The 113,325-nt window shown below is 39.4% G+C and overlaps 1 protein-coding gene across 2 annotated transcripts; it reads right to left on the reverse strand.

Moving 5' to 3' along the window:
• Positions 1 to 3,188: 3,188 nt before the first annotated feature.
• On the reverse strand, positions 3,189 to 99,618 carry LOC106087558 (sodium-dependent nutrient amino acid transporter 1). 2 transcript variants are annotated; one of them, XM_013252641.2, is made up of 8 exons: positions 98,946 to 99,618; positions 40,354 to 40,469; positions 34,735 to 34,999; positions 16,013 to 16,313; positions 15,670 to 15,940; positions 4,072 to 4,542; positions 3,726 to 4,002; positions 3,189 to 3,665 (listed from the first exon to the last, which is right to left on the reverse strand). In XM_013252641.2, exons 2-8 carry the CDS (start codon positions 40,444 to 40,446, stop codon positions 3,421 to 3,423), a joined length of 1,923 nt encoding a protein of 640 aa, XP_013108095.2. In that variant the 5' UTR covers positions 40,447 to 40,469; positions 98,946 to 99,618; the 3' UTR covers positions 3,189 to 3,420. The 2 variants fall into 2 exon arrangements, with proteins under 2 accessions (XP_013108095.2, XP_013108094.2); XM_013252640.2 differs by lacking the exon at positions 16,013 to 16,313 and adding an exon at positions 34,310 to 34,616.
• Positions 99,619 to 113,325: the final 13,707 nt, after the last annotated feature.

The raw sequence follows: 113,325 nt of genomic DNA on the forward strand, positions 1-113,325 counted from the left end.
TACAAAATCCCTAATTGTATTTCATACCACGCCCCTTAAGTTGGTTTATGTCTGGTATTTTGTCTCCATCTTTGTGACGGCGTCTGTTAGCCACGAAAGTCGAGCAATGACATAGGAAGCGCTCCAACGTCTTATTATCTTCCCCAACTGCTATCACTTGCCACACCGATTTTGTAAAGATGAGCTCGTAGTCAGCATTTCTTAACTCCTTTTTACTTCCTTTCAGTAATAGCCTCGTTTTCTCACGATTCGGATCTCCCCATTGAATTTTCGTCGTCCTATCGACCGTTTCGCTGTTCCACAGTGTTACATATGTATTTGTCGCCTACGCCCTTATATCGGATTGCTTCGACCTGAAAGGCTTCGGGTTAACCAAGTTTATTGATGGCAGTCCTCCCCAATCATCTGATCGTTCATTTCCCCTTACTCCGCTATGGCCCGGCGCCCAAACGATGCCATCCTCAGAAAAGGCGTAAATCGCCTTTTTACATTCCAAGACTGTTCGTGACTTTAACGTCCTGGTTTTTATTGCCCTGATGGTCATTTTACTGTCCGTAAAGATGTTCACACTCGACGTCGTTGTGTTAACACCGCACCATCTCACGCATTCCGTGATCACCCGGATCTCTGCCTGCAGGATCGTTTTATGGTCAGGCAGTCAAAAATAAATCTCAGTCCCTGGGTTCTCAATGTGTACCCCCAGGCCCATTCTGTCCTCTATCTTTGATCCATCTGTATAGCAGGATCTTCCAGATGGCAATACCAGAGTTCCGTCAATCCACCTTCGTCTTCCTCGTAGACAGGCAGATTTCAGTCTTCTCTGGGTTAAAATTGAGACCCCTAGGTGTAGCCCAGTCATATGCCATCTGCAATACACTTTCGGCCCTTCTGCATAGCTTGTTCAGATCCTTACCCATATTCAAACATCGTCTGCATAGCAGGCGGGTTGAAAGTTGGAAGCATCTCAAGGCTTCCATTACCATAAATTCCGTAAAAATAAGCCTTCGATCAACCTCATTATTGCAAGATTCCGGTGTCCTGTCCCGTCCCGTACAGTCCCCTCCCGTACAGTCCCGTCCCGTACAGTCCCGTCCTGTCCCGTCCCGTTCCGTCCTGTCCCTGCAGTGGCTGATGTTCCAATATTATGATCTTTGCCTATCCCACTCTTCGAAATCTTGAGTAAATGGGTTTCTTGGGAGTGGGTGATGGTCTCATAGTCGGCTCCCTTTCAGTTAGGCTGCATTAAGTTTCCTGTCACTGCACTGCCTGAAGTTTCAATATTAGCATTTTGGCCTATCCTAGTCTTCAGAATTTTGAGGGAGTGGGTGCTGGTTTCATCGTCGGCTCACTATTCGTTAGGCTGTATTGAGTTTTCCGTCTCTGCACTGCCTGATGTTTTAATATAAGGATTTTGGCTTGTCCTAGCCTTGCCAATATTGAGAAAGTCGGTGATGGTCTCGTCTTCGGCCCCCTGTTCGTAAGGCGGTATTGAGTGTACTTCCACTGCACTGCATGATGTCCCAATATGAAGATCTTTGCCTATTCTAGTCTTCCCAATCTTGAAAAAGAGAGCCTTGCCAAACCTTGGTTATGCTTGTCTAAGAATCCCACCATGCGTTCTGTTTCGAATTTGCTGCCCATTTCCTGATATAGACCATAAATTCCGTAAAAATAAGCCTTCGATCGACCTCATTATTGCATGTTTCCGGTGTCTCCGTGAGTCCTGTCCTGTCCCTGCAGTATCTGATGTTCCATCTTTGCCTATCCTAGTCTTCCAAATCTTTAGTAAATGAATTTCTTGGGAATGGGTGATGGTCTCATTGTCGGCTCCCTATCAGTTAAGCTGCATTAAGTTTCCTGTCACTGCATTGCCTGATGTTTCAATATAAGGATCTTGGCCTATTCTAGTCTTCCGAATCTTGAGAGAGTCGGTGTTGGTTTCATCGTCGGGTCCCTGTTCGTTAGGCTGTATTGAGTTTTCCGTCCCTGCTCTGCTTGATGTTTTAATATAAGGACAAGGCTAGGGAACCTTGCCAATATTGAGAAAGTTGGTGATGGTCTTGTTTTCGGCCCCCTGTTCGTAAGGCGGTATTGAGTCTACTGCCACTGCACTGCATGATGTCCCAATATGAGGATCTTTGCCTTTTCTAGTCTTCCCAATCTTGAAAAAGACAGCCTTGCTCCCGTAGAACGCCATGCTTTTAATTTTAGCCAAACTTGTCACGGAGACTTGCTCTATGTCCACCACAAAAAGAGTTCGTTCCTCCTTCTCCTCCCTGTGACAGACCTCCCATCTTTTCGCGACCAAACCTTGGTTTTGCTTGTCTAAGAATACCACCATGTGTTCTGTTTCGAAGTTGCTGCCCCATCTCCTGATATAGACCGTCACCGTTGGGAGTTGGTGGATGTCGAGCTTTGCGCCCTTTCCGGGAGTGTGAATACTTCTAACGAGTATTTTGACGGTATCAATACATTCTGCTGACACAAAGCGCAGCGTCATGATGCCCTCTATACTCGCAGCTCATAAATTCAGAGTTCCATATATGTTCGAAAATCCACTCGTTAACCAGATCCTCGATATTGGACCGCTGATTTTGGAAGTCACAGTCCACCATAAAGACTCAGGGGCCGTGTGCTTTCCTCGTTTCTCTTCCAACTTTGTCTCGATCCACAGGACACTGTCTGGAGACTGGCTTGTTGGCGATGATTGTTTCATTGATACCGACTGAATATGAATCGGAAACACCACCATTACTTAAAAGCTGGGGACGAACTGCGCATCGCTTTGGTTTATTCGTCTCTTCCTCATTTGTTAGTCTGACGACTAGTTGCGCGCTTGAAGCATTACTCTCGACTACAGGTGCCAAGGCACTCACATCTATGGGAGGGTGGACAACAACCTACGATCTGATGCCGCAACCACAGCTGTAGGCTCTTTGTAGTCCGATTTGAGCCTACTCCTGAAAGACTTTAAAATTTTTACATAAAAGGTAGTACCTATTCCAAGGCACATACATTTTTTTTTTTTTTGAATAGCAAAATGAAAACATGACCGCTCAACTCAACGCTGATTTCTGTTGGAGATCAGTACACCCCAAAAAAAGCTCTAACCTCACTATAAAATTAGGTACAGGGTCCATTGGAAAATTATATTGGAAATATTTAGTTTTTATTGATTATCTGCACGTTTTAAATACTTTATTTTTTTTTTTTTATTAACAATTTCTTTACTTATATACAATGAAACTTAGCATAAATTTTGCACATTAGGTATAGATACGAATATTTTTCACTTTTTTCTAAGTACATTTGGCAAGTTTATTTGTGTGGTATCAAGGCGATGCACTCATGTGTTTCTTATAAAAGCTTAAATACAAATATATATTAAATTAGTTCTAATACTTTGTGCTTCGTTAGTCCTCAACCAAAGATATTCTTTCGAATGTAGCCTAGGCAACCAAGATTCTGGTTGCTTATCGCTTCGTTGGCAATCTCTTTATTGTACTGCTCCCGCAACAGAGGATCCGAGGGTCCCCAGTCGTTTGTGGGTTTGAAGGCATTCTTCAACTTCATTGTCCATGATGAACCCGGAGCACGAATGGTGCCTACTACAATCCATATGGGTACTTGGAGTATGCCAAAGCTGGTGATGGTCCATCCAATGCCTTGAATAACAAAATATCGACGATTTCTTATGAAAAATAAAAATTGTCCTCAACTCTTACCATATGCCCACGATGGATAGACTGCATCATTGTATTTCAAGGGAGTGTAAGTGGCCAGGAAGTACACCAATATAGAGGTCATAATGACGGGTGTCACTACTCCCCAACACAAACGCCAGTAGGCACCTACTTTGCGGCCCATCATGAACTCGGCATCTTTGCAGAGGCGATCTACGCCATAAGCCCAACCCAAGACATACAGCTCTGCAATGCCCAAAAATAGAGCAATCATGGAGGCACCAAAATAATCAACCAGCGTCAAAATGAACTGACCGCCCTGCAAAGGAGAAAGAGAAGGATAATTAAAACATATGAGATTCGCATTAAGTTTCCATTTTGTACTCACTGGCGTCACATAGGCCAGGCCAATGCAGAAACTCACAGTGGCTATGCCCAAAGCGCATTGCCATTGTTTGACTTTGGGGAAATAATCCCTAACCGCCGTAACGGTACACGAAGTCATGGCTATATTCGAGCCAATTCCCAATACGAACAACATCAAAAAGAATAGCACCGAAAAAATTTGCGGTAAACTTTGGAATTTTGCAATGGCATCGGGATATGATATGAAAGCTAAACCAGCACCACCCTTGACCACACTCCGAATGTCATCGGTGCCTATTTCGTGGGCCAAATGTCCCAAAATGCCAAATATCGTAAATCCAGCCAATAATGAGGTGCAAGTATCCAATCCTGTCACAATGGTGGCATCACGATGAACATTATGACCGAATTTATTGTAGGAGGAATACATGATGATGTTGCCGAAACACACCGAAAGGGAGTAGAAACATTGTGTAACTGCTGCATACCAAACCTGAAAAGAAATTTAAGAGCATAACAGCATTAAAAAAACTGTCCGTAAAAAGGATTGGACAGCCGGATCACCTAGGGCCTTGACATTTTGCACATTTGCATTGCAAATTTCATCCCAAATGCAGATGTGACTAACTTTAGGGTCCCGCCAAGGACGTCTGTTTGAAAATTTGGCAAATAATTTCGTTAACACCTCAGCTCTAATCATTCAAAATGTTATCTCTACTCGTTCTCAAACGGAAGTTTTTTTACTAGTTATACCCACCACCGAAGGATGGGGCATATTCATTTTGTCATGCCGTTTGCAACACATCGAAATATTCAGTTCCGACCCTATAAAGTATATATAATCTTGATCCAAGACGATTTCAACAAACAGACGTCTGTCTGTTGAAAATAGAGATATTGAGCTGAAACTTAGCACAGATTCTTATTTTTTTTGGCTATAAGCAGGTTAAGTTCGAAGATGGGCTATATTGGACAGTATCTTGATATAGCCCCCATATAGACCGATCAGCCGATTTAGGGTCTTAGGCCCAGAAAAGCCACATTTATTATCCGATTTTGCTGAAATTTGGGACAGTGAGTTGTGTTAGGCCAGTCGACATCTTTCTTCAATTTGGCCCAGATCGGTCCAGATTTAGATATAGCTGCCATATAGACCGATCTCTCGATTTAAGGTCTTGGGCCCATAAGAGGCGCATTTATTATGCGATCTCGCCGAAATTTGAGACCGTGTGTTATGTTAGGCCCTTTGATATCCTTCTTCAATTTGGTTCGGATCGGTCCAGATTTGGATATAGCTACCATATAGACTGATCTCTCGACTGCGCCTCAAATGGTCCATCCGCCTTTGTCTAATTTTTGCATTATCTTTCCAACTTTTCGGCCGGTATCTCACTAATAAATGCTTCAATGTTGTCTTCCAATGCGTCAATTGAAGTGAGCTTGTCTGTGTAGACATGAGCTTTAACATAGCACGATCTAGGCGGCCAATTGACCCGAAGTGAAATAAAATGTTCACAGAACTCGCCGCTCAATAAGTCCATTGTTACTCGTGCTGTGTGACATGTGGCACCGTCTTGTTGAAACCACATGTCATGCAAGTCAAGCTCTTGCATTTTGGGCAAAAAAAAAATGGATATTATCTCACGATAGCGCTCACCATTTACAGTTACGTTACGATTCGCATTATCTTTGAAGAAGTACAGCCCAATGATGCCACCAGCTCATAAACTGCACCAATATGCGACTTTTTCTGGATGCATAGTAGCTCTTGTAATGCTTCTGGTTGATCTTCACTCAAAAATCGACAATTCTACTTATTTACGTACCGATTCAGCCAAAAATGAGCTTCGTCCAAAAAAGAAAGAAGATTTGCTACTTTTGGGTGGTAAAGTCGTTTATGGTAAAAAACTTCGTCTTTTAAGCATACATTCAAAAACTCATTTAAGTCAAAAATGATTTTTTATAGCAAATTACCCAAAACAATGATTCGGATAGGTAAATATCCTCGTCTTACGAACAGGGGGCCGACGACGAGACAATCACCGACTCTCTCAATATTGGGAAGAATGGGATACGCAAATATCCTAGTACCAAAACATCAGGCAGTGCAGCGGCAAGAGACCCAACACAGCCTAACGAACTGGGACCCAACAATGGACTCTTCACCGACTTTCTCAAGATTCGGAAGACTAGGATATGAAAGATGATAGATGGTAACAAAGGGGGGCTGTGAGCATTTCAAAATTATGTGGCGTAATATAGACTTGAAAAGGTCTACCGCTTTGCTATCACTGGCTAGAACAAACGTCTCAGTCAGCGTGTCCCTCATGACAGGTCACTGTCTGATCGGAAACATGCTGACAGACTGAAGCTGTGAGTACTTCGAGGAAGAAGAGACTATAGGACATCTGCTGTGTGTGTGTCCCGCACAGGCAGTCAGAAGGAGATCCACTTTAGGTTCTCATTTCTTTGAGAACTTTGGTTCAACGGTAGGAACTAGAAGGCATTTTCCTTTTCGTGTTTCTGTGGTATCACAATGGACGAAAACGTCTTAGTGAGTCTGATGGCAGACTGCCACTTTTATCTAACCTAACCTTTTCCAAATGTCAATGAAATTTTTTTCTAAATACAAAAATTCAATAAAATTGTCTAAAAACATAATTTTGCCCAAGCCTGGCCCCGTCAAAATTATTTTTATCTATTTATCTAACTCTTAACCAATTTTGATGGACTACAGAGGATGTTTCCAGATTGGTAATTGAACAACCTGTATCAAATTTCAAGGAAATCAAATGAGCACTTTATTACATTATTTGTCAAAATCTGACGAACATATATATGGGAGCTATACCTAAATCTGAACCGATTTCGACCAAGATATTGTGGTAGTCGTCGAGGAAAGCGTTGTACAAAAATTTGGCAAGATTGGTCAATAAATGCGCTTGCAATGTTGAGAGGCAAAAGAAAATCCTTCCTACCGAATTTCGAGAGAATCGGTTAACAAATAACCATTTTATTGCATTATTACCGCAAATCGGATGAACATATATACCCAAAGCTATATCCAAATCTGAACCGATGTTTTCCAATTTCAATAGACTTCGTCTCTGCGCCAAAAAAATGTATGTGCCAAATTTGAAGAAGATCTGATGAAAATTATGACCTGAAGTTTGTACACAAATTAACATGGATAGACGGACAGACAGACGGACATAGCTAAATCGAATCAGAAAGTGATTCTGAGTCGAACGGTGTACTTATCAATGGGTCTATATCTCTTCCTTGTGGGTGTTACAAACAAATTCACTAAGTTATAATACTCTGTACCACAGTAGTGGTGTAGGGTATAAAATTTCGAAAACTTCCTAATGTAAAGCTTCTGTCAACAAACTGACTCTTTTTATTATATTTTTCAAACAAACAACATTAAAGGAACAAGCTAGTCTACTTAGTTTCATCAAAAGTTTCTTATAAATACGAGTATAACAAGTTATCATATTACAGTTCGGCCAACCTGACAATATGATTGCCCACAATCATGATATTAAAATTGTGTATATTATATAAGTGTGACCAATAACATAAATCTATAACCTAGGTGTCAACCATTTCCGAAGTCGCTTTGCTTCAATTATACCCTTATATGGGATCTGTGTCAGTTGACAATTGTCAACATCTCTCACAACGTAGCGATCATTATCTAATACTTTTTCAATAATGTAGGGACCACGATATTTTTCACAAAATTTCTTATTCTTCCCAACTGTATTGTCAATATTCATAATAACAACATAATCACCCTCATCGTAACGTTTTGCCGGTTCATGATGTTTGGAAAAGTATAATTCGTTGTAGTTCTGAGATCGCTGTATAGAATTCAATGCCTTAACCCTCATATCCCTCAAATTTAGTTTCTCCTCATTACTCATTTTCTTATCTAGATATTCCGACAGCTTATCTACCACCACCCCTCGTTGATTCGTTCCAAAGAGTAACTTCGCTGGGGTTTCCTTTGTAGAACTGTGAACACAGTTATTGATAGCATATTCCACCTGGGACAATTTCAATGACCAATCGGAATGATCTATTGGGTCACTCAATTTGCTCAACATGGACTTAATAATACGATTTACACGCTCAACCTGCCCATTTGCTTGTGGAGAGGCAACCGCCACCTTAACATGATTAATATTATTTTTCAAAATGAATTCAGAAAACTCCAATGACGTAAAACATGATCCTCTGTCCGAGATTAGGCGTCTTGGTCTACTGTAATAACTAAAATACTTTTCGAGAGAACAACAAACCTCCTTAGTGCTCGTCGAATTTACAGGATAAAGTCGAACAAATTTTGTAAAAGAATCAACTACCACTAAAATGTGTTTTCTTTTCGATTTTAATGATGGAAGTGGTCCGAAGTGATCCACGTGTATCGTATCGAATGGCTCCGCCACCTTTGGAATGCTGTACATGTTCTGTTGGTTTATTCTAGCTGGAGCAGCATAAATGATACATTTTATACAATTCTTAATGAAGCTATCTATCTTATTGCGCATGTCTGGGAACCAAAAATTCTCTCGAATCTTATAATAACATTTATCTGTCCCCAGGTGTCCAAGCTTCTCATGTATCATTCTTATCACATTATCTTCCATTTCCTTTGGGACATATAAACAAACGGTTGCACCCACTTTCTTAAATAAGAGACCGTCTATTAGGTCAAAATCACATATCTCTTCCTTTTCCAAACGTCCTTAATAACAGGATCTCTAGCTTGGGTCAGTTGAATTTGGACATCGAGTTGATTCGAATCTACAGAGCAAATCATGTTACATCCCACATGAGGGGATATTTCCTTTTCTATACATCTGCTTAACATATCCACATGACCCATAGAAGAACCCTTCCTGTGTTTGATAGAATAGTCATAGTTCTCTAGTTCCAATGCCCAGCGGGATATCCGAGGATTAACTTGTCTCTTGTTCAAGGTCATTGTAAGTGAATTGCAATCTGTGACTATGGTAAAATGTAATCCTTCTAAATACACACGAAACCGGCGCAACGCGTAAATAATTGCGAGTGTTTCCAGTTCGAAGCTATGATATCTCGATTCTGCATTGGTTGTAGCCTTTGAAAAAAATGCTACGGGGTGGAACTTTTTATCATCCTGACGCTGCATCAATATTGCTCCGAATCCATGAGAACTTGCATCACAATGTAACTCCGTATCGCTTTTAGGGTTATAGATAGCTAATACTGGGGCCCGAAGTAAACGAGACTTTAATTCACTAAAGGCCTTTACACATTCTTCAGAGAAAACGAATTTTTTCTCTTTACGAAGCAAATCTAACAATGGCCTTGCAATATTTGAGAATGACGGAACGAATTTCCTAAAGTAGGAAAACAACCCAAGACAAGTTTGTAATTCCCTATGATTCCTTGGCATTGGTATTTGTTTCACAGCTCGCAAGTGATTTTCTGTCGGCCGTATACCTTTTGGGCTGATTAAGTATCCTAAATACTCTAAACTCTGATAACCAAATTTACATTTAGTTAACTTGATACGTAATCCGTACTCAAAAGCACGTCCAAGTACAACCGCCAATGTCTGAACATGAGAATCGAAATCAGAGGATGCAATCAATATGTCATCTATATATATAACCACTCTATGGTCCTCTATTAAGTCGCGAAATATACCATTTATAAAGCGTTGAAAGTTTGCTGGAGCATTCTTTAAACCAAATGGCATCTTCAAATACTCGTACTGTCCAAATGGGGTTACAAATGAAGTGTATGGAATTGAATCATTATGCATTTCTATGTTGAAAAATCCATCCTTCAAATCCATGAGGCTAAACCATTTTTTGCCTGATATGCTCTCAATACAGTCCTCGATGAGGGGTAAAGGAAAGTTATCCCTAATAGTCTTTTTGTTTAACGCTCGATAATCGACACACATCCGCGTTTCCCCTGTCTTTTTCTTTACCAACACAATTGCTGACGTGTATGGAGAATTGCTGTAACGTATTATTTTCCTTTCTAACAAATCACTAACAATCTTCTGCGTTTCCTCACGATCACGAACCGACAATCTACGGGGAGAGCAGTGTATTGGAATATCATCAGATAATTTAATCTGCATCCTATAATCAGATGACTTTTTATCAATTCCCTTTGGAGTTATATAACGATTATGAATAAGATCTTCTAAAGTCTTCTTCTGGAATGAATTTAACAAAGGATTTAGATCAATATCGTCCGTACGTATCACTTGGGAATTCACAGGACTATCATAAGAATTGCTTATCGTAGATGGTGTAGACACCGAGGTTATATTATTATTGTCATTTATTTTTCTTGTGGATTCAAATACTTCTATATCATTCGTAGTTTCCTTGACTTGAAGTAATTTTACATTAAATGCATGCATAAAGTTCCGTCCAAGAATCATTGGAACATGAATGCTCTCGTTCGGAACAACAAGTAATTCTATTTGTTTAGACGATTTTTTAAATTTTATTAAACAAGAAATATTTCCATATATTTTCAAAGGGGAATTGCCAACTCCAACATACGAAGTTGGTATTAAATTCTTCGAACGTATCACACCAGTCGGTAATAAAGACATCTTAACCAAACTAATTGGGCTACCGGAATCGATCAAGCACGAAATATTCGCAGAATTAGTATATTTGGATCCACAAGAATATTTAAAGGCCACACTTACCATTTGTGTTGTGTCTACAATATCATAACTACAAAATATGGGAGCAGTAACATTCATCCTTTTAGGACAATCCTTGTAAAAATGTCCCATTTGGAAACAATGGAAACAAGATCCCGGTGGACGTCGAGGCTTATTGCAGGTGTTCTTCATATGTCCAAATTGAGAGCAATTGAAACATCGTATGTCTTTAGTATTGTCACGGCCTTCTTTATGAGTACTGACTGTTTTTGACCTGCGTTTCTCGTATCTATCTATTCCATGCATCAATTCTTGCAATGAGTTTGATCTGTATAGAATGGATATGTTGTTGGTTTTATCTTCCATTCCGTCTATTATAATGTCAACCAGTTCTTGCTCGTTGATTTTGCCTTCTGCTGCAATAGTTTGCATTGCTACTATATAGGCAATACACGGCTCTGTTGGCTTCAACTTGCGCAAACGCAATTTTTGATAAACTTCTTCTTGCGTTACCGTTCTCTTGAAAATGTCTAAGAGCGATCTCTTCAACTCCTTATATTCTTTGTAATTTGAATTTTCCATGAACTCTCGCGCAGTTCCAACCAGCAAATATCTTATGCACATATATTTTTCTTGGTCAGTCATATTTATAGTGTAGCTTTCAAAAGAGTTTATCCATTTTTCAATATTTCATCCATCATTCCCAGAAAATTTCGGAACCATCATAGAGAGCTCGTCATAATTGATATTTGTAGAAACCTTTTTTCCACCGTTTTCTAAAGATTCAATTTGGTTTCGAAGAGCCAACATTTCTTGCTTCAATCTCAAAACTCTAATTTCACTCTCTAGTTCATCAGCTTCACGGGATAAAACGCTTGAACGAATGAAAGGGTCTGTTACCTGTGATGGAACAGAAGGTCTAGAAAATTGTCCTCGAAGTAAGTTTGCAGGAACGGAAACTGAGGAATAATTGACGGAGGGTACGGAAGAAACAACACAAGAAGATACGGAAGGAGGTACGGAAGTTTGTGTTTGCGGAAGAACATCACAGGACACGCCAATTGCTCTATTGTTAAAAGCGACACCCAATGTATTTGTATTCATTAAATCGGAAATAACTGATGAAGTCCGGGCGGCAGAAACAGAAGCAGCAGTCCCTGAAGTACCAGGAAATTGTCTTTGAACTGTATTTACAGGAACGGAAGCAGAAGAATTATAGACGGAAGGTACGGAAGAAATTACGGAAGGAGGCACTGAAGTCTGTGTTTGCCGAAGATTTGCACAGAATACGCCAATTTCGCTGTTATTAAAAGCGACACTCAATGTATTTCTAGATATTAAATCGGTTGAAGTCCGTGTGGCAGAAAAACAAGCGGCAGTTCCAAGAACCAATTCAGTTTGATTTGTGGACTCACCATTACATTGAAATGACTGAAGCAAATTTTCAAGATCGGCAGTTGCGGAATTAATAACGGGAGTTTCATTCAAAGTATTGGATGACATTGTAGTGACAGTTACAGATGAATTCCCAGCAGAATCAGAAGAAACCACATTTCCAGAAGGCAATTCAGTCTGCTTTGATGGACCACCGTTAACTTGCAAAGAATCATATAATGTTCTCAATTGTGCAATTGACGCTGTTTCTGGAAATTCCACATTTGAAGCTTTCAAAGCTGAAAGAATTCTTTCTCGAGTAGGGCGTGAATCCATATTTAAAATTTTTTTTTTTTTTTTTTGAGTCTTCTTTTTTTTTTATTTATTTTTTTTTTTTGGGAACCCCACACCTGAATTGTAAAGCTTCTGTCAACAAACTGACTCTTTTTATTATATTTTTCAAACAAACAACATTAAAGGAACAAGCTAGTCTACTTAGTTTCATCAAAAGTTTCTTATAAATACGAGTATAACAAGTTATCATATTACACTAAATAGAGAAATGTTTTTCAAACAGGTGAGATTTCTGTTACACCCAATTAGTCAAAACGCTAGTCCCTGCAAAAAGACTTTTAAAGAGGGTGCGATTATTAATCCACCCTATCTAGTATGGACCTACACCTTAACCAGTAATAGGCTTGATGTGCGGGATTAATACCAAAAAGTAACCTCGTAAAAAAATCTAAGCAAGGAATTCCATACTACTAACAAAATGCCTAATTGTTCGCTATTCCACGCCCCTAAGCCAGTTCAAGTCTGATATTGTGTCCCAACCTAAGGGCCGGTGTCTGCTAGCCGCGAAAGTCATGCAATGATATAGAAAATGCTTCAGCGTCTCATCATCTTCCCACATGCCCGTCACACGCTTTCACTTGCTGCACTTCTTCTGCATAAGTGTGCTCCTTGTCCTATGTGTCCCTATCTTAAACCATACTGATCCCCTTCCCTTTAGTTTTAACATCGTCTTGTCAATATATGGATCGGCCCATAGGATTTTCATCGTCCTACCGACTGTTTCATTTTTCCAAAGGCGTTCATTGCGCGTCGGACTCGGACTTCGTCGACCCAAAAGGCTGTGGATATACCAAATTTATTGATGGCAATACTCTGACTTTCACTGTCTTAATCGTCTCCTCTTTTATCCCCCCTTACTTCCCTATGTTCCCTATGTTCCGGCACCCAAACTATGCGGATCAAGCCATCCTCAGAATCTCCTTAATTTCTTTTTTACACACCAAAACTGTTTGTATCCTTACCGACCTAGTTGTTATTGCCCTGATGGGCAGTTGACGGTCCGTATAGACGTTCACACTCCACATCCTCGAGTCAACATCATGAGTGAGCTGCCACTCATTCTTACACTTAATCTGTATTTCTATGGGTCTGATGTCTAGAATATTCACCAGTCCCCTAGCTGGCGAAGTTCTCATCGCCAGGGCTGTGCCAAGACAACATGTTTTCTAAACCTGTTGCATTATCCCAACGTTGCACTTTTTCTCTATCACAGTCCACCAAACTACTGAGGCGTAAGTAAGTATTGGTGTAATCACGCTCCTCTAGAGCAAGTGCATTATCTTCGGATTCAGGATCCATTTTGAACCTAATGCCCGTCTACATAGTGGGCAACATAGACCAATTCTAAGTACTTGGCCTTGTCGGATATGGAAATTCGTTCTGTTGAGGAAACGTGGTGCTTGAAATTGACCTACCTGAGTCTTCCACGTGAACAGGCAGATTTCAGCCTCCTGCGAGTTAAGACCCACGTCTAGCCAATTCGTATGCCAAGAACCTTTCTGCAAAGCTGATTCGGATACCTATCCCTGATGTATTATAACATTGCCTGCAAAGCAGGCGGCTGCAAATCCCACCGCAGTCAGCATCCGTATTACCCTTGTGGTGTGCCCTGTGCCTCCTTCTCCCTTATTTTATGTTATGGGACCCACAATTTAACCATCTGTTTCTTACATGAAATTTTTGCAATACATCATATCCATCAAAAATGGATTTTCGATCGATTTAAGTGAAGTTGGTCTGTTATGCTGTTTTTAAATTCAAGCTCGAGGTATTTTTATACCCACCACCGAAGGAAGGGGGTACATTAATTTTGTCATTCCGTTTGCAACACATCGAAATACCCATTTCCGACCCTATAAGGTATATATGTTCTTGATCAGCTTACAAATCTAACACGATCTAGCCATGTCCGTCCGCCTTTCTATTGAAATAACGTTACAGTCTTTAAAAATAGAGCTGTTGTGCTGAAACTTTGCACAGATTCTTTTTTTGTCCATAAGCAGGTTAAGTTCGAAGATGGGCTATATCGGACTATCTCTTGATATAGCCCCCATATAGACCGGTCCGCCGATTTAGGGTCTTAGGCCCATAAAAGCCACATTTATTATCCGATTTTGCCAACTTTGGGATAGTGAGTTGTGTTAGGCCAGTCGACATTCTTCGTCAATTTGGATCAGATCTAGATCGAACAAGATTTGGATATAGCTGCCATATATTAGAACGATCTCTCGATTTAAGATTTTGGGCCCACTAAAGGCGCATTTATTGTCCGATTTCGCCGAAATTCGGGACAGTGAATTGGGTTAGGTTCTTCGACATTTTTCTGCAATATGGCCCAAATCGGTCCAGATTTGGATATATCTGCCATCTAGACAGATATCTTGATTTAACTTGGCGCCATAAAAGGCGCATTTATAATCCGATTTCACTGAAATTTGATACAGTTACGTATGTTGGGCTTTCGACATCCGTGTCGTATATGGTTCAGATCGGTTTATTTTTAGATATAGCTACTAAAAAGACCAATATTCTGTTATACAATTGAACAATGACTTCTACTTATTAGTATTTGGTTTAAATCGGAACATATTTCGATATAGCTGCTATGGGGCATAAGGTATGCACTTTTCTCCGGATTTTGACGAAAGGTGGTTTACATATTTACCCGAGGTGGTGGATATCCAAAGTTTGGCCCGGCCGAACTTAACGCCTTTTATAGCCTACACCACCACTGTGCTACAGAGTATTATAGATTTGTGCATTTCTTTGCAACGCTAAGAAGGAGAAGACCTAGGCCCTCTGATAAGTATACCGATCGACTCAGAATCATTTTCTGATTCGATTTAGCCATGTCCGTCTGTGAGTCCATGTATTCTTGTAATCAAAGTGCAGGTGGTATTTGTTGGCCAATCATCACGAAATTTTGCACATATCACTTTTTTGAACCAAGGACGAACGCTATTGATTTTGATAAAAATCGGTTCAGATTTAGATATAGCTTCCATATATAGGTATCGCCCGATTTGCACTTAAATTGCCGTAGTAAGGACAATTTTCAACCGATCTGTTTAATAGTCGGTTCAAATACATATATATTTATATATTGTCCGAATTTATTATTGTAGGGTAGTTGGTTACTGGTTTACTTGTTACTTTTGATTTCTAAATCTTATTGAATGTTACAAATGAACAACCTCAACTTACCGTAGGATCCAGAATTTTACTCCAGTCGGGTTTGATAAAGTATATAATGCCATCCAAAGATCCTGGTAATGTCACTGCACGTATCAACAGTACAGCCATAATAACATAGGGAAATATGGCCAAAAAATATGACGCCTTGCCGGAACTTCTGACACCTTTGATGATAATGGCAAACACACAGAGCCATGATACGAACAAGCCAAACACAAGTTCCCAGTTGGGTAAGCCAATGCCATCGTTAATGTTCTTCTTTTCTCTCAGGACTTCCTTGCTACATGGAGCAGAATCAAAGCGTAAATATGCAAATTGTCAAACGGTTATTCGAATTTGTCTGCTATCTTACACAAAATACAATTCCGAACTTGAAATGGTACGATTACTCGTCCCTACAAGTTCCTCCTCCATGATGTCAGTAGATCTTTGAAGCTTTGTTAGTGCGTTTAAACCATCTTTAAGCAGACTCCCATTACCAAGTTGTTGCTTTGGTGCTGAATCCATGCAATGGTCTCCCCACTCTGGCCGACATTTGGCCCAGGGTAGGGGATTCATAAATGAGTTCACCAAATAGAAACCAATAATGGCACATATGGATTCGTAATATGTGCCCAATAAAAAAACCATGAATGCTTGACCATACCCAATACCTTAAAATAGATTTTGCATAAGTGCGGGAAAGGGAGGGAGTTAATTTGTTAAAGCGTTTAAATAGTATAGCGAAGCAATTGTAAAAGAGGTGGGTTAGAAAATGGTTAATGTAGTTGTTTTGGGTTGTGATGAATGAATGGTTATCTTACAAACTGAACGATGTTTAAAAGTCAATAAAACTTTGTTAGTTAACCAGGCGTATAATTAACACCAACGTACATCCTTCTTTCGAAATTTAAAAGCAAGGATCTCGAAAATGTGTATGCAGTATTTTGTCATTAATGGTGTTCTGTATTAAACGGGGTATTAAAGAAGGCTAGAAGAAATAACATTAAGGAAAGACTCTCCTGGAATAGTTTTTGTAAGGAAGGGTCAATCTGCGCCTTCTTGAATCTCGCAGAATTTGTTAACATTTTCAACGGTATAAAAAATTTTTCAATCTTTCCAGAAATGATCCCACAATTTCAAAAATACTTGACTAAAATGTTCTCAAAAATTTTTTGTAAGTCCAATAACTTATAAGCCGTTACAAATGTTCCAGAATTCTTTGTAGGGCTTTTAATTAAATTTTTGTAGGGCTTTACGAGTTCTGTCTTCCTAAAAGAAGAATCATGCCAATCGGCCTATAAATGACTGTTAAGCAAGAAATTAAAAATGTGACCTGCTCGAGGTGACCAACTTTCAAGCCCCATGGATCAGCCTCTGGACCAACAACGGGCCCCAAATTTTGCATGCTTATTGGAAAACACCTCAACATTGACTAATTATCATATACATATCTCCATCCGTACAAAGGTCCAGAATTATTTCCAAGATTTTTCGATTTGCTAACAAATTACTAATGAGTTAATCTAGCTTTTTGGTTGAGATTATAAATGGGCCAAATCGGTTTATGTTTAGATATAGCAGCCACACGCAAAAAAATAATTCATTAGCCCTGAATGAATTTTTTGACAAGTGAACTTGTCCAACTGTGACGCTGAACGCCTGGGTTCGAAAATTTCGGCAGTGGTTTACCCCTCCTAATGCTGGCAACATTTGTGAGGTACTATGCCATGTAAAACTTCTCTCTAAAGAGGTGTCGCACTGCGGCACGCCGTTCGGACTCTGCTACAAAAAGTGGGCCCCTTATCATTGAGCTTAAACTTGACCTTGAACAAAATGTCAAGATTTTTAATGATAAATTCGTTGAAGAATATGTGGCAAATACAATATATGGGATACAAAATTGTAATAACAATAGCTTAGTTTAGACTATGCATATATACGGCAACTATATTCTAATCTGAACCGATTTTCAAGTTTCGATAGTATTCGTCTCTAGACAATCAAATGTCTGTCTAAAATTTGAAGATAATCGACATCTCTGGGTCGACCCGTATACTTATCAAATGGTCCATCTTTCTTTCTATTGGGCATTGCAAACAAGTCCACGGAACTGTTAAACCCTGGTGTAGGGTAGAAACACCAGAGATATTGTTCTGTGTTATGTTTTGTTGTATTCCTTGCGCTACAAAAGCAAACAATTTGGAAGATACAAGTGTGGGAAATCCCCGATGGTGTTGTATGTCCGTCTGGCTGGTTTTAGGCCAGGTTGGGTTAGGTTAGATTGAAAAGCCGGTCCATTGGGCATGCACCTAAGCCAGTATACCCACCTAAGTGCCGGTGAATGTTAGCGGCGAAAGTCGGGCAATGGCATAGGAAATGATCCGACGAACAGTGGGAGAAAATCAAAAAAAAAAAAAAAAAATTGTAAAAAATATGCCGTGTGAGAACGGGTAGAGATATCTCTTAGGTTGTCCGGGCGCCTTTTGGCAGGCCCCTTAAGTTGGTCACCTCAGTATTTCTGAAAATTGTGCTACCAAATCTTCATTTATGGTCTGATTTTCAAAAAAAAAAACTTGCATGGGCTTGGAAACATATGGAGTAAAGAAATGTGCCCAATTGTGGGATCTGGGCTTTGAAAATTTTGAACTAGAGTTTTTTTTTTTAATTTTTATACCCACCACCGAAGGATGGGGGTATATTCATTTTGTCATTCCGTTTGCAACACATCGAAATATCCATTTTCGACCCTATAAAGTATATATATTCTTGATCAGCGTAAAAATCTGAGACGATCTAGCCATGTCCCTCCGTCTGCCCGTCTGTCTGTTGAAATCGCGCTACAGTCGTTAAAAATAGAGATATTGAGCTGAAACTTTGTTTAGATTCTTTTTTCGTCCATAAGCAGGTTAAGTTCGAAGATAGTCTATATCGGACAATATCTTGACATAGCCCCCCATATAGGCCGATCCGCCGATTTAGGGTCTTAGGCCCATAAAAGCCACATTTATTATCCGATTTTGCTAAAATTTTGGACACTGAGTTGTGTTAGGCCAGTCGACATTCCACTTCAATTTGGCCTGGATCGGTCCAGATTTAGATATAGCCCCTATATAGACCGATTCACAGATTTAGGATCTTAGGCCCATAAAAGCCACATTTGTTGTCCGATTTTGCTGAAATTGGGACAGCGAGTTATGTTAGGCCCTTGGACATTCTACTTCAATTCGGCCTGGATCGGTCCAGATTTAGATATAGCTGCCATATAGACCGATCCGCCGATTTTAGGTCTTAAGCCCATAAAATGCTCATTTATTGTCCGATGTCGCCGAAATTTGGGACAGTGAGTTGTGTTAGGCCATTCGATATCTCTCTGCAATTTGGCTCAGATCGGTCGAGATTTGGATATAGGTGCCATATGGACCGATCTCTCGATTTAAGGTTTTGGGCCCATAAAAGGCTCACCGAAATTTGGACAGTGAATTGTGACAGGCCTTCGACATCCTTCTTCAATTTGGCCCCGGACGGTCCAGATTTTAATATAGCTGCAATATAGACCGATCTCTCGACTTAAAGGTTTGGGCCCATAAAAGGCGCATTTATAATCCAATTTCACTGAAATTTGACACAGTGACTTATGTTAGGCTTTTCGACATCTTTGTCGAATATGGGTCAGATCAGTTTATATTAAGAAATATTGTAGCTACTAAAAAGACCAATATTTTGTTATACACAATTGAACAATGACTTGTTCTTATTAGTATTTTGTCCAAATCGGAACATGTTTCGATATAGCTGCTATGGGGTATAAGGTATGCATTTTTCACCGGATTTTGGCGAAGGGTGGTTTACATATTTACCCGAGGTGGTGGGTATCCAAAGTTCGGCTCGGCCGAACTTAACGCCTTTTTAATTATTTTAATTAAAAATTGCCTGTTTTCAAGTACATATAGTACTCGTTTAAATAGACATGTCTACTTCAAATCCGAAACCTCAAGCGGAGGATTTTTGAGCACTATCTAGTAAAAAAATTTGAAAATTAGACCATAAATGAAGATTTGGCAGCCCAAACAATTTTTCGAAATACCGAAGTGACCAACTTTAGGGGCCTGCCACGACCATTCTGATGGGAATCTTTTCACATATCAATGAGTGTTGTCCAATTCAAGTTTTAAGCGCAATGATAAGATAACTCCTTTTTATAGCCGAGTGGAAACGGCGTGCCACAGGCCGACACTTTTTGAGTAGAAATTAAAAAGAATGGTTTTGGTGCGGCTCTGCAAATACTTTGTCAAAACTTTCGTTTTTGATTTGTATTATATTCCTAAATAAATTGAATTTTAACGATTTGCAGGGGGTGGGCACCAAGATGCGATATCCGATTGGTACTCTACATGCAAATCCTTTTTATTTCCATAGTGTTAGAATACTTATTTTTTGATACATAATTTTGAAAAAAAAGCCAGAAATCAGAGATGGCGTTCAAGCGAAATTTTGGTAGCCCTCCTATGGCGCACCCTGCGTCAAAGAAACTTACTTATTTAAAAAAAAATTCCTAGCGGTATGTTGGGATTGGGAGGGGGTTGAGAGGGTGGTGACTCTGGTGCAAAGAGTGGACATTAACTTCTAAAACCGTGTGTGCAGAATAGTGGTCGCCATTTACCCGATCGCATTTTCAAGACAGGAGGAAAACCCAATAAGGATATGCAAAAGACGGGCTAACCGACAAAATAATATCCTACACCACCGAGTCTACGAACTACTTTTAATATATAGGACCCACTTCGAAATCTAGTCAGACTTTAATTTTGCATACATATTGAAATTTTGGATTGATCCTTATAAAATTGTCTGAGGATATGATTTAAATTGTGGCTAATACAGCCTTAAAGGCCATATCGGCGAAAGATATATATATATATAGCTCCCATATATATCTAAAACTGGACCAATTTTGACGAAATTTTGTGCACATACTGGGACGTCAAATAAAACACCAAACGCAAATATTTTTTAAGATTGGACCAACATTGTGGCTTCTATAGCCTTATAAGATCATATCGGGTGGAAGATATGTTTGGGAGCTAAAGCTAAATCTGAACCGATTTTGATCAAATTTAGCACATATATTCGGAAATCAAATGAAACAATTCACGCAAAATTTTGTATTAGGACCAAAATTGTGGCTGCTACAGCCATAAAAGGTTACATCGGAAGAAAGATATATATGGGAGCTATATCTAACACTGAACCGATTTTTTCAAAGTCAATAGAGTTCACCCTTGAACGAAAATTTTTCATAATACTCGGACAACAAATGCGACATGTACCTTGATCACATGAATACATGGACAGACGGACATAGCTCGAAGTCGAATCAGGAAGTGATTCTAGGCCGATCGGTATGCTCAGCGTTACAAACAAATGCACAGGGTTATAATACTCTGGTCTGGTATCCAAATTTGGGGTGGGCACATTATTGATATCCACTTTCGGGACCATGTGTCCCACCACACTCACGAACCGGACATATTTATTTAACACTCAAATATAATGTATTTGGAGTAAAGCAGGAATTTGGTGTCCACTTTCGGGCAAAATGTCCTGGGAGCTGTACCACCCTAAAACAGGAATTTTTTAACGAGCATGCCAATATAGATCCCAAATAAATGGTATAGTAAGTCCAGAAAAAATACACAATTTATGAAACCTCAGCAGCTATGTCGAAATTTGATCCGATTTGAAGCAAATTCTCCCGCACATTTTTTTGTCCCTAGACCTTCAATAGGGAGATCGGTATATATGCTATATATTGGCAAATTTTTTTCATGAATATTCCACCAAGGAACAGGGGCAAACTTGTCAGATATCAATAAGTGCAGTCCGATTCATGTTTAAGCTCAATGATAAGGTGGCTCCTTTAAATAGCCGAGACCGTTCGGCGTGACGCCATGCGACACCTCTTTAGCGAAAAGTTTTAACAAGGCAAAGTACCTCACAAATGTTCCCGGCATTAGATGATATCCACCGCTGAAAATTTTTTTCTGATGGTCTCGCCAAGATTCGAACCGAGGCCTTAAGCGTCATAGGGGGACATGCAAACCTCTGCGCTACGGCGGCCAAATGTTATATACACATATTCAAATATTATCCGATCTGGGCCATATTGAACACGGATGGTGAAGAGCCTAAAACAGCTAAATGTGACAAATTTTAGCGAATGCTGATTTAAGAGATAGTTATATAAGACAGCTATAACCAAATAAAGACCGATCTAGTTTATATTTAGTACGGATATTGAAGAGCCTAACACAGTTCATTGTGCCAAATTTCAGCAAAATCAGGTAATAAACGCTACCTTTATGGACACAAGAAACTTGAATCGGGAGATCGGTGTATACGGCAACAATTCCAAATATAGCCCGATAGTGGCCATACTCAGTATGAATGCGTTTGCAAAGCCCTAAAAGTGAAAATCGTTATATACATATATATAACTGCTATATCTTAATTAAAGGCATATAAAGGGTGATTTTTTTGCTTTTATCTTTTTGGCAACACTGGTTTAAACAGCTCACGCACCTTCCGTGTTTTATTTCACTGTCAAACATCTTCAGTTTTGTCTATAATTAAACCATGAATCGTCTTACAAATGACAACGCTATGCAAATTATTGAATTTTATTATCTAAATGTGTGCTCTGTTAAGAAAGTTCATCGCGTGCTGCCTCCATTGAGCGACGAAGCTCATTTTTGGCTTAATGGGTTCGTAAATAATCAGAATTATCAATTTTGCAATGCATGCAGAAAAAGTGACAGTTTGGTGCGGTTTATGGACTGGTGGCATCATTGGACCGTACTTCTTCAAAGATGATGCGAATCATAACGTAATCGGACTGGTGAACGCTACCGTGAGAACCTATTGTATCCCAGCTCCAGCCCTGTCTAATTTATTACGTTTTATTTTTATACCCACCACTGAAGAATGGGGGTATATTCATTTTGTCATTCCGACCCAATTAAGTACACATCGAAATATCCATTTCCGATCCTATAAATTATATATATTCTTGATCACCGTAAAAATCTAAGACGATCTAGCCATGTCCGTCCGTCTGTCTGTTGAAATCATGCTACAGTCTTTAAAAATAGAGATATTAAGTTGAAACTTTGCAGAGATACTTGTTTTGTCTATAAGCTGGTTAAATTCGAAGATGGGCCATATCGGACTATATCTTGATATAGCCCCCATATAGACCGATCCGCCGATTTAGGGTCTTAAGCCCATAAAAGCCACATTTACTATCCGATTTTGCTGAAATTTGGGACAGTGTGTTGTGTTAGGCCAATCCATATCCATCTTCTATTTGGTCCAAATGGGTCCAGATTTTAATATAGCTGCCATATAGACGAATCCGCCGATTTAAGGTCTTGGGCCCATAAAATGCGCATTTATTGCCCGATTTCGCCGAAATTTGGGACAAAAAGTTGTATTAGTCCCTTCGACATTCTTCTTTAACTTGGCCCAGATCGGTCCAGATTTGAATATAGCTGCCGTATAGCCCGATCTCTCGATTTAGGGTCTTGGGCCATAAAAGGCGCATTTATTGTGCGATTTCGCCGAAATTTAGCCCAGTGAGAAGTAGTTAGGCTCTTCGACATCCCTCTTTAATTTGGCCCAGATTGGTTCAGATTTGGATTTAGCTGCCGTATAGCCCGATCTCTCGATTTAGGGTCTTGGGCCATAAAAGGCGCATTTATTGTGCGATTTCGCCGAAATTTCGGACAGTGAGTTGCGTTAGGCCCTTCGACTACTTTCTGCAATTTGGCTCAGATCGGCGCAGATTTGGATATAGCTACCATATAGACCGATCGCTCGATTTAAGGTTTTGGGACCTTTATGGGCGCATTTATTATCCGAGGTCGCCGAAATTTACCACAGTGAGCAGTGTTAGGCCCTTCGACATCCCTCTTCAATTTGGCTCAGATCGGTTCAGATTTGGATATAGCTACCATATAGACACCCGTGTCGTATATGGTTCAGATCGGTCTATATTTGGATATGGCTATATTATGTTCTTCAAAATTGAACAATGACTTGTACTTTTTAGACCACTCAAAATCATATTTCGATATAGCTGCTATGGGAGCATAAATTGTGCATTATTCACCGAATTATAACGAAAGGTGGTTTACATGTATACCCGAGGTGGTGGGTATCCATAGTTCGGCCCGGCCGAACTTATCGCCTTTTTACTTGTTGAGCTTATTTTTTATGGGCCTAAACTTGACCTCGTTTTTGATCGCATACAAACGATTCGAACTAACTTCACTCCGTTTTTTTTAAATCGAATTTGTAGAATTTATGGTTGGGATATTACAAGTTTTATTTGTTTATTTTTTATAACGTCTTTTAAGTAACAAACACATTTCATCACTGTCAACTTACAAACTAGATCTAATCAAGACTTTCTGACTCAATACTGTGCAGAACTTTCAACATTCTTTTATTTAATTGGTAAATTTAAACAATTCAATTTAGATTGTTTTATGCTGTAAAGGAAATGAAAATAAATTATTGCCAAAGATCGAAGAGAATACAGGGGAATTGTTCTAAAATGTGTTAACCGTTGAAGACTATAACCATAACTGACAGTCACCATATCAGGCGCCTATACTTCTTTACAATGTTTTTTTTTTTTTTTTTAATTTAACTAACATTTGCTTGACAATTAAGAATTTTGTAATGGTTGGTAAAGCAAACCTTTAAAGCGTAGCGGTCGTTGAACGTGCATTTTTCAAACGGTATGAATGCACTCAGCGAACTTGAAATGTTGCACCCGAGTGTGAAAATGGGCTTAAATTCAATTAACAATTGTGGGCCAAAGTTGTGGCCGACCACAGTACACGATATTTTACAAAAATATCAACTTACTGCATCATCAATAGTTTTGTTTGAAAGTTTGGAATTATAAGCTTTATAAGGGGTAGCCGCCACTGCAGCGCCTTAAGATTGCGTGTTTGCTTAAATTATAATAAACTTCTGAAAAATTGTGTAATGTAATGGAAATTTTAAGTAAGAAAAGAAAATATATTTGTGTAGCTCATAAAATTATATTTTATAATTTCATACAATGGTTTAGAACCAAAGGGATTTGTCAAATGTTGTGAACTACAAGACAATAGGTTAAGTGATAATTAGGTTGTGTTATGGAGACAGCCTGCAATCAAAATCACTAAAACATTTTTATCCATTGTTATATCACATGAATATTGTGATATTGTTGAACCGTCTCTGTAAGCCTTTGCTATTATCGATGGTTTTCTCTCTGGAATTCTTTGTTAAATGAAGTAGAATCTAAGAAAATTTAGAATTTGTCAAACTGGTTTTCGATTCCGAACTTCGTATGGCACACTCAGAGAAATTAGTTAGTAAAAACAATCAAAAGAAATGCAGTAATTTTTTTAAAGCATCAAACGTTTTCTACTGTTTTTAGATCGTAATTGAATACGGTTTGCCTTAAAATGTTAAAAATACTTTCAAAACTTGTATGTTATATCTTATATTTTATTTTTAATGTTTTCAGAATATAATTTTACCGACTTTTGTGCAATATATTTTTTTTAAGTTTTAAACAGCAGCAGACAGAAAATATACTAAAATCATATTATGGTTTTACTTTACCAAAAATGTACATTGAAATGCAGAACAATGCACATTGAAATACAAGTGACAATTTCCTCTTCAAATAAGTAAAAATGTGTCTCAGTGGATTTATAATCACCACTGAATGTATACTTTCCATTATCTGGTTTTAGTAATATTCCACAAATTAATTAAAATCATCTCTTCCAACAAAATTTCTAAAAATTAAAAAAAAATACCTGGAAGTGATCAAAACAGGTAACAGGCAAACATATAAAATAGCATTACGTTTTTTTTCAGAAAATTTTTGTACTTAAAACAGCAGATTTTGTTTGCTGATTTGGCTGACCGAAATGTTTGCTAATATAGCAGCCCTATGTTTGCTGAAACAGCAGTAATGTCTGTTTTCCCATTTTCAAGAAGCAAAAACTGCTGCAAACATTTTTGCTGTTTTGAATAACAAATTTGGTTGAGTGTAGTGTGCTTCATCCATCTTCAACCAGACTCCTCAATCCACGCAATGTTCTCCACGCTCCGATCGATATTTGACTCAATAATAGTACATATGGATTCGCAATTTGTATCTAAGCGTAAACCACGAATGGTTGATTATACGAGGGTTGCCTTTTATATTTCGGTATTATAGAACAAAAAAATAAATATTAATCATCGAAAATCGCTTTGTTGTTTTTCAAAGATCTTTACACTTTTGCATACGTTTGAATCAATTGTCGATGCACTTTTGCCACTCTGATTAAGGTATCTTCAAGACATGCATTCTGAACGCATCAACCGCTTCTTCAGTTGTCGAAAAACGTTGACTTCTCATTTTATTTTTTACGCACGGGAATAAAAAAAGGCATTCGGTGCGGATGACATCAAATCGATTTTTTGAATGCTCAATAAAGCAGTTGTTTCGTATTTTTTGAGCATTTGTTTCGACCTATCGACACAAGCCTTTTTTTGAGCGATCGGCAAATTATGTGGGATCCAACGCGAACAAATTTTTTTGAAGATCAAATGTTCATGCAATGTTGAATGTATGTTGGTCCCACTAATGACTAAGGTTGTCTCAATCTCACGATAGGTCGCATGACCAATATCAGTTGGCGCACAGCATCAATGGTTTATGGAACAACAACTGATTTTGGACGACCTTCCCGAAATTCGTCTTGGAGTGAACTACGACCTCGGTTGAATTCACAATAAACAAGGACCAGTGTTTATCAATGGTATGGTGCTTCATCGCCATAAATTGAATTAAGTTCATCGATGCACTGTTATTAAGTTAATCCACGTCGAGAGTTGTAAAAAAAAAATCGCAAGAAAATGTTCACGATTTAATTAAATTTTTTGGTCGAGATGAATCTTTCAAGTAACTGTAAACAAATCGTTCTGAGTACGTATTACCTCAAATACGTCAAGCTTTACGATAGAGCTGTCTGTTGGCAGATTGGAACACAAGGGTTGTCCAATTCCGAAATATAAAAGGCAACCCTTGTATCACAAATGTTCCCGGCATTAGATGATATCCACCGCTGAAAATTTTTTTCTGATGGTCTCGCCAAGATTCGAACCGAGGCCTTAAGCGTCATAGGGGGACATGCAAACCTCTGCGCTACGGCGGCCAAATGTTATATACACATATTCAAATATTATCCGATCTGGGCCATATTGAACACGGATGGTGAAGAGCCTAAAACAGCTAAATGTGACAAATTTTAGCGAATGCTGATTTAAGAGATAGTTATATAAGACAGCTATAACCAAATAAAGACCGATCTAGTTTATATTTAGTACGGATATTGAAGAGCCTAACACAGCTCATTGTGCCAAATTTCAGCAAAATCAGGTAATAAACGCTACCTTTATGGACACAAGAAACTTGAATCGGGAGATCGGTGTATACGGCAACAATTCCAAATATAGCCCGATAGTGGCCATACTCAGTATGAATGCGTTTGCAAAGCCCTAAAAGTGAAAATCGTTATATACATATATATAACTGCTATATCTTAATTAAAGGCATATAAAGGGTGATTTTTTTGCTTTTATCTTTTTGGCAACACTGGTTTAAACAGCTCACGCACCTTCCGTGTTTTATTTCACTGTCAAACATCTTCAGTTTTGTCTATAATTAAACCATGAATCGTCTTACAAATGACAACGCTATGCAAATTATTGAATTTTATTATCTAAATGTGTGCTCTGTTAAGAAAGTTCATCGCGTGCTGCCTCCATTGAGCGACGAAGCTCATTTTTGGCTTAATGGGTTCGTAAATAATCAGAATTATCAATTTTGCAATGCATGCAGAAAAAGTGACAGTTTGGTGCGGTTTATGGACTGGTGGCATCATTGGACCGTACTTCTTCAAAGATGATGCGAATCATAACGTAATCGAACTGGTGAACGCTACCGTGAGAACCTATTGTATCCCAGCTCCAGCCCTGTCTAATTTATTACGTTTTATTTTTATACCCACCACTGAAGAATGGGGGTATATTCATTTTGTCATTCCGACCCAATTAAGTACACATCGAAATATCCATTTCCGATCCTATAAATTATATATATTCTTGATCACCGTAAAAATCTAAGACGATCTAGCCATGTCCGTCCGTCTGTCTGTTGAAATCATGCTACAGTCTTTAAAAATAGAGATATTAAGTTGAAACTTTGCAGAGATACTTGTTTTGTCTATAAGCTGGTTAAATTCGAAGATGGGCCATATCGGACTATATCTTGATATAGCCCCCATATAGACCGATCCGCCGATTTAGGGTCTTAAGCCCATAAAAGCCACATTTACTATCCGATTTTGCTGAAATTTGGGACAGTGTGTTGTGTTAGGCCAATCCATATCCATCTTCTATTTGGTCCAAATGGGTCCAGATTTTAATATAGCTGCCATATAGACGAATCCGCCGATTTAAGGTCTTGGGCCCATAAAATGCGCATTTATTGCCCGATTTCGCCGAAATTTGGGACAAAAAGTTGTATTAGTCCCTTCGACATTCTTCTTTAACTTGGCCCAGATCGGTCCAGATTTGGATATAGCTGCCGTATAGCCCGATCTCTCGATTTAGGGTCTTGGGCCATAAAAGGCGCATTTATTGTGCGATTTCGCCGAAATTTAGCCCAGTGAGAAGTAGTTAGGCTCTTCGACATCCCTCTTTAATTTGGCCCAGATTGGTTCAGATTTGGATTTAGCTGCCGTATAGCCCGATCTCTCGATTTAGGGTCTTGGGCCATAAAAGGCGCATTTATTGTGCGATTTCGCCGAAATTTCGGACAGTGAGTTGCGTTAGGCCCTTCGACTACTTTCTGCAATTTGGCTCAGATCGGCGCAGATTTGGATATAGCTACCATATAGACCGATCGCTCGATTTAAGGTTTTGGGACCTTTATGGGCGCATTTATTATCCGAGGTCGCCGAAATTTACCACAGTGAGCAGTGTTAGGCCCTTCGACATCCCTCTTCAATTTGGCTCAGATCGGTTCAGATTTGGATATAGCTACCATATAGACACCCGTGTCGTATATGGTTCAGATCGGTCTATATTTGGATATGGCTATATTATGTTCTTCAAAATTGAACAATGACTTGTACTTTTTAGACCACTCAAAATCATATTTCGATATAGCTGCTATGGGAGCATAAATTGTGCATTATTCACCGAATTATAACGAAAGGTGGTTTACATGTATACCCGAGGTGGTGGGTATCCATAGTTCGGCCCGGCCGAACTTATCGCCTTTTTACTTGTTGAGCTTATTTTTTATGGGCCTAAACTTGACCTCGTTTTTGATCGCATACAAACGATTCGAACTAACTTCACTCCGTTTTTTTTAAATCGAATTTGTAGAATTTATGGTTGGGATATTACAAGTTTTATTTGTTTATTTTTTATAACGTCTTTTAAGTAACAAACACATTTCATCACTGTCAACTTACAAACTAGATCTAATCAAGACTTTCTGACTCAATACTGTGCAGAACTTTCAACATTCTTTTATTTAATTGGTAAATTTAAACAATTCAATTTAGATTGTTTTATGCTGTAAAGGAAATGAAAATAAATTATTGCCAAAGATCGAAGAGAATACAGGGGAATTGTTCTAAAATGTGTTAACCGTTGAAGACTATAACCATAACTGACAGTCACCATATCAGGCGCCTATACTTCTTTACAATGTTTTTTTTTTTTTTTTTTAATTTAACTAACATTTGCTTGACAATTAAGAATTTTGTAATGGTTGGTAAAGCAAACCTTTAAAGCGTAGCGGTCGTTGAACGTGCATTTTTCAAACGGTATGAATGCACTCAGCGAACTTGAAATGTTGCACCCGAGTGTGAAAATGGGCTTAAATTCAATTAACAATTGTGGGCCAAAGTTGTGGCCGACCACAGTACACGATATTTTACAAAAATATCAACTTACTGCATCATCAATAGTTTTGTTTGAAAGTTTGGAATTATAAGCTTTATAAGGGGTAGCCGCCACTGCAGCGCCTTAAGATTGCGTGTTTGCTTAAATTATAATAAACTTCTGAAAAATTGTGTAATGTAATGGAAATTTTAAGTAAGAAAAGAAAATATATTTGTGTAGCTCATAAAATTATATTTTATAATTTCATACAATGGTTTAGAACCAAAGGGATTTGTCAAATGTTGTGAACTACAAGACAATAGGTTAAGTGATAATTAGGTTGTGTTATGGAGACAGCCTGCAATCAAAATCACTAAAACATTTTTATCCATTGTTATATCACATGAATATTGTGATATTGTTGAACCGTCTCTGTAAGCCTTTGCTATTATCGATGGTTTTCTCTCTGGAATTCTTTGTTAAATGAAGTAGAATCTAAGAAAATTTAGAATTTGTCAAACTGGTTTTCGATTCCGAACTTCGTATGGCACACTCAGAGAAATTAGTTAGTAAAAACAATCAAAAGAAATGCAGTAATTTTTTTAAAGCATCAAACGTTTTCTACTGTTTTTAGATCGTAATTGAATACGGTTTGCCTTAAAATGTTAAAAATACTTTCAAAACTTGTATGTTATATCTTATATTTTATTTTTAATGTTTTCAGAATATAATTTTACCGACTTTTGTGCAATATATTTTTTTTAAGTTTTAAACAGCAGCAGACAGAAAATATACTAAAATCATATTATGGTTTTACTTTACCAAAAATGTACATTGAAATGCAGAACAATGCACATTGAAATACAAGTGACAATTTCCTCTTCAAATAAGTAAAAATGTGTCTCAGTGGATTTATAATCACCACTGAATGTATACTTTCCATTATCTGGTTTTAGTAATATTCCACAAATTAATTAAAATCATCTCTTCCAACAAAATTTCTAAAAATTAAAAAAAAATACCTGGAAGTGATCAAAACAGGTAACAGGCAAACATATAAAATAGCATTACGTTTTTTTTCAGAAAATTTTTGTACTTAAAACAGCAGATTTTGTTTGCTGATTTGGCTGACCGAAATGTTTGCTAATATAGCAGCCCTATGTTTGCTGAAACAGCAGTAATGTCTGTTTTCCCATTTTCAAGAAGCAAAAACTGCTGCAAACATTTTTGCTGTTTTGAATAACAAATTTGGTTGAGTGTAGTGTGCTTCATCCATCTTCAACCAGACTCCTCAATCCACGCAATGTTCTCCACGCTCCGATCGATATTTGACTCAATAATAGTACATATGGATTCGCAATTTGTATCTAAGCGTAAACCATGAATGGTTGATTATACGAGGGTTGCCTTTTATATTTCGGTATTATAGAACAAAAAAATAAATATTAATCATCGAAAATCGCTTTGTTGTTTTTCAAAGATCTTTACACTTTTGCATACGTTTGAATCAATTGTCGATGCACTTTTGCCACTCTGATTAAGGTATCTTCAAGACATGCATTCTGAACGCATCAACCGCTTCTTCAGTTGTCGAAAAACGTTGACTTCTCATTTTATTTTTTACGCACGGGAATAAAAAAAGGCATTCGGTGCGGATGACATCAAATCGATTTTTTGAATGCTCAATAAAGCAGTTGTTTCGTATTTTTTGAGCATTTGTTTCGACCTATCGACACAAGCCTTTTTTTGAGCGATCGGCAAATTATGTGGGATCCAACGCGAACAAATTTTTTTGAAGATCAAATGTTCATGCAATGTTGAATGTATGTTGGTCCCACTAATGACTAAGGTTGTCTCAATCTCACGATAGGTCGCATGACCAATATCAGTTGGCGCACAGCATCAATGGTTTATGGAACAACAACTGATTTTGGACGACCTTCCCGAAATTCGTCTTGGAGTGAACTACGACCTCGGTTGAATTCACAATAAACAAGGACCAGTGTTTATCAATGGTATGGTGCTTCATCGCCATAAATTGAATTAAGTTCATCGATGCACTGTTATTAAGTTAATCCACGTCGAGAGTTGTAAAAAAAAAATCGCAAGAAAATGTTCACGATTTAATTAAATTTTTTGGTCGAGATGAATCTTTCAAGTAACTGTAAACAAATCGTTCTGAGTACGTATTACCTCAAATACGTCAAGCTTTACGATAGAGCTGTCTGTTGGCAGATTGGAACACAAGGGTTGTCCAATTCCGAAATATAAAAGGCAACCCTTGTATCCAATTGACTATAACTAACCAGGCTACGATTGTGATACCAGAGGAAAATTGCGATACCATTGAAATAATCAGATCACCTATTAACTTGCGAATGTTCACAAAAATAATTTAATCTAATTTAGACAAGTCCTTATATACACACAGTATATGTTTTATAGGTTCTCCTTACAGAAATCATTACTTGTAACCTTTATCTGTGACTTGTAACCTTCCTCTGCCTTTTTATCCAATGCGATAGTGACCAGTTATGACAAGCACTATGATTGAGAATTCTGTTGCCCTTTGCACTTTATCTCAAAGAATTTGCTTACATATCCCTACATGTTCTTGTTCCCTTGAAGCTCCTCATCTCGCTTCCCGTATACTCTGCAATTCGCAGGTATATCTCAATATTAAACTGTTTAACCATCTCACTGAAAGATCTGCGAAAGTCGAGGACGAGGGCAGCCTGATTATATGATAAGATAATGAGGAATCTCCACTTGACACACACTACCGTGATTTGGTATCCTTCTCGATATACCCAATCATAGTATCAGAGCACACCCCTGATCCATTGGATCACAACTCCATATAGCATCCCGGCACGGGATGACTATGGGCACCACACGGGTTGCAACTCTCAGTTCCGATTTGTGTGGTGTTCATTGTTCATTACGAGAAGCTCAGCTGAGAGTTACCGGGCGCGTCCATAGGTTGCATATAGTGAGATGCTCCATATACGGAGTAGCTGTCGCTGACAATGAGCGGTATCGAGTGGAGAGTCTCAGTGAGAGACCGGCCTGCACCGGCTCTTGCTTAAATACTGAGTGCCTATGATACTCGATATGACAAGGCGAGTTATTGGAGCCTTCAAATAATCAATGGCCATAACGTTCCTGAGGCGATCTGACAACTGCTGTATACAGTCACGACATAACACATGGCTTTAAACCCCATCGATTGCCAATAGCCCTCTTGCAATTATATTGTATATGGCAAGATTTAGTTTTTATAACTTTTCAAAATGTTGGATTTATAGTTTGCTGAAAATAGCAATAGCGGACTTATGGCCAGACCATATTATTTGGCTGACTTCGCAGTAGTGCGTAGAGCTTCCTGAAGGATGAGAAACTAACCAAAATAGTCACTTTGCACAGTGGTTAAAACCCAAAGAGTACAAAACATTTGGTCTATTTGCCCGATCAGAAAAAATGGATGATATGGGTTTAAGTTTATTGAAAGAACCCTCAGCGTAATGAAATTATATCATTGTATATTTCTTGATACGAAGAATTCTTCAATATATTGAGCCCTTCCCGCGGGAAATGATTAGAGCTGAGGTTTCATGGAGATATTCTGCAAAATTTCAATGCCCTAACGTTGGTCACCTCGGCTTTTCGAAAAATTATTCCGGCTGCTAAATCTTCATTTGTGGTCCAATTTCCAAAATTCTTTTTTTTTTTTGTTGATGTCAATCGTCAACCGAAACTACGATAGCGGTAGAACGAATCAAGATATCCACCTGATATTTAACACAGATATTACTTGTTGATGTAATCGTCGGGAATTGTAAATGTTCCATATCGGTTCAGAACTCGAACTAAAAAAGAGATATGTGGAAAATAGATTGGTTGTGATGATTGGATAACAAATGCCACTTGCATTTTGCTTACAAAAATGGTCATACGGTAAAACGATATAGAAGGAAAATACGGACAGACGGACATGGCTAAATCCGTACACTGCTTCATTGTCACAGAAAAGATACTTTGTTCTATGATAAATGCAATATAAATATGTAATTTGTTTACGAATTTCATTGTAAGACTGACAATTCTCAACTGGATCCTTTAGTAAGTACTTCATCCAACTTGGACGTCGTTTCGTCATGGGTTACACGTATCGTTAGTCAATCGTCGTAATATTTCGTATTTCGTTTATGGAAATCAAAAGAAAGGATTTTTCTTTGTCTCCTCGCAGAAAAGAAAATATTTTCTTTGTAGCGTGGAACAATTTAACTGTTCAACTCAGAAATGTGTTTCTCAAGCGATCTGTATTCTCATCAATGGGTTTATTAATTTTTATTTTGGGGGTTAAAGGGAAATTAACTAAGCAATGATACCATGTATCGCCGTAGAGGAGTAGAGTAGAGTATAAATACAAATTTTAGAAGAAAAAAACTAAAAATTTCCCATAGCTCTTAGGAAAAATGTTAATTTCTTTAGCGCTTGTCACCATGAGTTATTTAAAAAAGCTAAATATTTATATAACAATTGATAATAGAAAACAAAATATAATTTTTGCGAATTTAAATCTCTTGAAATTGTTTTAATCATGTACACATGCAGCAATTCAACCACCTTCAATTGAAAATTCTAGACTTACATAAAGTACAATTCCGCTGATGATGTGGGCTTGTTAGGTTTTAAGGTATCTATGCCAGTGAGATTATTCAATGAGATTGGCTGAGATGAGTTCAATCGAACACTGAAACTTTCGGTGGTATTGTATAGAACATGAGCAGTATTTTTCTCGATGGAGGCAACGCATACCGCATTCCAAGAATCATCGCACTGTGACCAGGGCAATGTATATCTAAATGAATCGAAGAGATAACGCATAGTCATCCCCATAATGGCCACATAATAAGTGGTGACCATTGAAATGGAAAATACCTGGCCAATTCCAACGCCTGTGTAGAAATTTATAGAAAATTTTCTGATGAAGTGTCAGTGGATGGTAAACGTATTTAAATGTGAACTTGAAAATGTGATGGTTTTTAAAAGAGGGTATATGCAAATCCAACTTACCTCTCATGGCAGGACACAGGTCGAAAACCTTCACCGAACCTCGACTTGAAAATTGCCCTATGATCATTTCCAAATAGTAGATGGGTTTACCAACCAAAAACAATACGACAAGGTATGGTATCAGAAATGCTCCTCCTCCATTGTCCAGTGCTGTAAAAGGAAAACGCCACACATTGCCCAGACCCACGGACATTGCTATGCAGGACATAAGAAATTCCACACCTTTACCCCATTGTTCACGTTCCTTGGGTTCTTTGGGAGGCGGCTGAAGGAAAACAAAACAACAGCTGTTTTATAGAACAAAAATAATAACACATCTTAAATAGGATAAAAATATTAAAGACCTTGCACTGTGCTCTCCCATTCGTTAGCTCATTGAGCTATGAGCGACTAGTTCTTGAATCTCCTCGCAATTTGTGAACATTTCATTATACAAGCTTCAGTCTAAATACCCCAACATTTAAATATCTGATTTATGTTTTTGGATAACTATTAAACTACCAACATAAATTCGCATAGAACGGTTTGCCCAAATGTAAATTTGCCCACGAACATTCCTTTAAGGAACAGGGGGCAAACTCCTCCCGTACCAAAGTGTGATGTCCGATTCAAATTTTAAGCTTAACGACAATGGATTTCCTTTATATAGCTAAGTTCGAACAGCGTGCCTCTGGTTAACACTTCTTTGGGAACAAGTTTTTACAATTGTGAGGTACCTTACAAATGCCGCCAGCATTAGCAGGCAATAATCACCATTGAAATTTTTTAGGATTCGAAGATTATCTATGCGGCACGTTAGCTGCTGGTCCAACCTCTCTCTGATGCATCTCGGATATATCGCCAAAAATTGAACTCTTTTATATAGCTGAGTCCGAACAGCGGACTCACCGCAGGGTGACACTTCTTTGGAGAGATGTTTTTACATTTTTGTGGCACCTCATATCCATCTGTGATATATCTCGGAAATATCGCCTAATATGGAGAACCTTCGTCTCCGGTTAATGTTATTTATAAAGGACCCTACAAATGGTTTGGTGTGCAATGTACTTTTGCGCCATTTAGAAATCACAACAAGTTTAATTAAATGGATAACTCCTATTCACTGATATGACTGTTGGAGATTGTGGAGAGTAAAATTTTAACCGGTATGCTAAATTTTATCCATTGTGATACCAAAAATATAAGAAAATCAACCCGATGGCATTTTGAACCGGTGCAAAAGAGCCATTAGCAAAAGTTGGTGGTTTAAACCACGAGTCATGTACTGGGTATATACTGCAGTTGTCAGACCTGTAATGCTATATTGTGGTGTGGTCTGGTGGATGGCGCTTCAAAAGTCCACCTACTGTTTAATTCTCAGCCGGATGCAACGAATGGATTGTTTGTGCATCACAGCCATGACACCGTCTGATGCACTGAATTTAATGCTTCACCTAATGCCTCTGGACATTGAGGTTAGACAAATTGCTGCAACCACTGCTTTAAGGCTAAGGGTGCTTTCCCTTTGGTTACTCGGCGCTTACGGACACTGTGTTATCCTTGATGCAATGCCTGATATTGCAGGCAGTGTGGTTTACACATTGCCGGACGACACCATCTGATGCACTGAATTTAAAGCTTCACCTAATGCCTCTGGATATTGAGGTTAGACAAATTGCTGCAACCACTGCTGTGTGGCTAAGAAAGCTTTCCCTTTGGTCACTCGGCGCCCTACGCACACTGTGTTATCATTGATCCAATGCCCGATATTACAGGCAGTGTGGGTTACACATTGCCTGAGCCGTTTTTTTTATAAAAAATACTGTACCACTATTCCTGATAGATCCCATTGGAACTACAATATATGTGGTAATAGAAGTTACATAGACTTCTATAAGGATGTTTTCAAACTAGACGACCAAGTGCAATTTTTCTAGGGGTGCTTAGCCCACCCCCGGAGGCTCCATGATCTGGCATGGATGGGGTAGAACTGTCTCTTTCTCCGGAATTCAATAGTTTGGGCATGATTCTTGACTCCTAGGAGGGAGTTTGGGCCTTGGACCGGTACTGTACACTGAATGTTTACGACGGTGACTTGACTGATCCGCATTGGGCTTTGGGAGATTGAGGGAGGATACCATTGCGTTTCTGACCTCTGGAGCAATGAGTAGAGTGCCCCCAAAAAAAGACGCTGAACATCATTCGCTGAATATCTAAGGCTTTTTTACCTGTATGTTGGGTGTCTGGCAACAAACATCGCCCTAAGGCTGAGGGAGTCAGGTAGCTGGAGCTTCTCAAACTTTGAACATTCTTCCGTTCTTTTGGGGAATGCGGAGTATCGGCATGCTTTGTGCGGCGCGACTTGGAAACTTGGAGAGTCCTTCCTTGTTCTACCCCTTTCCTGGGCTGGGGGTATCCGCCCTTTTAGGCAATTTCTGTTTATGCGGATGGGTCTAAATTGGATGGAGATACGGGGGCAAGAGTCTTCATTGAATTTCTTGTAATCGGTTTTTAATTTCCTGACCGGGTGCAGCGTCTTTCAGGCAGAAATCTTCACGGTCCTGAAGACAGTGGAGAAGATGGGTGCGGCTTCCCAATAACATTGTCACGATTTACGTTGACAATTAAACGCTCTATCTTCGGATAGAAGGAGCAAAGAGATTCCTCGAACCAAGAGAAAGGCTGTCAGGCTCTGCTTAGGCCCGGGTCATCAGGGTATGGCGAAGAACCTTACGGCCAACGAGCTGTCAAGCAATAGATCGCAGATCATGCTACGAAATCGGTGAGCCCCCTTTGTGATTTTCTTGGTAGGTTGGTGGCGTGGGAACCTGCTGAGGTCTGCAGGGAGGCGAAGGCCCAGTGGCCGAGTATTTGTAGGAATAGGACATCGCTTATCCTGGGGCCGCGGAAGCATGAGCTCGGACTGTTCACCTGAGTACTGAGTGGTGACTGTAACGTCAGTAGTGGAATTCTGTAAACTGTTTTAACGAAAATCGTTCACATACAAAGCGTCAACAAAAATGTTAACGAATTTGGTATTAAGTAGTCCCTTTTAACGATAATCGACATCATTAAAATCAGCTGTTTTCGCTAACGAATAGAAAAACGTCAACTAACGCAATTCTTATCCGATTTGGCTGAAATTTAGCTTGACGTGTTTTGTTGTGACTTCCAACAACTGTGCCAAGTATGATTAAAGTCGGTCCCTAACCTGATAGAGCTGTCCTATAAACTGATCTGGGGTCTTGACTTCTTGAGCCACTAGAGGACGCAATTCTTATCCGATTTGGCTAACATTTTGCACGACGTGTTTCGTTATGACTTCCAACAACTGTGGCAAATATGGTTGAAATCTGTATTTAACCTGATATAGCTGCCATATATACCGATCTGGGATCTTGACTTCTTCAGCTTCTGGAAGGCGCAATTATTGGGTTGCCCAAAAAGTAATTGTCGGTAATATAGTCGGCGTTGACAAATTTTTTCAACGGCTTTTGACTCTGTAATTGCATTCTTTCTTCTGTCAGTTATCAGCTGTTACTTTTAGCTTGCTTCAGAAAAAAGTGCGCGAAATTTTGTTTACATTTGTTTGTTTGGCGTCAATTTTAATATGGGTACCACATATATTGAAAGAAATTCATTTAACAAACCGAATCAACGCTTGTCATATGCACCTTAAACGCAATGAATTCGATCCGTTTTTAAAACGAATCATAACTGGAGATGAAAAATGGATTGTTTACAACAACGTCAGTCGAAAACGATCATGGTCCAAGCATGGTGAACCAGTTCAAACCACTTCAAAGGCTGATATCCACCAAAAGAAGGTTATGCTGTCTGTTTGGTGGGATTGGATGGGTGTGGTATATTTTGAGCTGCTTCCAAGGAACCAAACGATTAATTCGGATGTTTACTGTCAACAATTGGACAAATTGAATACAGCCATCAAGGAGAAGCGACCAGAATTGGTCAATCGTAAAGATGTCATATTCCAACAGGACAACGCTAGACCGCACACATCTTTGGTCACTCGCCAAAAACTGAGCGAGCTTGGCTGGGAACTTTTGATGCATCCACCATATAGCCCTGACCTTGCACCATCAGACTACTATTTATTTCGATCTTTGCAGAACTCCTTAAATGGTAAAACTTTCGGCAATGATGAGGCTATAAAATCGCACTTGGTTCAGTTTTTTGCAGATAAAGGCCAGAAGTTCTATGAGCGTGGAATACTAAATTTGCCAGGAAGATGGCAAAAGGTTATCGAACAAAATGGCAATTGTATATTTGATTAAAGTTCATTCTAAGTTTTATTAAAAATGCATTTACTTTCTTTTAAAAAATCCGCAATTACTTTTTAGGCAACCCAATATTTTCCGATTTGGCTGAAATTTTGTACAACGGCTTCTCCCATGACCTTCAACATACGTGTCAAATATGGTCTGAATCGGTTATAGCCTGATACACCTCCCCTATAAACCAATCTTCCTATTTCACTTATTGAGGCCCTAAAGGGCGCAAGTGCCTATTCGATTTGGCTGAAATTTTACACAATGACTCCGAGAAATACTTATTTAAAAGTTAAATGACTTATTTTGTTTCTTTTGTTGATATTTCATTATTTCGAATGTGTGTCAGTGCTGCCAACGCTAAAAGTGCAAAGCATGCAGAAGGAAGAGCGTTTTATGTTTCAATAAGCTAGCGAATCCGCTAGAATGGTAAAAAAAAACAAACCAGATGTGAGTCGAACACATTTGTGTCACTGCCACGCAATTGCATGTGTATTCTCCACAGGGTAATGGGTGACTGACTATTTTTTCTAGACCAAAGACAATCGCCCTAAAATTATAGTTCCAATCGACCCTATCAAATAACAAGTACTTAGTTGTACTGTAATTTTGATCAAATAGAAACTCAGACAATGTGTAATCCACACTGTCTACAATACAATGCATTGTGTCAAGGAAAACCGTACATTATGTCTAGCCGCTGCTTGACTAAAGACAAAGATCCCTCAATTTCACTGCGGTCCTAGCAGCAACTCATCAAAGAAACAGTGTCCAAAACCTACAAGTGTAGCATTAAATTCAGTGCATCAGATGGTGCCATTCTCAGTACAGCTATGGTGAACAGACTGGCTGAGTATTGAACAGTAGGCAGATTTTTAAGATGCCGTCCAACAGATTACAACACCATATAGAGTTATAGGTCCTGTTTCTGCAATATACATACGGGGCAATCCGTGTTTAAGTCAATATGGCCCTCTTGCAGGTGAATAGTAGCCTATTTATAGCATTCTTCTCTCCCAAGGAGACAGGTATCGCCGTGGGTGTCTTTCATATCATTAGCCGTTATTATTGGGCGATAGTTCTGAGCTATCAGAAAGATGTCTCTAAGAGTGGTGGAAAACTTTCCCCTTACGACAATAGCCACGTTGTCAGAATGCGCGACCACTTTTATACCATTTTCATCGAGAAATGATAATATCTTGTCATTGTAAAATTCCGATGTAGTAGATATAGATGCTTTAGTTCGATTTTATAACCGACTCCTAAGTGTTGTTGGTATTTTATTACAGACATGGTGGAGGCTGGTCCGGGTGATCTTAACATTTACATACCTTTTACTTGTTTTTCTTACCTCGCTATTTGAATTTTTCATTTTATATGGCATTCCCATATCGTCAATGCCATCGTCTCCAATAAAGGCGGGATTTACATGTGGCGTTGTCATGTTAGTTTGAATTTAGGATTGATCTGCAAGTAGTTGTGTAAGACACATTAATATTATGTATAGTTTAATATATAGTATATCAAAATCTATAATAGCTTATGTTAACTTTAATTCTATTTTACTATCGTATTCACCATTACCCCGATACCCCCGATGACATAATTTTCTATGTATTTTCTAACATAATTTGGGAAGAAATATCTTGACCATACAAAACTGTAGAAGCCGAGATAAAAAACACACACATGGTTAAGGGGAAAACTTAGTGTCTTCATAATATTTGTTTATTCCTAAAGATATAACGCTGAACGCCTGGGTTCGAATTCTGGCGAGACCATCAGAAAAAATTTTCAGCGGTGGTTTTCCCCTCCTAATGCTGGCAATATTTGTGAGGTACTATGTGTCACTCTGCGGCACGCCGTTCGGACTCGGCTATAAAAAGAAGGCCCCTTATCATTGAGCTTAAACTTGAATCGGACTGCACTCATTGGTATGTGAGAAGTTTGCCCCCGTTCCTTAGTGGATTGTTCATAGGCAAAATTTGCAAAATTTGCAATTTGCCACCGTAGAGTAGAGTTTAGCATGGTCGCCTTTAACGCTGAACGCCTGGGTTCGAATTCTAGCGAGAACATCAGAAAAAGTTTTCTGCGGTGGTTATCTCTTATTGCTGGCGACATCTGTGAGATACTATGCCATGTTAACACTTCTCCCCAAAGAGATTTCATACTGCAGCACGCCGTTCGGACACGGCTATAAAAAGGAATTCCCTTATAATTGAGCTAAAAATTTGAATCGGACCGCACTTAGTGATTTTTGAGAACTTTACCCCAGTTCCGTAGAGGAATGTTCATGGGCAAATTTACATTTGCAATGATATTAAAGCAATAAAGACTTCCTTTTAAATTGTCATTTTTTTCTATTATCCACACTACAGGTTAAACCAATGCCAAAGAACAAAAATATAACGATTTTATGTTTTTGTAAATTGTTTTATGACTATGATATTTAAATAATGTGATAAAAGTGTTGTCGTCAATCTTTTATTTGCAATGCAAACTTTGTGGCATTTGGCCAGATGTTTTTAAACTTTAAGACAATATGAGTCTCATAAAGTTAACTAAAATACAACAATTAGTGAGTAGAGTAAAATATTCTTTATATGAAACCAATTACAGTATCCCTGTATAAAGTGCAGATAATCATCGCATTGGAGTCGTTGCTGGGGAGATAAGGGATGTTAAATGGTTAATGATTTTGCACTGGTCGATCTAGTCGTAACCACAATTATCAAGTTATTCATTCAGTAATAAATTTCAGAGATGGTATCACCAACGATTATATGCTCAGTGAAGTGCTTGCTTATTCCAAAAATACTACAATACTACTACTACTAACTACACTCAAGATATAAACTATTTCACCTTCTCCATCATAAGTAACTTAAGTTAATTTTTCTCAAATTTTAAGATTTTTTAACTAAACGTGACTCTAACTAAAAATGATTGTCGAAAACTCCGACGTATATGTAAAACGTCATAGCCAAAAAAAAACTAGTTTTTGACAGAATTGAAAAATAATAAGGAATTCGTACAACTTATTTCAACGTTTGGGATTTTATGAACATGGCAAAACTGGTGCATAGGTTGGAACGTGCTCCTATAACAGAAAACTTTTGAGTTCCAATCTTGTCGAAAACCTCAGAAACACTTTTTAACTGTTATTTTCCATCACTAATACATATTGGCGGCATTTGCGAATATCTTAACGTGGTCAAACTGCTCCGGAAGGCAGAGTGCTGATTATATTGTAAATAGATTTGGAATAAAAATAATTTTTTATCATATTAACAATTTCGAGAAATTTATATAGGCGCTATAGCAACAACAACAAATCTAAAACAATGATCTGATGTTGAAACTTAACAAGTAGTGGGGTATTTTCGAGGTTTATGACCTTTACTACTTTTTATACAAGGATAAGACGTTTTCGACGTTTAAAACTTTTTGACAGTCTTAAACCTAAATAACCGACATACAGACCATCCCTGCTGTATACGCACGTTGACACGTTTTCCCAAGTTTACACTGGTAAAGAAGAGACTGAGATATGTTGTTATCTCGCGAGGACGTCGAGTGTCAACATCTTTACGGACTGTAAACTGGCCATCAGAGCAATAACTACCAGCAAGGTAAGGTCACGAACAGTCTTGGAGTGTAAGAAGGAGATTAAACCCATTTCTGAGAAAGCCACGATCCGCATCGTTTGAGTGCCAAGCCATAGTGGAGTATGGGAAATGAAAGAGCAGATGATTTGGCAGTAAAGGCCAGAGGACAAAAAACTTGGTTAACCCGATGCCTTTCGGGTCGACGCAGTCCGAGTTAAGGGCGTGGCCGACAACGGCGCTTATTTCACTGTGGAATAGAAAAACGGTTGGTAGAACGGCGAAAATCCTATGGGGAGATCCGGATCGTGAGGGGGCAAGGCTATTACTGAAAGGAAGTAAGAAGTAGATCAGTATAGCTGTTGTTATCATAACGGGACACATAGGACTACGAGCTCACTTATGCAAAATCGGTGCGGTAAGTGATGTTGAGATGCTGGAGCATTTTCTATGTCATTGCCCGGCTTTCGCGGTTAATAGACACCTGCACTTGGGTGGGGACACAATTCCAGAATCGACTTAGTAATAATTTCTCATTCTAAGTGGTGGCAAGGTAAACAAGTAAAAAGGCATTTAGTTCAGCCGGACCGAACTTTGGATACGCACCACGCACCAATCCGGTGAAAAATGCATACCTTATGCCCCATAGTAGCTATATCGAAATATGTTCCGACTTGGACCAAATGCTTATAAGTACAAGCCATTGTTCAATTGTGTATAACAAAATATTGGTCTTTTTAGTAGCTAAATCTAAAAATAAACCGATCTGAACCATATACGACACGGATGTCGTAAAGCCTTACATAAGTCACTGTGTCAAATTTCAGTGAAATCGGATTATAAATGCGCCTTTTATGGGGCCAAGACTTTAATATCGGCAATATCGAGATATCGGTCTATATGGCAACTATATCCAAATTTGGACCGATCTCAACCAAATTGATGAAGAATATCGAAGGGCTTATCTTAACTCAATGTCCCAAATTTGGGCGAAATCGGGCAATAAGAGGGAGATCGGTCTATAAGGCAGCTATATCCAAATCTAGACCGATCTGAGCCATATTGCAGAAGTATGTCGAGGTGCCTTATACAACTCACTGTCCCAAATTTCGGCGCCATCGGACAATAAATGCGCCTTTTATGGGCCTAAAACCTTAAATCGAGAAATCGGTCTATATGGCAGCTATATCCAAATCTGGACCGATCTGTGCAATATTGCAGAAGTATGTCGAGGGGGTTAACACAACTCACTGTCCTAAATTTCACCGAAATCGGATAAAAAATTTGACTTTTATTGACCTAAGACTCCATATCGGCGGATCAGTCTATATGGCAGCTATATTTAAATCTGGACCGATTTTGGCCAAATTGAAGACGGATGTCCAAGGGCCTAACATAACTCACTGTCCCAAATTTGACCGAAATCGGATAATAAATGTGGGTTTTAGTGGCCTTAGACCCTAAATCGGCGGATCGGTCTATATGGCAGCTATATTCAAATCTGGACCGATCTGGGCCAAATTGAAGAAGAATGTTGAAGGGCCTAATACAACTTAGTGTCCCAAATTTCAGCGAAATCGGATAATAAATGTGACTTTTATGGGTCTAAGACCCTAAATCGGCTGATCGGTCTATATGGGGGCTATATCAAGATATAGTCCGATATAGCCCATCTTCGAACTTAACCTACTTATGGACAAAAAAAGAATCTGTGCAAAGTTCAGCTCAATATCTCTATTTTTGAAGACTGTAGCGTGATTTCAACAGACAGACGGACGGACATGGCTAGATCGTCTTAGATTTTTACGCTGATCAAGCATATATATACTTTATAGGGTCGGAAATGGATATTTCGATGTGTTGCAAACGGAATTGCAAAATCAATATAGCCCCATCCTTCGGTGGTGGGTATAAAAAGGTAATTTAGTCGCATTAAGAACTTAAATGATACTGCAATGAAGCTCATCGAATATTTAAATTTACGATGCGCGTTAAATAAAAAGCAAATCTTGGCACACTTAGTTAGACGTTAATTGTTTTATCACTACACTATATATTAATAACATACACGTACAGTGAAATGCAAAAATGCCTCATATTTTCAAATTTCAAACTATAAAAAGTGGCAATAAAAAACGCGATAAGATCGGACCGAATCTTGAGAACGCAATACAATGGATTCCGCCAAAAGCATATATTATACAAATATAAATACAAGTTTATATTTGTATTATTTTGCAGGTTATAACTATTTATGGATCTATGTGGATGCTATTCAGCCTAAATGTTAAAAGGAAAAAGTATACTTTACTGTAGAGCGGTTATAGACCGATAACCTATAGCAAGTCATAAATTTGGACCATTATTCCGTGGATGTTGGAATTCATAGAAAAACACTTCGTGTAACAATTGCAGCTTCCAGGAACGGAACTATATAGACTATACTAATGTAGAAAAATTAATTGATTTACTTGTCATTCGAAAAAACTTCGCGGGAAGCCTATGTGTTTCGATCTAGCTATGTCCGTCCGTCCGTCTGTCGATATCACGATAGCGGTCGAACGCGTAAAGCTAGCTGCTTGAAATTTTGCACATATACTTAATATAAATGTAGGTCATTGGGGATCGCAAATGGGCTATATTGGTTCAGATTTGGATATAGCTCCCATAGAAACCGTTCTCCCGATTTGACTTCTTCAACCCCTGGAAATCGTAATTTTGTATGATTTTGAAATTTTGCACATACTATTCTGCTATGACTTGCAACAACTGTACCAAGTACGGTTCAAATTGGTTTTTAAACTGATATAGCTCCCATATAAACCGATCTCCCGATTTGACTTCTTGAGCTCCTGGAAGCCACAATTTTTTGTACGATTTTGCACATAGTGTTCTGTTATGACTTGCAACAACTGTGCCAAGAATGGTCCAAATCGGTTCATAACCTGATATAGCTCCCATATAAACCAATCTCCCGATTTGACTTCGTGAGTCCCTGGAAATCGTAATTTTTGACCGATTTCCAAAAACTGTGCGAAGTAATGTCTAAATCGGTCTATAACCTGATACAGCTCCCATATAAACCGATCTGCCGATGTGACTTCTTGAGTTCCTGGAAGCCGTCATTTTTATCCGATTTGGCTGAAATTTCTATTGTATTATCACTCTCAATAACTATGCTAATTACGGTCCGAATCGGTCTATAAGCAGATATAGCTCCCATATTTTAGCGGAATCCATGGTGGTAGCTTTCCAAGATTCGGCCCGGTCGAACTTAATACGCTTTTACTTGTTGTAATTACTATATGTTATCCCATGATATACCCCGATAGGCAAAGAAGTATACCCCATTCCGCTATCATCGCTTTTTTGGAACACCTCGATGTAAAGTATATACATATGTACATATATTCTTAATAGCGATTTTAGTAAATCTTTGCAAGTACCTTATATATTTGCATTGTAGTGATATGAACAATGAAATTGATAGTTAGTGTACCAATATTTGTTTCTTATTTAATGCACATCGTAAAATTTAAATATTCAATGAGCTTTATGTACCATAGTTTAATTTCTTTATCTGGCGAAATGTCCTTTTTATTCTCGTCACCACAGGATAGGGGGTCAACAAATCTAGTCATTTCGTGTGTTTCGAAGTATTGATCTGAACACAAAACCGTGGAAACGGCGCAATGCTTATAGGTCTACTGGTCTTTGGTATCGCATAGCTTGTGAGGTATTTGTGAGGTACTATGCCATGTAAAACTACTCTCCAAAGAGGTGTCGCACTGTGGCATGCCGTTCGGACTCGGCTATAAAAAGGAGGTCTCTTATCATTGAGCTTCAACTTGAATAGGACTGCACTCATTGATATGTGAGAAGTTTGCCCCTGTTCCTTAGTGGAATGTTCATGGGCAAAATTTGCAATTACACCACTACTGTGGTACAAGGTATTATAACTTAGTGCATTTGTTTGTAACACCCAGTAGAAAGAGAGATAAACCCATTAATAAGTATACCGATAGACTCAGAATCACTTTCTTATTCGTCTGTCTGTCCATGTTAGTTTGTGTACAAAGTTTGGATTCTCTCCAAATTTGGGAGGAAGGATTTTCTTATGACTTTCGACATTATTGGTGAAATTCATGGAAATTGGTTCAGATTTAGATATAGCTCTTATATATAAATATCACCCGATTTTCACTCCTCGAGCCACTGCAAGCGCATTTATTGACCAATCTTCCCAAAACTTCATACAATGGTTTCCTTGACGAATTCCACAATGTCCAGAGAGTTCAGATAAGATATAGAAAGCGCATTTATTGACCCATTTTATCAAAATTTTGCAAAACGCTTTCTTCGACGACTGCCACAGTATCTGAGAAGTTTGATCGAAATCGTTTCAGATTTAGGTATTGCTCCCATATATATGTTCGTCCGATTTTGAGAAATATTGCAATAAAGTGCTCATTTTTTTACCGATTCTCTCGAAATTTGGCAGGAAGGATTTTCATACGTCTCTCGATATCACTTGTCAATTTCATAGATATCGGTCCAGATTTAGATATAGCTATCATATATGTATATCGCCTGATTTTCACTCCAAGAGCCACTGCAAGAGCATTGTTTGACCAATCTTGCCCAAATTTTTCAACGCTTTCCTTGACGATTACCACATTATCTGAGAAGTTTGCTCGAAATCGGTTCAGAATTAGATGAAACTCCCATATATACGTTCGTCAGATTTTGAGTAATTTGCAATAATGTTATCATTTGTTAACCGTAGTGATTACAGTTTGCACATACTTGCTTAAAATTTGATGCGGATTGTTTAAAAACCCATCTGCAAACGTCCGCCGAGGTTCTTCAAAATTGGTTCAGAATTGGATATAGCTCCCACATTGTACTTATAGGGTAGGTGTAGGGTATTATACAATCGGCAACGCCCAACTTTTCCCCTTCCTTACTGGTTTAATATAGGAGAGATCACCAAAGAACTCTGAAAAAGACTTAGGATAAATCAATTCGGACTCTTTTAGATCCATTCTGCTAAAAAATTAATTTTGAAGGTTTTTGCTTTATTTTAGCCTACAACTTTGAAATAACGGAACTAATTGCAATTTTATCCATTATTTGTTTAACAAGAACTTATACTCGTAAATATACATGTATTTTGGAAGAAATATGTCGCTCGTTTTTATATTAAAACCTTAATATGAAAACAGCAATATGTTGAAGGGGGACTTCAAAATTAATTTTTTTTACTAGGATAGGGGTGTATCCATTTTGTCATTCCGTTCGTCAAAACATCTATTTCCGACCCTACAAAGTATATATATATATATATATATATATATATATATATATATATATATATATATATATATTCTTGATCCTTGTTAAAAGATGATTTAACGAAGTCCATGTGTCTGTCCGTCCGTCTGTTGCAATCACGAAACCCAATTTCGCTAAAATCAGAAACAATGAGTTGTTATAAGCCTTCCGTCATCCGATCTGAATATGCCGATTAGGGTCTTAACCATAACTGCAGCATTTATTAACCGATTTCGTTGAAATTGAGATCAGTGAATTTATTGATCTATTAAATATGGTCCAAATAGGACCATATTTTGATACATCTACATTATAGACCAATCTGCTGTTGTAGGGGTTTAAGCCTATAAAAGCCGCAATTATGACCCAATTTCGCTGAAATTCGAAACAGTGAGTTGCTTTAAGTCTCCTGTCATCTGTGATATATCTGTAATACAGACCGATCTGCCTATTTAAGGGCTTAAGAAAATAAAAGCCTCTTTATTACGCGATTTTGGTAGAACTTATAACAGTGAGCTGGACTAGGACCACGTTATTTGAACCGGAAATGGTCCACATCGGACCATATTTCGATATAGCTGCTATAAAGACCGTTTATTATCCGATATCGCAGGAATTGGAAATAGTGATTTGTATAAAGACTGCCGATATCCGACCCAAATCATAATATATTTAAATATAGCTGTCATATAGGCCGATTTTCCGTTTTAGGGTCTCAAGCCAATAAAAGTCGAAACTTGACACTGGGAGCAACACCGAGAGCCGCTGTCGTTGTCTAACATTCGAAGCCATTGACACAATTTCCGAAAGATGCAGCGATTATGTGTATGCTATGGAAGTAGTGCAGTTGAGCAGACAACAAATCTGCCAATACACACTCTAAAACATGCATTGGGAAAAGAACAGCTAGTAGACAGGGTGTCGAGCGTGGTAATTATAACAGAGAAACGTTTTCCCAATTAATTCGGTATAAGTACAACAAACTAACGTACGACCCTTGAAGCCTTTGCACCTAAAAGTATCCAATGAGATTTCCAGTAAGATTCGAAAGTATTTCGATTGCAAAGTATTTCGATCATATAAAGCTCGTCTCGAAAGAGAAATAAAATGAGAATTATAAAATAATGATCTTCGCCTTAACAGACAAAAAACTTGAAAAAGTCGCATAAATTATCTGATTTCGCTGAAAACAGTGAATTGTGTTAGAACCAGGGCTGCGGAGTCGAGCAATTTTGATTCAACTCTGACTCCGGGAAGATTGCTTGACTCAGATTCCGACTTTGGAGTCGACTCCGAGCACTTAAGTTCTTTAAATTTTTTAAATTATTACTTTTTGAGCCTAATGAGGGCGAAATTCTTATCCGATTTTGCCGAAATTTTGCTCAAGGACTATGGTCCCCAACTTCCAAACCAAGTAAAGTCCGAATCGGTCCATAACCTGATATGGCTTCAATAGCATGGCAATTTTTATCCATTATCCTTAGTTTTCATAAAAAGAGACACCGGGAAAAGAACTTGACAAATGCGATCCATGGTGAAGGGTATATACCTTAGATTCGGCCCACATATAAGATTCCGAACTTAGCACGCTTTTAGTTTTTTTTATTTATTTTTCAAATGTATTGTAAGGTAATATATATCCAAATGAGAAACAAAACACTATATTCATATACGAAATAGCGATAAATAATTTAAATAAAAACCAAAAATACCTCAAGATTGACTGTTGAATACAACAGTCTTGTATAATAATACCAACATTTTATTTTTTATTTAAAAACTTTTAAGAATTTAATTTTTTTTGTTGAAAAAATTTTTACTTCTTTGTCTGGAGTCAAGATAATTTTTTCGACACCGGGCGAAATTGCACGACTCCGACCCCGCAGCCTGATTAGGACTCCCGGCAACTGCTTTGAATATGGTTCATATCAGGCTATATTTACATATAGCTGCCATATAGACCAATTTGCCGAATTACGGTCTTAGACCCAGTTAGTTGTTTTGGGCCGTCCGTCATCCGTCCCGAAGATGGTTCAGATCGGACCATATATGTACAAAGCTGCGCCCATTAAAGCCGCATTTATTACACCATTTATGGTTATATTAGGTCCCTTGACATCGTTGTCATATACGGTTAAGATAGGACGGTATTTAAACAAAGATGATATATAAACCGATATTCCGATTCCGGTCTTAATTCCATAAAAAGCGGATTTATTGCCCGTTATTGAAACGTTCGAACTTAATATGTTTTTACTTCTTTTGGCTTGTTACAGCCGGTCTTTTGAATCAATTCATATCTTCGCGTTGTGAGTTAAGTTTGAGACCAAAACTCATTTAAAAACAATCACTCCCTTGAGTGAAACATTCGCTTGGTTATTAAAGCCAGACTTAAAAAGCGAAGATAAAAAAATAAAATGTTTGCATACCTATATGATTTGGAAAATTAGGGGTTTGTTGTCATCCATTGAGTTATGTAATAAGTGGTGCTAGATTTATAGTCTTACTCACTAATTGTCACCTGCGGGGCAATGAATCCAAAAGATTTTCTACGAAATAACCAAAAACGCTGATCACTTTTTCCCTTAATTTATTTACATAGTTTAGTGTCAACAACATTCAATGGGTGTATAAAAAAATCTGAACTGTATACCTGGACCTGTATAACTGTATAACCCACGAACACTCCAATAAATAACTGGGGGAAACTTCACACGTATCAATGAGTGCCGTCCGATTCAAGGTTAAACTCAATGACATTTACATGGCATAGTGCCACACAAATGTCGCTACCATTAGGAGGGAATAACCGACGTTCTCGCCAGGATTCGAATCCAGGCGTTTAGCGTCAGCTTTGTGGCTTTGTTCCACCACTGTAGCTCTTTATAAATCGATCTTCCGCTTAGGAAACGATCAAGAAGTTTGCATGTTTCTGTCTATGAGGTTCAAGCCTGTCGATCCAAACATCATACTATAGGGGATATAAAGTAAGTAAATTCTTGATCGTCTGGACGTTTTGAGTCGATCTTCTTCCGTCCCTCCGTCTGTCTGTAGAAATCACGATAGCGGTCGAACGCATAAAGCTAGCCGCACGGATACGCCTTATTGATCTAGGTTCTTGGGGATTGCAGATGGGCCATATCGGTTAAGATTTAGATATAGCTCCCATATAACCCCATCACCCGATTTGACATCTTGAGCCCCTGAAAGCCGCAATTTTTGACCGATTTAGTTAAAATTTTGAATGTAGTGTTCTTTTCTTATACCCACCACCGTAGGATAGGGGGTATATTCATTTAGTCATTCTGTTTGCAACACATCGAAATATCAATTTCCGATCCTACAAAGTAAATATATTTCAGATCGTCATTAAATTCTAAGACGATTTAACGATGTCCGTCCGTCTGTTGTAATCACTTTAAAGCCTTCAAAAATTGTGATATTGAGCTAAAATTTGGCACATATACGTCTTTTTGATGCACGCTGGTTAAGTTCTTGAACTGGCCAAATCGGACCATATTTGGATATAGCTGCTATATAGAGCGATTTTCCGATAAAGGATCTAATGCCCATATAAACTTTATTTTTCATCTGATTTAGCTGAAATTTGAAACAGTGAGTAGTTTCAGGCTTCCCGGAAACTGATCCAACTATGGTTCAGATCGGACTATATTTAGATATAGCTGCCATATAGACCGATCTCCCGATAAAAGGTCTGAAGACCATTAAAGCTTTATTTATTAGCCGATTTTGCTGAAATTTGGAATAGTGATCAGTTTTTTTTCCCAACATCCGACCTAAATATGTTTCAGATCGGACTAAATTTAGATATAGCTGTCATATAGACCGATCTGCCGATAAGGGGTCTGAAGCCAATAAAAGCTTTATTTATTACCCGATTTCCCTGAAATGTGAAACAGTGAGTAGGTTAAGACCTCCCAACATCCGACCTAAATATGGTTCAGATCGGACTGTATTTAGATATAGCTGCCATATAGACCAATCTGCCGATAAGAGGACTGAAGCCCATAAAAGCTTTATTGATTACCCGATTTCGCTGAAATTTTGAAACAGTGAGTTTTTCTGAGCTTCACGATATACGAACTTAATATGGTTCAGATCGGTTTATAATTGGATATTTCTGCCAAAAAGACTAATATTTTGATCTACAAAATTTAATAATGACATATATATTAGACCAATCAATGTCAGTACCGAATTTGGGTGCTTATATTATCCAGACCTTTGCAGCCATCTTGTGGTAGAATAGTTATTGTAAGTATTTTTCAGATCCGAGTTTTCATGCGTATATAATTTATCTTCAACAATGGTTTTCATTTTGAGATCTTTATGAAGATCACTATTTTTTATGTACCATTTTTTCTTAACTATGGTGCGTAGTATTTGGTTCTGAGTTTTCTGAATTCGGTTAATTTCGTCTTTGGCTACACAGCCCCAAAGTTGTATGCCATAACACCATATTGGCTTTATGATTTGATTATAAAGAAGTAATTTGTTTTCTTTAGAAACTCTGTTGTCTGTGAGAATCTAGTAGATTTGGCTGAATTTTATTTTTATTTCCTTATTTTCCAAGGTACTTCGCTGTATTTGCAACTGGCACAATTGTGCTATTTATGTATAAAGGGGTATGTATCGTGTTTCTGTTCGTAAAAAGTATCTGAATTTATTTATTTTCATGCGCCATCTGTTAGACCAAGTTATGATTGCTGATAACACTATTTGTAGCTTGTTGGTTGCTTCTGCTTCAGTTTTGGCAGTTGTAAGAATAGCGGTGTCATCTACAAACATAGCTATTTTAGCAGTAGGCGGATTAGGGATGTCTCTAGTATATAGTAGATACAATACCGGACCATGGACACTTCCTTGTGGAATTCCGGCTTCTATTGGTTCTAAATTTGAATACTCGTTTTCTAAGTTGACACTAAAATAGCTATTGTCAAGATATGATTGAAGTATTTCGTAACATTCTCTAGAGAAACCATTATAGAGTTTGAACAGCAACCCTTAATGTCAGAACATGTCAGAATTGAACAGCAACCCTTTATCAAACGCTTGACCTACGTCAAGAAAAACAGCAGATCAAACGTCTTTGTTTTCTATAGCTCTTTCTGGTGACTTGGTATCAGCTGTCTTGCTTTTATTATAGGTTGCAGCTTTTTTAGCAAGACTTTTTCAAATATTTTCGATAGAAGTGGAAGGATTGATATTTGTATATACGATGTTATTTCATGTTGTGGTTTACCTGGTTTGGGAATTATTAAAATTTCAGCGACTTTCCATTCTAGAGGAGCATGTCGTAATCGAAAACAAGCATTAATAATATACAACAATTTTCTTAAGGCTTTCGTAGATAGTTTGTTTTTTATAAATTTTGCGTTTATTAGATCATATCCTGGTGATTTTTTAGCGCTCAAGATCTTGTTAATAATATATGTTATTTTTCCATATGTCGCTGGTTTAATATTTTCACTATCATGTAGTGTTCTGCTACGACTTCCAACAACTGTTTCAAGTATGGGTCTGTAACCTGACATAGGTTTCATATAAACCGATCTCTCGATTTCACGTCTGGATCCCCTGGAAACCAAAATTTTTGTCCGATTTGGCTAAAATTTTGCACGTGATATTCTGCCTTTAACTAATTTTATTTTGTGTCCATTTTACGCACAATCCATGGTGGTTGGTTTCACCGAAGGTTGGGGGTATATTCATTTTGTCATTCCGTTTGCAACACATCGAAATATCCATATCCGAGCCTATAAAGTATATTTATTCTTGATCCTCGTAAAAATCTAAGACAATCTAGCTGTAGGTTGAAATCCCGCTTCAGTCTTAACAATAGATAAATTGAGCTGAAATTTTGCACAGATTACTTTTTTGTTCATAAGCAGGTTATGTTCGAAGTTGAGCTATATCGGACTGTATCTTGATATAGCCCCCATATAGACTGATCCGCCGATTTAGGGTCTTAGACCCATAAAAGCCACATTTATTACCCGATTTTGTTGAAATTTGGGTCAGTGAGTTGTGTTAGGCACTTCGACATATTACTTCAATTTGGCCCGGATCGGTCCAGATTTGGATATAGCTGTCATATAGACTGATCCGCCGATTTAGGGTCTTGGGCCCATAAAAGCCACATGTATTATCGGTATTGCTGAAATTTGGGTCAGAGAGTTATGTTAGGCCTTTCGACATCCTTCTTCAATTTGGCTCAGATCGGTCCAGATTTGGATATAGCTGCCATATAGACCGATCCGTCGATTTAGGGTCTTAGGCCTATAAAACGCTCATGTATTGTCCGATTTGCCAAAATTTGGGATCGTGAATTAAGTTATGCCCTTCGATATCCTTCTTTGGTTCCGATTTGGATTTAGCTGCCATATAGACCGATCTCTCGATTAAAGGTTTTTGACCCATAATTGGCGCATATTATCTGATGTCGCCAAAATTTGGGACAGTGAGTTGCGTTAAGCCCCTCGATATAGTTCTGCAATATGGCACAGGTCGGTTCTGAATATAGCTGGCAGCTAAACCGATCTCTCAATTTAAGGTTTTGGGCCCATAATTGGCGCATTTATTATCCAATATCGCTGAAATTTTGGACAGTGAGTTGCGTTAGGCCCTTTGGAATCCTTCTTCAATTTGGCGCAGATCGGTCCAGATTTGAATATTGGTGCCATATAGACCGATCTCTCGATTTAAAGTTTTGGGTCCATAAAAAACGCATTTATTGTCCGATTTCGCCGAAACTTGGGACAGTGAGTTGTGTTAGGCTCTTCGACATTTTTCTGAAACTTGGCCCAAATCGGTCCAGATTAGGATATAGCTGCCATATAGAACGATAACTCGATTTAAAATCTTGGCCCCATAAAAGGCGTATTTTTAATCCGATATTGTTAGGCTTTTCGACATCCGTGTCGTATATGGTTCAGATCGGTTTATTTTTAGATATAGCTACTAAAAAGACCAATATTTTGTTATACACAATTGAACAATGACTTGACCAGTATTTGGTCCAAATCGGAACATATTTCGATATAGCTGCTATGGGACATAGGTATGCATTTTTCACCGGATTTTGACGAAAGGTGGTTTACATATATACCCGAGATGGTGGGTATCCAAAGTTTGGCCCGGCCGAATTTAACACCTTTTTACTTGTTTCAAATTTTTTAGTTTGAACTTTCATATTCAAAAATTATTTTTTAATATTTATAAACTATAATGTATAAAATTCCGCCAACATATTGCACTTTGAGAAAGCCAGTTGAATATTAGATTTCGTATATTTTCATTTCCTAATACGAATACTATCCCATTGTGCTTCGTGAATATTATGAATAGCAGTCATACACGTGCAGCTATTGATTGCAAAATAATTGAGTGTTTTGCGAAAGCCAGTTGAATGTTAGTTTTCGTGTATTTTCATTTCCGAATACTATCCCATTGTGCTTTATTAAAATTTTGAATAGCTGTTATACACGTGCAACTATTGATTGTAAAATAATTGAGAGTTTTGTTGCTGTTCCATTAAATTGAACGTGATATATTTTGAAACGTTCTAAACTTTCTTAAAAATTGCGTGTCAATCTTAAATACCTGATTGATGTCGTTACATAAGGACTGTCAAGTATAAATATGCATTATTACTGAGTTTTGAATGTTAAAAAGGAGATATTGAACGTGCTGGTCGTATGATTAATAAAGTTTTGGGTTATAAAATAATATGAAGCAAGTAAAAATGCATTAAGTTCGGGCGTGTCGAAATTTGTATGCCCACCACCTCGTATATACACTGAAAAAAAAAGTTGGCCCAAAATTTTTTCTTATTCGAAGGATTTGAGCAAAACTTTAAAATAAAGATGATTTCTTCAAATTTAATTTCGTATTTACTAACGGACATGTCCATCCGTTTTGATCGCTAAGTGATTCTTATTTTACTTCATACATGACTGTCCAATTATTATTTTTTGAAAAATTCTTTTTTTTTTTTAACTTGACATCTTTACCTTATAAAATTAAATATTTAAAGACGTTCCTATTTGTTTCATCGAAATCGGGTAGTAAATGCGCTTTTTATGTGCCCAACAATTTAAATCGAAAGATCGGTACATATGGCAGCCAGGGAAGTAACCAGGCCAAATGCGGCGTATATGGGCATAAGACTTTAAATGGTGAGATCGGTCTATATGGCAGCGATATCTAAATATAGACAGTTCTGAACCATGCTCGCTGTGCTATATTTAAGCAAGATCGAGTAACAAATGCGCCCTTTATGGGCCTGTCTTGGACAAGGCATGTATTTAGCTAGGACAAAGCCACTAAAACAGCCCTTCATACACAATGGTAGCGTTTCTTGACATTGAAAGTGCTTTCAATAACGTAAAACCGATATAAATCATGAGGAAGTTGGAGTTTCTTCGCCTTAATACTACCGTCAGAAAGTTTATTAATAACTCACTTAATAAAAGATGCATTACGGTGGGCTTGCGTTGGCTTCGTGTGGTAAGATTTTCCTGCTTTTGGAATGAAAATGACCTTTGTATCCCTCTATCCCGCAGGCATATACGACATGTTGTTACAAACAGAGTATATCTCCCTAAGCCAAGGAGCCAGTCTATCAGACTTACTTACTTTCTTAATTGGCTATGACAGAACATTTGTTCCACTAGCCGAACGTAGAATAGTGTTCCAAGCACCTCGATCTTCTGCGCTCATTCTAAAATCTCTGACACCAAGTTCTTTGTGTATGCAGGAGGATGTGCCTGCACCAAAGCCATCGGTTTGATGTTTATTTCTTTAGTAGAATTTCCGGACTTCATTCTGACTCATATACATCTCAATTCGCTCACACTCACACTCATGTCTTTTCATTTTCTTTATCTTTGGAATAGACGTTTCTCCTCTTTCCTTTTCTCCCAATAACTCTCCTTCATCTGGCGCGTTGCTACTGATTACAGGGTTGCTCTATATGTCGCATTCTTGGCTCCAGCAGCATCTCGACACTCTTGGCCGTACCATGGGTTTCTTGGAGGAGACTTCCGATAGCCAAGTACGGATTTCGCGCCATTATGTCATCGGAACAACGAGTGCTTCCATCAAGCAGTTGGGTCAGTCGAGTGGAGCATGCCGCTGTCATCTGTTGTGTTTGCAGCTTTTCAATGTCCAGCTTCATATGTAGTGTCAGATCGTACTTTCCTCGCCATGTTCAAACGAGTGCGAACTTCTGCTGCATCAAGGTAATGATCCGAATCTATACTCGCACCACGGATCGATCGCACATCTAAAACGCTGGATGAATGCCTTCCATCTATCACAACGTGATCAATTTGGTTTCTCGTGTTTTGATCGGGTGACATCCATGTGGCTTAGTGAATATTTTTATATTGAAATCTGGTGCTACTAACTACCATGTTTTTTGCCGCGGCGGAATCTATCAGCCTCAACCCATTACTAGACGTTATCTAGTGGAGGCTAATCTTTCAACTGTTTGACCAAAAATGTGTTTCTTCCCTATCTTCGCATTAAAATCTCCCAGAACGATTTTAATATCAGGCAGCGGTCATATTCTCTCTCTAGGCGCTCGTAGAAAATATCCTTGGTCAGCTCTCCTTTGTCTTCCGTCGGGGCATGGAGACAATTAAGGCTGATGTTGAAGATGTTATGCAGATTGTGGCTAGCCTCCCATCCACCGGAGTAAAGCTGGAGACAAGGTGTTTCAGTCTCTGACTAACCACAAATCCACTGCCAAATTCATGTCTCGTGTTGTAGTGACGCCATTCCCAGTCTATCGCATTTCCTGTACGGCGGTAATATCTGTCTTGTACTTCTCTAATACATCCGCCAGCGCGTATACTGCACCTTCTCTTTAAAAAGTGCGAACATTCCAGGTGCAGATCCGCAAATCATGGTCTTTTTTCGTGGGTCGTCAACGTTGGGAGGGTCCGTTTTTACTATTGTTTCTCATAGTAGTTCTCATAGTTTACCGCGGGCGGGTTACTGGCCCAGCGCCCCAACCGCATGGGTTTTGTGGGATTGCACATGTATCCCTGGTTGTGGTGAGCCGCTTGGTCCACGATTCGACGCTCGCCTCCAGCCGCCCCTAACCTGTGAACAGACGCTGATGTTGGCCATTGGTTATTTGAAGGCGCCAATAACTCGCCTTGTAATCTCGAGTATCAATGGCACTCAGTATTTAATTAAGAGCTAGTGCCACCTGACTCCTCACTGAGACTCTCCTCTCGTCTCAGTCTATCAGACACAGCTTGTAATTCAATTCATCAGGACCTGGCGACTTAAAGGATTCGAAACTTTTTATCACCCAAAGGATTTTCGACTCAGACACTAATTCCCTAATAACCTCCGACGAATGCATACCAATGGAGAGCTTCCCCGGAAATGTGAGTAAACGAGTAGTTTTGGTGTTTTCTCACTAGACATTGTCCATATATTCTCTGACTTCAAAATGTATCCCATCATAATAGGTTTCGAGGATAGGATTTTCCTTAGCCTAGAGGCCTCAGATGTATCCTTGACGGAGCTGCAGAATTCCATCCTGAATTTGTTCTGAGCCTTCTTAGCTCGCCCTTGTATTTTTGAAGCTCTGCCTTGTAGACATGCAATCGTGTGGTGCCCTTGTGGCTTTCGCCCTGCTGAAGAGTTTTCCGCAGTCCTTCGTTAGACCAACCATTTCTGGGGTCCACCATGGTGGTCGCTGTTTGCCCCATGGCTTGGCACTAGGACATGCCGACCATTATGTCTACGTCCACCGCAGTTTCCATTTCCTTTTCTGGTCTTGAAGGGATAGTAGTGCAGAATGTGTACCGATATTATTATTTTCGGCAGGAGATAATAGTTACACACACTGACAGCTGTCTCCTTGGGAGACATATACTGACAGCGTAAAATACCTGGGCGTTTTGTTGGACAGGGAATTGAACTTCAAATCAAACATATTGCAAAGGGAAAGTAAAGCAACTCTTACCCTATGCACTCTGCACTCTGTTATCGTTGATACAATGCTTGATGTTCCAAGCAGTGTAGGTTACACATTGCCGGAGCCGCTTTTTGATAAAAAGTACTGTACCATTATTCCTAATAGAACCGATTGTAACTACAATATCCCTGGCAATAAAAGTAACATAGGCTTTTATAGGTTGGGTTAGGTTTAAGTGTCAGTCTGCCATCAGGCACGCTTAGACATTTTCGCTTTAAAAAGCCCAATAACTTGCGAATGTTCACATCCGCTAAATCAGACAGGTTCTTAAAGAAATGAGAACCTAAAGTGGAACTCCTTCTAACTGCTAGTGTTAGACACACACACAGAAGGTGTTCTATAGTCTCTTCTTCTTCGATGTCCCCACAGATTCTGCAAAAGTCGTTGCTGGTAACCTTCAGTCTGTCAGTATTTTTTCCGATTAGACAGTGACCTGTCATGACAGGCACTATGATTGAGACGTCTATTTTAGCCAATGACAGCAAAGCAGTAGACATCTTCAAGTCTAGATTAGGCCACATCCTGAAAACTTAGGTTCATGTCGCTAGAGGCATACCCACAGATTCCAGTGTCTCTGTAATGTGTAGGGTAGTTCCTAGTCTCGCAAGCTCACCCGCTTTACAATTCCCTGGGATATCTCTGTGGCCCAGCAGCCAGAAGAGGTAAATTTTGAACTGTTCAGCCATCTCGTTGAGAAATCTGCGGCAGTCGAGGGCGGTTTTTGTGTTCAGAAATACGTTCTCCATTGATTTAATGGTTGCCAGGCTGTCTAAGAAGATATTTATGCCAATTATCGTAATGACATTATATCTTAGCCAATACACCACTTCCTTAATTGCAAGGATCTCTGCTTGATACACACTGCAGTGGTCGGGTAACTTCTTCGATATGACCAGTTCTTGATATTTCGAGTATAGTTCAGTGCCCACCTGGTCGTTTAGTTTGGAACCATCCGTATAGAAGTCTATGTAACTTCTGTTACCAGGGATATCGTAGTTCCAATCGGTTCTATCAGGAATATTGGTACAGTAATTTTTACCAAAAAGGGGCTCAGGTAGGGTGTAATCCACACTGCTTGGAATATCGGATATTGTATCAAGGATAACACAGTATCCAAACTTGACAACCGGGTGGGTTTTGGTGTGTACTGTGAAGTACTAGGACTGATCATATACAGAAGGTAACCCGACCACTGTAATGTGTATCAAACGAAAATCCTTGCAATTAAAGAAGTGGGGGAGTGGCTTAGATATAATGTCAAAACGACGACTGGAATAAATATCTTCTCAGACAGCCATTAAATCCCTAGCGACCGTATTTCTGAATTCAAAAACCGCCCTCAACTGCAGCAGATCTCCCAACGAGATGGCAGAACAGTTCATCTTCAACTGCATCCCTAAGAAAGTACTGCATCTTTTGATTTAACTCACTTATTTGTGATAGTGATATAAATATATTTCCCAAAGAACGTGACAAAAACAATTTTTCTTGTTGAAAACTCTCTGGAACACTTAAGTTATTAGGCCTTGTAAAGAATGTTGTATCACTGTACATTGATTATGTGACGCATGGGGAAGTAATCAAAAATATTTTCGTATGGTGTAACTATGTTCGCACATATTAAACACTTGCTTGAGTAAGTATTCCATCAATTTAACAAGTGGTTATTGACTTTAACATAGAACTAAAATTGTTAATTGAAAATGTTATTCGTACGGCGTAGTGAATTGGCTTGTACAGGCAAGCTTGCACATCAAAAACCTGTCTAAATCCAATCAACAAAAAGTAAAAGTAGTGCGCATAAGCTGCTGCAAATAACTGTAGACTTACTGTCTGTTGGATTAGCTGTGCCCCAGGCAATGCAACTGCTAGTAACAAGAGACAAAAAATTAGGTGATCCATTGGCATTTCATGGTCAAGGCCATTATCGTTCATTGGCGGAAGATATTAACTGAATGGAAATATGTCCGCATGCGAATGCTTTACTGAATACTAACCACAACTTCTAGCATATCCCAGAAGTGGTATCATGTGAGCATAAAAACTGGTTTGTTTTGGACAAAGAAAATCTCGACCAATTGCAGTTTCAGTATGCGAAACTCTATTGTTTGTGTATTCGTGTATTTATAGTCAGAAAATTACAGAAAAGAAGCAAGCTGAATAGAAGAAGACACATTTTGATAACAGTTAGAACTTCCTTCCGATTTCTGTGCGCCGTTATTTTCTTCTTTCCATCTCATTCTTTTTCTCTATTTTTATTTTGTAAATGTTTTTTGTCGTCTCAACATTACCAAATTATGTATGTCCGTCCTTCTTTCAACATCACGATTGCGTTCAAATTAATGGAGCTATTCATTGGATTCATCAATCTTCCATATAAACCTATTTTCCGATTTGAGTTCTTGAGCCCCCAAAATCATCAATTTGTATCTGAATTGACTTTGGTATTTAAACACCTACAATCCCACGTCAGCCGGTTCTATGTACCAGATTGACCAGGTGTCAGTGTACATAGTTTGTCCTTTTTCGTCATCGGAGAGGTTAATCTCAGAGTGCCTGCTCCGTACGCTTCTGATCTGTGCCTGGATCGCATAGTCCGATGATCTTCGCTGTCGGACTATGCGTCTCCTTCGACTTCTCCCTTGTGTCAATATACGCATCAGCAGCACCCCACTCGAAATTTTTGTCGTCCCAAAGCTCGGGAATGCATCGTTTTCGCGATTTAAGTGCAATGGTCTTCGAGACAAGATTGATTAGATAGAACATTTTATGAATCGGAACCATTTTATGGTAGCAGCGTTCCAACAAACAATGTGATTGACACTTAGGTAAGGTTTAAGTGGCAGTCTGCCATCAGACTCACTTAGACGTTTTCGTCAATTGTGATACCACAGGAACAGAAGGAAGAAGGAAGGGCTTTGAAGCGATCATTCAGATTGCTTTAAAAAGCCCAATATCTTGCGAATGTTCACATCCGCTAAATCAGACAGGTTCTCAAAAAAATGAGAACCCAAAGTGGAACTCCTTCTAACTGCTAGTGCTGGACACACACACAGAAGGTGTTCTATAGCTTCTGCAAAAGTCGTTGCTGGCAACCTTCAGTCTGTCAGCATGTTTTCCGATTAGACAGTGACCTGCCATGACAGACACAATGACGGAGTCGTCTTTTCTAGCCAATGACATCAAAGTAGTAGACCTCTTCATGTCTAAATTAGGCCACATATCCATCTATCATTCGTTGTCCTGAAAACTTAGCTTACATGTCGCTAGAGCCATACCCACAGATTCCAGGGTCCCTGGAATGTGTAAGGTAGTTCCCAGTCTCGAAAGCTCATCCGCTTTACAATTCCCTGGGATATCTCTGTGGTATATGACCAGTTTTAGATCTTAAGAGTACACCCCAAAGCCCACCTGGTCGTTTAGTTTGGAACCGTCCGTTAGAAATCTATGTAACTTCTATTACCAGAGTTGTAGTAGTTCCAATCGGTTCTATCGGGAATAGTGGAACAGTACTTTTTTATCAAAAAGCGGCTCAGGTAGGGTGTAATCCACACTTCCTGGAACATCGGATATTGTATCAAGGATAACATAGTGTCCGTAGCCGCCACATGACCAATAAGAAAGCCACAATGTCCAGAGGTATACGATGTAGCATTAAATTCAGTGCATCAGATGGTGTCGTCCTCAGTGCAGCTGTGATGCACAAAGAAGCCATCCTTTGGATTCGGTTAAGTATTGAGCAGTTGGTGGATTTTTGGAGCGCCGTCCACCAGACCACAACAGCATATAACAATATAGGTCTAACAACTTCAGTATATACCCAATGCATGACACGCGGTCTAAACCCCCAACTTTTGCCAATGGCTCTCCTGCAGGTGTATAGGGCAAGAGTGGACTTTCTTGCCCTTTCCAAAATGTTGGATTTGAAGTGTAATTTCATGTCCAGCAAAACACCAATGTATTTTGGGCTTTCTGTAAATGGGACATTCTCTCCACTTAAGGAGACAGGTTAGGCAACTTGTATCTCCTGCTGAAAAGAACTACTTCTGTCTTGCACGGATGTATACCCAGCGCGTAGAGCTTCCTGAAGTATATGTCTTAGAGTGCTGGAAGTGCTAGAGATCGACTCTTTCATCTTTCACAATTGTCATGATTTAAACATGCTAAGTACGCATCGCACACGGAATGGAGTCGGGGTTTGGCTTTCTTCAGACACGATTTCGTGCAGTGTAGATCAATCTCGGCAGCACCTGGAGTTTGTGATCCCCACATAGCATGTATGGGCATAACGGTCAGGTCCAACACTACCCAAATAGAGATATGCTACGTTAGCAGTTGCCATCAAGATTACAGGCCTAACATTAGGAGCCTGTTTTCTGGCCATAATCGCTCAGTACTATGTGACTTTAATAGGCCACATGCTTTATTGCATTCTCCCCTAGGCAAAAACCAATGAGACATCTCTATTACACCAACTGGCTAGCCGCCATATTATTGTGGTCGGACTTACTTTGCTTAATCATTGACCGACGACACGATTTCATAACCTCTGAAAGCCTTAGACATATATCGATTGCGAGGGCTCTAGAGAATACAGTAGTCACCGCTTCAGTGATCTGCCATCTCCCTCAGATGTACGTATTATTGAGAAGAAATTTCGATATATCATTAAAGCATCATTCGTTATTCTGTCTAAGCTCTCTTCATATCTCACTTTGTCTCCCAAAAAATGTTGTCATGTATTTGTTCCAACAGCTTAATGGTTTTATATAAATTCTATGTGCAAACAAAACCTCAGGGGATTTTTTATGATTGGGGAATTCACAAAAACCTAACCAAAAAGAGATTGTCATGCCCGGTGGCCATGCAAATAAATGTTCTTTTCTTTGTTTTCGCAGCATTTAACAATTTGAGTGGCACAATATCATCAGACAACAAAAACACTGGCTGTTTCTTAATTCTTCTTTCCATAAGAAATTTCCCCGGTTACTTAAACCACAAGTAGAAGTTGGCGGAATTTTAATTAATGCCAGTATCAAACCAACCAGTCATTGTCACCCTTTGAAGAGATGTAAACAAATTATTGTCAATAAATCGTTATGCAAAAATAATTTTCAATATTTTTACAAATTGGTGATATAGCAAAAATCTTTTCGCATTGGAGCAAATTGCATCATCAAACATTTTCTGCTGTTGTAAGCAAGGGCTTTTTCTATATTTGTATGTTAAGGACCAAAGTTCAATTAATTTGGTCCATTGTATTAAGTCACACTGTATAAAGGTCTGAACTTTTGTGATTTATGTACATACTAGCCGAACAGGGCCCGCTCCGCTGCGCCTTCTTTAACTCTCTAATACCTTTTTAAGGTGGGGACACTTCGTCCTGAATGTGGATATCGAATTCCTGCCATTGCAGCCTAAGTCCGCCTATGAAGCTGAATGCCTGCGTTCGACTCCTGGCGAAAACATCGGACATAATGTAAAGCGGTGGTTATCCCCTCTTAATACTGGCGACCCAGCATTAAGTAAATTACATTTTATGTGAGTCCCATATTGGAAGTTTTCGGGTGGGGTGGACCCCAGGGTCTTTGTCCCTTTGTCAATTTCCACCTCAAATAGCTTTCACATAATGGGGAGGTATTTTGGGATGAGGCGGCTCCTCAACAACATGGCTCTTCAAATGTATATCAAATTCGCTTTTTCTCTCAAGTACCTTTCGATTGAGCTCTAAATTGTCGTGATTGGTCATGTTTTGTTTTTGGCGACTGTAAGAGTGCAAAAAATTTCGAACGAATCGCATTAGCACTCTCCGAGATCTGGTTAGGGCAATGAGAAGTGCTTTTTAGTCTATTAACCTATTTGGCGCATTTTAAGGAGGAAAAGCGCCACCTTGACTTGAGCGCAAATTTTAATGTCATATGCATAATATACTCCGAAATACCTTTCATTTGAGTCCCATATAGCCAAGGTTGGCTAATACGTTCATTTGGGGGTATTAGGGGTGGGGCGACCTCCCATTACATGGACCTAATTTTGTATGCCATATTTATAATCTACTGCGAAATACTTTTCAGTTGAGTCCCATATTGAAATGAACATCAAATATATCTGTTTAGAGGTGATTTGGGGTTGGGGCGGACCGCTGGGTACTTGGACCCAAATTTGTATATGATATTCGTTTTCTAGTCTCCAATACCTTTCATTTGATGCCCTTATTGTGCCCATCGGACCACTTTTGGTTATAGGTGGCGTTTTTGGGGTCCGCCCCCACCCGATATTTAAAAATTATATAGACTATGTTTCCTTCTAGACAAACTTACACAATCTATGAACATTTTAGGAAAATCGATTCGGCCTAGTCCCATATAGTCATAATAGGTCTTATGCCCATTTGGGGCGTTTTTGGAGGTGGGGTAACCCCCTATACTGGGATCAGATTTTGTATGCCAGATTCGAAATCTACTCCCGAATACCTTTCATTTGAACGTCCAATATGTCTGTTGGGGGGGAGTTTTGGGGTTGGGGTGGCCCGATGGGTATCTGGACTCAAATTCTAATACCATATTCGTATTCTCTTCTCCAATACCTTCTATTTGATACCTATATTGTCCCGATCAATCCACTTTTGATTTTGGGTTGTGTTTTTGATATAAGGGGGAGGGTCCATCCCCCTTCCGATATTGAAAATTTACATAGCCTATGTTGCCTTCCAGACCAACCTACACATAATGCCAAAATTTCTAGAAAATCGGTTCTGCCGTTTTTGTATCTATACGGAACAAACAAACTGAGTCTCATATAGCCGTCATTGGCTAATGTGACCATATTCGTGGTTTTTGGGGGGTGGGGTGATCCCCTATACTTCGACATGAATTTGTATGCCAGATTCGCTGTACCGCATACTTTTCATTTGATCCCCATATTGTCCTTATCGGCCCCCTTTTGATTTTGGGTGGTGTTTTTGGGAGGGTCCGCCACTTCCGTTATCAATGAATTATAAAGCATATTCCTACTTCCTCACAATATTCGTAATCGACTCCCGAATACCTTTCATTTCATCCAAAAAAACTATCTTAGGTTGTTTTGGGGTTGGGGCGGCTCCCCAGGTACTTGGACCCTACTTTTATTACGAAATTCGTACTCTACACTTGAATACCTTTCATTTGAATCCCATAGTATCCCGATGGGTCAATTTTTATTTTTTGGTAGTACTTTTGGGGTAAGGGGGAGGGTCCGCCCCCTCCCGATATCATAAAATTATATAGCCTATGTTTCCTTCCAGACCAACCAACACAATCTGTGAAATCTGAAAATTTCAAGGTAATCGGTTCAGCCGTTTTTGAGTCTATACGGAACAAACAAACAAACCGAAAAACAAAAAAACACAAATTGATTTTTATACCCTCCAGCATGGGATGGGGGTATACTAATTTCGTCATTCTGTTTGTAACACCTCGAAATATGCGTCTGAGACCTTATAAAGTATATATATTCTTGATCGTCATGTCATTTTAAGTCAATCTAGCCATGTCCGTCCGTCTGTCCGTCCATCCTACCCTCTGTCGAAAGCACGCTAACTTTCGAAAGAGTATAGCTAGACGCTTTTGCACAAATAATTTTTATTAGAGTAGGTCGGTTAGGATTGTAAATGGGCCAAATCGGTCCATGTTTTGAAATAGTTGCCATATAAACCGATCTTGGGTCTTGACTTCTCTAGAGGGCGCAATTCTAGTCCGATTTGACTGAAATTTTGCACGTGGTGTTTTGGTATCACTTCCAACAACTGTGCTATGTATGGTTCAAATCGGTATATGTTTTGATATAACTGCCATATAAACCGATCTTTGGTCTTCATTTCTTGAGCCTCTAGAGGGCGCAATTCTCGTCCGATTTAACTGAAATTTTGCACATGGTGTTTTGGTATCACTTCCAACAACTGTGTTAAATATGATTCAAATCGGTTCATAATCTGGTATAGCTGTCATATAAACCGATCTTGGATCTTGACTTCTTGAGCCAATAGGGCGCACAATTCTCATCCAATTTGACTGAAATTTTGCATGAGGTGTTTTGTTATGACTTTCGATAACTATGCTAAGTATGGCGCAAATCGGTACATAACCTGATATAGCGTCATATAAATCGATCTGTGATCTTGACTTCTTGAGCCTCTAATTCTCATCCGATTTGGCAGCTTGATACAGCTCCCATATAAACCGGTCTTCCGATTTTGCTTCTTGAGCGTCTACAAGGCGCAATCCTTATCCGAATGAACTGAAATATTACACAATGACTTCTCCAATGTTCAGCATTCATTTATTTTCCGAATCGGACTATTACTTGATATAGCTCCAATAGCATAACTGTTCCTTTTCAATATTCTTTGTTTGCCTAAAAAGAGATACCGCGCATAGAACTCGACAAATGCTATCCATGATGGAGGGTATATAAAATTCGGCCCGGCCGAACTTTACACTCTCTTACTTATTATATATAAGAGAAGATGTATGTGCAAAAATTAAATGCATAGTAATACTAAATTAATATTGAGAACTTAATTTGAGAAACATTCTTGGAATATTTCCTTTTACCGATTTTACCTATATTGTGTCCTGATACAGAAATCCAAAAAAATACACCGTTAATTTAAAATTCGCCAGCAATATTTCAACAGTTATGACAAAAGTGATTAATCACAATTCGCTTATGAGGAAGTAAGAGGTGGTAATGGTGATAGCATTGCTTGACTGACATTGATTTATCTCCGTTCTGTTACCTAAAGCAAATAACCAAATCGCAGGGGATCACTCCAGTCGCACGAATTAAAAAAGCTAACAATACAGTGAAATATTGAAAGTGCCACAATTAAAATGATATACATTTTATATCTTCTTTGTTTGCAAATATCTTTCTAAAGGCCTTTAGAACATTATAGTGAAAATAGAACAAAAACAAGTAAAAAGGCGTTAAGTTCGACCGGGCCGAACTATGGATACCCTCCACCTCGGGTATATATGTGAACCACCTTTCATCAAAATCCGGTGAAATTTGTATACCTTATGTCCCATAACAGTTATATCGAAATATGATCCGATTTGGACGAAAAACTAATAAGTACAAGTCATTGTTCAATTGCGTTTAACAAAATATTGGTCTTTTTAGTAGCTATATCTAAAAATAAATCGATCTGAACCATATACAACATGGATGTCGAAAAGCCTAACATAAGTCAATGTGTCAAATTTCAATTAAATCGGATTATAAATTCGCCTTTTTTTGGGCCAAGACTTTAAATCGAGATAGATATCGGTCTATATGGCAGCTATATGCAAATCTTGATGAAATTGCAGAAATATGTGGAGGGGCTTAACTTAACTATATGTCCCAAATTTCGGCAACATCGGACAATAGATGCGCCTTTTATGGACCCAAAACATTAAATCGAGAGATCGGTCTATATGGCAGATATATCTAAGTCTGGACCGATCTGAGTGAAATTGAAGAGGAAAGTCAAGGGGCCTAACACAACTCACTGTCCCAAATTGCGGCGACATCGGACAATAAATGCGTTTTTTATGGCCCCAAAACCTAAAACCGAGTGATCGGTCTATATGGCAGCTATATCCCAACCTGGACCGATCTGGTCCAAATTGAAGACAAATGTTGAAGGGCCTAACACAACTCACTGTCCCAAATTTCAGCAAAATCGGATAATAAATGTGGCTTTTATTGGCCTAAGGCCCTAAATCGGCGGATCGGTCTATATGGGGGCTATATCAAGATATAGTCCGATATAGCCCATCTTCGTACTTAACCTGCTTATGGACAAGAACAAAAGAATCTGTGCAAAGTTTCAGCCCAATATCTCTATTTTTAAAGACTGTAGCGTGATTTAAACAGACAGACGGACAGATGGACGGACATGTCTAGATCGTCTTAGATTTTTACGCTGATCAAGAATATATATACTTTATAGGGTCGGAAATGGATATTTCGATGTGTTGCAAACAGAATGACAAAATGAATATACTCCCATCCTTCGGTGGTGGGTATAATAGAAAGATAAATTGAATTATCGCAATAATTAACGTTCGTCAATAATAGCAATAGGTGTGAATGACACTGATACTTATCTCACAAAAATAATTTAGCATTAAGAAACAAGCAAATAATGTGTTTGCATACACAATCAACTCTCTTGTCAATAATAGCAATGGAAGGGTATCAAGACAGCAAATCTAACTGTCTACTTACCAAATCAAATTTATCTTTTATCTCCGAAAAAATACCCCGGAATAATTTCTACAGATGCAACTTGAGTAAATTAACTCGATTAACTTTTACGTTTCGTAAAATAAATCACAGAGTCTGCGAAGGATCATGAGGATCACTGACCTTATGAAGTTATACTCGTAAAATGAGCCTCATCGCTGAACGGTGAATGAACACATTTCGAACCGAACACTGATTTTGGTAATAAAATTCAATGATTTGCAAGCGTTGCTCGTTAGTAAGTCTATTCATGATGAAATGTCAAAGCATACTGAGCATCTTTCTCTTTGACACCATGTCTGAAATCCCACGTGATCTGTCAAATACTAATGCATGAAAATCCTAACCTCAAAAAAATCACCCTTTACAATGTTATGGAATGCAGCTACAATAAGTCGAGAACATTCAGAAAGAAACAGTTGGTGGAGCGAACGTGTTTTCATTTTGCTCCTCAAAGAAAAATGTGTGTATTTCGGAAAAGGTACTATCAGTTACGCAAAAATTCGAATTCCAATCCATTTTGAGTCTACTTTCAGAAGTAGACTCAAAATGGATTCCAAAGACCCAAAAGCAGCGGTGGGGCATCAAACCGTGGCATGTCGTTCATCCTCCTATAGATGTGGGTGCTTTGGCAGATGTAGCCGGGAGTAATGCTTGAAGCGCATAACCAGTCGTCAGACTAACAAATAGGGAAAAGGCAGATAAACCAGAGGGATGCGCAGTTCGTCCCCAGCCTTTAAGTAAAGGTGGTGTTTCCGGTTCAGATTTAGACAGCGACAGTGTCAATGAATCAGTCATCGCAACCAAATTGAGAGATGAGGACTGCGGGGTGACGCAAGCAAGAGCTTTGCTAAGCTTTCAAGAATACCGACAAAGCGGTCCGGAACGCGACTAAGGAGACTGAGGAGTATGCAAAAACCGCCCTGCTGTCATTGGCTGAAACAGTGTTAGTCTCACACTAGCAGTCAGAAGGAGTTCCACTTTAGGTTCTCATTTCTTTGAGAACCTGTGTGATTTAGCGGATGTGAACATTCGCAAGTTATTGGGCTTTTTAAAGCGATCTGGATGGTACAACGGTAGGAACTAGTTCCTGTGGTATCACAATTGACGATAACGTCTAAGAGAGTCTGATGGCAGACTGCCACCTAAATCTAAACCAACCTATGCACCGGCAGCGCAATCGCGGGAAAGTGCAGAATGCTGGAAGATATATAGAACTGATTAAATTATATGTTGGAGATCTGTGTAAAATGTCAGCCAATTCGAATAAGAATTGCGCCCTTTGGGGGCTCAAGAAGTAAAATAGAGAGATCGATTTATATGGGAGCTGTATCAGGCTATAGACCGGATAGGACCATAAGAAGAAGATCGGTTTATATGGCAGCTATATCAGGTTATGGACCGATTTCAACCATACTTGCCACATTTGTTGGATATTATAACAAAACACGTCGTGCCCTCTAGAGGCTCAAGAAGTCAAGACCCAAGATCGGTTTATATGGCAGCTATATCAAAATATGGACCGATATGAGCCATTTACAAAACCAACCGACCTACACTTATAAGAAGCATTTGTGCAAAACAGACATGGCTAGATCGAAATAAAATGTCGCGACGATCAAGAATATATATACTTTATAGGGTCACAGACGAATATTTCGAGTAGTTACAAACAGAATGACGAAATTAGTATACCCCCACCCTACGGTGGAGTGTATAAAAAGAAAATTTTAAGTTAGGAATTCCGGGCTACTCCACCTCAATACCGGTATCTGTTGGACGCGAAAGCCGTTCAATGACAAAGGAAATGCTCCAACATCTCATCATCTTCCCCGCATGCCCTACACATGCTATCACTTGCCGCACCGATTTTACATAAGTGAGCTCATAGTTCTTTGTGTCCCGTTAAGATACAAGTAGCTTTACTGACCTCCTTCTTGCTTCCTTTCAGTAATAGCCTCTTCTTTTCACGATCTGGATCACCCCATAGGATTTCCGCCGTCCTTCCGACCGTTTCGCTGTTCCACAATGTTGCATGCGCATTCGTCGCCCACTCCCTTAACTCGGACTGCGTGGACCCGAAAGGCTTCGGATTAACCAAGTTTATAGACGGCAGTCCTCGGGCCTTCACCGCCACGTCGATGTCCTCGCGTTAGCACCACACTACTTCCCGCATTACGTGATCGCCCGGATATCCGCCTGCAAGACCGTATTGTTGTCAGGCAGTCTAAAACAGATCTCAGTCCCTGGATTCTCAATGTAAACCCCAAGGCCCACTCTGTCCTCTTGCTTTGATCCATCCGTGTTACATGATCTTCCAGAAGGCAATACTAGGGTTCCGTCAATCCAAGACTGTGGCGCTGGCAGCAGTGCCTCGCACTCAACGTCAAGGTTCATCTCAGGTATCCGGTCGGAAACCTCTTCCCTTCATTCCAGGTTTCCTATAATCGCCTCGATTATACCGCTATGGTATGAGCTGCTCCCATCCTCAATCCATTCTCCCATCGCCTTAAGTCTCATAGCCGCAGTAGCTGTCTCACACTTAATTTGTATGTCAATGGGTCGGATATCTAGAATAGTCTCCAGTGCCCTAGTGCGCGTGGTCCTCATCGCTCCGCCTATGCCAAAACAACATGTTCTCTGCACCTGTTGTATGGTCCTTATGTTTCACGTTTTCTCCATAGCAGTCCACCAAACTACTGGGGCATGATTAAGTATTGATCTAATCACGCTCCTGCAGAGCCAGTGGACTATCTTCGGATTCATGCCCCATTTCCAGCCTACGGCCCGTCTACATAGTGCCCAACATATGTGAGCCTTCTCAGTCCGCTCCTGAATGTGACACTTCCAATTCAGTTTCCTGTCCAAGATCACACCTAAGTATTTGACCTTCTCAGATATCGAAATCGTCTTATTGAGGAAACGTGGTGCGTTTAGTCTGAGAAGACTAAACCAGCCCTCCCGTAATGAGGACTCCAGACAGTCGGAACGGTAACGAAGGAAGCGCGCACGGCCCCTGAGTCTTCCAAAAGGACGCCACAGCCATCATGAAAGGGAAAGACAGCTGCTGAAAAAGGTAAGGAGCCGCCCTCTTACGCCAGAGTGGCAAGGCGTATAGGCAGTGCATAGGCAGTGCATCCGGTAGGATTCCAGAAGATCATCGATCTTAAGTGAAGCTTCTGGTAAACGAGCAGATTTTCGAACATGTGTGGAACTCTTAAAAGGCTGCACCCATACAAATCATAAGCTGCGAGTATAGAGGGGACATCTTAATGCTGCGCTTTGCATCAGCAGTATGTATTGGTACCGTCAAAAAGCTCGTCGAAAGTATCCACATTCCTTTGGAGGGCATAAAGCTCGATCTGGTGAGAAAGATGGACATCCTTCAGCCCAAAAAGGCGACGGTCTTCATCAAAAGATGGGGCAGCAAATTCGCGACGGAAAGCATGGCAAGCATAGCCAAGGTGTGGTCGCGGAAAAATAGGAGGTTTTTCACAGGGAGGAAAAGAACGAAGGAAATATCCTTGTGGTGAGCATTGATAAAATCTCCGTGACAAGTTTGGCTAAGACGAACGTTAATTATTGCGATAATTCAATTTATCTTTCTATTATACCCACCACCGAAGGATGGGAGTATATTCATTTTGTCATTCTGTTTGCAACACATCGAAATATCCATTTCCGACCCTATAAAGTATATATATTCTTGATCAGCGTAAAAATCTAAGACGATCTAGACATGTCCGTCCATCTGTCCGTCTGTCTGTTTAAATCACGCTACAGTCTTTAAAAATAGAGATATTGGGCTGAAACTTTGCACAGATTCTTTTGTTCTTGTCCATAAGCAGGTTAAGTACGAAGATGGGCTATATCGGACTATATCTTGATATAGCCCCCATATAGACCGATCCGCCGATTTAGGGCCTTAGGCCAATAAAAGCCACATTTATTATCCGATTTTGCTGAAATTTGGGACAGTGAGTTGTGTTAGGCCCTTCAACATTTGTCTTCAATTTGGACCAGATCGGTCCAGGTTGGGATATAGCTGCCATATAGACCGATCACTCGGTTTTAGGTTTTGGGGCCATAAAAAACGCATTTATTGTCCGATGTCGCCGCAATTTGGGACAGTGAGTTGTGTTAGGCCCCTTGACTTCCCTCTTCAATTTCACTCAGATCGGTCCAGACTTAGATATATCTGCCATATAGACCGATCTCTCGATTTAATGTTTTGGGTCCATAAAAGGCGCATCTATTGTCCGATGTTGCCGAAATTTGGGACATATAGTTAAGTTAAGCCCCTCCACATATTTCTGCAATTTCATCAAGATTTGCATATAGCTGCCATATAGACCGATATCTATCTCGATTTAAAGTCTTGGCCCAAAAAAAGGCGAATTTATAATCCGATTTAATTGAAATTTGACACATTGACTTATGTTAGGCTTTTCGACATCCATGTTGTATATGGTTCAGATCGATTTATTTTTAGATATAGCTACTAAAAAGACCAATATTTTGTTAAACGCAATTGAACAATGACTTGTACTTATTAGTTTTTCGTCCAAATCGGATCATATTTCGATATAACTGTTATGGGACATAAGGTATACAAATTTCACCGGATTTTGATGAAAGGTGGTTCACATATATACCCGAGGTGGAGGGTATCCATAGTTCGGCCCGGTCGAACTTAACGCCTTTTTACTTGTTTTTGTTCTATTTTCACTATAATGTTCTAAAGGCCTTTAGAAAGATATTTGCAAACAAAGAAGATATAAAATGTATATCATTTTAATTGTGGCACTTTCAATATTTCACTGTATTGTTAGCTTTTTTAATTCGTGCGACTGGAGTGATCCCCTGCGATTTGGTTATTTGCTTTAGGTAACAGAACGGAGATAAATCAATGTCAGTCAAGCAATGCTATCACCATTACCACCTCTTACTTCCTCATAAGCGAATTGTGATTAATCACTTTTGTCATAACTGTTGAAATATTGCTGGCGAATTTTAAATTAACGGTGTATTTTTTTGGATTTCTGTATCAGGACACAATATAGGTAAAATCGGTAAAAGGAAATATTCCAAGAATGTTTCTCAAATTAAGTTCTCAATATTAATTTAGTATTACTATGCATTTAATTTTTGCACATACATCTTCTCTTATATATAATAAGTAAGAGAGTGTAAAGTTCGGCCGGGCCGAATTTTATATACCCTCCATCATGGATAGCATTTGTCGAGTTCTATGCGCGGTATCTCTTTTTAGGCAAACAAAGAATATTGAAAAGGAACAGTTATGCTATTGGAGCTATATCAAGTAATAGTCCGATTCGGAAAATAAATGAATGCTGAACATTGGAGAAGTCATTGTGTAATATTTCAGTTCATTCGGATAAGGATTGCGCCTTGTAGACGCTCAAGAAGCAAAATCGGAAGACCGGTTTATATGGGAGCTGTATCAAGCTGCCAAATCGGATGAGAATTAGAGGCTCAAGAAGTCAAGATCACAGATCGATTTATATGACGCTATATCAGGTTATGTACCGATTTGCGCCATACTTAGCATAGTTATCGAAAGTCATAACAAAACACCTCATGCAAAATTTCAGTCAAATTGGATGAGAATTGTGCGCCCTATTGGCTCAAGAAGTCAAGATCCAAGATCGGTTTATATGACAGCTATACCAGATTATGAACCGATTTGAATCATATTTAACACAGTTGTTGGAAGTGATACCAAAACACCATGTGCAAAATTTCAGTTAAATCGGACGAGAATTGCGCCCTCTAGAGGCTCAAGAAATGAAGACCAAAGATCGGTTTATATGGCAGTTATATCAAAACATATACCGATTTGAACCATACATAGCACAGTTGTTGGAAGTGATACCAAAACACCACGTGCAAAATTTCAGTCAAATCGGACTAGAATTGCGCCCTCTAGAGAAGTCAAGACCCAAGATCGGTTTATATGGCAACTATTTCAAAACATGGACCGATTTGGCCCATTTACAATCCTAACCGACCTACTCTAATAAAAATTATTTGTGCACATGCTATCACTTGCTGCACCGATTTTACATAAGTGAGCTCATAGTTCTTTGTGTCCCGTTAAGATACAAGTAGCTTTACTGACCTCCTTCTTGCTTCCTTTCAGTAATAGCCTCTTCTTTTCACGATCTGGATCACCCCATAGGATTTCCGCCGTCCTTCCGACCGTTTCGCTGTTCCACAATGTTGCATACGCATTCGTCGCCCACTCCCTTAACTCGGACTGCGTGGACCCGAAAGGCTTCGGATTAACCAAGTTTATAGACGGCAGTCCTCGGGCCTTCACCGCCACGTCGATGTCCTCGCGTTAGCACCACACTACTTCCCGCATTACGTGATCGCCCGGATATCCGCCTGCAAGACCGTATTGTTGTCAGGCAGTCTAAAACAGATCTCAGTCCCTGGATTCTCAATGTAAACCCCAAGGCCCACTCTGTCCTCTTGCTTTGATCCATCCGTGTTACATGATCTTCCAGAAGGCAATACTAGGGTTCCGTCAATCCAAGACTGTGGCGCTGGCAGCAGTGCCTCGCACTCAACGTCAAGGTTCATCTCAGGTATCCGGTCGGAAACCTCTTCCCTTCATTCCAGGTTTCCTATAATCGCCTCGATTATACCGCTATGGTATGAGCTGCTCCCATCCTCAATCCATTCTCCCATCGCCTTAAGTCTCATAGCCGCAGTAGCTGTCTCACACTTAATTTGTATGTCAATGGGTCGGATATCTAGAATAGTCTCCAGTGCCCTAGTGCGCGTGGTCCTCATCGCTCCGCCTATGCCAAAACAACATGTTCTCTGCACCTGTTGTATGGTCCTTATGTTTCACGTTTTCTCCATAGCAGTCCACCAAACTACTGAGGCATGATTAAGTATTGATCTAATCACGCTCCTGCAGAGCCAGTGGACTATCTTCGGATTCATGCCCCATTTCCAGCCTACGGCCCGTCTACATAGTGCCCAACATATGTGAGCCTTCTCAGTCCGCTCCTGAATGTGACACTTCCAATTCAGTTTCCTGTCCAAGATCACACCTAAGTATTTGACCTTCTCAGATATCGAAATCGTCTTATTGAGGAAACGTGGTGCGTTTAGTCTGAGAAGACTAAACCAGCCCTCCCGTAATGAGGACTCCAGACAGTCGGAACGGTAACGAAGGAAGCGCGCACGGCCCCTGAGTCTTCCAAAAGGACGCCACAGCCATCATGAAAGGGAAAGACAGCTGCTGAAAAAGGTAAGGAGCCGCCCTCTTACGCCAGAGTGGCAAGGCGTATAGGCAGTGCATAGGCAGTGCATCCGGTAGGATTCCAGAAGATCATCGATCTTAAGTGAAGCTTCTGGTAAACGAGCAGATTTTCGAACATGTGTGGAACTCTTAAAAGGCTGCACCCATACAAATCATAAGCTGCGAGTATAGAGGGGACATCTTAATGCTGCGCTTTGTATCAGCAGTATGTATTGGTACCGTCAAAAAGCTCGTCGAAAGTATCCACATTCCTTTGGAGGGCATAAAGCTCGATCTGGTGAGAAAGATGGACATCCTTCAGCCCAAAAAGGCGACGGTCTTCATCAAAAGATGGGGCAGCAAATTCGCGACGGAAAGCATGGCAAGCATAGCCAAGGTGTGGTCGCGGAAAAATAGGAGGTTTTTCACAGGGAGGAAAAGAACGAAGGAAATATCCTTGTGGTGAGCATTGATAAAATCTCCGTGACAAGTTTGGCTAAGACTAAAGGCGTGGCTTTCTACGGGACCAAGGCTGCCTTTTTCATGATTGGGACAAGGATAGGCAAGAATCATCATATTGAGACATCACGCCGTGCAGTGGCAAGTGACTGAATTCCGCCTTACGAACAGGGGGCCAACGACGATACCATCTCCGACTTTCTTAATTTTTGGAAAAGTAGGATAGGCAAAGATCTTAATATTGGAACATCAAGCAGTGCAGGGAGGGAGACTAAATACACACTTACAAACAGGGAACCGACGATAAGACCATAACTCACTCCCAAGAAGCCCATTTAATCAGGATTTGGAAGACTAGGATAGACAAAGATCCTAATATTAGAACATCAGGCAGTGCAGGGACGGGAGACTCAATACAGACTAGCGAACAGGAAGCAGACGATGGGACCTTTACCGACTTTATCAAAATTCAGAAGATTTGGATAGAAAAAGGTTCTAATATTGAAACACTAGGCAGTGCAGTGACAGGAAAATCAATGCTACCTAACGGACAGTAAACCGACGATAAGACCATCACCCTCTCTCAAGAAGCCCATTTAGTCAGGATTTTGAAACACTAGACAGTGCAGAACGGCAGACTCAATACAGCCTAACGAACAGGGAGCCAACTATGAGACCATCAACCGCTCTCATAATGCCCATTTACAGGAGGACCAATGATTAAGGTCATCCAGATAAACCTCACCCGGAGCGAGATCGCTACACACGCTTTGATGGAGAAAATCAGCAAGGGCAATATACATATTGCCTTAATTCAGGAGCCATGGACGACTCAGATCAAAGTTTCTGAACTGAACCATATCAACTACCAATTATTCTTTGCTAAAACGGAAACTCGACCGAGGACCTGCATTATTTCTCATATTTCTCATTTCCGCATTGTTTGTTTGACGGGCCATAACGGAGTAAGGACGGATGGATTTGGCCGTAAAAGCCCAGAGGACTGCCATCAATAAACTTAGTTAATCCGAACTCTTTCGGGGCGACGCAGTCAGATGAGATCCGGATAGTGAGAAGACGTGGCTATTACTGAAAGGACTACAAAAAAAAAACTAGTAAAAAATATGCCGTGTGAGAACGGGTAGAGATATCTCTTTGATATGGTTAGAGATATATCTTAAAGCTGATGCAAATCTCAAGGCTAAGTTGTCCGGACGTCTTTTGGCAGGCCTCTAAAGGTGGTCACCTTGGTATTTCGAAAATTTGTTGGGGCTGCCAAATCTTCGTTTGGGTCCGATTTATTTGCACATGCTATTGCTAAGATCTCAACTCTAATCATTCTAAACTTCAAAAAGATATCTGTACCCACTCTCACACGTCATATTTTTTTCTATTGTTTTTTTCTAGAAAAAACTGCAAGTCAAATTCTAGTCTAGTGGACTTTTTTGCACAGCATAATCCCAAGAACCAGAAACGCGAAGGGCCCCTTAAGATGTTCAAATCGCCCAACCTATTGTACACCCCGAATTGTTTTCTAAATTTACAACCAAATTATCATCTATTGCTAAAAATAACAAACAACACAAAATTGCCAAACTCGTTTTTTGTTTTGCGCTCGAGCGAACAAATTGCATAAACAACAAGCAGAATTAGTTATAATGATGTCTTTATATTTTGAATATGTCGAGCACTGAAGAATCTTGTAGAATTTTCGAAGCAATATAAAAGATCAAATCCAGTTTATAGGTAGGGCAATAAATGTAGCTTAAGCAGCGAAACAAAATTTTGTAGGGCAGAGGACACGTTTCAATATCACAGCTATGTTTGCAAACTGATGTTCTCCTAACCCATCGTGCGATGCTTAAAAATGGACCTGTTTGTTTTTCTGCCATTTTTATACCCTCCACCATAGAATGGGTTATAGTAATTTCTTCATTCCGTTTGTAACTATATTGATCTGAGACTCAACAATCTATATATATTTTTTTGATCGTCTTGACATTTTAAAGTGATTTAGCTATGTCCGTCTGTCAGTTCATCTATGTTTCGAAATCATGCTAACTTTCAAAGGCGAAAAGTTAAGCGCTTGAAATTTTGCAAAAAAAAAACTTCTTATATGTCTGTTGGCTAACGGCTAAATCAGTTTCTATAAACCGATCTTCCGATTTGACTTCTTCTGCATTTAGAATATACAATTCTTATCCGATTTGGCCGAAATTTTTGCTTTTTCATATGACTTTAAACAACTGTGCCAGATTTGAAACATTTAAACCGATATCCTGGTGTGACTTCTTGAGCCGCTAGAGGGCTCAATTCTAATCCGATGTTGCTGATATTTTACGCAATGATTTATGATGTGACTTCCAGGCTATGGAGCGATATGGAGCGGAGTCAAGTATGGACCGACTTGACTTGGATATTGGAGACAATTGAAGAAGTCGTTGTGTAAATTTCAGCCAAATCGGATAAGAATTGCGTCCAATAAAGAAGAAGTAAAATCAGGAGATCGGTTTAAATGAGAGTTATATCAGTTCATAGACCAATTTACGCTAATAGGAAGTTTTTGTGCAAAATTTCAAGCGCCTAGCTTTACTGCTTCAAAAGTTGACGTGCTCTTAACAGATAGGCCGACGGACAGACAGACAGACGTGAGATACGTATGTTCGATTATCCCATTTTTATACCCTCCACCATAGGATGGGGGGTATACTTATGTCGTCATTCCGTTTGTAACACCTTGAAATATGCCTCTTATATTCTTGATCGCCATGACATTTTGTCGAAAGCACGCTAACTACCGAATGAGTAAAGCTAGGCGCTTGAAATTTTGGAAAAATATATCTTATTAGTGTAGGTCGGCTGGGATTGTAAATGGGCCAAATCGGTCCATGTTTTGATATAGCTGCCATATAAACCGATCTTGGGTCTTAATTTCTTGAGCCACTAGAGCACGCAATTCTCATCCGATTTGGCTGAAATTAAGCATGTAGAGTTTTTCTATAACTTGCAACAACTGTGCAAAGTATGGTTGAAATCGGTCTATAACCTGATATAACTGCCATATATACCGATCTTGGATCTTAACTTATTGAGCCAATGGAGCGCGCAATTCTTATCCGATTTAGCTAAAATTTGCACGTGATGTTATGGTATCACTTCAAATAACTGTGCTAAGTATGGTTCAAATCGGTTCACAACCTGATATAGCTGCCATATAAACCGATCTTGGGTCTTGACTTCTTGAGCCACTAGAGGGCGCAATTCTCATCCGATTTGGCTGAAATTTAGTACGAAGTGTTTTGTTATGACTTTCAACAATTGTGCAAAGTATGGTTTAAATCGGTCCATAACCATCATATAGCTTCCTTATAAACCGATCTTGGATCTTGACTTGATCTGAGCCACTAGATGGCGCAATTCTTATCCGATTTGGCTGAAATTTAGCATGAAGTATTTCGTTTTGACTTTCATCAACTGCGATAAATATGTATCAAATCAGTACATAACCTGATGCAGGCGCCATATAAACCGATCATGGGTCTTGACTTCTTGAGCCTCTAGAGGGCGCAATTCTTATCCGATTTTACTGAAATTTTGTACAACGGCTTCTCTCATGACCTTCAACATACGAGTCCAATTTAGTCTTAATCGATTTTTGGCCACTTAAACCGACTGACTTCTACTATGGTCTTCAACATTCAATTCACTTATGGTACGAATCGGACTATAACTTGATATATCTCCAGTAACATAACAATTCTTATCCATTATTCTTTGTTTGCCTAAAAAGAGATACCGCGCAAAGAACTCGACAAATGCGATTCGCCAGGCCAGGCAGAATATCAGCCGTTTTGGATTGTCAGTAAAAATGTTGTCGTGTTTTGGTGTGCTCTTCGATTTTTTACTATTCGAAAAATGGATCAAAGATACTGTATTAAATTTTGTGTAAAAAATTAAAAAAAAGGGGCAATATTTACTGCGGAGTTTGGCAAGCCTACTATGAGCAGAACACAAGTTCATTTCTGGCAGCGAAGATTGTTCCAAAATTGCTAAATTTTGAACAAAAACAACTCGCATGGACAACGCCCAGGAGCTGTTGAACTTCGTCAACTACGATCGAGATTACATCAAAAGGGTCATAACCGGTGGCGAGTCATGAGTGTATGGCTATGACATTGGAACCAAAGCCAATTCTTACCAATGGAAACTACTAAGATCGAAAAAGGCAGGTCAAGTTTGGTCAAATTTGAAGGTTTGCTCACTCTTTTCTTCGACTGCAATGGCGTGGTGCATCTGAATTCTTGTCACAAGGTCGCACGGTCAATAAGGAATACTACCCTCAAGCAATGCAACATGGCCCCGCTGACCTTTTTCTCTTCCCAAAACTGAAGACACGATGAAAGGAAAGTGTTTTGCTACGATTGGAGAGATAAAAGAAAAATCGTAACAGGAGCTGTTGGCTATACCAAAAAACGCGTTTCAGAAGTGTTTCGAGGATTAGAAACAACGCTGGCATAAGTGTATTATACCTGAGGGGGATTACTTTGAAGATAGTTATTGATAAATAAATACTTTTTGAAAAATTCAAAATAACGGATGAGATCTCGTACTTTATGGGGTCTTTAACCAATATTTCGATGTGTTACAAACGGAATATTGATGTTAGTATACCCACGTATTATGGTGGATGGTATAACAAATCCATCGAATTTGTTGCGTCACATATAATTATCATTTTTAGTTTCTGCCTTAGATAGACCTCCCATGATGTAGGGTATACGAGCATAAGGTACGAACCGACCCAACTTAGCCCACATTTTTCCCCGAACTTCTTATATTTATTGTACTTACTAATTTAGGACTATGTTAATCAAATTCATATATGGAAAATAAATGAAAGAAAATTCAATAAATACAGATTTTCCAAAATTTGCATAGGAAACAATAAGAAAGACAACACTCGCAACAAGACAACAACAACAACGCAACATAAGTCGGAACAGAGTTATGGTGACGGCGATGCACAGTGGGATAGAATAGAAAAAACACAATTGAAAAGGCATTAAGTTCGGCCGGGCCGAACTTTGGATACCCGCCACATCGGGTATTTACGTAAACCCCCTTTCGTCACAATCCGGTGAATATTGGATAACTTATGCACCCAAATTCGGCACGGACAATGAGTGGTCTAATATATATAAGTCACTGTTCAATTTTGTAGAACAAAATATTGGTCTTTTTGGCAGCTTTATCCAAATACTAACGGATCTGAACCATAAAGGACACGGATGTCGAATACCCTAACATAAATCACTGCGTCAAATTTCAACTATATCGAATAATAAATGCGCTTTTTATATGGCCAAGACTTTAAATCGAGAGTTCTTTCTATATGACGCTCTCAACCAAATCTGGGACCAAATTAAACAACGATATAATAATCATCTTATTTTATTATAACTGAATTACTATATACGTAGTTATATCTTAATAGGGGCTAGTCTCGATCATATTTTATTCAGGTCCCGAGAACTCTTATTTTACAAGTAATATTTTCAGAGAACAAATCTGATTTTTATGGGATTTAGACACTAAAGACCGGTCTATATGACAGCTGTATCTATATAGTCTGATCTGACTCATATTTGGGGCGGATGTCGGGAGGCTAAAAACAACTCAATCTTTAAAATTTCAACGAAATCGGATAAAAAAAAAAAGCTTTTATGGGTTTCAGACCCTTATCGGCTGATCGGTCTATATGGCAGCTATATCTTAATATAGTCCGATATGAACCATATTTGGGTCGGATGTTGAGTGGCTCAAATCTACTCATTGCTTTAAATTTTAGCGAAATGGGGTAATAAATAAAGCTTTTATGGGCTTCAAACCCATTATCGGGAGATCGGCCTATAGGCTATATCTAAAAATAATCAGATCTAAACCATATTTGGGTCAGATGTCGGGAGGCTTTAAAGTACTCACTGTTTCAATTTTCAGCGAAATCGGATAACAAATAAAGCATTTATGGGCATTAGACCCTTTATCGGGAGATCTGCCTATATGGTAGGTACATCTAAATATAATCAGATCTAAACCATATTTGGGTCAGATGTCGGGAGGCCTATAATTACTCACTGTGAAATCGGATAACAAATAAAGCATTTATGAGCATTAGACCCTCTATCGGGAGATCGGTCTATGTGGCAGCTATATATATTTATAGTCCGATCTGAACCACATTTAGATCAGATCTCGAATGGCTTTAAATAACCCACTGTTTCAAATTTCAGCGAAATCGGGTAATAAATAGAGCTTTTACAGGCTTCAGACCCTTTATCTGGAGATCGGTCTGTATGGCAGCTATATCTAAATGTAGTCAGATGACGGGAGGCCTAAAATTACTCACTGTTTAAAATTTCAGCGAAATCGGATAACAAATAAAGCATTTATGAGATTTAGACTCTCTATCGGGAGATCGGTCTATATGGCAGCAATATCTATTTGTAGTCCGATCTGAACCATATTTAGGTTAGATGTCGAAAGGCTTTAAATAACCCACTGTTTCAAATTTCAGCGAAATCGGGTAATAAATAGAGTTTTTACAGGCTTCAGGCCCCTTATCTGGAGATCGGCCTATAGGGCAGCTATATCCAAATATAATCAGATCTAAACCATATTTAGGTCAGATGTCGGGAGGCCTAAAATTACTCACTGTTTTAAATTTCAGCGAAATCGGATAACAAATAAAGCATTTATGGGCATTAGACCCTCTATCGAGAGATCGGTCTATATGGCAGCTATATCTATTTGTAGTCCGATCTGAATCATATTTAAGTAAGATGAAAGGCTTAAAATAACTCACTGTTTCAAATTTAAGCGAAATCGGGAAATAAATAAAGCTTTTATGGGCATCAGACCCTTATCGGCAGAACGGTCTATATGGCAAAAAATACAAATTTTGCCCATGAACATTCCACTAAGAAACGGGGGCAAACTTCTCGCATATCAATGAGTGCAGTCCGATTCAAGTTTTAGCTCAATGATAAGGGGCCTCCTTTTTATAGCCGAATCCGAACGGCGTGCCGCAGTGCGACATCTCTTTAGAGAGAATTTTTACACGGTATAGTACCTCAGAAATGTTGCCTGATGGTCTCGCCGGGATTCGAACCCAGGCGTTCAGCGTCATAGTCGGGCATGCTAACCTCTGCGATACGGTACAAACCATATTTGGATCAGATGTCGGGAATTGGTTAAAAAATAAAGCATTTATGGGCATCAGACCCTTTATCGGCAGATCGGTCTATATAGCAGTTATACCCAAATAGGGTCCGATTTGGCCCCTTCAAGAACTTAACCAGCGTGCATCAAAAAGACGTATCTGTGTCAAATTTCAACTCAATATCTCAATTTTTGAAGGCTGTAGAGTGATTACAACAGACGGACGGACAGAGATACCAGGACAGACACACAGACATCGTTAAATCGTCTTAGAATTTTACGAAGATCCGAAATATATATATACTTTGTGGGGTCGGAAATTGATATTTCGATGTGTTGCAAACGGAATGACTAAATGAATATACCCCCTAACCTACTGTGGTGGGTATAAAAATTCCGTTGTTTCAACGCTTCGCAATACCGCTTTTAATCCCAAACCAGTGCCTTTCACGCATTAAAAATCAATCGATAGCATTTCTTAGAACCAGAAATCATTAAACCGAACAACATGAACAAATGTATAGTACCGGAACACATTGCAGTGACTATTTTTGGTTCGTTATTTCAACGCTCATATGATGGAGCAAATGTCAAGAAGGCAATTGGCAAGTTTATAATAAATAACATTTTCAAGTAGTTTTGAGAAAACTGCGCAGCCGCCGCCACCATCAATGACTCATTCATATTGAAACAGGAGCGGGAGTCTATGTTGCTGACGTATTTTTGAGCATTTATATATCATCAACATTCAATGGGGGTATACTAAACTGGTCATAATGTTTGTAACATATTATCATTCTTTTTGATCAAGGGCATGTCCATCCGTCTTTATTGAAGCCTATGGAATTGAACATTCGCACAGATACTTTTTAATGATAGGGACAGTTTATATGAGGATATAGCTCTTGTAGAAACCGATACTTCGAAGCTAAATATTTTTGTAAAGTAGACGCACTTGTAAAGCCTCACAAAAGAGCACTAAATACTGTACAAATAGGTCAAAGGTAGCCCCAATATAAACCCTCCAAAATTACCGATTTGGGCTTTTAAGCCTATTAAGGCCTCGTTAATTTTGGTAATTTGCTATCCTTAACAAGTAAAAGCGTGTTAAGTTCGGCCGGGCCGAACCTTATATACCCTCCACCATGGATCGCATTTGTCGAGTTCTTTTCCCGGCATCTCTTCTTAGGCAAAAAAGGATATAAAAAAGATTTGCTCTGCTATTAGAGCTATACCAAGATATGGTCCGGTTTGGACCACAATTAAATTATATGTTGGAGACCTGTGTAAAATTCCAGCCAATTCGAATAAGAATTGCGCCCTTGGGGGGCTCAAGAACTAAAATAGAGAGAACGATTTATATGGGAGCTGTATCGGGCAATAGACCGATTCAGACCATAATAAACACGTTTGTTGATGGTCATGAGAGGATCCGTCGTACAAAATTTCAGGCATATCGGATAATAATTGCGACCTCTAGGGATCAAGAAGTCAAGATCCCAGATCGGTTTTTATAGCAGCTATATCGGGTTATTAACCGATTTGAACGTTATTTTACACAGTTGTTGAAAGTAAGAATAAAAAACGTCATGCAAAATTTCAGCCAAATCGGATAGGAATTGGGCCCTCTAGAAGCTCAAGAAGTCAAATCTCCAGAACTGTTTATATGACAGCTATATCAGGTTATGAACCGATTTGAACCATACTTGGAATAGTTGTTGGATGTCATAACGAAATACTTAGTGCAAAAATTCATTCAAATCGGATAAGAATTGTGCCCTCTAGAGGCTCAAGAAGTCAAGACCCAAGATCGGTTTATATGGCAGCTATACCCGGTTATGAACCATACATGGCACAGTTGTTGGGTATCATAACAAAACACGTCGTGCAAAATTCCATTCCAATCGGATAAGAATTGCGGCCTCTAGAGGCTCAAGAAGTCAAGACCCAAGATCGGTTTATATGGCAGCTATATCAGGTTATGAACCGATTTGAACCATACTTGGCACAGTTGTTGAATATCATAACAAAACACGTCGTGCTCAAGAAGTCAAGACCCAAGATCGGTTTATATGGCAGCTATATCAAAACATGGACCGATATAGCCCATTTGCAATACCAACCGACCTACACTAATAAGAAGTATTAGTGCAAAATTTCAAGTGGCTAGCTTTACTCCTTCGGAAGTTAGCGTGCTTTCGACAGACAGACGGACGGACGGACAGACGGACGGACATGGCTAGATCGACATAAAATGTCGCGACGATCCAGAATATATATACTTTATGGGGTCTCAGACGAATATTTCGAGTAGTTACAAACAGAATGACGAAATTTGTATACCCCCCATCTTATGGTGTATAAAATCTTATGGGTATAAAAATGATTAACCTACAAACCGAATGCACATCTTTTCCAGAATCCATGGAGAAGGGTATCTCAGGGTATCCACCAAACCAGAGTTAAAGTGTTTTTACTAGTTTTAAATCAGCTTGTCTGCTAATACCCTCATGAATTTTCTGGCCATAATTGAAAGTGTTTGGGGGACGGACAGACAGGCGGAATGAGCTGTATATAGTTGGCAGTTAAATAAATTTTCTTATACTTGACACTAGTTACCTGTTTTGCGTTATTTTTTCTTTGTTTTATTGTCTTTTTTTTTTGTTCATTTCATATGTCGGCAAGTTAACCTGTTCTTTGGGATAGTTTGCTAGCTGCGGTTTATTTTTGTAAGGTTGTATTATTTATGTAGGAAAGAAATAATGTAACGGTTTCAATGGGTGCTGAATGAGTAGCTGGCGGGCTGATTGCCTGGCCAATGTGCCCATCTGCGATTTTGTAATCCAAACACGTTTCTTTATTCATGAATGAATCCAGTGCCCGAGCAACCTTTAACATCTTCTGCGGCATTTCGATTTGGAGTTTTTTTTGGAGGTTTTGATTAGAGCCAACGAAAATGTCTTTTGAAAAAAAGAGTCATTAGATTTAATTTGATTTGTCATTGTCGTAAATGTTATCATAGAAACTCATGTTAGCAACTGTGAAAAATGATTTGTGTTATTTTGTTTCGGCTCTGGGTTAGTTCGGAGAGACGAACTATTTAAAACATTCAAATGAGATTGTCTTTAATTACAGAGATAATAAAGAACTCATGATTTGTTGTCTGTCTTTATGGGATTAATTTACACTCCCCATACAGTTTAGATATGGTTAGAGTTGCCATGATTGCCTAAAACTATGGCATTGAGCATTGCAAAAATTAATCTAACTAACAGGTGAAAAAACAAGAAACAAACCTGCTTTAAATGTGCACTAGTTAAATCTCTTTTGTTTCTTTTTTTTGGCTATCAAAGCCGGCCATTTGCATAAATCATTCTTTGGCGTTAATTGAGCTTAAAAGGCCACGAGAATGTGTTTAGGAAGAAGATATTGTTTTAATGAGTTGGAGAAATAAATATTGTCAGCGTCAGACAATCGGGACATAGATATAACACCATTGACAGACACGTTTCCTGGATGGTTAGTTCGTTCATCAGTTGCGTAGCTTGTTGATTGGCACATTCTCGTCATTTAAGCTCGATTAAGCTCGATTAAGGCAAAAGAAATAAGTTAAAACGCGCTAAGCTTGGCCGGGCCGAATCTTTAAAATCCACCACCATGGATTCTGCGTAAAATTGACACAAAAACAAGCAAAAGCGTGCTAAGTTCGGCCGGGCCGAATCTTATATATCCTCCACCATAGATCGAGCTCTTTTCCCGATATCTCTTTTTAGAAAACAAAGGATAAAATAAAATAATTGCAATAATATTGGAGCTATGTCAAGTTATGGTCCGGTCTGAACTGAATGTTGGAGACCATTGTGTAAAATTTCAGCCAAATCGTGTAAGAATTGTGCCCTTTAGGTTTTCAAGAAGTAATGTAGGGAGATCGGTTTATATGGAAGCAATATCAGGCTATCAACCGATTCGGACCATATTTGATACGCATGTTAAGGGTCATGGGAGAAGCCGTTGTACTAAATTTCGGTCAAATCAGATAATAATTACGCCCTCTGGAGGCTCAAGAAGTCAAGATCCCAGATCGGTTTATATGGCAGCTATATCAAAACATGGACCTACTGTTTTATGTTTTACATAATTGGCACAGTCATAATAAAACACATCGTGCAAAATTTCAGCCAAATCGGATAAGAATTGCGCCCTCTAGTGGCTCAAGAAGTCAAGATCCGAGATCGGTTGATATGGCAGTTTTTATAAGTCATAATAGAGATTTTAAAAGTCATAATAAAACACCTAAGGCAAAATTTCAGTCAAATCGGATAAGAATTGTGCCCTCTAGTGGCTCAAGAAGTCAAGATCCGAGATAGGTTTATATGGCAGCTATACCAAAACATGGACCGATATCGCCCATTACCAATCCCAACCGACCTACACAAATAAGAAATATTTGTGCAAAAATTCACGGACGGACGGGCATTGCTAAATCGACTTAAATGTCATGACGAACAAGAATATATATACTTTATAGGGTCTTAGTCGAATATTTCGAGGAGTTACAAACAGAATGAAGTAATTAGTATACCCCCATTCTATGGTGGAGGGTATAAAAACCAGTAAGGAAAGGCAAAATCAGGCGGAGCCGACTATATAATACCCTACACCACCTGATGTACGTAGTACTTTTTATACCCACCACCGAAGGATGGGGGTATATTCATTTTGTCATTCCGTTTGCAACACATCGAAATATCCATTTCCGACCCTATAAAGTATATATATTCTTGATCAGCGTAAAAATCTAAGACGATCTAGCCATGTCCGTCCGTCTGTCTGTTGAAATCACGCTACAGTCTTTAAAAATAGAGATATTGAGCTGAAATTTTGCACAGATTCTTCGACATCCTTTGTCAATTCGGCTCAGATCGGTCCAGATTTGGATATAGCTGCCATATAGACCGATCCTCCGATTTAGGGTCTTAGGCCCATAAAAGCCACATTTATGGTCCGATTTCGTTGAAATTTGGGACAGTGAGTTGTCTTAGGTCCTTTGACATGTTTCTTTAATTTGGTCCAGATCGGTTCAGATTTGGATATAGCTGCCATATAGACCGATCCTCCGGTTTAGGGTCTTAGGCCCACAAAAGCCACATTTATTATCCGATTTTGATGAAATTCGGGGCAGTGAATTGTATAAGGCCCATCGACATCCTTCGTTAATTTGGCTCAGATCGGTCCAGATTTGGATATAGCTGCCATATAGATCGATCCTCCGATTTATGGTGTAAGGCCCATAATAGACACATTCATTATCCGATTTTGCTGAAATTTGGGACAGTGAGATGTGTTAGGCCCTTTTGACATATTTCTTCAATTTGGTCCAGATCGGTTCAAATTTGGATATAGCTACCATATAGACCGATTTCTTGATTTATGGTTTTGGGCCCATAAAATGCTCATTTACAGCCCGATGTCCCCGAAATTTGGAACAGTGAGTTAAGTTAAGCTCCTTGACATACTTCTGCAATATCGCACAGATCGGTTCAGATTTGGATATAGCTGCCATATAGACCGATATCTAGGTTTTAGGTTTTGGGGCCATAAAAGACGCATTTATTGTCCGATGTCGCTGAAATTTGAGACAGTGAGTTTGGTTAGGCTCTTCGACGTCCTTCATCAATTTTGCCCAGATCGGTCCAGATTTGAATATAGCTGCCATATAGACCGATCTCTGGATTTAAGGTTTAGGGCCCATAAAAGAGACATTTATTGTCCGATTTCGCCGAAATTTGGGACAGTGCTTAGTGTTAGGCTCTCCGACATGTTTATGCAATTTGGCCCAAATCGGTCCAGATTTGGATATAGCTGCCATGTAGACCGATATCTCGATTTAAAGTCTTGGCCCCATAAAAGGCGCATATATAATCCGATTTCACTGAAATTTGACACAGTGAGCTATGTTCAGCTTTTCGACATCCGTGTCGTATATAGTTCAGATCGGTATGAGGTATATGAGTATAAGGTATGAAATTTTCACCGAATTTTGATGAAAGGTGGTTTACATATACACCCGAGGTGGTGTTTATCCAAAGTTCGGCCCGGCCAAACTTAACGCCTTTTTACTTGTTATATATAGAACTTATCTCGAAATTTAGTCAAACTTAAATTTGGATACCTATTGAAATATCAAATAGAACCTTGTATTGAAATATCAAATACAACCTTTTCACATCCTTAACAGGTCATATCGGATAAAAGAATATATTTGAGTTATATCGAAACCTGTGCCAATTTTGATGACACATACTGGGAACATCTCACGGCCTATATTGTAGAGATGTGACCAAAATTGTGGCTTTTACTGCCTTAAAAGTCCATATAGGATAAAATATCTACTTTGGAGCTATATCCAAATCTAAACCGAATTTTATGAAATTTTGCACACGTATTAAGACGTCGAACAAAACACCTCATACTACATCTTGTTCAGATCGGATTAAAATAGTGGCTTCTACAGCCTTAAAAGACCATATCGGATATATATGGAAGCTATGTCTTAATCTAGACCGATTTATATGAAATTTTGCACTCGCATTGGGATAAAACAACTCAATTTTCAAGTTTTTTGCCTGTTAGGGCGAAGAACATTAAATTTCACAATTTTTGTTTGTTTCTCTTTCGAGACGAGCTCAATGATCGGAGATGCAAATGGAAAACGAAAGCCAAATATAGTAACACACACCAACCACTATGGGACGCGTTTTGTCTTTGGTTAGAAGACTTTTCTACCATATTAGGTGTGATGGCTTCAAGGGCCGTGCGTTGGAATGTTGTATTTGAATCGTATTAATAGCGAAAACGCATCTATGAGACAATTACCATATTAACCACGCTCCACAACCCTGTCTATTAGCTGTACTTTTTCCGATTACTGTTCATAGTGGCATGGGGCGGATTATTATCTGCACCCTCTTTTCAACCTAACCTAATCTAAGAGTAAATTTATTGAACGAGGTAAGGTGCCATGCCACTAGAACTAAGAGTCTTAGTTCTTTCCTATACTCTAACAATTAACTCAGGCGGAAACCTAATTTTTTTTTGATTCAGGACATTTTATTTTACCAACATTGCCAATATATGACTCAAATAAAACATATTAGAGACTGAAAGAAAGCACAACGGATCAGGCCAGTTAATGTTTAATATGTTATAAACCATAACTAAGTTAAAACTGGAAAAAAGACACTTGTTGAAAATCTACCTCTGGAATCTGGATTTTCCAGAAAAAAAATTAATTTCTTATTATTAACAAGTAAAAAACTTTGAATACCCACCACCTTGTGTATATATATTAGCCACATTTCGACAAAATCTGGTGAAAATTAACCATTTATGAACCCGTAGCAGCTATATCGAATTTAAGGCATTCTAGGCCAAACCCAGCACGAATTTCATAGGTCTAACGACTCACTGTTCCAAAATTCAGCGAAATCGGAGATAAATAAGCCATTTATAGCGAAATATCGTAAATCGAGAGATCGTGTATATATCAGCTATACCCAAATATGATACGATCTGAACCATATTTAGCACGGGCAACGAATTAACACAGTAAGTAATATTAATAGGAATGAGATTGTTCATTCCGACTAAGAATTCATCGGTTTAATCAAAACATGAAATTTGGTTGCCTGCAGAGATGCTGACGGATCAAAAGAGGATGCATTTAGGACTTGGTGTCTGAACAAAAATGCCAATACCGAAATGCTGCGCAAACAGGCAAGTACTTCGTGTGCCAGAGTACTTAGACACGAAAAGTTTCTTTACGTACAGCGTCTTCGTGCCAAAGCTATTGCTTCTCCGAGGGCAAGCAAGAGTTTTTGGTCATTCGTAAAAAGAGTAAAGGGAAACCCATCGGCAATCCCAACTCTTATTAAGGATGATCTGGTATTTACTGACCCGGTTGATAAGGCTAATCTACTGGCTGAAATGTTTGCAGGAAATTCTTCCTTGCCGTTAAGCAATCAACCACTCCCCGTGATTGATGGTGTAACTTGTTCGGTGCCTCAGATATTCTTTCGAATACGTAAAGTTAAAAGTTACGGATCTCGACTTTAATAAATCTCCGGGCCCGGACGGTACATCAACATTTGTCCTTTGTACCGTGCGGGAGTTTCCCCGGCGCGTTGGAAGGTTGCGAACGTTCAGCCCATCGCCAAAAAAGATGGGTCGATATGCTCCGTGCTCTCCAAGGTTATGAAGAGTATGGTTAAACATCATCTTGTCAGATACTTAGAGTCCAATGGCCATCTTAGCGACATACAGTATGGGTTCCCAGAAATTTAACGCAGGGAAGACGTAGTGCTGTTTCTTGTCATACAAGCGATTCACTGACCCACTACAATCGAGGATGGAATTTAACTCTCATATATGGGCAGGAGCTCCAAAATCATCCCTGGAGCTACTTGACCGGGTTCAACGGAGAGCGATGGTGTTGATTGGGGACAGTAGGATATCCAACTCTATTGCTTCTCTTGAACATCGTGGGAATGTGGGTAGCGTTGTATTGTCCCATCGTTATTTTCATGGCGTGTGTTCCAGGGATATTCGTCTTCTTATCCCTGACGTTAGGATGTTCACCAGGAATACAAGACTTGCCAGGAACTCACACCCGTTTGTAATTGATTGGCCAGTCGACCAAACCATGCATTAACAAGAAAATTCAATTCAATTCGCTCGAACCAAAAATGAATTGGAATCGACTTCGGGCTAATGTCTTTCCCACCGACATTGGCGTTCAGAAATTTAAGACGATTATCAATAAACACTACTCCCTCTTTCCCCCCTCCAACCCTTAACTTACCTAATTGCCAACACAATGCACTGCATATATAGGGGACATCCCCTGCGTTTTGGCTAAGTTAAAAAAAAAACAGCTCTCAGTGCCAAATTTCAGCGAAATCGGGTATTAAATGCGGCTTCTAAAGATCTATGACCTTTAATCGGATGATCGGTATATGTGGAGGCTATATCAAGATATTGTCCGATGTGGACCATATTCAATACGGATTTTGAGGGTACTAAAACAACCCACTGTGCCAAACTTAAATTGGGAGATCGGTATATATGGCAGCTATATCCAAATATTGATCGATCTGAAGCATATTTAGTAAGGGTCCTTACAAAACTCTCTGGGCTGAATTTTAAGAAATTCCGAAAATAAATGCGGATTGTATGGACCTGAGACCATTTATCTGGAGATCATTCTATATGGGGCCTATATCAAGATATTCTCCGATATCTTCGAACTGCCTAGGAACAAAAAAAGAGTGTGTGCAAAGTTTTAGCTTAATATCTCTATTTGTAAAGACTGTAGCGTGATCACAACAGACAAATGGATAGACGGCACCCCCATAAAAGTTTTAGTTCACAGCAGATTTTAAAAATCGCGTTGTTTTGGTTATTTTCTATCTATAGCAATCTATTCAAAGTGTTTTATCCCTTATCACCGACGAAAACATCAGAAAATTTTTCAGCGGTGGTTATCCTTCCCTAATTCGGACGACATTTGTGAGGTTCTATGCCATTTGAAAAAATGGTATGGCAGCCATGCAAAAACTTCTCTACAAAGAGGTGTCGCACTGCGGTACGCCGTTCTGACTCGGTCATAAAAAGGAGGCTCCTTACCATTGTGCTTAAACTTGAATCGGGCAGCACTCATTCATATGTGAGAAGTTTTCCCCTGTTCCTAAATAGAATGTTCATTGGCAAATTTGCATTTTGCAACCGTTTTCCCATTTTCGTCTTAATTTCTGCCAAATAAACTCAATAAAGGCAATTTCTTCGAGCCGGCGGAGCTAAAGATTTTTTTCTTTAAATCATATGCTTCAGTGAGTGGGTCACCCGCTTAGGTATTGGTAAACGAAGTACACAAAATTTATTGGTAAGGCGAAGATTATTATTTTGCTGGAAAAGATAAATTAATATCCTGCTCGCCTATGCCGACGACATTGATATCATGGGTTGGCCATCGGAAGTAGTAACCGCTTCCTTTAAAAGTATCGAAAGAGAATCAGTGAAAGTGGGTCTGGCAGTAAATGGAGATAAGACAAAATGGATGGTATCAACGCCCACAACGTCTTGTACATCTGAGCAGATAAATACAATTGTGAAAGTCGAGACCCACAACTTTGAGATAGGCAGCAACTTTATTTACCGCGGCACCGCCTTAACCGAAACGAATGACACATGTATTGAGATGAATAACATTGGCAAACAGATGATACTTTGGAATAAGTAAGCAGTTTAGAAACAATGTCACCTCTCGACAGACGAAGATTGCACTATAAATGACACTGATACAACCCGTGTTGTAATATGGTTCCGAGCCATGGGTACTCGTGAATGCAGACGAGGCGGCGCTTGAAGTGTTGGACCGAAAAATGCTTCACAAAATGTATGGACCAGTTTTCATATATGCAGAATATCGGCGTCGTATGAACCACAAGCTGAGCTGTATGACAACGTTAGCATAGTTAGACGTATCAAAATGGTTGCTTTGGCAGAGTCATGTTGTCAGATGGAATGAAGAAGCTTCAGCAAAAAAGTCTTTTGCAGGCATGCACTGTACTATACGCAAACCGTGACGACCAACGTTCTAATGGAAAGATCATGTGGAGAAAGACTTCTCGAAACTATGTATCAGAGATTGGAGAAGGAATCCACAAGATCGAGGAGCTTGAAAAAGTTCGGCTGATGGGACAAATGTTCTGTCATACCCAATCAAAGTAAAGTAAAGATCAATATATTCTCTGGGATACATCAAGTGGTGGTCGAAAATTTAATGGCCCTTACATGTATGAACGTCTGTATTCATATCTGGTCAGGGTTACGTTTGGTTTGGTCTTCGTCGTGTGGTCTCCCAGTTACTGGTGTTACATAATTAAGATCGAATCCGTTTTAAAACAATTCCCAAATTTTTGCTCCTAGAGCACTGGGTTGGAATGATACATTGAATCTTCTTCTTCTACATCAGACATAGTTTTACCATCACTGAAATATAGGCATATCATGCTAGGCGTTGTTTTCATGCAAAAGCTAATCAACGTGGTAATCTACTTTCATTTCATAGCTAACATAATAGGCTTTAATGTCCCTTCACGGTCCAAGGAGAAAGGAGTTTCTTAATTTTTGAGTGTCAAGAAAACACATATTTAAAAATTTTCAAAATTACAATTAGCTCCAAAGGCTTTAACCACAAAACTAGGTGGAACTTTGAGATCCGATCTGCGTTGTGTTCATTGCTGTCACAGAGGTTGCGGATAGTGGAGTGCTCCATACGGAGTAGCTGCAACGGCAATCGCGGACAATCAGCGGTATCGAGCGGGGAGTCTTTGTGAGAAACCGGGCGGCACAGACTCTTTCACAAATGCTGAATGCCAATGATGTTCGATATGACAAGGCGGGTTATTGGCGCCTTTAAATAATCAATGGTCACCCTGTACCGGCGGCGATCGGTCTTTTGACCGGAACGAGCTTGCTACAGGAACCTGACGAGGATCGCCACCTCCACATGAAAATGTATCTACAACAACAAAAAAACCCACAAAACCAAGATGACAGGTTTAAATAGCTTTCATAAGGTTATTGTAGGCGTAGATAGCTATCAAGTTACAAGTTGCTAACAAATGGTTCATATAAGAAGATTGAGATTTGAGCTCAATCACCGCAAGGAGGGGTTGTGTACCGCTTTTTTGGCTTTTGGATATCTATCGGATTTCCGCGTCATCTGAAAAGATCGGTTAAAGTTTGTTGGCTACGATGATAACGTAGTCATGGTGTGTGGCCCTTTAGAGTGCATTCAGTATGCTGACAAAATACTAGGTAATTTGGTATGTTCAGGGGACCTCTGTCAGATGTGATGGAGCTGCCGCTCTCACTACTGAATGTCCTGAAAAGCCATCGCAATATCAGGACTTTGACCTTGCACTGGTCACATGGTGCTGAATGTCCTGAAAAACTATGGCAATTTCAGGACTTTGACCTTGCACTAGTCATATGGTGGACTTAAGTTTGATTTGTGGGGATGTGGAGGAGTCATACACGGTTGAGCACCTATTGTGGGACTGCCCTGAAATTGCGAGAGTAGGTGCATGATTATGGCTACACAAAAACCTATTTTCCTGTCTAAATTATCTTCATGCAATAGTTCTTTTGCCATTTTGGACTGCAATAGAGGGAGCCTCTCCAGACCGTCTGGCCGTTTTGTCATTTATGTTGGATTCTAATCTTCTTCATTTTAATGTCTTTCATTGCACTGACGTTAATTTTATCAGTTTTCTTCTGAGCTTTTTGAATCTTTCGGAAGCTACACAATAGATCTAAGTTCACCTGAGTGAAACTGATGGTAAATGAGGTTGCTAGACGCGTGCCATTGTATACCCTAGGTTTTAAAACCATAATTGCAGCAAACACAATTTTTTAAAATATTAATTCTGTTTTCAAGTTTATATTTTTATACGGTGAATTCAAAAGTTGTGTTGACATATCAAATTCTCTCAGCTGGGTTGATGCGGCCACCTGATAAATACGCCTTGGTATCATTCTATAAGCACAAAGAGGATTGAAATAATTATTTATCTATGTAAACATTTGAAATCAAGCCAAATGTAAGGGCTGCCAACTTATGCCGAAATATAAATATTTTGTTACCATCGCTTGAACTGCCACAAGCACTTATGGTGATTTCGATGCTGGCAAAAATATTACACTTATAGCACTTTTTACATTTTCAATCGAACATTTTAATTAAATATGTTTTAACTTTTTATTTTCTTTACAGAACTGTCAAATAAACCTACTTCAAAGCAGCATTAAATTTTGTGAGTACTTTGTTGATTTTTTTCGCATATAAAACAAAGGATGCGACAAAAAAAAAACATTTTCAAACAAAAGTTGCTTTAATGGCGGTAATCAGCTGTTTTACGCGTGAAGTTTACCTAAAGATTGGCGTTCAAAAATATGCATAATATTCAGCGTATGCCGCTATTTTGGAGTTTGTACCTATGAAATGATGGCAATTGGTTTAAAGTGCTGCATTCTAATCCATAGACTCGGCACGGTGTACGAAGTTGAAAATTTTTGCACTCTCTGTAGACAACACCATCACAAACGAAAATTTCACTAGGTAGGGGAATACATTTTTTTAGGGCAAACGAACACAAAATTTTGGTTTCGGAGCGTTATGTCGAAATAATGTTTCACTTTTTTGGATGATCGAAAGCACCATTAATCTTTAGAATTTAACCTTCTCATCGAAAATCATTTCCTGATATTCCTTTTGCCAGTGTTGTAGACTGTTTAATGCTCTCCACATAATTATCTTGCTTTGCCCGGTATTCTATTCGATCAAGTATCCTGTTTGTTCCAGTATCTTGTATATTCCAGTTTCCTTCCTATGCTAAATTTGTCCCACTATTCTGCATTTGAATACCTTTTTAAGAATGTTTACTTTTTAAACTCAAAATATTATCGAACAGTGCATACTACTGCCCTTCTTCTAATATTGTCTGCTGGCTGGTTGCCTAACCATTACTCAATGAAGAAAACATAAATTAGTCTTTCGAGCGTACGCATTCCTGGGCCTAAGCGCTCACACTTTTTGACAAATGGAAGAGACATAAGAGATAAATAAGTCAAACGAATCAATCTTTTGCGTAATTAGACCTCACTAAAAGCAATTCGCAATTCTCATCCGATTTGACTGAAATTTTGCAAGCGGTGGTTTGCTGTCACTTCCAACAACTGCGCTTAGTATGGTTCAAATCGGTCCATGTTTTGATAAAGCTGCAACATAAACTGATCTTGGGTCTTGACATCTTGAGCCTCTAGAGGGTGCAATTCTTGCCTGATTTCGCTGAAATTTTGCACGTAGTGTTTTGGTATCACTTCCAAGAACTGTGCTAAGTATGATTCAAATCGGGTCGTAATCTGGTATAGCTGTCATTTAAACCGATCTTGGGTCTTGACTTCTTGAGCCTCTAGAGGGCGCAATTCTCATCCGATTTGGAAGAAATTTTGTACAACGGCTTCTCTCACGACTTTCAATATACGTGTCTAATATGTTCTGAATGGATCAATAGCTTGATACAGCTCCCATATAAACCTATCTTCAGATTTTGCTTCTGGAGCTCCTACAAGGTCCAATTCTTACCCGAATGAACTGAAATATTACACAATGACTTCTACAATATTCAATGCAGTCATGGTCCGAATCGGACTCTAACTTGATATAGCTCCAATAGCATAACAGTTTTTATTCAATATTCTTTGTTTGCCTAAAAAGAGATACCGCGCGTAAAACTCGACAAATGCGATCCATGGTGGAGGGTATATAAGATTCGGCCCGTCTGAACTTAGCACGCTCTTACTTGTTTTAAATAGGGGAGACACAAAAGGAAAAACCACGGTCTTACCGTGATAGTTCTCTCCCTGGATATAAAAAGTCCTCAAAATGCTAAATTAGGATCAATACAACATATAATGTTTTTTAAAGCATCCTTATCGTGTATAAGATATGAAGTTTTCAAATCCATACAATCTTTATGTACCGCCTAATGAATGTTGTATTCGTACTGTTGTACGAATGCTTTCATAGTTTTTTCATGACTTTGTAAAAATTCAAATTAAAATTTTGCAGATCCGTGATTACATACACATTACATATTAAATATTTTTGATGGAATATGTTAGAAACATACATTATTGTGTTGGCAGCGTATCTGTTCGTTTGATGGTGTTTGAAGACGTTGTCCACAAAACAATTTAAATTCCAAGAAGAAGTTACTGATGATGTTGATGGTGAAGTGTATTCGTGTAAAAATAAGCTTTGTCTTGTATTTTTATAAAACAAAAATGTATTCAGCAATCAAGGTTCACATTAATACCGAGGAATCCGGTTAAAACTGCTTTTTCGATTGTTGTCGTTTTGTTTTTTGCTGGCCAATTTCAGCCAAGTTAACAAAAGGTACAAAACTTCGCAACAACAACAGCATTAAATCACTTCTTTTATTCTTCTTATGTTAATCACATAAAAATAAGTAAACACTCTTAAACCTTTCGAAGGTATATTATTAATTTTGCATTGTTGATTGTTTTTATTTTTGTTTTCTTCAAACAATCATTTAACGTGGTGCAAAAATTGCATGTAAGCACACTTCTCAATTGCAACAATTAATTGGTTGTCACACAATGATTTTATTTTATTCCCTTCTCTACTATCAATCACACTAGAAATTTAAATTTCCACTTTTTACTTATTTCCGTTTCATTCCCTGTTGTCGCTGTTTGTGCTTTACACTTCCCGTTTTGTACCGAAGTTCAGTTGGTTTGTTTTTAGCAACGACGATCACTTTGACGAGTTCCAAACGTTACTGAGCTCCATTTGTGAATACCTACCATTATTATACTCGCAATAGCCCATTTGTCCCGTTCATATTTCAGGTGCGAGTGAGAATAAGCTCCGTCACAAGTATGACTCTCGCATGTGTGTGTGTGTGTGCGTTATTCTTGGGCTCTTTGAAACATGAGGGCCTTCTAGTATGGCTGTGCCTAGACGAGATTCTTCGATGTTCTCTTAACATAGTTATCTAAAGTTTCTTCACTTAGTAGAGATGTTTAGATTAGTAAGTTCAATAGTTTTCGGCAGGGAGAGAAGTCATGTGCAAAAATATTGCACAGAAGTTTAAATAAATGTTTTATTGCACTCTGTTTTAAAGCATCCATCGCAATTTTTTAAAACAATTCCAGTATATACAAATATTGGGTTTCGTCTTTATGGGCCGAATAAATAACCGGTTTCTTAAAATCTTTTGTTCGATAATTATTCCCTCGCAGACATCTGGATTTGTTTGTTGGTCAAAAATTGGTTTGCAGTCTTTCAAATCGGGAAAATCTTCCATTAAACTAATTTGAATCCTTAAACGGATTTCATTGGTTGGCCACTGTTAGTGGTAGTTAATTTCCCTAGGACTTTATAATTGCTTCTTGAATTACTCAACCGAAATGTTTTTTACCAAAAGAATTTTAAAACTATTATAGTTTTGATCAAAAGGACACGGTTATAGCCGAAAAACAAATTACTTCGAAATCGGACCGTACAAGTTTTCGAAATGCCGAAGTGACCAACTTTAGGGGCCTGGCAAGAGGCGCCCGGATCAACTAGGACATTAAATTTTTTTGCAATAATCTCTTTAACACCTCAGCTCTAACTTTTTAAAATTTCATAGAGATATCTCCATCCGTTCTTAAACAGCAGATTTTGATTAGTTGTTTTCGATTCTATCCCACTGTGCGACTTTGTTTAAGGCATATGCGCAAGTACGTTAGGGCGCATGATATGCAACTCCACCTTAAGTTACCTGAGATAAAAACGGTGATGTTTGCAACAAAACATTTAATGAAAAGCCATTGTCATACAGTGGGATAGCAACGAAAAAACTTGAAAAAACCTGTAAGGAAAGGCAAAAATCGTCTCACTTTAAAATATCCTATACCTATCCTATAAGTAACAAGTAAGCGCGTGCTAAGTTCGGCTGGGCCGAATCTTATATACCCTCCACCATGGATCGCATTTGTCGAGTTCTACGCGGTATCTCTTTTCTTCCAAAACACTACGAGCAAAATTTCAACCAAATCGAACGAGAATTGCGTCTTCTAGATGCTCAAGAAGTTAAGACCCAAGATCGGTTTATTTGGCAGCTATATCAAAACATCGACCGATTTGGCCCATTTTCAATCCCAACCGACCTACATTAATAAAAAGTATTTTTAGAAAATTTCAAGCGGCTAGCTTTACTCTTTCGAAAGTTGGCGTGCTTTCGACAGACAGACGGTCGGACATGGATAGATAGACTTAAAATGACATGACGATCAAGAATATGTATACTTGACGAAATTAGTATGCACCCATCCTATGGTGGAGGGTATTAAAAGTGGGAGCTATATGTTTCAAGAGCACAATCAGTCGTCAGACTAACAAATGACGAAGAGACAGGTAAACCAGAGAGATGCACAGTTTGTCCTGTGTCTTAAAGTAAAGGTGGTGTTTACGTTCAGATTCAGACAGAGACAGTGTCAACGAAACAGTCATTGCAGTCGAACGGATGAGGATAGCGGGATGACGGCAGAAGTAAGTGATGGATAAGCGCACAAGACGACTGAGAAAACGATCCGGTGCACGACGAAGGCGACAGAGGAGTGTCTCCCGGCAACGCAATCGGGAAGCACACAAGACGTCCGAGAAAGCGATCCGGTGCACGACGAAGGAGACAGGGAAGTGTGTCCAGGAAGCGCAATCGGGCGAAAGCGCAGGATGATGGATGAGATAGAACTGACATTCCAGGCACGCGCTTTGCATCAGCGGAAAGTATTGATACCGTCAAAAGGCTCATCGGAAGTATCCCCACTCCCTGGGGCACAAAGCTCGACCTGGTGTGAAAGATCGACATTCACAAGCTCACAAAGGCGACGGTCTTCATCAAGGATGAGGGCGGCGAATTCGCGACTGAACGAATGATGGAAGTCTGAAGCAAGTAAGGCCAGGAGTTACTAGTGGAGATATGGAACATCGTCAATATAGAGGAGAAGGAACTCTCCTTAAGTTTGGATAAAATTAAAGGCATGGCATACTGCGGGGCCAAGGCCACCTTTTTTCAAATTGGTCAGATTAGGATAGGCAAATATTGAGCCATCAGGCGGTTCAGTGGTAGGACACTCAATGCCGGCTAACGAACAGGGCGCCGACGACGAGAAAAATCACCGATACTCTCAATATTGGAAAGACTAGGATAAGAAAAGATCTTAATACTAACACATCAGCGGCGAGATGCCCAGCACAGCCTAACGATCAGGGACCCGATGACGGAACCATCACCAACTTTCTCAAGATTCCGAAGACTAGGATATGGAAAGTTCCTAATATAATTCCTAATAAATAGGCTACAAGCCCATTTACTTCAGATTTGGAAGACTAGAATAGGCAAAGATCCTAATTTTAAAACATCAGGCAGTATATGGACGGGAAACTCAATGCCGCCTAACGAACAGGGACCCGACGATGGAACCATTACCGACTTTATAAGTATTCGGAAGACTAGGATAGGCAATGAACCTAATATTGAAACATAAGGCAGTGCAGTGACAAGAAAGTCAATGCAGTCTACAGCACAGGGAGCGGACGATGAAATAACCACTCACTCCCAAGAAGCCCATTTAATGGAGGACCAATGATTGAGGTCATCCAGATAAACCTCCACCGGAGCGAGACAGCTACGCACGCTCTGGTGGAGAAAATCAACAAGGGAAAGATTCATATTGCCTTAATTCAGGAGCCATGGACGACCCGGAACAAAGTTTGTGGACTGAATCATATCAAACCAATTATTCTATGCTAACACTGTTACTCGGCCTGCGTTTTTGTCATAAAAATTTAAATTATGTGTTTTCCTCATAAATTATGTATTTTCCTCATCGTTGTCCTCTTCGGGAAAGGAAATCAGCCCAAGAAAAACCCTGGATGACCTTGAAGATTCGCAATATTGGGAAAGAGGTCCGGAGTCTTTTTAACAGAGCACGTCGTAAACAAGCGGAAGTTTATTGGGATGTGTATTACACACGGCTAGAAAAATACAATAAAATTACAAGAGCGGCAAAACGTGCCCCTGAAGCTTTTCTGCGAACAGGTCGTTAATGACTCCGCCAAGATAAAAAAGTTTCTCTCAAAAACCCATGTCCAAACTGAAACGTTAGTAGACGAGACGGGAGTGAGAGCAGTGACAACGAAGGACATATTGAGGCTTTTTATGAAAACGCATATTTCATAGGATACAACGGGACTCAAGAAGAAACCGGAATTTTGGAGTAATGTGGTTGATCAAGACTTATCATAACGGAATTTATGGCCAAGGAAGCCTTAAGGCGCTTCAAACCATTTAAGTTACCCGGACCTTATGGCATATTTCCAGCACTACTATAGAAGGAGACGAACTGTGTGGCGCCCCATTTGGCCTGTATTTTTTACAGCGTACCTAGGACTGGCATATACTTCGAAAGCCTGACAGGAGGCAAGGGTGGTATTTATACCCAAGCGCGAAAAGGCAAGTTTTGCGACACGAAACTCCCACAGACCTATAAGCCTTACGTCCTTTGTACTCAAACCATGGAACGTATTGAGGATACCATGATAAAGAGTAGGGCATCCTGCAAATTGCTCAAATTGAAATAGAATGCCTATGTCAAGGGAAGGTCTGTGGAGACTGCCCTGCACGAGGTTGTGCATAAAATAGAAGAATCTTTCGATGCCAAAACGTACACATTGGCGGTATGCATTGAAATCGAGAGGGGCTTTCAACAATGTGCGGACCGACACACTGATCCAATCCTTGGACCAATTCCGGGTCGATCGGGTCCTTACAGACTGGATAAACCATATGCTAAGGAACAGGTGTGTAAATTGTGCGTACCATGACATAAATATAAAGGAGAAAGTGTCATGGGGCACGCCGCGGGGCATTTTATCGCCACTCCTATGGTTGACCACCATAAATGACCTATTGCAGATGATGACTGAGAAAGGATTTGAACTCGTCTGTTACGCAGACGATGTTATAATACTTCTAAGGGGTAAGTATCCGAACAAGCTATGTAGAAGGGCAGAAAGGGTCTTGCAGATGGCTTAACCCGGAAAACACCAAAATATACTTGTGCCCAGGGAAGGCAAAGGTGGGCCAATTTAACTCACCACGTTTCCTCAATAGAACGATTTCGATATCTGACAAGATCAAATACTTAGAAGTGATCTTGGACAGGAAACTGAATTGGAAGTGTCAAATTCAGGAGCGTACCGAGAAGGCCCATAGCTGTTGGGCACTATGTAGACGGGGTCGAAATGGGGCCTGAATCCTAGGATAATCCACTGGCTCTACAGGAGCGTGATTAGACCAATACTCAGTAGTTTGTTGGATTGCGACGGAGAAAAGGTGCAACGTAAGGATAATGCAGCAGATTCAGAGAACATGTTGTCTTGGCATAGGCGGAGCGATGAGAACCATGCCCACTAGGACACTGGATTAGATTAAGTGTAAGACAGCCATTGCGGCTATGAGACTTAACGCGATGGGAAAATGGATTAAGGATAGGAGCAGGTCATATCATCGAGATATAATAGAGGCGAAAGTATGAAACATGGAAGGAAGGGATGAGGTTTCTGATCGGATACCTATGATGAACCTTGGGGTCGAGTGTGAGGCACTGCTCCCAGCGGCACAGTCTTGGATGAACGGAACCCTAGTATTGCCATCTGGAAGATCATTATACCCGGATAGATCAAAGCTAGAAGATAGAGGGGGCCTGGGGTCTATATTGAGAACCCGGGAACTCAGATATGTTTTAAACTACCTGACCATAACGTGGTCAGGCGGAGATCCGGGCGATCAAGGAATGCGAGAGGTGGTGTGGTTTTCATATGAGGTCGTCGAATGTGAACATCTTTACGGGCAGTAAAATTGCAATAAGGGCAATAACAATTAGGACGATAAGTTCACGGACAGTTTTGGAGTGTAAGAAGGAGATTAACACTTTCTTTGAGAATGACACGATCCGCATCGTTTGGGCAACGGGCCAAAGCGGAGCAAGGAGAAATAAAAAAGAGGACGAATTGGCAGCGAAGGTCAGAAGAGTGCCGCCAATAAACTTGGTTAATACGAAGCCTTTCGCGTCGACGCAGTCCGAGTTAAGAGCGTGGGCTATGAATGCGCATATAACACTGGGGAATAGGGAAACGGTAGGAAAGACGACGAAAATCCTATGGGGAGATACGGAAGGTGAATAGACGAGGCTATTACTAAATGGAAGTAAGCAAGAGGTCAGTATAGCTTTCGGTATCATAGCAGGACACATAAGACTACTTGTGTAGCGCATGTGGGGAAGATGATGAGACGTTGGAGCATTTCCTATGTCATTGCCCAGCTTTCGCGGATAACAGACACCGGCACTTAGGTGGAGACACAATACCAGATATAAATCAACCAAGGGACGTGGTATGGAAAACAATTAGGGATTTTGTAAGCAGCACGGGATTCTTGACTTAGATTTTCTTTTTCGAGGTTATTTGTTTAGTATTTAGAGTGCACAACAAGCCGATTACTGGCTTAGGTGTATATCCATGTTGACATGAGGCGGACTAAAATCCGCACACTCTTTTCAAGATCCGAGATCGGTTTATATATCAGCTATATAAGGTTATTAACCAATTTGAACCACACTTACCACTGTTATTGGAAGTTATGACAAAACACCTCATGCAAATTTAGACAAATCGGAAAAGAATTGCGCATTCTAGAGGCTCTAGAAGTCCAGATCCAGGTGCGGTTTATATGACAGCTGTATCAAAACATGGACCTTATATTGCCTATTTGCAATATCAACTGACCTACTCTTATAGGAAGAATTCGTGCAAAATTTAAAGCGCCTAGCCTTATTCCTTCGATAGTTAGCGTTCTTTCAACAGACGGACGGACATGGCGAGTTCGACTAAGAATGTCAAAATGATCAAGAGTATATATATTTTGTTGGGTCTCAAAACAATATTTCAATGTGTTACAAACGTAATAAAGAAATTAGTTTTGCCCTATCCTATGATGGAAGATATAAAATGAGTATACCAGCTTCTTTTATCAAATTCGAAAGCATGATGATGTATGTAAAGGGGATTTCAGCAAGAGTAGTTATTTAAAGTCTCCTGGTATTTCGGTTGCTGTCACTTTTTTAAAAACTACACCATTATTAAAAATGGAAAGATAGGATCTTCAACAACGAATTGAAATTATTACATATGTAAATACGTGTTCGGCCGGGTCGAATTTTGGGTACCACCACCATGGATTCCGCTAAAAATTTGCCATTTTTAACTGATATTTGAATTATTTTGCAACAACCAAAACGGAAATTGGTTGCGGCTTTTATGGTCTCAAGAAGTCATATCAACGTATTGGTATTTAAGATAGATCGATCTTGGGATCGTTTTATATGGGGGTTAAACCAATATATAGACCGATACCGACCATGCTTGGCATGGATGTTGGAAGTTATAGCAGAAGTCTTTTTGCCAAATTTCGGGTGAACATTGAAGTTTTTAGGGGGCTTACGAAGTCAAATATGGGGCTATATAAGTTTATAGATGGAAGTATCGGTGTTAAAATTCAAGTGGATACCTTTATTCGTTCGAATCATATCGTGTTTTCGACAGACGGAAGTCATGACGGTCAAGATTATACCTACTTCATAGGGTCTCAGGTCAATATTTCGAGGTGACTAAATTAGAAAACCCCTAGGTTGATGAGTATAAAAATTCACTACAAAAATGGTAAAGAACTTGCAGTCACTCTTCGACATCTCATTACTGGGTGTTAGAAATTTTTAAAGTGAATGCAAAAAATAGAGGCGCTTGGAGACGCTTGGATCGGCAAACGATCTATGACAGCCACCAGAGTAAGTAAGTGTCTAGCAAAAATATTTTTAAATTTACTTCGATTTTGGACATAGATCTGTTATAAATTATTATGTATTGTATAGCAGTTCTCGATTTTTATCCAGTACATCATTCTATTTATATCTGAATCAACATAGGAACAAGTTAAAGGCCATAAGTTCGGCTGGGCTGAATTTTGGATACCCACCACCTCGGGTATATATGTAAAATACCTTTGGTCATAATCCGGTGAAAAATGCTTAATTTATGCCTCCATAGCGAAATATGGTCCGATTTGGACCAAACTCGGCACGGATGTTAAGTGGTCTATTAAGTACAAGTCATTGTTAAATTTTGTAGAACCAAATATTGGTCGTTTTGGTAGATATATCCAAATATAGACCGATCTGAACCATATACGACACGGATGTCGAAAAGCCTAACATAAGTAACTGTGTCAAATTTCAGCGAAATCGGATTATAAATGAGCCTTTTATGGAGCCAAGACTTTAAATCGAGGGATCGGTTTATATGGCAGCTATATTTCAGCAAAATCGGATAATAAATGTGGCTTTTAAGAGCCTAAGACCCTAAATTGGCGGATCGGTCTATATGTGGGCTATATCAAGATTTAGTCCGATATAGCCCATCCTTGATATTATGGACAAAAAAACATCTGTGCAAAGTTTCAGCTCAATATCACTATCTTTAAAGACTGTAGCGTGATTTCAACAGAGAGACGGACATGGCTAGATCATCTTAGATTTTAGGCTGATCAAGAATATATATACTTTATAGGGTCGGAAATGGATATTTCGATGTGTTGCAAACGGAATGACAAATGAATATACCGTTCGGTGGTGGGCATAAAATCAAGCTCATATACGACATAGTGAACTATTTATATTATAAGCGTTCTAAGTATCCAGTGAAGGTTTGATTTTAAAAGGCTGCAATTATTTTTGGTGTAAGCAACTGTTAAAACAATTATTTTTTTTAACAATGCTACTCATGTACTGTGTCTATGTATTGAAGATATTCAACACACATTTAAGCCGTTTTTATTTCGGAATTTAATGATATCTAGAGAACATTTATTTTACACACAATTTCTGGACTATACCACTAAAAAGGCCATAAATGTGAATTGAGCAAAATAAAATACTAACTTGAAGCTTTGAGACAGTTTATTACAATAACAAGTAAAAGTGTGCTAAGTTCGGCAGTGCCGAATCTTATGTACCCTGTGAAGTTCTTTGAATTACTTGTTCAAAGTGCTATATGAAGTTATTGACCGATATGGGCCTGGGGTGTACATTGAGAACCCAGAGACTGAGATCTGTTATAAACTGCCTGACCAAAATGCGGTTCTGCAGGCGGAGATTCGGGCGATCATGGAATGCGTCAGTTGGTGTGCACGTCGAGTGTAAACATCGTAACGGTCAGTAAACTGGCCATCAGGGCAATAACAACCAGACAGTGTAAGAAGGTGATTAACGACTTCTCTGAAGATGGCATGATCCGCACCGTTTGGGCGCCGGGTCATAGCGGAGTAGAGGGGAGTGAAAAACAGACGATTAGGCAGTGAAGGCCAGAGGACAGCCGTCACTAAACTTGTTTAACCCGTAGCCTCGCTAGTGGACGCAGTCTGAGTTAGTGGCGTGGGTATGGGTAGAAATCGGCGTATATACCCAAATTACCCAATTTACCGTGTAAATATCTTTTGGGTATTTACCCATCGCCCATCTCTTATAATGATTTACGAATTTCCTTTGCAGTCGCTTGAATCCCTGTGATAGCTACAAATTATCATGAACCGTTTATTACCATACTTGATACCCGTTTCTCCTGTTTGAAAATTTGTGTTGACAACAGTCTTTAACAGCCTATTTGTTGATGCCGAAAAAGAAATACAGATTCGTCTAACTAAACGGTTTTTGGTATTTACTTTCGATAAGTTGTAAGCACTTATACTTCCTTTTTTGCACGAATTTACCTTTAAACAAACTATTGAGCTATACGAATGTTTTTCTTCGAGAACGATAAACGGGCCACAATTGTGTTTATTTCACTTTTAGATTTTTATAACAGAATTAGGCATCGTTAACCCTTAAGCGCACAATAAGTTTAGTACAAAATAATGAAACTGAATTAAAGTATTAAGTCAATTTATGCAGCATACATTCAGGCGTCATTTGACTTTTGATTTTTATATTATTAAAATTTTGCCTTAATGCATGCTGCAATCGCAATCACATTGCTCGTCTGCTTCATAGTTCCCTGGAATATATCTGTGGTCCGGCACTCAGAATAGTTGAATTATGAACTGTTCAGCCATCTTATTTAAAGATCTGCAACAGTCAAGGTTGGTGTTTGGATTCCGAAAATTCTCCAGGTATTTAATATCTGCATTGGTGTTTGGGAAGATATTTATGGCAATTGTAACGGGGTTTCCAACAAGAGGTGTGATTTTGGCATTCAGAGAAAAATGCCTTTTCTTGATACAAATAACCACCACGACCACGGTTACAGGACCTTACCGGGTGATTAAAAATAATACCTCTTGTTGATAAACCTTATAGTTGGGTAGCGTTCTATTGATTTGGTAGCATTCTCGATATACCCAGTGTTAGTTCTTTTCACTTTCATGTATATTGGAATAGTATTTTTATATCCTCCACCAAAGGATGGGGGGTATACTTATTTCGTCATTCCGTTTAAAACAACTCAAAATATTCATCTAAGACCCGGTCTAGACCCCCAACTTTTGCCAATGGCAGGTGTATAGGGCAATAGTTGCCTTTTTTCCCTTGCCAAAATGTTGGATTTGAAGTTCAATTTCCTGTTCAACAAAACAAATTTTAAGATCTACAGATCCCAAACATGCCGTTATGCATCTTTTAGTAATTATGTTATATCATACGATAGAAATTCCAACTCCTTCATTATTGACGTCGAAATGCTAATGTACATTTCTTGACAGCGAGTGCACACTCTATGTAGGGGACTAGGTCGTGAAGGGCTGTTTCATTGGACTTGTCCTTACCATATGCTTCATGCTGCCGAGACTGGCGATTTCCACTGATTTTTGCCCCAAGATATGTTTCTATCAACCTCTCTAGAGTCTTCAACAAAGAGGATGACAGATTAATAGTACGAAAATCTTTCGCTTACGTATGGTAAGGTTTTCCTGCTTTTGAAATAAAAATGACTTTCGTGTACCTCCAGGTATACAGGACATGTTGATATAATCAAAACATATCTCCCTTAGCCAAGGGACAGTCTATCGGACATTGCTTGTAATTCAGCCGATCAAACATCATCAGCGCCTGGCGACTTACAGAAGTCGAAACATATTATCGCCCAAAGATTTTCGACTCAGGCACACTTCCACCTACAACCTGCTAAGAATCCATATCAGTGACAACCTCTTCTGGGGCCACGTTGTCCATTGGAGAGTTTCTCAGGAAATGTGTTTCAACGAGTAGTTCTAGTGTTTCCCCACTAGACATTGTCCATACTGTTTCCTATTTCTGAATGTATCCTACCGTAAAAGGGTTCCGATTTTCAAATCTTCCTTAGCCTAGAGCCCTCAGATGTTTACTCCAAGGAGCTGCAGAATTCCTCCCAGAATATGTTCCAAGTCTTTCTCAGCTCACCCTTACATTTTCTGAGCTCAGCCTTGCAAACGTCCCAATTGTGTGGTGCCCTTGTGGCTTTCGCCTTGTTGAAGAGTTTCTGCAGCCCTTCCTTAGAGCAACTAGTTCTGGTGTCCACCATAGCGGTCCCTGTTTGCCCCTTAGCTTGGCTCTAGGACATGCTGACACAAGCGAGTCATTCAGGGACTTCGTGGTCCGCTTGACCACTATGTCTATATCCTCCGTAGTGTCCACTTCCTTTTCTTGTCTAGTAGGTACAGACGTGCAGAATTTGTACCGAAATTTATCGCATAAGCCTTTCTTATGTTTAGCCGAGGGACCACTTCTGCAGTATTTTCTCATAGGCTCTCATAGCAGCAATGAGATTTATTTATTTCAAGGCTGGCTACTACTGAATTCTCAGTGCTTAGCGACGGAAGAAGAAAACATTAAGACTACTTTTTCCAAGACTAAAGGCTCTGTGTCTCCCATACTCGGTACCCTTGAATAGTTTAAATCCAGGAACTCCTGGTCCATGATGAAATTACCTATTACGGATGCTGACTGAGGAGGGATTTGAAGCCTTATGCTAGGCAGACGAAGTTATAAAACTTCTAAGGGCTGAATGGGTCCTGAAGATGGCACACAACTGGGTTAGACCTAGGGGTCTCACTTTTAACCCAGAGAAGACTGAAATCTGCCTGTTCACGAGGAAGACGAAGGTTAGCCAATTTGACGTACCACGTTTCCTGAATAGAACGATTTCGATATCTGACAAGGTGAAATACGTAGCAGTGATCTTGGATAGGAAACTGAATTGGAAATGCCACATTCAGGAGCGTACCGAGAAAGCTTACAGATGTTAGGCACTATGTAGACGAGTCGTAGGCTTCAAATGGGGTCTGAATCCGATAATAGTCTACTGGCTCTACAAGAGCGTGATTAGGGCAATACTTACGTACGCCTCAGTAGTTTGGTGAATTGCTATGGAGAAAAATTGCAACATAAGGACTATACAACAGGTTCAGAAAACATGTTGTCTTGGCATAGGCGGAGCGACGAGGACCACGCCCACTAGGGAGACTGGATACTATACTAGAAATCTGACCCATTGACGTACAGATTAATTGTGAGGCAGCCACTGCGGCTATGAAACTTAAGGCGATGGGAGAATGCATAGAGGATAGGAGTAGGTCATACCATCGCGGCATAATCGAGGCGACGGTAAGAAACCAGGAAGGAATGGAGGAGAATTCCTATCGGATACCTGAGGCGACACTTGTGGTCGAGTGCGGGGCACTGCAGCATAGTCTTGAATTGACGGAACCCTAGCATTGGCATCTGGAAGACTACTTTTTGCTACATAGATGAATCAAAGATAGAGGTGGTCTACAATGAGAACCCAGGGATTGAAATCTGTTTTAGACCGCCTAACCATAATACGTTCTGCAGGCGGAGATCCGGGCGAACACGGATTGCGTGAGGTGGTGTTAACGCGTGGACCTCGAGTGTAAACATCTTAACGGACAGTAAACTGGCCATTAGGGCAATAACAACCAGACAGTGTAAGAAGGTGATTACCGCCTTTTCTGAAGATAGCATGATCCGCATCGTTTGAGTGCCGGGTCATAGCGGAGTAGTAGGGAATGAAAAAACAGACGATTTGGCAGTGAAGGCCAGGGGACTACCGTCACAAAACTTGATTAACCCGTAGCCTCGCTAGTAGACGCAGTCTGAGTTAGTGGCGTGGGCTACGAACACTGTGGAACCGATCGTTACGAAATTCAGATTGTGAGAAGACGAGGCTATTGCTGAAAGGAAGTAGGCAGTTTGGTCAGTATGGCTTTCGGAGTCATAACAGGACACATAGGACTACGAGCTCACTTATGCAAAATCGGTACGGCAAATGATAGCATGTGTAGGGCATGTGGCGAAAATTATGAGACGTTAGTTCTTGAATGGGTACACAATACCAGACATAAAACCTCGAAGGAGCGTGGTATGAAATACAGTTAAGGATTTTGTAGGTGGCACGGAATTCCAAGCATAGATTTTCTTTTTTTAGTATTAAGAGCCGATTACTGGCTTAGGTGTATGTCCATAGGGGCATGAGGCGGATTAATATCTCCACCCTCTTTTCAACCTAATCTAACCTAGTCCATGAACAACTCATTCACACTCCCATGGTTCATGGATAAGCACGACGTAAAATCCTCCTGCCATCAGAAGGACCTTAATGCCGCTGAAATGGTCTAACAATGGTGGAGATTTATATGCAGAAATTGGACCATAGCCAGCATTCACAACTTCCACAGTTGCGTTAGCCTCATCTTCTGATTCCGCCAGGTGTTCATCCTCACAAGATTCATTCGATCTTGTCATGATGAGTTTCCTTTCACATCCAGGGGCAGTTGAGAAAGCAGTGGAACCACTCTGGACACTTGCTGCTTCATTCATTTCTCCATTCCTCCTTGGATGATACACGTAGTACGTTTTGAGTTCCATCCTTCCCCGCTGGCGCGCACCTTGAGCCCAATCCAATCGGATGACCCAACCACACAATGCTTGTCGCGTCCCGCTTCGATAATCAGTCACGTGCAATTCGCCTGACCTTAGACATGTAGTCGATAATTACTCAGACAAGTATTCAACAAAAACTGCTGAGTTGTCCTGACTTCTCAACTCCTTCGCCTTTTTACAACTTCAGCTTAAATTTTTTGAATCCGTAGGATACAACTTCTTTAGAATTGTTGAGTGCTGTGAGATTGGCGGAGTTAAGTACGAATACTGCTTGTGTCCGATCGCCATCAGTCTCATCCAATCTACCAATGTTTCAGTCGGTGGTTGAAAGATTGGGATTACAGTTCTTTAGTCTCCCAAGTGTGGATTCAGGATCAGGAGGGAATCCTTGGTATCCGTGCCTGTGCCATTGGTCGTGACAAGATTTCTGCAGATGCAGCAACAATTTTGAAATTA

This window comes from Stomoxys calcitrans, chromosome 5 (assembly GCF_963082655.1).
Source record: "Stomoxys calcitrans chromosome 5, idStoCalc2.1, whole genome shotgun sequence".
Classification (NCBI taxonomy): domain Eukaryota; kingdom Metazoa; phylum Arthropoda; class Insecta; order Diptera; family Muscidae; genus Stomoxys; species Stomoxys calcitrans.

Excerpts from the sequence above, each read along its gene's own strand:
- LOC106087558 (XM_013252640.2), bottom strand. The coding sequence starts at position 40,446 with ATGACAACGCCACATGTAAATCCCGCCTTTATTGGAGACGATGGCATT. Across the intron at positions 15,941-34,309 it reads TCAGCGGAATTGTACTTTAT|CAAGGAAGTCCTGAGAGAAA; the intron begins GTAAGTCTAGAA and ends TGCTCCATGTAG. Across the intron at positions 4,543-15,669 it reads GTAAAATTCTGGATCCTACG|GTTTGGTATGCAGCAGTTAC; the intron begins GTAAGTTGAGGT and ends ATTTCTTTTCAG.